Source organism: Onthophagus taurus, chromosome 11 (genome assembly GCF_036711975.1).
Source record: "Onthophagus taurus isolate NC chromosome 11, IU_Otau_3.0, whole genome shotgun sequence".
NCBI lineage: Eukaryota > Metazoa > Arthropoda > Insecta > Coleoptera > Scarabaeidae > Onthophagus > Onthophagus taurus.
Genome location: NC_091976.1, coordinates 5,164,213 through 5,286,108, shown reverse-complemented (window position 1 = coordinate 5,286,108; position 121,896 = coordinate 5,164,213). Strand labels below are relative to the sequence as shown.

General features: G+C 33.5%; 4 protein-coding genes, 1 long non-coding RNA gene and 5 other non-coding genes across 14 annotated transcripts; 5 read left to right on the top strand and 5 right to left on the bottom strand.

Moving 5' to 3' along the window:
• Positions 1-22,625: 22,625 nt before the first annotated feature.
• LOC111419011 (U2 spliceosomal RNA) lies at positions 22,626-22,815 on the bottom strand. Its single transcript, XR_002706888.1, has one exon. It is a non-coding gene; the product is annotated as a U2 spliceosomal RNA (small nuclear RNA).
• A 1,385-nt stretch (positions 22,816-24,200) lies between these two features.
• LOC139431706 (uncharacterized) lies at positions 24,201-24,500 on the bottom strand. Its single transcript, XR_011641770.1, has 2 exons — positions 24,341-24,500; positions 24,201-24,280 (listed from the first exon to the last, which is right to left on the bottom strand). It is a non-coding gene; the product is annotated as an uncharacterized lncRNA (long non-coding RNA).
• Positions 24,501-37,652: 13,152 nt separating this feature from the next.
• Positions 37,653-37,842, bottom strand: LOC111421379 (U2 spliceosomal RNA). Its single transcript, XR_002707191.1, has one exon. It is a non-coding gene; the product is annotated as a U2 spliceosomal RNA (small nuclear RNA).
• A 1,913-nt stretch (positions 37,843-39,755) lies between these two features.
• On the bottom strand, positions 39,756-39,945 carry LOC111421378 (U2 spliceosomal RNA). Its single transcript, XR_002707190.1, has one exon. It is a non-coding gene; the product is annotated as a U2 spliceosomal RNA (small nuclear RNA).
• A 12,645-nt stretch (positions 39,946-52,590) lies between these two features.
• Positions 52,591-52,780, top strand: LOC111421377 (U2 spliceosomal RNA). The gene has a single exon (XR_002707189.1). It is a non-coding gene; the product is annotated as a U2 spliceosomal RNA (small nuclear RNA).
• Positions 52,781-55,657: 2,877 nt separating this feature from the next.
• On the top strand, positions 55,658-55,847 carry LOC111421380 (U2 spliceosomal RNA). Its single transcript, XR_002707192.1, has one exon. It is a non-coding gene; the product is annotated as a U2 spliceosomal RNA (small nuclear RNA).
• A 5,627-nt stretch (positions 55,848-61,474) lies between these two features.
• Positions 61,475-81,260, top strand: LOC111421373 (CCR4-NOT transcription complex subunit Pop2). 4 transcript variants are annotated; one of them, XM_071199680.1, is made up of 6 exons: positions 61,475-61,827; positions 62,102-62,459; positions 72,298-72,524; positions 72,585-72,861; positions 72,924-73,064; positions 80,503-81,260. In XM_071199680.1, the coding sequence occupies exons 2-6, from the start codon at positions 62,121-62,123 to the stop codon at positions 80,644-80,646; spliced, it is 1,128 nt and encodes a 375-aa protein (XP_071055781.1). In that variant the 5' UTR covers positions 61,475-61,827; positions 62,102-62,120; the 3' UTR covers positions 80,647-81,260. The 4 variants fall into 4 exon arrangements, with proteins under 4 accessions (XP_071055781.1, XP_071055779.1, XP_071055782.1 ...); XM_071199678.1 differs by having other exon boundaries at positions 61,489-61,937; XM_071199681.1 differs by having other exon boundaries at positions 61,490-61,602.
• Positions 81,249-97,925, bottom strand: LOC111417416 (probable multidrug resistance-associated protein lethal(2)03659). The gene is made up of 7 exons (XM_071200349.1): positions 97,715-97,925; positions 93,888-94,110; positions 91,921-93,827; positions 82,406-82,529; positions 81,809-82,350; positions 81,588-81,748; positions 81,249-81,536 (listed from the first exon to the last, which is right to left on the bottom strand). Exons 1-7 carry the CDS (start codon positions 97,904-97,906, stop codon positions 81,251-81,253), a joined length of 3,435 nt encoding a protein of 1,144 aa, XP_071056450.1. The 5' UTR covers positions 97,907-97,925; the 3' UTR covers positions 81,249-81,250.
• Positions 97,926-109,209: 11,284 nt separating this feature from the next.
• LOC139432019 (uncharacterized) lies at positions 109,210-109,869 on the top strand. The gene is made up of 2 exons (XM_071200348.1): positions 109,210-109,484; positions 109,539-109,869. Exons 1-2 carry the CDS (start codon positions 109,210-109,212, stop codon positions 109,867-109,869), a joined length of 606 nt encoding a protein of 201 aa, XP_071056449.1.
• A 2,636-nt stretch (positions 109,870-112,505) lies between these two features.
• On the top strand, positions 112,506-114,132 carry LOC111417422 (mitochondrial ribosomal protein L23). Of its 2 annotated transcripts, XM_023049692.2 has the most exons (6): positions 112,509-112,762; positions 112,824-112,915; positions 112,968-113,154; positions 113,222-113,502; positions 113,561-113,840; positions 113,895-114,132. In XM_023049692.2, the coding sequence occupies exons 4-6, from the start codon at positions 113,489-113,491 to the stop codon at positions 114,057-114,059; spliced, it is 459 nt and encodes a 152-aa protein (XP_022905460.1). In that variant the 5' UTR covers positions 112,509-112,762; positions 112,824-112,915; positions 112,968-113,154; positions 113,222-113,488; the 3' UTR covers positions 114,060-114,132. The 2 variants fall into 2 exon arrangements, with proteins under 2 accessions (XP_071056148.1, XP_022905460.1); XM_071200047.1 differs by lacking the exons at positions 113,561-113,840; positions 113,895-114,132 and having other exon boundaries at positions 112,506-112,762; positions 113,222-113,383.
• Positions 114,133-121,896: the final 7,764 nt, after the last annotated feature.

Sequence of the window (121,896 nt, the reverse complement as noted above, 5' to 3'; positions counted from 1 at the left end):
TCTGATAACGAACCCCAAGTTACGTAATGCTTTTTTCACCATAAGGTCAATATGAAAGTGGAATCGTAGTTTGGAATCAAGAGTAATACCAAGATCCTTCACTCTGTCAGTGAACGCAGTAGCTCTGCCGTTAAAACTGTAATAAAAGTTAACCGGATATCGTTTCCATGTAAACGTAATTTTTTGACATTTGTCGTAATTGAGATGAAGTTTGTTGACGAGACAGTAGTCATGCAAACGGTCAAGGTCTTCCTGAAGCCGCAGACAGTCGAGCCTTGATGTTATATTTGTAAATATTTTATTATCATCTGCATACAGCAGGAATTTGGAAAACTTAAAGCAGGAAGCAATATCATTAATATAAATTAAAAATAATGTTGGTCCAAGATGGCTGCCTTGTGGCACACCGGAAGAGATGGACTTATAACCGGATAGAAAGCTACCAACCTTGACTGCCTGACTTCTATCTGATAAATATGAAATAATCCAGTGAACAATGCCATTTGGGATGTTAAAGGAAGAGAGTTTTTGAACAAGAATTGTATGGTCAATCTTGTCGAAAGCTTTAGAATAATCTGTGTAAATAGCATCGACTTGAGAGTTTTCATTTAGGGCAGAATGAATAAAATTAACGTAGGATACCAAATTAGTCTCAGTCGATCGTCCGGGCAAGAAACCGTGTTGTTCATGAATAAAAGAGTGAGTAATCGACTGGCTAAAGTATTCCTGGACAATTTTCTCAAAAACCTTGGGAATAGCCGAGAGAATAGAAATCGGGCGGTAATTTGAAACCAACTGCTTGTCGCCGGATTTAAAAATTGGGACGACGAAAGCCGTCTTCCACTTGCTCGGAAATGCCCCTTCAAGTAATGACTTCGAAAAAATTAAAAACAGGGGTGAAGACAGTTCACTAGCAAACTCCTTTAGGAAGGACGAAGGAATACCATCTGGACCTGGGCGAGATGACTTGTCAAGGTGTGATAGAATGTTAAAAACCGCATCCACAGAAAACCAAGCCAAACACCCGTGCCACCGGGAATCGCTGAACGATCGATGGTGCCATCTACAAAAACCGACGAGAAGTACTCTCCGAACGCAGATGAGATATCAGGACCCGAGTTCACAGTCGATCCATCAGCAGAAATCATGGATGCTGGCATGCCAGACGCAGAACCCTTTTTCGAATTAATGAAGGACCAGATCTCCCTCGGGTTCCCGGACACCCCCGCCTGAACGGAATTCAGATATGCTCTGTGATCAATGGCTATTAATCTCTTTGATCTAGATCGTAAGATAGCGAAAGTCAAGTAATCATTGTGATAACCTGAGGATTTCCATTTTTTGTGAAAACTTAGCTTCTCTTTAACAACTCCAATGGTAGAGCGTTTGAACCAATGAGGAAAGCGTTCTCTGGGTAAGGCGCGCATAGGAACATCTTTATTAATTATATAATTAACGCGCTCATAAAACGCCTCAACCATGTTCTCTACGTTCATCCCTGCAAAGACAGACCGCCATTCAATCCTATTCAAGAAATTTCTTATATTTCCAGAATTAGCCTTATTAAAGAGACGGCTAATTTTAGGCCCATCATTCAAATAAGTTGCGATACGTGGTACAAAAAATTCAAAGGGTGGATGGTGATTGTCGGGATCCACAAGTGGATCCATGCAGTGATGGATGCCCTCAACGCGTCCATTAACGCATAATATAACATCTAAAATTCTAGAATTATTATTCAAAACATTATTAAATTGACCAAAATTACAATTTGAATAGACACCCACAATAATAATCATTAAATCTGGATAGGTAGACACACTGGACAAAAACACATCCAGAGCCTCGTCGGCAGTGGGAGGGAGGTAAACACAACACAAAAGAAAATGCGCCTGACCGCACTGCACCTTTAGCCACAGATCCTCAGCATCGCTATGGAGATTCGGCATAGGAACGGAATGAATACCATGGCGGGTAGCAATAAGAACTCCACCACCGTCCTTCTTCGTAGACACAGTAGATTCTCTGTCCCGACGATGTATAGAATATGATGAATTGAGCAGCTCCATGTCGGATATAGTGCTGTTGAGAAAGGTTTCGGTTAGGCAGATAATATCCGATGATAAGGCGTATGAATTAATTGAGGAAGTGGTCGTCTTGGAACGAAGACCACGGACATTCTGGTAATAGAAGGTAAGATTCATAAACAAAGGTGACAGGTTCAAAAAACATAACAAATAGAGAAAAACAAGAAATCTATAATTGCTTCAAATCGGCCAAAGACTTAATAACCAATAATCTTGCTCTGTCATCCCGTCTCACATGGATCACACATCCCTTCGTCCAGACATATTTATAGTTTTTTTCCCTTGCGATTACTCGAGCTTTATTAAAAAGATCCATATTTTTAGCTGTGAGATGTTCGTTAATGTACAATTTGTTATCAGCGATATCCGGCAGTGACAAACCGCGGCCATTAGTGTTCCGACTATATAATTTGGCCGCGCCAAGAACACGATCCCGAGTCATTCTAGATGTAAACTTAACAATAATGGACTTAACGCGTGGTTTATCTTTTTCAAGGGATGGTCTATGAGGCAAGCGGTGGATGGCATCAAAATCGGAAGCTGCAATGGGAGAGTTGATGGTCGCAGCAATGTTTGATACAATAGCAGAAAGATTTTCACCTTCACGTTCAGGAACTCCCGAGATAATCAAATTATTGTACCGCGAATACTGTTCCAAGTGATCAAGACGATTCTCCACCGTGACTAGATCGGCCTTAAGCTTTGTATTTTCGATGGCCAGTACGTCGACCTGCTTGATCTTATCGCTAAAATTGTTTAGGGTCCGTTCAAAATCGGTGATCTTGTCCCCGTAGAACGAAATAGACTTTAGAATTTCATCGTATTTATCCGATAAATTCTTTACGTCGCTCTGGATGGAAGACAAAAGGCGATACAATTGAGCATTGCTAGGACTATTTGATGGTTGGGAAGCAAGATTTTCATCGTCAATAATGACGGATTTATCTAAGGTACCCCGACAATTGGAACACTTCCAAAAGACGTCCCCCGCCTTAATTTTCTCGAGCGTATTGGAGGAAATTTTGACGCACTTGGCGTGAAAGTTGCCGTGGCAGCCGCTGCACTGAAGGCCCGGACTCTTGGACGATAAGCGAGACGAGCAACTTTTACACCCCGACATCGTCACGGCCGGTATGGGGATACCGGTTCCACGGATTGAAGGTCAACGCGAACAAGTAGATCACAATGCAACGGAAACTAAATTTGGACAACGATGGATTAAATAACCGTAGAAAGATAGTGAAAACACCGAACCGTACTATTAAACAACACAACACGTCAATTGGTACCAGCAAGAGATAATAAAGTTCAAAGAATAACAGTCAAATACACTTCAAAACTCGAAAAACTGAGAAAACAGAACGACGCGTCTATACACCTCGCGCGCGTGTCACTAGTTGTTGTTATAGTAGCTGCCGTTGTATGGCTAAAAACTTCCGTACAATATGCCACCTTCCTTTTCTTTACTGTATCGTACTGCCGTACTACATCCACTATTAGTTTGGCAAAAGTGTTGTAGTTGACTCCTCCGCTACTAAATATGTATGCTAGAGATTGCTTCTATTTTCTTACAACGCCCTGTACCATAAATACTAATGCTCTATCAGCAATTTTATTTGATTTTTTATATCCAAGATTTTCCAAACCCACAAAAGCATCTGCTCTTTAATTGTAGCAAATATTCGTTTCCAAAAATACCTCATCAAACATTAATACGGATAAACGCGTCTCTTCTTTCATTTTTTCAACGGTACACTTTAAATTTTGAAAACTATCGTTAAATCCACATTGAATATTTATTGACTGAGCGTGATGGTATTGACTGAGATGGCAAGGAAAAAAAGAACTTAAAAACCAATAGCTTCTACCAGACTGCTTGTATAATGACAGATAAAACAATTTCTCTTTAATGGTGATTACAAAAATTCATTTGAATGGGGTTAAACCCTTCAAGTGCACTTACTGGATTATTTAAAAACATTTCTTCTGCTTTATGTAAGCGTTGCTTCAAATTTAAATTTCTGTTATGTAGAGCAGCACTTCGGCGTTTTAACCTTCTCAAAGTTTCCAGTAACTTCACATTACCATAATGTTGCTTCCAGATAACCGTGGGTAACAAACTGTAAGCATAAAAATATATTATACATTTAATGAGAAATGAACCAGGAATACTTTTGATATTTGATGATGATGAGGGTAATAAAACCAACTGTGAAAATATGGGTTTTGAAGTTGCAAATTAGATGAATATATTAAAATTGTTAAATACAAAAGTTAAATTAGAAATTAAAATATTTTAATACTTTTTTATTGTATTGTTTTAACAAGCATGTAAACAAAGCCAAATCTACAACAATAAAAATTTACCTGCTTTAGAAGATCCCTCATCTATGGAAATAAGTTCTGTTGTATCAATCTCTAGGCCAGAAATAAAATAAAAGTTTAATACTTTAATAGGTATCTTTCTTTGAAAGTTTATACAACAACTTGTGTGTATTTTGTGATTGTAGGTATTATTTCTTACCTAAAGGTTGGTATTGATTCTCTATAAATAAACTGATTTGTTGTAAAGTGGCTGGCCTGGAAATGAAGATGACATACTCTGCGATTACGATACACTTTATCTGGTTCTAATTCAAAAAGACCATCATTGCTACATACAGCAATCCGTTCCTTAAATCGTTCTGGTTGTTTATGCGGATTCGGAAAACGATGTCGAATAGACTTCGAATCAAAGCACCTCGTAATGGAGGAAGAAGTATTGTAGCGTACAAAAAAAAATCAACAACAGCGCTATTAATAAAAAAAAATAAAACGCCACAATAACGCAAGGTGCCGGCAAATCTCAGTCGAGACGGGGATGGATTTAAAAAATTAGGGGCGCCAGTGGATCCGCGATAGTCCACCTTGCATTTACCAATCACATCAAGATCCACTCCGAAGTGAAAGATGAGTGACGTGAACAAAAATGAAATCTAAAATAATATGTTTAACCGTTTATTTAAATTGATAGAAACAAAAAAATTATGTATAGAACACTGACAGAACTAAGAATATGGATTGAAAAATAAAAAAAAAAACAATTAATGATAAAAAAAAATCAAATTAATCAAGGGTGTACTCGAGTAGCCTTTGATTTTACAAAAGCAAACAAAAATAATAAAATAATTAATCAATAATAACACAGGCCGACAAATTTTTAAACCAGAGACCAAACTATACCTTCCAAATAATTTTCGATACCCTGAATCCGAATCTGACGTCAGAATTGCTTCATCACCTAAGATTTTCAAGATATCTTACCTAAAATATGCGAAAAACACGATTTTTCAACACATTTCAAGGCTGAATTTACATCAAAAGATAATTTTTCTCCACAGAAGTCATTATGCCATTTAAAACTATTTCTCTGCCCTCTTAAAATCTTATGTTATTCATTTAAATATTTTTCTTGATCTCTGAGAAATTGTCTCCTAAAACTAAGAAATTCATCATATTTGAAATAACATCTGTTTATTTTCCAGTTTTATTTACAAGTTTTAAAATGTTTTATTAACACTTCAAAGCAATACAAAATATTAATAAATAACAAATAACAACAAACGTATGGTCTAAAACGAAATTAATGATAAAGAACCTGAAGTGGCCTGCCCTTACCCTATAAATGTCGTTTACAGAGATTGTTAAAAAAAGGTTTCTGCAATTAATGTAGTTGGAAAAACGCATTAAAACGCAATGAATTCAAAACATTGTAAATACTTACATACAAAAAAGTACAAATGACTGATCGGATCATACGATTTCGATAAAATTCCATATATGGTATTTTTTTCTCATTTTACAGACGTATACAAAAGTGTATGTGTTCAGGTAAAGTATCACTTCCGGTCAAGCGATTTCGCTGAAATTCAATATATCGTAATTTTCTGTCATTTATTAGATGTATACGAAAGTAGTTAGGCTATACATATCAAAAATGTAAATTTTTCAAAAATTTTTCAAACATTTTCAAAAACGTTTGAAAATGTTTTCAGGTAAAGTGCCATTTCCGGTTGGTAGATTTGGTCTAAAAGTTGTTTACGAGCTTTCGATTTTGGTTTAATAGCTATATACCAAATTTCATTACGGTAAGTGAAAGGTGATTACGGTAATTGTTTCATCAAGCCTAATTTGATATGGAGTGGAGGTAACAAAATACGCTTTGTGTCAACAAGACTCTTGTAAACAACATTGCTGGAACCAACTTTCCAATCAAATCTTTCAGGCCGCTTTTTTTTAATCCAATGTTGTTCTCGGCGCGACTGTCCCAAATGCAGAGAAAGCAAGGATTTTTTGTATTTCCTGATTGTAAACCAACCAAAATATTGATCATTTTAAAGTCACCACATATAAACCAGTTATGGATGTTGTAGTTGATTTTTTCAAGTACAAATTGAAGGTCTTCGTATGATTCTTTTCGCCTGGTGGAATGACCAATACGGATTGCTGCGTATTTATTGCCGTTATGGAGCAACACTGCTTTAAGGCTTTCTTTAGAGGAATCTATAAAGAGCCGCCAGTCATCGGACTTATACACACCTACTTGATATGTATTGATAAGTCCTTCTATATCATTACAATAAACTAAGGAATTTTCACTAGAAAAATATTTCAGAAATTTCTCGTCTCTTTTTCTGTACGCTGTAATTTTTGCTCCGGGTAACAACATGTTCCTCTCCCTAAGTCTGGAAGCCAATCTTTCAGCTGAATCTTTAGAAAGACTAAGATCGCGAATAAGATCATCTAATGAATCTTGATCAAAAAGTTCAGGGTCTTTGGCACTAACAGAATCCTCATAATTACTGTCCTTTTCACATTCAACAGAATTCATTACTTCCAAACGACATTCATTTTTATTAGGTGGTACTTTGTCTAATCTCGCTATTTTTCCTTTCTTGGCTGGTGTTATGCTTTGTACGTTAGAATATAATATGTTTCCTTTATTTTTTTTTATTATAACCTATTATATCACAGGCACAGAAGTAAAAGTCTTCATTGTGATCCTTCCTTTATCAACAACAAGTAACAACTGCAGACAAAACCAACAATCAAAATCATTTAATAGCAATTAGCAGCAAATAGCAGTATTAACCACGTAAGTGACAGTTCGCGTTAAAACAAAATCAATTGTTTTTTAAAAACCAAGTCAACTTTGAGGACAAATTTTAGAAAAATGTCGGTCGTGTAGTGGCAGGCCAACTGGATACGGTATATTTTATTTTTTTACGCAAAAACTGTAAATCTTGTGTAACAAGGTGAAAAAGAAAAAAGCCACTAAAGAATAAGCCATCCGACTATATTTTTTATATCAATATTCAATCGTTTCAAAAATTTTATCTAGAAAATCCAATATGGTTGTGATTTTCATCTTATAAAACGTTATAGAGCTTAAATAAAAAATAATATGTAAATTGTCTCTTTTAGAATGAATAAATCTCGTAAACAATCGTTTTATTTTTGTAAATACTGCTATAGTTTTCCCATTAAAACTATAACTTTGCTAACAAACCAAATAAATTCATAAAAATTAACTGGATTTTGAATGTCCTGTTTCTCAATTGAATACCACCTGGTTAAAAGATAAATGTATGGTTAAATATTTCAAGTTTAAAGTTTCATTTTTAGATATTTAATCATATTTTATTTTACTTGTGCGTTAGCATCGCTAACTTGATGTAACTCAACATCAGTTTATCGAGGACAGAACAAACCGACGTACTTATTAATTTCAACAGATAATATCTCGAAGAAGAAAAAAGGTATTTAAATAATTGAAAAAGAGTTTTAAAGGGAAAGGGTAATAATTTCAAAATTTCTAAAAAAAATTTTTTTTTTTTATTCCCTCATGGTGAACTATAATCACAAATACGACCAGAAACCGTATTTTTAACATATTTTGGCTAAGATATTTTGAAAACCTTACGTGATGAAGCATTTTTGAGGATAAATTTGGATTTAGAACGTGAAAAACCTTCGGGATAGTATAGTCTACTTGTTGGTTTAGAAAACATTTAAATTTTTGTCGGCCTGTGTAATTAATAGCAATGGTAAGTACAAAAAAATATATATATAGATACATACGAATTAAATTTCTATTTTTTTTTCTTTTAGGAAAGAAAACGCGGTTTTTATTTTTTTTAACGTATCTAAATGATAATGGATACAGAAAATGTTACAATCTGACCTTTCTATGTTGATAGGTTCTTATTATTTTACTCTCCTTCTTAAAAAAAAAATTATTCCAACGAAGAAGATTCCAAGATCAAAATGGCTATAATACGGATCAAGACGATATCATCACGTTGACGGAAATAGCCAATATATACAAAAAAAATGTATATCCGATACAAAAAAGCTAAAGAAACGATAAGAAAACTATTACCAATAGGAAAAATAAAGGAAAATTAGCGGTAATCTTACCGTTTCGCTCAATAATGGTCAATTGAAACGCTTCGCAAATGGAAAATTTATCGAAGTTCGCGTAAAAACGCGGCGTGGTTCAATTAAATCCTCCAACAGGAGTATCGACGAAATCACAAATCACAAAATGTCGACGAAATACAATTCGCGATCCCAAATCCCAAGAATAATTACTTTGGAGGGCACAAAAACTTAACCCTTAGTTTGGATTGAATTGTTGAACCACGATGATCTTAAAAATCGAAAATTTTCTCCGAGCTCAAAACGACTTTCCGGCTCTTAATACTCGTCTCTGTCTTTTTTCGACCCGAAAATCTTCGTCACCACAAAACCCGTTCCGCCAAAAAACGCGATTCGAAATTATAACGAAAAATAAAACCTGACTTTTATGTAACCCCCCATTCAGTATTTAAATAAAATTACTCCTAAATTATTTTAATGGAAAAATCTACGTGTTTTAATTAATCAAAAAAAAAGAAATGTTACAGCCATTTATATGTATTGTATTATTCCACAAACCAACACAACAAACGCTTTATTAAATTATGTAATACTAATACCATAAAATAATCAGAAATGACATTGACGTCGATTTCTGGTATATTATAATATACAGGTGTTTTAAAACAACCACATTTTTCAGAAAATTCAAAAGTTTTATTTAACAGTTGGTTACATAGTTTAATTCTAAACAATATTAATTCGAAAAAAAAAATTGTATTGCTAAAGGTTTCCGCGAAAAAATACATTTTTTAAAGTAAATTATTAGAAAAATTGAATTGACACAATGTAATACTATACTTTCGGTTTTTATAAGCTTCATCAAAACGAAGCTTTTTACTAAAGATGTTCAAAATGTCGACTTGCAACATCAATACAGTTTCTAATTCTATGTTCAAAAGAAGCCAGAACTTTTTCAAATCTCTGTTCTATTCATTGCCGCAAGTCTTCAAGCTCGTTTACAGGTGTCGCGTATACTAAACTTTTTAAGTAGCCCCACAAACAAAAGTCTAATGGGTTCAAATCCGGCGAAGTGCAGGCTGCAATGCCCCCCCTCGCCCTATCCATCTTACTGGAGATCTTTCATTCAAATGTTCTCTACAATACGCATAAAGTGCGGGAGAACTCCATTCTCTAGATTCCCTCAACCCATATAACGCTTGATTCAGTTTCAAGGTACTTTGACGTTGATTCATAACCTTCCGGTTTCTATATATAAACCTCACTTTCTAGTATTCCGTTCAGAAAAGCTGTGGGTATACCCAATTGTCTGACATTGCATCCTTTTCTTATTGTATGAGCTAACATTATTCTTCTTGTCACAGGGGCATATATAGATTTATAAATATCTTCTTCTTTTTGTTGAAATCCTCTGACCACTAATCTTGCTTTATTTGTGCCATCTTCTTTTGTCTTGAATATGCATTTTGTTACCATTCCTTCAGGGAGATTGGTTTCTCCGCATATTTCTAGTTTTTCTAGTGAATTTAATTCCTTTTCTATTGCTTCTTTCTATTTTTGTTCTTATACAGCCTCTTGAAATGTTTCAAGATCTTCAGTGTTTTCATTTAAACAATAAATGTGATATAATTCGTAAGCTGAAAAGTGTTTAGATATTTTAAATTGTCGACCAGATTTAGTGCGTTTATATTCTGTAACGTTTTCTTTTATAACTTCTTCTCTGTCGTCTGTCGTAGTTTCATTATCTGCATATTCAATCAGGTTTTCTTCATTATCCTTTTTTTGTATGTGCTTTTTCCCTTGTAACAACTATTTCTTCAATTTGTTCATTATTACGAATCTTCTTAAAATCTACTAAGTTTTCATCAAATATCACATCGCTGGTATTGTTTATTTCATTTGTTCGGTAATTCCATAATCTACAACCACCATTACAATATCCTACCATTATACAGGGTCCGGCAAAATGATCTCCCACATTTTGCAACGCCACTGTGGCCGAATTACTGAAAAATGGGGGAGGTTAGCGTATTTGGTATTTTGGTCATGTTGTCATGAACAGTCATGAATTGGACGGGCAGCATCGTGCCTTCATTATCGAAACATTTATTAAAAAAAACTAATCAGTGATTACGACGCAAAGAACTGTTCGTACTCACTTCGTGCTTCGTAGACATGATCCGGTTCCAAATCGCAAAACAATACTGTTGTGGGTTTCAAATTTTAGAGCCACAGGTTCAGCCTTAAAAAGAAAATCAACCAGTAGGCCCAGAAGTGCTCCGACACCTAAAAATCTTGCAGCTGTAAGAGAAGCACTTGAACGATCTCCTACCCGTTCAGTTGCTAAACATTCCTCTGCTTTGCGTTTGTTTGTCAAATCGTTCTATGAGAAGAATTTTACACGTCGATCTGAAATTCCACCCATACAAAATGATGATTGTGCAAGAACTTAGTGAACGGGACTGGGAAAATCGCAGAGCATGTTCCAACGATATTCTTCAAAACGTCCCACAAAATGCTCTTTTGATAAGTGACGAAGCTCAGTTCCATTTGTCTGGCTGTGTGAACAAGCAGAATTTTCGCTACTGGGCACCAGAAAATCCACGGCAGCTCCATGAAAGGCCACTTCACAGCCCACATGTTACCGTTTGGTGTGCTGTTGGATCATTTGGCGTTTGGAGTCTCTATTTCTTTGAAGAGGGAGGCGTAACGGTAAAATTTAAATAGCATTTACAATGGCGTTTTTATTAAAGATTAAAATGTGGGAAATCATTTTGCCGGACCCTGTATAAGGATTTGCACGTTTATTTAATTTATTTCCTTTTGGTAATTGAACAGAACTTTTTCCATACCAAATAGCAACTAGAGAACAATTATATTTATTTACTTTAGTTGGGGACCGATTTAATTCATACGTAGAACATTATTGCCTTTCCCCATAATTCCTTTGGCAAATTAGTTTCATTAGTTCGAACTTTATCCATTAAACTCCTGTTCATACGTTCTGCAACACCATTCTGCTGTGGCGTATAGGGATATTTATTCCTTTATTTTTACAATATACTTGAAAATATTTATAATCTTCACTTGTTGACAGTTGTACGGGCCCTGATACGTCCGTGAGTATTAATTCTCCAATTTGTCGACTTTCTTTATTCAATCTCGCGAATGCTTTTCTTGTCGATTTTCCTTCTATACATATTCTGCATCTTTTTTCACTGGTAAATTTAGTAACTTGGAAATACTTGGAAAGTTTCTAGTTTTTGGAAATAATTGTGCATTTGATTCCCCAACCAATTTTTGATAACTGATACAAAGCTTGTCCATGCTTCCTATTCAACTTGAGTTATGTGGTATATGAAATCATCGTTGTTTGTAAGAGTACGGATTTGTAGCCCATCAAAAATTCTGACACATTTCTGAGGATATGATTGACAGCAATGAAGCGGCAGATAAGCTAGCACGAGATGGCAGCGCTGAAGCGTTTGTGGGGCCGGAACCAGCAGTTGGTGTATCATTTGCGATGGCCAAATATAGGATTGGACTGTGGGCTGAAGAGAGACTTCGCCTACTGTGGACCAGTTCTCCTGGAATGAGACATGCTAAGGTGTTTATTAACATCGCCACTGTCAAACCCGGAAATATTTTAGGACTTGCCCGTAGTAGCATAAAAGTTCTAATGGGTGTTTTTACTGGGCACTGCCGATTAAAACCACACCTCAACTTGTTGGGTTTAGCCGACGATGTTGAATGCCGACTATGTGCGGAGGAAGCAGAGACGGTTGAGTATGTTTTATGCCACTGCCCTGCCGTTAACCGTATCAGATTCTCGATTTTTGGGTCGCAGTTTATCTCCTCAAAAGATCTGAATGACCTTTCGCCGAGCAAGGTATTAATATTCGTTAAGAGCATTGGACTGCACGGTGAAATTTGATAACGATATCTATCGGGGTACAATAGATCCTTAGGGTCGCGGTGCAAGGTTGGTTGGTCCGCCTACCCGATATGTATTCTATGTAATGTAATGTAATGTAATGTAATATGATTGACAAATATATTTCAAGCAATCGGCATATCTATCTAACGCATTAATGAGCTATACATATACATACTCGTAAATCGAAAACGGGGCACCTGTGCTCGTACGAACAGTGTGATAGGTTAAATTTGTGAGCTAAACACCGAACAAATCTTCTTTGCAACCCCTCAAGACGATATCAATATACACAGCGTACACACGATTCTATACAACCGATACATAATTTACTACACTGTTGACACTCCAGTAATAGTGGAACCAATTGGAACCACGATCGTGATCAATAAAATTGAGCACTAAAAGATTAATTGATCTTAATTGAACTCCAGCTGAGATGCTCAGTGAGTGGATCGTATAGCTCACTGGATATCTTGTCCTGTAAAAAACTTGTCCTGTAGATAGACAGCGAACCTTACAGTAATAGGGTAGACATGAAATGCGCTATCGGCTTAGACACTGACTAAATTATTGACATTTAGTTGTAATTGATGACAAATTGCTCTAAAGTTTCCGAAAATGTTAACTAAGCGAGTTCTTCCAGGTAGTGTATCCAGTGCAAGAACTTCTTCATAACACAGACAATATTTAGTTGCAACGGGAATAGAATATAAAACTTGCGCCGAGTCAATAACAAACCTGCAAACATGTTACAGAAAATAGTTGTGTTATCGTTTTACATTAGGTGATGCTCTAATATTTGACATAGTTTGAAACAATATTTCTACTATCCGACTTATTCAGACGAGAAAATTGATCGTAATTTACTACTTATTATGGTAATTAACTTCTCTCAAAATCGTGACTGGAAATGGTGGCCCATGTTGCCGATTTAACCATATTTACAAATTATGGTATTACATATTTTAAAAGTTTAATGCAGTAAAACCTCGATATAACAGACTAATATAGGGTATAATTGTAGTGGTGTTTATCTTTGTATTCAAAACGATTAGTTTCTAAATGTCAAATGTTCTTCTATTAGATTTTAAATATGTGATTAGTAATATAGTTCCACACTGTATGGTAAATCAATACTACATCAAACTACATCAAAAGAATCGACATCAGTGTCATTTCTAGTTATTCTGTGACATAAGGTCACAACACTTTTGTTTTCAAGCTGTGAGCGATCAAAGACAAACCAAAAATTTACATTTTATTTTGTATTTCGGCTATAAGTAAATCGTAGAATTTGAAATTTTGTTTGTATTTACTATTGGATAAATCCTACTGGAAATAAGTACACTTTCCGAAATATATCCTGAGTTTAGCTGTTTCAATTTCCAATGCTATCGCTGGAACGGTTACAACAGATTTTGTCAACAATTTGGATTCTGCAAACTTAACTAACATGTTTGATTATGAAATCAGTAATCCTGATAATGCAGAAAATAGTGACTGTCAGATGTTAAAATTCTTAGTTGCAGATGATGGACAACTAAATTTAATTAGTAAAGTTTCTAATTCTAACGAAAGCGTGCGCAGCAGTATTTCATTACCAAGTATTACTTCATGTAGTGAAGAAACTGCTATTTCTTTACATAAAAATCCAACTTCCGTAGCTACCACGACTGCAATGACATCAAAACATTACGCAGCTATTACGAATTTTGTTGACACTCTGTATACTCATGAAGTAAGTAGAGTTAAATAATTGTTTGTCAAAGTTTATTCTTGCTTTGAGTCGCAACATTTTAAAAATTTTGTAAACAAGTTTATAGGCTCCCTTCTAGAACAACTTTATGTACAACTTTGCTGGACAATGTTTACGAATAAAACATAACTGAAGCTTCTTAATTTGTTACAAGTGAATGCTATGATTATTGATGGATGGAAAAATACGTCCAGTAATACAAAAACAATTGTTTGTGTGTTGCATAATGCTAATGGTAACAAAGCCTTCGTTAATGTATGGGATTTATCAGGGGAACCGGAAACAAGTGGGAAACTTTCGGAAATAGTAATTTCTGCCATCAAATTAGTCAACGAAACTTTCAATGCGGAAGAATATGCCATTGCATCAAATAATGCCTCTGTAATAGTGAAAATGGGTGGTATGATAAAATATGTTGACTGGCACAACACTTGCAGCAGTCAAACAGCTACCTTACTTGCAAAAAAGGTGGTCATAGGATGAAATTACCTTGCAATACTCGTTGGTGCTCGTATAGGGATGCTTATAACTGTTGCTGCCCATGTAAAATGAAAAACTTTAAAATCGGTATCAAATCTGTATCTTCGGCCGGATATCCGGTTATTCGGCATATCTATTAAGCCATTATGGTTATAATTTTTGGTGCATTTCTGAAGTGATACCCTATATTGCCACATTATTGCGATATTTGAATAAAAATTAAATTTATAAGAAAGCTGATAAGATATGTCAACTTATTTGGATCCAAGATACAAAATGAACTTTTTGATACTGATTTAACTAACGAAGCAACTCTAAGAAGAGGATACTTTAATTAATAATTGGCGATATTTCCACAAGGATCCTTCAAGAAATTAATTTTATAGCGAATTTTGCAAGTTATTGATGAAAATTGCAACATGGAAAATTTGAAAAATATCTTTTTCTCAAAACTAAAAGTTATTTTTCAAAACGTGTTGGTTCATTGGAAAGAGGACACTTTTATTAACACTTTGTGAAATTTTCATACTCATATTTCAAGAACTGGATTTTATACGAATTTTAAAACTGAATCGGCGAAAATTGCAAAATTCGAAAAAATTGTCGATTACTTCAAAAATTTATTTCTCAAGAACTGAAAGTGATTTTTCAAAACGGCTTGTTGCATTAAAAAGAGGATACTTTAATTAATAATCGAAAGTGACGAAAGTAACGAATTGCAACAAGAGATTTTATATATCGTATTGGGGTTGTTACAATGAGGTTGCTAATGATAAATAAAGTTGTAGTCATTGAAAAAAGTCCTATTGCGGTTGAACTTGATTATTATCTGCAGTGTCCAACTCCTAAAAGAGATACTAATTCCTGTGAATATTGGAGTACTAAGTAATAGGTTTTTAACATCCGCCCAAAGCCGGATATTAGGTAACTATCCGGTATCAGGTCGGTTTTAAAAGAATAGCCGGATAGGCCGGATACCGGATAGTTGCCGGATATCCGTTCCACCACTATCATAAACCATCAATTTTGTGGAAAAAGTTTTAGATTAAACTTTTATCAAATGACACCAAAACATTTCAAGAATGATGTACATACAAGAAAAGCTAAAGGTAATGCAGCTTTTATCATATGACGGGGGAAAATATTCGGTATGTTTTTCATTATATTTTAGAAGCGCCATCTATGTCTTTCTGTTGTTAAATAAATTTTTTTAAATGGAAATATTTATTTTGTTCATCACTATGATATTCTCCATGACAAAATAAATACATTTTTTCGGACACTCACTGGAAATGGCCTATATTTCCTTATTACAAATCGTAAAGAAAAAAAAATGAGGTACATTTCTTTATAGCAACAAAATAAACAATTAATTATTTATAAGAATAAATATTAAACGTACAATTATTAAGGTTAGAGAAGCTTATACTTGATGTACACTGTTGTAACTGTAAATCACCACATGTTAGTGACGATTTTGATAACACCTCCTGATGAACTCCTGATGAATCACTACTTTATTTTTTTTGTTTCCTTGCTGTAGTGGGGGAAACGGCAGAAACGACAATTTGATTCTCGAGCTCGTCGTGTACTTTTTAAATAATTTCTTATAAAATGTAGGTCATTCATTTAAATTGAGTGTCCGAAAAAGCTTCATGTATTATTCTTAAAGAAAAGTAACTTCTTTACTCATCGCGTTGCTAATCTCGGCTTCGCCTCGATTAGAAAATTCACGATTCGTAAAGAAAAAAGTATACTTTCTTTACTTATAATACAAATAACTATTATTTGAAACATTTTTTTATTTGATAAATATTACGTATACTACAAATTCAAAGTGCAACTAAGGAACACCACAATTAACATCAAATAGGCTGGAAATATTAAAATTTTGAAGGTTATCCATGTTGCAAGTGTAAATTTTTATATAAATAAAAACCAAATAATAACTTCTAACTTGCGTTTATTATCTATATCGGTACCGGTTTCGGAAATCAAATTTCCATCCTCAGCCGAAAGCTAAATACAAAAAGTATCAATAATAAAACTTGAAATCACGAAAAAACAATAACTTACTGTCAGTAATTGAAGTTAATAGAATCGAGAAAAGTCTTGTACCATTCGAGAAACCAAAGAAGTTGCATGAAAAGTTTTTTAAAAAATTAAAATATCTGAAAATGAGAAATCTTAAAATTTGAATATAAAATTTTAAGTTCACTAGGTTCGAAAATTATGTATCTAAAGCTCCAAAACAATATCAATAGACCAAAAAATTACAAAATCTGTCTTAATTGATAAGTTAATTACGGTTGTGAAGTTAGCCATAGATGTTAAAATCGAAAAATGACCGATTTTTGAAACTGAAAACGCAAATTAAAATTAATATTTAAGTTTAGCATTCTTAGAACAACCCCTATACAAAAATTTACGGGGGGGTGTTTTCATTTAAGGGCGTAAAAAATCCCAAAGTTGTGAACATCGCGTGCGCGCGAATACTGTTCGACCAAAATCGAAAAATCACCAATTTCTGCAACTCGAAACGCAAATTAAAATTCATATTTGAGTTTAGCAGTCTTAGAATAACCCGTATACAAAAATTTACGGGGGGGTGTTTTCATTTAAGGGAGTAAAAAAATCACAAAGTTCTGAACATCGCGTGCGCGCTTGGAAATTCAGTTTTTGATTGTTAGGTTGAAAATATGTAAGAACGGATGTGAGAGTGTAGGGGCGCAGTCGTTGACTAAAAATGTAGGAATCTCATCTGGGCCAATTGTAGCCTTTGCCTTGAATTTTTTGAAAGATTCAACCATTTCGTCGTAACTGACTTCGGAGATACCAAAGGTGACAGAATTAGTATCATAAACAGCGTGATCGTTACCAGTATTTATTGGGTGCCATTTTTCGAGGCGGCAAATTAGATATTTTTAACGACAAATCATGTGTTGACAGCGACAAAAAAAAATATCCAACGGCAATTTATGTTATTGACCGGCAAAATATGTAGCTTCACAGCAAAAAGTGTAAATAAGCAGCAATATATGTATTCTAGCGACAAAAAGTGTAAAAGAGCAGCTAATTAATTCGTTACTACTGCGCCATCTTACACATTTTATTTAAATCTAAAACCCAACCCAACCCAACCCAACAAATTTGTATGTTCTTGTCCAGCCTATTTAAAAAATTACAAATGCAAACATGCCCTTGGATTAGAAATTCGAATAAAAAAGGTTTCAGTTCCTGAAGAAGCAAAAAATATTCGTTTAGGACAAAAAAGAAAAAGAGGAAGACCTTCAAAAGCAAAAAAAGCTCTTATTCTTCAGAACTAACTTGTGTTTTATATTGGTTTTAAAGAACTAAATGTTTGATTTGAATGGTTATATATGCATGGTTATAAGTTATAACTAAATGTTTGATTTATAATTTGTTATAATATTTATTTATTATTTATGTTTTCTATTATAATATTTTTTTTATTTTTATTACATACTGTAGTAATTCGGACTGATACGAATATCTGATCCATATCCATTCCAAAAATCTTATTTTCAAAATTTACCCATAATGATAAAGACGTATCTTGTAAAAATAAATTTGAATTATTTTTGGAATAATCTAAGATTGCCAGAAGTTGGTCGCTAGGCATTGTGATAAAAAAAAAATAACAATAAAAAAATTACAGTTGAACGGTAGAAGAAGATTACCTAGAAGCATCGTTTTTTTGTGAACGAGTTCGTTAATGAAAAGCTACTAAAGAAAAAACATAACCCGATACCAAGAGTAAGAAGAAGAAATAACTAAAGTGAATTTGAATTATTAAAAAAAAAGTAGAACTCTAAAAAAATAATTAACCAAGTGAATGGAATTGTTTGGGGATTCGAAGTGAACCTTTAAAACATTAACCTTAGAAACAGTAAACAAAATAAAGAAAAACCCGGAAGAAGAAAATTTAAACGATTGATTGGAATTGACATCTAGTGTGAGAGTGAGGAAACACCGAGAATTTAGCAAATGAGTTAAAGGATTCGGACATTGAAGCCAAGATAGAAAAAAAAAAAAAAAATTAAACAAATTAATTACGATAAGTCTTTGATGTTTTTTTTTAATGTTCACTATCAATTTGAATTTGAAAATTTAATTTAATTTTTTTTTGTCTATTAGATTATTCAATATTTAGTGTATTCAGTCCGATTTAACACAACATCTATTCTTGATACATGATATAAAATTAAACCTTTATTAAGTAATTAATTAAATAATTTATTAAATTATTATCATTTTTTTTTAATCTTAAACAAATTTGTCTTTTGAACTGAACTCACACAAGTGAACCCTGAAAACGAATATTATCTTATAAATACTTCACTGACAATCGTTATCAATACAATACTTAAATAATTTATGTTATGTTATTACTTTTAAATAAAGTACATACTTTTCAAATCCAGTGTTTTGCACACCCTACACCAAGAGTATTAAAAGTAATTCATAAAACTCAGATAAAATAGAGTCTAATTTGTCGGTCCAAGTATATGTTCTGGTGCACAAGAATTGTCGCTCCGAATCATTAATTTGCCTCTAGGAGTACATATTCTGCCGCTCAAGAACAGCCGCTCCGAATCACTAATTTGCCGCTCGGAGTACATATTCTGCCGCCTAAGAATAGCTGCTCCGAGTTCCCTAATTTGCCGCCCTGATATATATTCCCCGTATTATTTATTGATATCCAAACTGTTCCAACTCCCGTAAGAACTAACTTCTAAGAGAACAGGATTGAATTCAAGGGATGAACATATCGTCTGTGAAATTCTAATGCCTTGTAACCCACAAAAAATCCAAAATTGTGTTATTATATTTTTATGAAATCTACAGAATTATACATAGTACTAGTAACACCTAGTAATCCACAAATACGCATTTACTTAGATAAAAGGGATTTCTTTCATCACGTATCCCAAATGCACCTCAACAAGAAAACAATAATACCTCGTACACCACAATGAAAATTTGAATACCTCTTAAGCAACATTTGGTATAAGTCAAACTGTGGTATACAAGATATTTATTTAAAAAATAATCGATTTGTAATACTGTAAATAGTATTTTTTTAAAAATATATTGTTTTTTATGTTTTTTTTTTTAATTGAATCAATAAAAAATGAATAAATATTGTTTACAGAAACAATTTTGGTAATTTGAATTAAAAATAATTAAAAAGTAGGCATTGTTAAAATAAAGTAATGTTGTAGTAGGCTGTGTCCGCTATAACTAATGTTATTGTTTTATTAAAATAATTGATATTAGTGTGGATTTCTGTGTCAAAAGTGTGTTTAAACTAGTACTTGATATCTATAAATTTACTGAGTGATGGAAATAGTTACGGTAAGTATATTAAATTATTATGTATAATAACGAAGTCTATTATATTTAACAAAAAATATTTGCACTTATTTATTTTGCATTACTATGCTAACATTGTTTGCGTTTTAATTAATTTGAATGTAATTACGAATTTGAAGCTAGAGGAGCTGAAGGATATAAGCCATCTGCAACCTGTTGAAAATATTATAATTGAGGATTTAAGAGATGTTCAAATGTTGGAGCTAGATGCACAAAAAGACGAAGAATGTGTTAACAATGATTTTAATGACGATGACTACGAACCTAAAAAGGAAAATGGAACATCAGATAGCGACGAAGAGCAAGGAAATAATGCTGAAAAAGATGAAAAAACAAAACAGGATGAGACATTAACAGAAAATGATATCAATCATGGCAATATAACGGAAGGAAGGAAAAGAAGTATTACTGCTCAACCTGATAAATGGGCAAAAAATTCTGCAAAAAGGAGCCGAATGGAAGGAAAAGCGTACATGGGGTACAGCAGAACTATAGAAGGTAAAGTAAAACAGAATGTCCCAAAAGAAGCAAGAAAAATGGGTTCTTCTTGCAAATCAAAAGAGTGCCTTAGAGTAAAATCCAGGAATTGTTCAGAAATTAATGACGTTCAGCGCAATGCCATATTTACTAAATTCTGGAGTGAAATGAATTGGGATCAACGAAAAGTGTTTGTAATTAATCACATAGAAAAAACTGTCACAAAAAGAACGTATACTAAAAGCTTTGAGAGTAGGCGAAAATATTCCTTAAAATATTTTCTCACAATAAATATGAACAAAGTGCAAGTTTGTAAACAAATGTTTCTTCAAACACTTGCTATAGGTGAATATTCCGTTCATGATTGGGTCCAAAAGGGATGTTACGGTATGACTTCTAGCTTCGATTTGACCTACAAATCAAACAAACGAACCACTCGACAGGACAAGGTGGAAGATAAGAGGTTACTAAAAGAATTTTTTGATTGTTTACCAAAGTTGCCTTCACATTATGGACGTTCAAATTCAAGTAAATTGTATTTAGAAACGGTAATCCGGAGCCTAAATCAATTATTTAAGTTATACGAAATTAAGTGCAAAGAAGAAAACAAAGTAACCCTGTCGAGAACAATTTTTAGCAAAATGTTTTATTCTATGAACTTGTCAATTCACCCCATTAAAAAGGATAAATGTGATTTGTGCACAAAACATGAAGTTGGTCAATTATCAGACAAAGAATGGAATACGCACAGACGTAAAAAAGAAAGGGCTCGTGAAGAAAAAAAGAGAGATAAGGAAGAAGCAAAAATGAATAAAAAAGGTCGGGTTTTAACAATGGATTTACAAGCTGTAAAAGTGTGTCCGTATGTCCAAGCCAGCACAATATTTTTTAAGTTAAAACTGTGTTGCCACAATTTTACAGTTTATAATGTAGTAACGCATGAGGCAAAGTGTTTTTGGTTTAGTGAAACTGAAGCAGATATGACTGCATCAACTTTTGCTTCTTGCATTATGGAATACCTAACAACAGACTGTCAGAATGAATCTGGACCAATTATAATTTACAGTGATGGATGTACTTACCAAAATAGAAATAATATTATAGCAAATGCATTATTAAACTATTCTGTAAATAATAACATAGAAATTATTCAAAAATTTCTCGAAGTTGGACACACACAAATGGAATGCGACTCAGTTCACAGCTGCATCGAAAGGAACTTAAAAGGACGAGACATTCATTTACCTAGTGATTATCTACGAATAACAAAGGAAGCAAGAATGAAGCCCTTTCCATATGAAGTTAAATGTATGCAATATTTTAATTTTAAAGATTACTCAATCAAGAAATATCAAAGATATGCATCTATTAGACCTGGAAAGGTAAAAATTAGTAATACTATGAAACATTCTTTATAACTGCCCGTCATTTTCCCTTTAAGGTCACAAATGATCCTGTGGTCACCGATATTAGAGCTCTCCAATATTTGCCGAATGGAAACGTTTATTACAAATTGGATTTTGATGATGAATGGCGAGAACTTCCACAACGACAAAAACCTGTTTCTCAAATGGTAGAATGGCCACAAATGTATAAAGAGAAACGAAAAATAAAATTTCAAAAATGGCAACATTTGCAGCTGTTAAAGTCAGTAATACCTACTGACTGTCATAGTTTTTATGACAGCTTAAAACATGATTCAGAGTAAAATTTTTTAGAGAATTTATTGATTCGTAATAAAAGTAGTTTTTCCTAAATAGTGTTTTATTTCTGTAAAAATAATATAATATATCCTAACCCACAAATTTGACAAAAATCTAAAGCTAATCACTCGTAAGCCACTGCAAATTTTAATATACAATATTTACTAAAAAATTAAAAATCATATGTTTGTATCTAAGCCCTTGTGTAACTGACAGTTTCAAAACAAACAAACAAATACTTTCCCAGTTTAATATAAAACGTCTTTTATGTCTACTGAAAAAAAATGTTTTTAGGGTTACAAGGTATTAGAACTTCACAGACGATATGTCTCTTATTTTCGAAGTCACTACTTTATGTTTGAATTATCATAATGTGGGCCGATCCTTGCGGTACTGCAATACAAGGCCAACCCGTGACAGAAGTGGAGCAAGCCCCTACCTTCCGTCTATTTCCAAAAATCAGTTTAATATACTGGCCCCGCATGCGGGGCGTATCAGATATTAAGCTGATAAGAACAGATACTACACTTTGATCTTAGCCATAGGCCGAGAAGCGATACTGAACCAAACAGCTTTTTCCCACATAGTCCACGACATCCATACGGTATCGATAAGAATATTCGCGCACCATCTATCGTCCAAAATCTTACAATATCACCTTATGGTTAATGATGGGTTTAAGTAACCGAAACCGGTACCGAAAATAATTAAATTATTTCATCAGCGTAATCTGAAATGGCGGTCCATGTTGTCGATTCAACCACATTTTCAAATTATGTTATTATTTTAAAAATGTAATGTTATAATTTAATTAATACAATTACATATATAAATACTGAGACAGTTGTGTGTACAATAAAACAATAATGTTTTTTTAACTTTAGTTTCTCGCGTTTATTTAAAATTTCCTCGGTACCGGTTTCGACACTAAATTAGGTCATCATCAACCGAATCTACAAAATAATTGAATTACAAAAATCCCATATAAATGAGAATAATTAAAACCAAAAACAAAAATCTATCAATTACTAGATTTAAAAAATAATATGTGCAAAATATTAGTTTTAAGAGGCTACTTTACCATACAGTTCGGCAAATTATAAAAAACATGCATTATTTATGAAAATATTTGGATGAAATTTTGTACATAGCTTCTTCTAACAATTTTGCATGGTGAAAATTTTTTAAATTTTCCATAAAAAAAGGGGGTTTATTCCTCAATATTATAGAATTTGGTCGTTCTTTCTTAGCGTGCATGATAGTATACTTAAAAATAGTAATATTTTTTAAATAAATTTTTTCGTAAAAAAAAGGTATCGTAAAAATGAATATTTTCCGTCAAGATTCCCACGAAGTATTACCACCGCATTAGTCCCACCTCCTCCTGCCGACTGAGGGGCGCTGACATCGACTCTCTTCATCAAAGCTCCTTGTTTTATCTATTACTTTTTTAATGTTGTAGAGAAAATAATCATTTCCAAAAGTACGTTTTGAACTTTATTTTCCGTGATTTTCTACTAATGATTGTGTAATTTAACTAAATTTTTGCGTTTATAGTCAATAGTTGTTATTTTATTGTGTACTATAGTGTTAGTTTAATTTAGTTTGTGTAAAGTTTTTATAAACAATGGGTAAGTATGTTCATCTAAAAAACTACCCCTTAGCATTTGAAGACGTTCTCGAAAAAGGAGTAATAGACGGTAATAATTTACGATATAAATTTTTATAAAACCTAAAATTTCATATTTTATAGTCCGAGATTCAATTGAAAAATGTATTCATTCCGAAAGGTAAGTTAAATTTTATTAATTTTATTGTATAAACTGTGACACACATAAAAAGTACTTATTTAAAAAGAATAAACATTATTTGAAGCGATACCATAAGATAAATAATACAAATGATGCAAAACCAAATACTGATAGAACTATTAAAACTCTAGGTTAACGATGAAGCTATATTTTATTAAAATTTATTTCGGTGCAACAAGTTTCGGAATAACTTATTCCTTCATCAGGCACGACTGAAAGTACATTGTGTAATTTAATTAATTAATTAAACGGAAAATATACAATTAAGTTACCGTCAAATTAAAAGAGTTGGAATTTGTAAAACCATATACGCAATCGGATTGAAACCTGGAGAATTAACAAATATTACAAAACCATCACAAAAAATTCAAATTGAAATTCAGAAGCCTTAAAATGTTTTTCTTAAAAACCAAAAATTTAAAATTTAAAATCCTGAAGGGCGTGTTATAATATTATATTCATAATAAATTCTGAAAATTTCAAGGTTAGTATAAATTTTTCTAAAAAGTTATTATGACTCACGTGTTTCATCGTTAAAAAATCGAATTATTATAAAAAAACTTATCAAAAGAAAAGGTATTTTTCTAATATTAAACTGTAAAGAAGAGAAAGGGTATTATTTGGTTATGTTATTAAGACTCTTTTTCTCGTCGATGTTAATTATCAGAAAATTATACGACTTCTTCAATATGATAATGTTTATTAACAATTTTATTAATTACAATCTTATATTGACTTTTTCATATTATTTATATTTTTCGTTAATTTTTTTTTTTTTATAAAAATACAGTAGTCGTAGCCCACTTTTTATAATTAGTTTTTTTTTTAATATTTTGATTCACAACAACTTGCGCCCGGTGAAATCAGCCTTTTGATGGTAGAAATCTACTTTTCTGACATCCAATAGGCTGATTCTCATCACAAGTAAGCATTTGCCCAACTCAAGGTTTTATGGTCTCTTAATTAAAACATTGGGCAAATAATAACATGATAAATTCGTCTAATATTTAAGTCACAAAACAATAACTCTTACATCTCAACATTATAACGAGATAACGAATCGACGTTGCCACACATTTTTCCAGGCTTATAAACTACCGTAAAATCTAACGTTTGTAAAGAAAGCGCCCATCTTAATAGTCTAGCGTTTTTATTACTCATTTGTTTTAACCAAGTCAGAGGACAATGATCTGTTTCAATAATAAAATGAGTTAAATATAGGTACGGTTTTAATTTATTCACTGCCCAAACTAATGCAGCACATTCTAACTCACTTGCACTGTAAGCTTGTTCTCTCTCAGTTAGCTTTTTGCTTAAGTACAGTATAGGGTATTCTTTATTTTCGTCATCACGTTGGGATAAAGTAACTCCCATTCCTCGTTTTGAACAATCAGTTTGTACTATAAATTTTCTTTTATAATCGGGAGCTTTTAACACTTTAGTACTAGTTAATTCTTGTTTTAAATTATTAAATGCGTTTTCCTTCTGTTCATCCCATTCAACCTTGTTTTTGGCTCCTTTTCGTAAAGCGTCTGTTAAAGGACTAACAATTTCTGCATAATTTGGTATGTAATGGTTATAATATCCAGTTATCCCTAAAAAGATTCTAATATCTTTTTTTGTTACCGGTCGTCGAAATTCTTTTATTGCAGCTACTTTTGCTTCAGATGGAGTTCTATAACCTTGTCCTATTTTATGTCCTAGATAAACAACTTGAGCTTTTCCCCACTCACATTTCTTTGCCTTTATTGTAAGACCTGCCTTATGCATAGCTGTAAACACAAGTCGCAAATGTTTCAAATGATCTTTCCATGTCATTGAATGTATTGCTATATCATCTAAATAAGGTTCGGCAAATTCGTTATAACCTTCCAAAATTTTATCCATTAATCTTTGAAAAGAAAATGGAGCGGATTGAAGTCCGAATGGCAAAGTTACTGGTTCAAATACTCCTCGATGAGTTATAAAAGCTGCATATTTACTTGCACGCTCAGTCATTCCAATTTGCCAGTAAGCTCTTACAACATCTATAAGACTTAAATATTTTGCGTTACTACACCGTTCCACACAAGCTTCTATGTTAGGTATTGGGTGTTGTTGAGGTATGGAAATAGCATTTAAAGCCCGATAATCTATTACTGGTCTTGGTTCTTTACCTTCTATTTCTATTATAATCATCGGCGACGAATATGGACTGTCACTTGGTTTAATTACGCCTAAGTTAAGCATTTTATCTATTTCTTCATCTATGATTTCTCGTACTCTCGGAGATTGTGAATACGGTTTGGTTCTGATAATCCTTTCTTCTTTCAAAGCAATATCATGTTGAACCAAATTGGTTCTACCAGGGCGATTTGAAAATAACCCAGGAAATTCTCCAATTAAATTCTCCAAATCCATTCTTTGCTCTTCTGTAAATTCTCCAATTCCCTTTGATTGTTGTAAAACTTCTGTAGCCAGTAAAGTTGCTTCCTCTTTCTTTTCCAATTTATATATATTCATTTCTGTTTCTTCTTCCCCCGAAGATGTTACGTACATCGCAACTATTTCAGGTTTTTCATAATAAGGTTTCAATAAATTTACATGTATAAGGGTTTGCTTTCTTCTTCCAGTTAGGTCTTCTAATATGTAATTGGTATCTGATATTTTCCTTACTACTTTCTTTGGACCTTCCCATTGCATTTGTAATTTATTCGTTCTAGCTGGCTGATATATCATCACTTTATCCCCTTCTTTGTAAATAATTTCCTTTGCTTTTTTATCATAATATTTCTTTGATTTATTCTGTGCTTCTTTCATACTAATTTCTACAATTTCTTGCATGTTTTTCAATCGTTCAAGTAATTTCAATACATAACTAACTACTGGTTCATTAGTATCTCTGCCATTCCATAAGGCTTTTAACATACTTAATGGAGATCTAATTTGCCTTCCATAACATAACTCCGCAGGACTGAAACCATGTGCCGCATGTGGCGCACTTCTTACGGCAAATAATGCTTGATCAATGTACTCGTCCCACTCTTTTCCATGTTCGTAACTCAAAGCTCTGAGTATTCTTTTAAACACTCCATGAAATCTCTCTACTGCATTTGACTGAGGATGGTATGCAGAGCTGTGGATTATTTTAATACCACTTTGTTCCAAAAATTCCGTAGTTAGGTTGCTAACAAACACTCTCCCCAAATCTGTCTGTATCTCTGAAGGGAAACCAACTCTAGAAAATATGCTCAATAATCCTTTTACCACTGATTCTGAGTCAGCTACTTGTAGTGGTATTGCATCCGGAAATTTAGTTGCACAGCACATCAAGGTAAGTATGTACCTATTTCCCTTTTCCGTTTTAGTCAAAGGTCCGACAATATCTACATTTACTTTCTTCTACGGTTCTGTTATAATTGGAACTCGGCACATAGGCGCTTTTACTTTGTCTGTGCTTTTCCCTACACGCATACATACGTTACAATATTTTATTTTATTCTTGACATCTTTATTTAGTTGTCTCCACCAGTAATTTTGTTTTATTCTTGCAACCGTCTTTTTACATCCTAAATGGCCCATCCACATATTATCATGCGCAATATCCATTATCTTCCCTCGTAGACTTGTTGGTACCACTACTTGTTCATAGTGTCTTCCTAATTTGTCTACAAATCTTCGGTGCAATATTCCATTTAAGATTTTAAATTTAACACCATTTTTGTCCTCTTTAATCTCTGCTTTATCATAGTATTCTTTCAACGTAGGGTCTCCTCCCTGCAACAACCTCAGTTTATTAGGATTTAACTTTGTTATATCATCATAATCAGTTTTTCCTTTAGGAATTATCAACATTTCTTCTAAAACACTTTCTTCCTTCTTTTGTTTATCCTTTTCATTTACTTTATTTTCCTGTTCTCTTAATTCTTTATGCTTTTCATTTTTCTGATTTTGTTCTACTGGAATACTTTGTTGTTCTAATTTTAATTTTTTTGATTTTGATCGGGTTAATGCAAATACATTTTGTACATTATCCACATTACTGAACATTTCCCACGTTCTATTTGACAATAGATACGAGTATCCGTTTGGCAAATTACTTGTAACTGCAGCTTCTGTTTCAAGTTCTTCTATTTCTGGTAAATTTAATTTTACTACAGCCACTGGTAAAGCCACACTTTCTTCATTCAGTACTCCTCTAACATGTACATATTTCCCAGAATAATGTTCTGTTTTGACAATGTTTTTATGTACTACATCATAACTCGCAGCACTGTCTCTCAAAATGTTTACTTCCTTACCATTTATTTCCCCTTTTAAAGTATATGGAGCAAATAATTCTTCAACTTCTTTCTTAGTATTTAAGGTAGCTACTACTTGCTTATTTTCTTTGCTTTCTTTGAAATTAGGACATTCTTTTGATCCTTTAAAATGACCTATTCCTCCGCAAGCATAACATTTAAATGGTCTTCGTTTATCAAAACTTCTCTTATCTCCTTTCCTTTCGCTTTCTGTTTCCATATTGGAAGGATTATTCTGATTCGTTTCCCTTTGTGTTGATGTTTTATGTTCCTGCTTAAATTTATTATATCCATTTCTATCATTAATAGGACCCCTCTTCGAAATGTAAACATCTGCTTGTTCCGCTGCTTCTTCAATTGATTTTGTTTTATTGTGATCTTCAACCCAAAATCTCATTTCAGATGGTATTGAACTGTAAAACTTTTCTAAACATATTAATTGTATTAATTTATTTATATCACTGCATATCCCTTCGCATTTAATCCATTCTTTAAAATTATTCTTCAATTGATAAGCAAATTCAGCATAACTCTGATCAAATTTCTTTTTACTATATCTAAATTTGGCCCTAAAGACCTCAGAAGTTAACTGATATTTTTTTAATAAACTGGCTCTAACTTTATCATAATCCTTCGCAACTTCTTCGCTTAATCTAGCCACAACTTCATTTGCGGCCGGTGACAATACACTGGTCAATCTCAGTGGCCATGTTTCTTTCCCGCAATTTAATTGAATACAAACCCGTTCAAAGTTGATCAGGAATAAACTCATATCACCGTTATCTTTATATGGTTGTAAATACTTATTCATATTAAAACTATTGATATTAGAATTACTAAAATTAGAATTCTCAGAAATACCTTGCACCCTAAACTGTGCAAGTTTTACTTCAGTATCTAACTTAGCAATCTCTAATCTTTCAATTCTCTCTTTTTCTTCTTTTTCTTTTTTTTCTATTTCAATCTTTTCTAATCTACCCTTTTGAGGATTTTCAGTCCAAGTCATTATTTCTATTTTAACCTCATCTACAGTGTAGTTAGAATTTATTATTTCTTTAATTATTTCTAATTTTCTTTTCTTTTCAGGTAATTCAAATAACTGTGAAATATATTTTAACTCATGCACCGTGAAAATACTAAATTCAGCCTCAGAACTCATTTTATTTTTGATACAGACTAATAACGTAACCTTTTATTTCAATTAATAGTAAAATTAATACAATTTCTTTACAGTTAGATTAAACTGATCCAACTTACAAAATAATAGCAATTGGTTGTTTGTTTATTTGTTATAAAAACTCTTTCAATGAGACCACAAAATCTCAAGTGAAAACAAATGCTACTTACTATTTGTAATTCCTGTTGAATTTCTATCTTTTCTAATTTGAACTACGTTTCTGCTTTCGGTTGCTGTTGCTCCGTGAGCACCGCTTCTCCGTCCAGTCGCTGTTCTGCAAATTTCGCTTTCCTTTCCGGTCGTTGTTGCCCTTTGAGCTTCGCTTCTCCTTCCGGTTGCTGTCGTCACGTGAGCTTCGCTTCTCCTTTAGGTCGCTGTTATCCCGTGATCTTTGCTTCTCCTTCCGGTTGCTGCCGCTTCTTGAGCTTCGCTTTCTTCAAATCAACATCGAAACAAGGATACAATTTCTCTTGTTGTGGAATTCGTGCTGATCGGACTATCCCACCGATATGCCACCAGTTATTAAGACTCTTTTTCTCGTCGATGTTAATTATCAGAAAATTATACGACTTCTTCAATATGATAATGTTTATTAACAATTTTATTAATTACAATCTTATATTGACTTTTTCATATTATTTATATTTTTCGTTAATCATTTTTTTTTTTATAAAAATACAGTAGTCGTAGCCCACTTTTTATAATTAGTTTTTTTTTTAATATTTTGATTCACAACAATGTAATGGAATTTATAACTTACAAATTATGAAATAAAAATTTATTTGGAGTCCATCTGTCTCGGATGGTTGATAAATTTGGACTATTGGAACAAGTACGAGAAGATGATCTGAAAGGAGGTAACGCATGCGTTGACGTTGGAGTTTTTTTTAAGAAGCTGGGAAATTTGAATATGAGAACAAGCTTATTTTATAAATTTAGTGAAATATCTAAAGTTATTCAAATCATTAATGTCATTCATAAGGCGATTATTGTAATTGTTGATGTAATATTCTTCTAAAAGGTCTAACTCCTTAGATTTGTGAACATTTCTGACAAGTTTTAAATTATTGATATCTATTTTATGATTAAAGTTGTGAATATGTTTGTAAACAGCTGAGTTATCCTTCGTTAAATGTTCCTTGAATCTTGTTTGTATATTACTACCCGTTTGACCAATGTATAACATGTCACATTCTAAACATTTTATTTCAATGTTTGTTATTGAAAAGGTGGTTGTAAATTTTATTTTCGGATTTAAAAGAAGCTGTAATGTCATATCTAGATAAGTTGCGGTTAAGTGATTTAGTCAAAGAAGGTTGATAAGGTATAGATAAGAATTTTTGTGTATATTTGTTGTGTGGGTATACTATTTTATTAATGTGTGAATTGTGGACATTGAAATATATGAAAATAATTAAATTTATATTTATGCTTTTATTGATAAATTGTGTTCGCATGCTGTCTTGCGCAAGACAGCATGCGAACACATAGCACGCCATTTTCTACAATTTGTTCGCTCCCGAGAGAAAAACAAATAGTAATCCAGCTCAATAAATATTAATGTTTGAAATAATTCCTGCAGGAAACACCTTAGCTCTACCAAAAAAGAAACCAATATTTTTATGTACCTACTACATAACATAACCAAAAAGGACGAAAGCCTCCGAAGATGGCGTAAATCGCCGAAACGCGTCAGGCAGAGTGTATAACTTAATTTATCAATAAAAGCATAAATATAAATTTAATTATTTTCATATACATATTGATAATAAGGATCCACATCATGAATTGAAATATATGTTTTGCATTTCGGCGATAGTGAAATTATTGTTTATTCCTATTTTAATAATTTTTTGAATTTCTGAGATGGTATCTCGCTCATTAAGGGGTACATTGTACAATCTATTAAAGAAAAATCTAAAACTCGCTGTTTTATGTTGATAACAGGTAAATGAGTTATTTGGAATAATATTATCTGAGGTGGTTGGTTTTCGGAAAATATTGTATTGTAAAATATTATCTGTATTGTTTCTAATAATTTGAAGGTCAAGAAAATTAAGTGTGTTATTGTTTTCTTTTTCAATAGTGAATTGCAGATTATTTATATTATTGAAGATATTGTGTAACGCGGATAATTTAGCATAGTTACCATTAAAAATAATAAAAATATCGTCAACATATCTAGCGTAAAAAGCAATTTCTTTGGTAAATAAAATGTATTTATTTGAGGGGGAAATTCTGTTTACATGTTAAGCGAAGTAATTCCATAAAACAGTTTATCTCCATGATATTGAAGTTAGAGGAGTCCTGAGATTCGATTAGATGTTTTTTAATTATTTCCAGGGTTTGCTCTATTGGTACATTAGCATAGAGATTTTTGATGTCGAGCGATATTAGTTTACTATTATGATTAAGTTTTATATTATTTTTCAGTTTATGAATCAATTCTGTAGAATTTTTAATGGTGTAGTTAATTTTGTTTCGGAAAAGATTGAAAAGAAATTTCTGAATGTTTTTAGAAACTTTACTAGTGGGCGTATTTAAGTTACTAATGATCGGTCTAATACTTTTTTCTTTCTTGTGTAGTTTTATGAGGATTTTTAGGGTCGGAATTAGGGGGTTCATTTGTAAAGATTTAAAACAATTAATGTTAAATTTTGTTAAAAGAGTAGAGTTTTCTCTTATGAATTTTCTGAGTTGATCATTGAAGGTTTTGGTGGGGTTAGACTTAATTTTATAAATGTTGTTCTCCTTGAAAAAGTCAAAAGTCTTGGAAATATAAGCGCCTTTGTCACCCAAGGTAACTACTAAATTATTGTCTGTAATTTTAGACTTTAATGATTTAATATTATTATATAAGGTTTTAAGATTTTTGAAATGAACTGAGTGGCTTACAGCAGTAGAGGATTCATCAACGTAAATACTGATGGTGGAGGATAATCCATTCAACTGCAACAAAACTCGCATTAAATTTATTAATGAGTCAAAAGAAGGGCTTAACAGCTCATTTCTTTTAAGTTTTATGTGCGGGATAAAAAAGAAGCTTTATACTGAAGAAAGCAAAGAGTCTATTGAGATAAACTCTGCCGTTGTTTATGTTATCTGTCGGTACCGGATATACACAGACTGAAGAATTATTGTTATGTGTGGATATACCATTTATGTTATCAAAAACACTCCAAAAATATCAAGAAACCGTAAGTGACAAAATCATGGATTAAGCATGGAAGTCTATGAAGAACGCAGGTGAAGAAGAATTTAATTTAGTTACAGCTTCCGGAGAAGTAAATAATGACTGAATTCCTATGATAACCTTAATTGCAGATGCCTGGTGTAAACGCTAAACGCTCGAACAACGTCAATTACGATGCATCATCCGGAGTGGTACTGCTATAAAATAATTGTATACAATAAAATAAAATACTTGTGTATACAGGGTAATTCAGGTAGGTAGCGAAAGCCGATCAGGGTTATGTTGCTAATGATAATGATAGCAATTCGGTTATAACTTATGAGTGACATTTCATATAAAGAATATAAAAGAAAGAAGAATTTACTGAAAACGTGCAAGATGGGTGCATTAACATAAATAAAATACAAATTCTTACCAGAAGCTAAAGTACCAATCAGAAATGGATCCAAGAAAGGTATCTGTGCCTAACTGCATCGAGATCTGGTGATGTATGTAAGATGAGCAATGACACGTCTTGCTTAAATAAAGTTAAATCAATCTTGTACTCGAAATTTGCTGGAAACAATAATACTAGACATAGCCAAGACTATGAATGGCTTGCAGTAAAAAAATTTGAAAGTAAATATAACTTGTCAGCAAATTCTTGAGCTCTATTCATTCGTAAGATATATGGATTCTTAGTTGCAAGTCCAAATGAAACAATAAAAAACGAAAATGCCATCGTCGAGGTGAAGTGTCCAGCGAATTTCAAGAGCTTACATCTATTCCAAGCAATAAATCAAAAAAAAAATTGTTTTCATAAACGATAACGGAAATTTTCAATTACATCGGAAGTATAATTATTACTATCATGTACAGATTCAACTTGAAATAGTAGACCTGGAAAAATGTTATTTTTTATGTTGGACATCCAAAGGCTTGGAAGTAGAAGTGGTGAATGTTACGTAGAAAAGACAAGTTTCGGGACTTCACGAATTCTGTTTTTAGTAATAAATTAATTTTTTATTATAGAGTTTTTAACGTGGCAATACCGATCGGCAAAGCCAATTGGCTTTGCTGAAATTTTAGTTAACACCCGATTCTATTTGCGTTTATTTATCCCTAAAAATGAGTGATGAGGAAGACCAACTTTTATTAGCAGCTGCTGCTGCAATTATTGTTAGTGAATGTGTTGTTAAAAAACGCACGAAATTGAAGAGAAGATTTTGGATTCGACCAAGCCTTCGAAACAGAAATAAATATCAGGGAAGTGATTTAATAAAAGAATTAATATTGGACGACGCTGATAATATAAACTTAGAATATACAGGGTGTATCTGAATGACTGCAACAAACTTCAAGGGGTGATTCTTTAGGGAATGAATTTTAAGGGTACTTTGATATATGAACCATGGGCGACTTCGGCTGCCCTAAGGAGCTACACCCCTCCAAAAATGGCGGAAAATTTTGGTTTAATTTGTTTTTCTCAAAAACCATAAACGCTAAGAAAATGAAATTTGGGGAATATGTTTAACTCATAATAGGGCATGTTTTGACCCTACTTGTACTTTCAACCTACCCTTCTAAACTACTAAACCTAACCACCCCCTTCACATTTTTGCTAATATTTTTTTTATGCAGATGATAAATACATTAAAAAATATTTATCTAGGTAGATGAAAGTATCCTAAAACTTTTTTGTCTCTCTAAAATTTTTCCAAAAACGACTAATTTTTGAAAAAAAAAATAATAAAGCAAACACTGCACGTTAAACAACGGGGTTGTCGATCAAAAGTTGGAATGAATTTATAATGAAAAAATCTTAGTAGGCTTTGCAATCTTTGTCAGAAATATTTTTGACGTTTAAATGTCAGTGTTTTTCTTATTATTATTATTTTTTTCAAATTAATTTTTAAATAAAGTTCTATCGCATTTACGCTCGTTCACTCGACGTTTCAAAATTTTAAATAAAACAATAATAATAGTACGAAAACCACTGACATTTAAACGTCACAAATGTTTCTGACAAAGATTGCAAAGCCTACTAAGATTTTTCCATTAAAAATTCATTCCAACTTTCGATTAACAACCCTACAGCTTAACAGTTAGTGTTTGCTTAATTATTTTTTTTCTCAGAAATTATTAAATTTTCGAAGATCTATCTAACTGAAATTTTTCCGATGTATTTATCATCTTCATAAAAAAAATCTAGGCATAAATTGAACGGGGGTGGTTACGTTTAGTAGTTTAGAAGGGTAGATTGAAAGTACAAATATGGTCAAAACGTGCCCTATTATGAGTTAAACATATTCCCCAAATTTCATTTTCCTAGCGTTTATGGTTTTTGAGAAAAAAAATTAAACCAAAATTTTCCGCCATTTTTGGAGGGGTGTAGCTCCTTAGGGGAGCCGAAGTCGCCCATGGTTCATATATCAAAGTACCCTTAAAATTCACTAAAGAATCACCCCTTGAAGTTTGTTGCAGTCATTCAGATACACCCTGTAGAAGTGATGTTGGATTCAGAAACTTTTTTCGAATGACGAGTTCGGATTTTGAAGATTTACTAAATATGATAGGACCCAAAATTACCAAGAACGATACAAAATTTAGACAAGCCCTGGTATGGCTAGCGAACGTCTAGCAGTAACATTGCGATTTCTTGCTACAGGAGATTCTTACCACTCTCTTATGTATACTTTTAAAATTTCAAAGCAAGTTATTTCAAGAACTGTACCGGACGTTTGTGAAGCATTAATACACTCACTTCGAGATTATGTTAAGGTAAGAAATACAATGAGATTTTTTTATAATTTATTCATAAATAAAAAAATAAAAAACTCTATAATTGACACAAAATTGAATCAATATTTTCTGTTATTGACGTTGTGGAAGACATTGTGTCCGAAATCAAATGCACTTCTGAAGGAGTAGTAGATGTGGTTGGAGGTCTTAAATTTGTTGAGTAGTTTGCATGAACCATTGGTTGGGGTTGTGGGTAATGATATTGTTGGGACCCAAAAAAAGTTTTGTCGTATTTTCCCATTTCCGCCTCAAAGAGAGTGTTAGTTATTATGTGTTGTACCATAAATCGAGCATGAGGGCATGGTAATTTCCTGACTTTGATGGCAACCTGCTCGCCAAATATTGCGAACTCATCTTTTTCTTGCTTCTTTGTGTTTAATGACCTTAAAATGTTCATGGCTTCATGTAGTACAGGCGTAGTAGATGGAGATTCTCGTTTTCTTTTAAAAGATCTACTTGAAGATGATGTAGAAGATGCAGGTGTAGGTGGATTCTCTTCTGTTGGTGCATGTATTGAATTTTCTTCTATTGTCTCATCTTCTTGTTGAAGTGTTTCCTTAATCTGAAAGAAATTTTTCGTTACAGATGCCAAAAAATGAAAGAGATTGGGAGATTATAGCCCGAGAGTTCCAGGATAAATGGAACTTTCCACATTGTGTTGGTGCAATGGATGGGAAGCACATAACTCTACAAGCTCCTCTGAATAGTGGTTCCGATTTTTTAACTACAAGTCATTCTTCAGCATTGTACTATTTGCAGTGGTTGATGCAAATTACAACTTTATATATGCAAACGTTGGTTCTCAAGTAAGAATATCACATGGTGGCGTATTTAATGCAACACATTTCAAGAAATGTCTTAAAGAGAGCACATTGAATCTGCTTTCAGCCCTAGTTTTACCGGGACGGCACGTGGAAGTTGTATTTGTCTTTGTTGGGGATGACGCTTTTCCACTATCATGTAATATTATGAAACCTTTTCCGGGATTACAAAACAAGGATCTAAAACAAGGATTTTTAACTATCGATTAAGCAGGGCAACAAGGGTTTCGGAAAACGCGTTTGGAATATTGAGTTCAGTTTTTCGAATACTAAGAAAACCTATATTATTACAACCGGAAACAGCAACGAAAATAACATTGACTTTAATACATTTACATAATTACTTAAAGAAAAATAGATCAAAAAATCTTTACAGCCCCAAAGAATGCTTTGATTTAGAATCTACGGATACTGGAGATATTACTCCAGGATTATGGAGACAAGATGTTGCGCATTTCCAAATGATGAGTATTCCAAAAATACCTCGAAGGAGCACAAATGCAGCACAAGCTGTGAGAAACGAGTTTAAGGAATATTTTAATTCACCGGAAGAAGATTTACCATTTCAGCGCAAGCACAACTAATAAATTATTTTGTACTCTATACACTTAGTAAATATAAAATTAACTTACCTCTGTATCTCTAGTTTTTTTTTTGGTTTATTTCTATCCCTAAGAAATTCCATACTTTTATAGGCAAACCATTTGCTTTTATAGGAAGAATCTGAACCAGCAGAATTCCAGAATTCATCTTCTTTTTTAATTTCTCTTGAAAAATGGCTCAATAAATTTTTAAATTTTCTTTCAACTTCAGTCCTTTCCACTCCAAATGAAACAGCAATTTCTAAAAGCGCATCATGCCTCTTATTTTTATTCTTATAATCTGCTGAATTGCAATCCCATAGATTTGTACGCTCGCGGTACATATCAATAAGAATTATTGTATCAGAATTGGTCCACTCCATGTTGATTTAAACTCTTAATGAATTGGTAAAAATGATGTGTCGGTGGTCAGTACGTACACACTACTCGCATCGGCCCGGCTTTCTTTGATAAAAACCGACAAGAGTCGGGTTCGAATCGGCATGCCGGTCTGCTGATCGGCAAGGCCGCATAGGATGTCCCCACCACTGCGGATTTGCCGGTCGGCATAGCCAATCGACATAGTGGAGATGCACCTTAAGAGATAGTATATATATGGGTATAATACCCCTTAGAAGTTAGTTCCTACGTGAGTTGGAAGAGTTCGAATATAACATTAAAAAATCAGTACATATTCAAGAGAACAATATATCTCTTGTTTTTAAAGTCACTACTTTATGTTTGAATTATCATAATGTGGGCCGATCCTTGCGGTACTGCAATACAAGGCCAACCCGTGACAGAAGTGAAGCAAGCTCCTACCTTCTGTCTATTTCCAAAAATCAGTTTAATATACTGGCCCCGCATGCGGGGCGTATCAGATATTAAGCTGATAAGAACAGATACTACACTTTGATCTTAGCCATAGGCCGAGAAGCGATACTGAATCAAACAGCTTTTTGCCACTTAGTCCACGACATCCATACGATATTGAAAAGAATATTCGCGCGCCATCTATCGTTCAAAATCTGATAATGTCATGTAAGGTAAATTCAATTTCAGCGTCACAAAGCTTCACAAGTAGATTCGGTTTGATGATGGTTTTAATTAACCGAAATCGGTACCAAAGGTAATTAAAGTATCTCATCATCGTAACTGGAAATGGTGGCCCATGTTGCCTTTTTAAGCATATTTTCAAATTATGGTATTATTTAAATAATTTAATACAGTAAAACTTCGATATAACAGACTAATACAGGGTAAAATTGTAGTGGTTTATCTTCAGAACTTTGTGTGTTGCATAATGCTAATGGTAACAAAGCCTTCGTTAATGCATAGGATTTATGAGGGGAACCGGAAACAGGTGAGAAACTTTCGGGAATAGTAATTTCTGCCATCAAATTAGCCAACGAAACTTTCAATTCAGAAGAATATGCCATTGTATCAAATAATGCCTCTGTAACAGTGAAAATGGGTGGTATGTTAAAACATGTTGTCTGGTATAGCACTTGCAGCAGCCATACAGCTAACTTACTTGCAAAAAATGTTTTACGGGAGTTCAAAAATGTTGATCTGGAAAGAAAAATTATTCGAAAGGGTGGTCATAGGATGAAATTACCTTGCAATACTCGTTGGCGCTCCTATAGGGATGCTTATCAAATCTATACAAAAAACAATCACTTACTGTCAGTAATTGAAGCTAATAGAATCGAAAAAATTCTTGTAACATTTGAGAAACCAAAGAAGTGACATGAAAGGTTTTTAAAAAATTATAATATTTGAAAATGAGAAGTCTTGAAATTTGAATATAAAAATTTAAGTTCACTAGGTTCGAAAATTATGTATCTAAAGTTCCAAAACAATATCAAAAGACCAAAAAATTACAAATGTATTAATCTATCTTAATTGGTAAGTTAATTCGATCCTTTTCTCTCTGAATTATACTAATTTATGTTTATTTTAGTTTCGAATCATTTTATAACCAAATTTTACGACATACTACATTTTTCGCACATTCATTTGTAATTTTTGGTCTTTTGATATTGTTTTGGAACTTTAGATACATAATTTTCGAACCTAGTGAACTTAAATTTTTATATTCCATTTTCAAATTTCAAGATTTCTCATTTTCAAATCTTTTAAAAAACTTTTAATGCCAACTTCTTTGGTTTCTCAAATGTTACAAGAACTTTCTCGATTCGATTAGCTTCAATTACTGACAGTACGTTATTGCTTTTTCGTGATTTGAATTTTTATTATTGATACTTTTCTGCTGAGGATGAAAATTTGATTTCCGGAACCGGTAACGATAATAAACGCAAGTTAGAAGTTATTATTTGGTTTTTATTTATATGGAAATATTAAGGCGGTCATAATAGATGGTAGTTGTTTTAGTACCCATATCTGTCAAAGTATCCCTTAGCTACAAATTAACTTAATACCGGCTCGTAAAGTATAATACCTTACGAGCCGGTACATCGTCATTGCAACGTTTTCTACCGGATGATTAAAAGTTAGAATACAGCATTAATCGGCATAAATTACAGCACTATTTAATATTATAATTTAATTAATACTAATATCATATAAAAATAGTGAGAATGTTGATCATAGATAACTAGAGGTGTTGACAATATATTAATTTGCACACAAATTTAATCTAATTTTAATTTAATTCCTTCATTTCTGCCAATTTTGTAACTATATTTTTTTCTCAATTTAACCCTGTTCTCTTAGAAGTTAGTTCCTACGGGAGTTGGAACAGTTTGGATATGATATCAATAAATCAGTATGTATTCAAGAGATCAACATATGTCTCTTATGTTCTAAGTCACTATTTTATGTTTGAATTATGATAATGTGGGCCGATCCTTGCGGTACTGCAATACAAGGCCAACCCGTGACAGAAGTGGAGCAAGCCCCTACCTTCCGTCTATTTCCAAAAATCAGTTTAATATACTGGCCCCGCATGCGGGGCGTATCAGATATTAAGCTGATAAGAACAGATACTACACTTTGATCTTAGCCATAGGCCGAGAAGCGATACTGAACCAAACAGCTTTTTGCCACTTAGTTCACGACATCCATACGATATTGAAAAGAATATTCGCGCGCCATCTATCGTTCAAAATCTTATAATGTCATGTAAGGTAAATTCAATTTTGTGACGCTTCACAAGTAAAACCTCGATATAACAGACTAATACAGGGTAAAATTGTAGTGATTTATCTTTGTATTCAACATGATTAGTTTCTAAATGTCTTAAATGTTCTTCTATTAGATTTTAAAGATGTGCTTGGTAATACAGTTCCACACACAACACATTGTGGTAAATCAATATTACATCAAACGAATCGACATCAGTGTCATTTCTGGTTATTCTGTAACATAAGATCGCAACTCTTTTGTTTTCGAGCTATGAGCGATTAAAGTTCAGCCGAAAATTTACATCTTATTTTGTATTTCGGCTATAAGTAAACCGTAGAATTTGAAATTTTGTTTGTATGTACTTATTTATTGGTTAAAGCCATATTCTCAAGCAAACTATTATCTTTAAGGAAATAAGGGGTCCATTAAAGAATGAACATTACAACCCATAGTTTTTTATGTTCCATGGCTTTAAAAAGTTCTTATAAAAAAATCAAAAGGGTTGTGAATTTCATCCCCTTAGAGGGCGCTAGACAAGCTTAAGGTATGCTTGAAAATAAGGTGTTAACCAGTAGTAAACACATACAAAATTGCAAATTCTACGGTTTACTTATAGCTGAAATAAAAAATTAAATGTAATTTTTGGCTCAACTTTGATTTGGAACGATTTTTAACATTTTCAAAAATATGTGTATTACCACTTAACTAAGAAACATGGAATTTTTTTCTTATTTTTACCAGAACAGTTATGGGTTGGCTTCTCGTCCGATACCTGCTTGACGTTGAGTTTCGGGACACTCTGTATTGCATATTGGAAACATGCGTAATACATGTTATTATATCATCGATATGTGATTTGATCATCATCGCTTCATCTGCTATTTCATTTTCCATGGTAATACGATACTCATGGTTACCTTTATCATATTATTATGGTTACCTTTATAAAATGGATTCGGACGAACTAAGAAGAATGAAGAATAATCTGGATGCAATCTTCACTGTAGCAGAAGTTACGAAGGATAGTAAATTCAGGGATCTGTATAAGGCTAAAAAGAAAGATTTCAGAAGACTTATAGCTGAAACAAAAAAAGAAGCTTACAAAGATTATGTGAATGATTCTGAAAATAAGATAGCTGCTGCATGGAATGTTGTGAAACAGGAAACCGGAAAACTGCTGCAAAGGAAAGTAACCGAATCACATCTAGAGGCAAATGACCTAAACGACTACTATGTACAAATAGTACAAACGAAAGCAAGTAGCATGGTAAAAAAAGATCCAATAGAGTTCAAACAAATAGAACAAGTTGAAGCTATACAACTAAAACAAATTGAAGAGGAAGAGATAGAAGGGACAATAAACAACTTGAATAAAACAAACACTGAGGATGTGTATGGAATGACAACAAAATTACTCCAGAATATAGAACCCATAATAAGGGAAATATTGTGTAACCTATTAAATAAATGCTTAAGAGACGGTGTTTTTCCAAATGAACTGAAATATGTAAGAGTAACTCTAATTCATAAACAAGGGGATGCGAATAATAAAAGTAATTACAGACCGATATCAATAATACCCGTAATATCCAAAGTCTTTGAAACTGCAATAAGAAACAGGATCATGGACCACATAAAAGACAATAATCTAATAACACAATATCAACATGCATATCAAAAAGGAAAATCAACAACATCAGCACTGCTTAGTGTAATCCAAAGTATAATAACTGGTTTTGATACGCAAAATTATACACAAGTAGTTTTCTGTGACCTGAGTAAAGCTTTTGACTCAGTGAATCACCAAATTCTTCTGAAAAAAACAGATAAATACGGCATAAATGAAAATGGAAATAAACTTATTGCTTCATATCTTCAGGATAGACAACAACAGACACACTGAAAGGGAACAATTTCTGAATGGAGAACAGTAGAAACAGGAGTACCACAGGGCTCTGTGCTCGGACCAGTTTTATTCCTGTTATATTTAAACGATTTACCAAAAAATATAAAGGCAGACTCAATGTGTTTGTATGCTGATGACACCTCATTCATAAATAGTTCTAAAGACTTAGAAGACCTAAAAGAAAAAACAAATATAACATTAAATGAAGCAAAAAATTGGTTCGAAGTAAATAATCTACAACTGAACAAAGAAAAAACACACGTACTTACCTTCTTCACAAAACAAAACCAGGAGGTTAGAGATAATACTACAATGTTTCTAGGAGTTACACTATCGGAAACTCTATCATGGAGGGACCACATAAAAAAATTGAAAGGAAAATTGGCAACGGCACTGTATTGTTTAAGAATGTTAACAAAAAGTTTACCGGAGGAAGAAATAAGGAATGTATATTTTGCGTACTTTCATAGTATGGCGATATATGGCATACTTACCTGGGGCGGATCTAGTGAAGCGGTTGAGATTTTTAAATTGCAAAAAAAAGCAATTAGAATACTTAAAAAATTAGGTTATAGAGAAAGTTGCAGAGGTTATTTTAGGGAATTGAAGATACAGACAATACCATCCTGTTTTGTTTTTTCTTGTCTACAATATGTTCATGCGCAAAGAGAAACATTGGAAAGAAATATAGACTCTCACAACTACAGTACACGAAATGGAAACAATTTACTGGTACCCTTACACAGAGTACAGAAGTCACAAAATACTTTCAAATATATTTCAATAAAACTATACCGGGTGTCCCTCAAAAGTGGCTCACCCCCATATTTTTCTTTATTATTGGTGTTATAAGAAAACCATTTGGAATGCATAGTTAGGTCGCTAAAACGGATTATTACGACATGAAATCATCCTTTTTGTACTTCCGATTATACCGGATGTGAGTTCTAATTTCTCTATTTTTATATCTATAATTTTTTTTTCTTCAGTTGGGTTGATAGTATAATTTCACATAACTTTTACTTGAAAAAATTTTCACGATCACTTATAATTTTTGAAAAAAAAATTATTTTCGTTACTTTATAACGTTTTAGTACCTTCGGAAAATGTATTACAACTTTTGACGCATAGTAGCTAGGTTAATAGTATAAACTACGTTATGTCCCTCTTGATTTGCTATTTCTCGAGCAGTAATCATTGCTATGCTTTAGTCAGTGGTTCTTTTTTAATAATGGTGTAAATTAACAGTTGTATTAAATTAATTTTAAAAGAAAAACGCGATCAAACAATTAAGTTTAATTCAATTATTTTTGATTTTTTATTTTTTTCTTTATTTTTTGTTCTTTTACACTAAATGTTCTGTAGCTGATAGTAACTTACAATGTCCATTGTACATTATAATTTGGATTGTTTATTTTATGTTGGTTAAAACCTCTCAGATCACCTGACCTCACACCTTTAGATTCTTTTTATGGGGCAAAATCAAAAATGAGCTGTATAATACACCAGTAAGGTCTCGTGAGGTATTGGAAAATAAATCGAGTTAGAAATTGTATTACCTGAATATCTCCGCAGGAATAACGTCGAGTCGTTAGATCGACAATACGCAAGATACAATTATGTCAAAATCGAGGAGGGAGCATTTTGAAAATTAGTTTTTTTGAACTTACAATAGAATTAAAATTAATTGTTGGATAGCGTTTTTCTTTTAAAACTAATTTAATACAACTGTTAATTTACACCATTATTAAAAAAGAACCACTAACTAAAGCATAGCAGTGATCACTGCTTGAGGAATAGCAAATCAAGAGGACATAACGTAGTTTGTACTATTAACCTAGCTACTAGGCGTCAAAAGTTGTAATACATTTTCCGAAGGTACTAAAACGTTAAAAAATAACGAAAATAATTTTTTTTTCAAAAATTATAAGCGATCGAGAAAATTTTTTCAAGTAAAAGTTTTGTGAAATTATACTGTCTACCCAACGGAAGAAAAAAAAATTATAGATTTAAAAAGATAGCGAAATTAGTACTCACATCCGGTGTAACCGAAAGTACAAAAAGAATGATTTCATGTCGTAATAATCCGTTTTAGCGACCTAACTATGCATTCCAAATGCTTTTCTTATATCACCAATAATAAAGAAAAATATGGGGGTGAGCCACTTTTGAGGGACACCCGGTATAATGCTTTACCATCAAGAACAAAACAATTAGACGAGAAGAAATTTAAAGCAGAAGTGAAGAAACACCTAAAAGAAAATGAAATTTATTCAATTCAAGAATACTATGAAAGTAAGATGCAGGGTATTACCTAGCAGAGGGAGAGGAAGAGGAACTTGAAGTTAATTTCATGTATTTCTTTTCTGTTTTTTTCTTTTTTATTGACGAATTGAATGTACCATGTTTTGTATATTTAAGAAATAAACTATTATTATTATTATTATCTACTTTTAACCATTGTAAAAACTGTAAATGTGCGTTAAATTTAGATCATGCAGAACTGCAATTTTTTCCTCATTTTAGTCTTATTTATATCTCAGCTAGTTTTCAAGATCACCATACTATTTGCAGTAAGTAATATATTGTAATAATAGGTTTGGTTGTTAATATATCTTCAAATTATCGCGATATAACAGTAAATTTAAGTTGTTGAGTTATAGTTCAATATAAAATGTTTTTATGAATATTTCTAAGTTGTATAAAAATCAATTTTTGAAAACGACACTCACCTATGATTTGATGTTTTGGTACTCCACAAATTATTTTATAACATTTCCCATACCCCAAGTTGTTTCAAGGAAGAACTTGTGTTTAGCAGTTTACGGCTTATTACACATAATTAATATGCCTAGACAACAATTTACTTGATTTTGAAGTTATTAAATGTTCAGCGGGTACCATTTATTAACTATTGAAACCTTCGAAAGGTTTTAAATTCAATACAGCAGGGTATACTATTAGAGAATGATAAAAGTTTTAAGCGCATGCATTACATTGTGTATATTGTACATTGTATTGCACAATATCACATAACTAATAACGTAGAAATACGCGCAGTGGAGACATGATGTATCGCTCCGGCCGACATCGAAAACTTGCAGGAACTTGGGGATAATCCTACTACCAGTACACGTTTATTGCCAAGACATAAATGTCACAACTAATCGTCGGTTCATAGATGTCTACGAAGATGCAATTTACATTCATTCGTCTACAGCTTGTTAACGCTGCATCGTGGAGATGTAAAGTAAATTTTTGTACCCAGTATGTATTCGCATTTAATTAAAATCGTCAATAAATTATTTCAGAACAACGTCAGAAACGAGTAGTTAATTAAAATGCACGATATTTTGCAGATAACGATAGAAAAAGAATTTGGATCACCGCCAAATTAAGAATTGCAAATTTTAGTTTTCATGCAACATTTAGAATGTGCGTAAGATGCAAAAGAAGGCTTTAAAATATATTCGAAAAAGTTACAAAAGGAATTTGGATCACCGCTAAATTAAGAGTTGCTGATTCTGAGTTTCATATAGCATTTAGAATGTGCGTAAGAGACAAAATAGGGCTTAAAAATATAATTAATAAGGTAAGGATTGGCTCACTTTACCTTAATCTAAACAAATATTGTATATATTAAAAAGCACGTTACTGCCTATAAGCTACTATCTTTCGATATGAATGATATACGTTAAATATTGTATTCCTTGAAACAAACCGAAGTCTTCCGAAGTGGTATATAGACTTTATAAGATTTCAAGCATAACTTAAGTTGTAAATAATTCCTTAACCTTCCTAAACAAAGTCGGTGTGATTTTTGGAATTTTCTGCAATTTTTAATATCTCTCAAATTAAACATGAACATCGACCAGGATTGGCTTCCATGAGACAAATAGTATAGAAAGGTTCCAAGGAGAAGAGAAAGGGTTTTTGGCATTTATAGATTTAGAAAAAGAGTTTGATGGGGAATGAAAAAAAAAAGCTTTGGAATATATTAATGTTAGAAAAATAGATAGTAAGCTAATACACATAGAATCAGAACCATTTGCAAGACTAAGACATGGGGGTATCTTAAGTCCAACACTTTTCATTACTTTTATGTATGCTGCGATTAAAACATATTCTTAAAATAGTATAAGTATCTGAAGGAGCTCTCGCTGAAGACTTCATTTTAATTCCGCAACCAGAAGAAGAAACTTGGAAAAATGGAACAAGTATTAAAAAGAATAACAAAGAAGTAATGATAGTAGGCAAAAAACATATAGAGATTAAGATTGAAATAGAGGAAACACAGGTAAAGTAAGTAGAAACATTTCAGTACTTGTGAGTTACGATAGAGAAGATAGATAAGTCGGTGAGGTTATATTATGCTATGAACAACAAGATTATTAGTAAAAGAAAAGGGTCGCGGAAGACAAAACTTAGTGTCTACAAAGTACGTGGGTATTGAGTAAAATACAATGGAATAAGATACAAGTAGCAGAAATGAAATATCTGAGACGTATCAGAAGAATAACGAGAAGAGATACAGAATACTGTCAGTTAATTATTGTCATTATCAGAGAGATCAAGATAATATCATTAAATTTTATCAACATATGGAACTAATCTTTGTTGCATATATACACGGATTATTAATATACACGTTAAAAGTTAAAAAATTAAAAAAATATAAATATAAATTAACACAATTATTTTGGCATGATTTTGGCCCATACCATAAGTGTCGCCATTCTGGATATAATTCTGTTAATTTATATTTTTACAATTTTGTAACTTTTAACGTGTGTTTTAATTCGTTTATACATTTTAACTTTTAACGTGTATTTTAATAAGCCGTTTTTATGTGCAACAAAGATTAGTTCCATATGTTGATAAAATTTAATGATATTATCTTAAAGTCTCTGATGATGGCGTATGCCGAAACCGGTTAGACATTAAATAGAGAGATTTATTTTTCAGGAAAAGTATTATTTTTTATTTTAACCTACATTATATTAATATTACGGTTTATAGAAGAAAAGCAACTTAAGTGGTGGGAACATATACAGAGAATTACAAACTACAGAAGTATGGAAAGGAGTAGGTGGAAAGAATGAGCTCGAACGCTGGATCAAGATTGAAAGGAATGGAGAGAGTTTATACTAGTTTTTGTTACTTTTTTTTTGATTTTGGCAATAACGACGTTGATAATTATTTTGATCAACGTTTATTTTATAATAAGTATTTAGATCACTTTACCTGTTAACGATTTACATGTTGTAAGCATAGTGATATAAAAATAGTTGTTGTTTACGATTTTGTCATATACAAGATGTACAAGATTCTGCTTTAAAATTGGCAAAAATAAAATTCCCGATTAAAATAAGGTGCTAACGAATGGTTTAAAAAATTTCAGAAAATTTTGATTGAAAATAATTTTAAACAAAGCGAAAATGATCATTGTTTATATTTTAAAGAAGTTAATGAAGATATGTTATACTTAGCTATCTATGTAGATGATATATGTTGTGTAGCAAAATTTGATAAAACTTTTGATAATATGGAGCGAGCACTAAATAATTATTTCAAAATTAAATTGTTAGGAGAAATTACAGAATTTCTAGGTGTTCAAATAGAAAGAGATGGTCAGCATTTTCAATTACATCAAAGAAAATATATATCAAGAAAATTAAAAGAATTTGGCTTAGAAGACGCTAAGAATAGTGATATACCAATAAACACAGGATATAGAAAAGATGATTTAACCGGAAGCGAAAAATTTGACGAAAAACAGTACAGAAGTGCAATTGGAGCTTTACTGTATATTGCAAATAATACTCGACCAGATATTTCTGCTTCAGTATCTATTTTAGCACAGAAAGTAACGAATCCAATGAAAAGGGATTGGATAGAAGTGCAACGAGTATTTAGATATTTGAAAAATACCATTGATTTAAAATTACAAATAAAATCAAGCCCAGATCAATCAACGGATCACCTAATTGCATATGTGTTTAAACTTACCAAAAATGACCAGTTAAAGAAAAGAACTAAGCACATAGATACGAAATACCATTATATAAGGGATTTAGTAAATAAAAATAAAATAAATATAAAATATTTACCTACTGAAGACATGATAGCTGATATACTGACTAAACCGTTAGATAAAATAAAACTTAGGAAGTTTAGAAAAGGTTTAGGATTAATTTGATTAGAATATTCATTATAAACGTTGAGGGAGGGTGTTAGAATAATTTAGTTGATAATTATTTTGATCAACGTTTATTTTATAATAAGTATTTAGATCACTTTACCTGTTAACGATTTACATGTTGTAAGCATAGTGATATAAAAATAGTTGTTGTTGTTGTTTACGATTTTGTCATATACAAGATGTACAAGATTCTGCTTTAAAATTGGCAAAAATAAATTTCCCGCAAAAGCCATAAAGTCGTTTAATTATTCAAGAAAGTCCATCAAACACGTATTGAGTATAAATGATACACCACCTCGCGGATATGACAACAGTTACATAAATAACTAACTACCATCTATTATAGCCGCCTTAATACTTCCAGCCTACTTGATGTTAATTGTGGTGTTCCCTGGTTACACTTTGAATTTTTAGTATACGTAATATTCATCAAGGTTTGTAAAGCGTATTGTACCATATTGTACCATTGGTACAATACGCTTTACAAACCTTGATATTCATTAAATAAAAAATGTTTCAAATAAAATAAATGTTTCCATTTAAAGAAAACTTACTTAACAATAGAAAGACATAGATGGCGCTTCTAAAATATAATGAAAACCATACCGAATGCTTTCCCCTCTCATATGATAAAAGTTTTATCTGAAACGTTTTTCCACAAAATTGATGGTTTATGAGTTATAAGGTCGTTTCAATTTAACTGCCTCACCCGGTATATTAAGACCCATATCTTCTCTTTTGTTTAGTTCGTCTCGAAATTGCTCTTGATAGCAAGTGTTAATTAATTCGCAGATGGGATCTAGAAGTTGTATACATATAGCTTCTAACGTTTTCTATGAATTCTTCGATGTATAGATTTGATACAGATTTTAAAGTTTTTCCTTTTATATCGGCAGCAACAATTTTTTAAAAATGAAATATAATTCCTATAGGAGCACCAACAAGTATCCCAAGGTGATTTCATCCTATGACCACCTTTTTCAATCATTTTTCTTTCCAGATCAATATTTTTGAACTTCCGTAAAATGTTTGTAACGTTATCTGTTAGAATTTTATTGCGTACATTTTTTGCAAGTAAGTTAGCTGTATAACTGCTGCAAGACAACATGTTTTAACATACCACCCATTTTCACCATTACAGAGGCATCATCTGATACAATGGCATATACTTCCGCATTGAAAGTTTCGTTGGCTAATTTGATGGCAGAAATTACTGTTTCCGAAAGTTTCTCACCTATTTCCGGTTCTCCTGATAAATCCCATGCATTAACGAAGCATGCTTTGTTACCATTAGCATTGTGCAAGACACAAACAACTGTTTTTGTACGTATTTTTCCATCCATCAATAATCATAGCAGATTCACTTGTAACAAACTTAGAAGCTTCAGTTATGTTCTATTTGTAAATATTGTCCAGCAAAGTTGTAGATAAAGTTGTACTAGAATGGAGCCTAGAACGACCCGCTTCCTAACTTGTTTACAAAATTTTTAAAATGTTGCGGCTCAAAATAAAAATACATTTTGTCAAACAATTATTTAATTCTATTTCTTCATGAGTAACCAGTGTCTACAAAATTCGTAATATTATACAGTGGTCCGTAAAGTAACGGATATAAGCGATAAAACCATTATGAACGGTTTATGGAAAAATCCCTGAAACGGGTCTAAAGATTTAAATTTTTTGCTATCTTTTGGTATAGATTTCCATTTTGTTTCCGCCATTTTTAAACGAGTTATGACGTCATCGATATTTTTTTCAAATGGCAGTTCATCATTTTTATTACGGAATATGAAAGTAATTCTTTTTCAAAATCTAGTACACTCAATATTAATATTGGTTACATAAGAAAATTTTCGAGAAAAATTACTTCAAACATTAACTTCTTCAAATCAGGATACTATCTCGTATCCTTCGTTCCACACATTGATCTTTTGCGGATATTGGGTGTGCGACTTTCTTGCCCAATGTGGATTTTGGGTTGACCAATACTGACAATTTTGTCTATTTATTTGTATTCAATGTGAATGTTTCCTCGTCGGAAAAAATATGTTTTTGATAAAGTCTTCGTCATCGTAGCAAAATTGTTCTTGGAAAAACTACGACTCATTGCTTGTGAATGAGGTTTACTTTATAGGAGAAATATTTTGCGATTTTTACTAATAATTTACTAATGTCCAAATGTGACCCAATACCCCTGACAGTAACATAAGGGTTTCTTGCCCAGTCAAAACCACCATTTGTTGAACCTCCCCTGAAACATTCGGTCGGGCAGACTTCGGGAAATCTCAAAGATGGTCATGCTTTTCAAATTTAGTCACAGCCAGACTTACCGTACTAATGAGCTAAGTAGTGTTCGATCAGGAAATGTTGCAATAAGGAAGAGAACTACTTACTAAATCATCTTTGACACTTAAAAAATTGTTTAAAACAATTGGTTACCATAGTTACTCATGGCTACTGCTATTTTTATCATGTCAACAAATTTGAAGTAGGTACACTTTAAAGTAATTTTTCTCGAAAATTTTCTTATGTAACTAATATTAATATTGACTGTAGTAGATTCAGAAAAACGCCCACTTTCATATTCCGTAATAAAAATGGGGGAATGCCATTTGAAAAAAGTTTTGATGGCGTCATAACTCGTTTAAAAATGGCGGAAAAAAATTGAAATCTTCACCAAAAGATTGCAAAAAATTTAAATCTTTAGACCCGTTTCAGGGATTTTTTCATAAACCGTTTATAATTTTATCGCATATATCCGTTACTTTACGGACACACTGTATATAATTTAATTACTTTCTGTACCGGTTTCGGTTAATTAAAGTCATCATTAACCGAATCTACTGTAATGTTTTTCCAAATGGACCGCAAATAGTCCCTCTTCTTTTGAAAACAATTATTTTAATGAAAACAACATTACTAAATTTTATAATAATTTGTTTTTTTATTAAATTGAAAAAAATTTAAATATTTAAACAGAATTGTCGAATTATCTCAGGGTTAAGGCAGGTTCTGGTAATACTGTCAAGACAAACATGTGCACAACTTAAGGTGCAATCAAATTGAGATGTTGTCGACAAAATTAACAAAATATACTGATTATATAAACAAATATTCTAAATTAGTTGATTCGAAGTAATATTTATCAACTCAGATATGTATAACAACTCGTCAAATATTAAATTAATTAGGAAATTGTAATAGTAATCTCAAAATTTATATTGAATTTATCAAGAACTTCTCTTATTGAAGGTAAGAAGAGTTTTTTTCTTTAAAAAATATATCAACAAAAACAATAAATTATAAAAAAAATAACTTAGCCAATTTGTTTCTATGGGAACTTTGGAGGTCAAACTTAGAATAATATTTTCTTCGTGACAGGTGATGGTTGGATTCAGGATTGAGAACCAATTTTTCTCTTCACTAGTGATGATGGTTTCTACCAGAAACGGAACCAATTGCTTTACTTGATCAGGAGCGAATTTAATCGTTTCTTCGAAATTATTGAACAGAAACGGATATTTTTCTTTAATAGGAACAGGATGAATTGTTTTTTCAAAGTTGAACAGGAACGGATATAATTTTTTTAACTCGTTGACACGTTGATTTAATTAATTTTCAGCAGAGCAAAAAAAATGTGTGTGTTTCTTTAGACAACAGGAAGCACACTCTTTTTGTTGATAAATTCCGTTTTTCGGATGTTAAATTCCCAAATAACCTCTCCTGATTGGTTAAATTTATAGATTTGGAATTTGTGTCTTAGTTTTTCAATGTAGCCAACTTTGACATTTGAAATGTCTCTAATTCAATTTGTCAAATTATTATTTAAATTTTTAAAATTATTTATAATTATGCGTGATATTTCGTAATTTTGATGCTCTTTTAAAACAATTTTCAAATATCCATTCATTTTCTTCTGATCTCAACTATAAATTTTCCAATATGTTCAAATTAATTTTGTAAATTTTCATCCAAATTTCATTATTCCATACAAATATTAATTATTTTCTTTGTTAACCAAGTTAAGTTTATCGTTCTAAATAGGTATGATCCGGGTAGATAAAGATTTAAATAAATAATTTTGAAAAATTTAAATTGAGGTTATCTGATACCGAATCTTTAAAATTACTTCGCATCGACTTTACAAGTGAAACTTTAGGATTAGACCATTAAAGAACAATAAACTACACTAGCGTATAGTATCTAACATTATTTTATAATTGTTCAAAAAAAACTCTTCTACGATCAATACGATAATCAAACAAGACTAAATTACTGATAATGGGTTATTATTACACTACTTATCAAGCGTCACAAAATTGAATTTACCTTACATAACATTATAAGATTTTGAACGATAGATGGCGCGCGAATATTCTTTTCAATATCGTATGGATGTCGTGGACTAAGCGGGAAAAAGCTGTTTGGTTCAGTATCGCTTCTCGGCCTATGGCTAAGATCAAAGTGTAGTATCTGTTCTTATCAGCTTAATATCTGATACGCCCCGCATGCGGGGCCAGTATATTAAACTGATTTTTGGAAATAGACGGAAGGTAGGAGCTTGCTCCACTTCTGTCACGGGTTGGCCTTGTATTGCAGTACCGCAAGGATCGGCCCACATTATGATAATTCAAACATAAAGTAGTGACTTAGAAAATAAGAGACATATGTTGATCTCTTGAATACATACTGATTTATTGATATCATATCCAAACTGTTCCAACTCCCGTAGGAACTAACTTCTAAGAGAACAGGGTTGAATTGAGAAAAAATTATAGGTACTAAATTGACAGAAATTAAGGAATTAAAATTAGATTAAATTTGTGTGCAAATTAATATATTGTCAACACCTCTAGTTATCTATGATCAACACTCACTATTTTTATATGATATTGGTATTCATTAAATTATAATATTAAATAGTGCTGTAATTTATGCCGATTAATGCTGTATTCTAACTTTTAATCATCCGGTAGAAAACGTTGCAGTGGCGATGTACCGGCTCGTAAGGTATTATACTTTACGAGCCGGTATTAAGTTAATTTGTAGCTAAGGGAAACGTTGACAGATATGGGTACTAAAACAACTACCATCTATTATGACCGCCTTAATATTTCCATATTAATAAAAACCAAATAATAACTTCTAACTTGCGTTTATTATCGTTACCGATTTCGGAAATCAAATTTTCATCCTTAGCAGAAAAGTATCAGTAATAAAAATTCAAATCACGAAAAAACAATAACGTACTGTCAGTAATTGAAGCTAATCGAATCGAGAAAGTTCTTGTAACAATTGAGAAACCAAAGAAGTTGGCATTAAAAGTTTTTGAAAGGATTTGAAAATGAGAAATCTTGAAATTTGAAAATGGAATATAAAATTTTAAGTTCACTAGGTTCGAAAATTATGTATCTAAAGTTCCAAAACAATATCAAAAGACCAAAAATTACAAATGAATGTGCGAAAAATGTGGTATGTCGTAAAATTTGGTTATAAAAAGATTCGAAACTAAAATAAACATAAATTAGTACAATTCAGAGAGAAGAGGATCGAATTAACTTACCAATTAAGATAGATTAATCCATTTGTAATTTTGTGTTCTTTTGATATTGTTTTGGAACTTTGGATACATAATTTTCGAATCTAGTGAACTTAAATTTTTATATTCAAATATTTAATTTTTTTTAAAAACTTTTCATGTCACTTCTCTGGTTTCTCAAATTTTACAAGAATTTTTTCGATTCTATTAGCTTCAATTACCGACAGTAAGTTATTGTTTTTTTGTGATTTCAATTTTTATTATTGATACTTTTTGTATTTAGCTTTCGGCTGAGGATGGAAATTTGATTTCCGAAACCGGTACCGATATAGATAATAAACGCAAGTTAGAAGTTATTATTTGGTTTTTATTTATATAAAAATTTACACTTGTAACATGGATAACCTTCAAAACTTTAATATTTCCAGCCTATTTGATGTTAATTGTGATGTTCCTTGGTTACAATTTGCATTTTTAGTATACGTAATATTCATTAAATAAAAAATAGTATATTATTCAACAAGCGTATAATGGCGGCTGTTACCCACGAAGAAGAAGTTGCAACACGAGCGAGCGAAGCGAGCGAGTGTTGTAATCTGAGTGGGTAACATCCATTATACGCAAGTTGAATACTATACTTTATCTACAACTATTTAATTTTGAAAAAAAAATCAAAAAAACGAAAAAAAAATAAACTTGATAGACATTTCAGACATAACCTCAATATAAGAAAGCTGTCATTTCTGTTAATATTTTATTTTTTGATTAGTAGGCAGTGTCAGAAGTGTGGAATAATGGCCTCATTATTCAACACTTTGTCTGTCATGGGTAATGAGTGTCATTACCCGTCAAAAATCAATTGTATAACGAATAGATAATTCAATAGTTGTAGATAAATGTATTTATTTTGTCATGGAGAATATCATAGTGATGAACAAAATAAATGTTTCCATTAAAAAAAAACTTACTTAACAATAGAAAGACATAGATGGCGCTTCTAAAATATAATGAAAAGCATACCGAATGTTTTCCTCCTTCATATGATAAAAGCTGCGTTACCTTCAGCTTTTCTTGTATGTACATCATTCTTGAAATGTTTTGGTGTCATTGCAGTCGTGGTAACCAAGGAAGTTGGATTTTTATGTACCTAAAGATATAGCAACTTCTTCACTGCATGAGATAATACTTGGTAATGAAATACTTCTGTGCACGCTTTTGTTAGAATTAGAAACTTACTTCACTAACTAAATTTAGTTGTCCATCATCCGAAACTAGGAATTCTAACATCAAACATATTAGTTAAGAGAATTCGAATTGTTGACAGAATCTTTTGTAAGCGTTCCAGCGATAACATTGGAAATTGAAACAGCTAAACTCAGGATATATTTCGGAAAGTCTAATTATTTCCAGTACTTGTGCGATTTCAATCGAGTGACTGTTGTATTTGTTAACAATTTACTACAAGTTCCACATTTCGCAAAATATTTATGCCTGTTATTCTTGATTAGAATAAAATCTAAATCCTCTAATACTTTACTTGTTTTACGTCCTTCCATATCGAATATTGTGTATTTTACTCTCTAACTTACTTCATAACTTAAGAATTAGCTTAACTCTTGGACTACATTTTTGGCTCAACTTTGATCGCTCATCGCTTGTAAACAAAAGAGTTGTAACCCTATGTCATGCCTATGATTAATAAATAATACCATAATTTTAAAATATGGTTAAATCGGCAACATGGGCCACCATTTCCAGTTACGATGATGAGATAATTTAATTACCTTCAGTACCGGTTTCGGTTAATTAAAACCATCATTAACAGAATCTACTTGTGAAGAGACACAAAATTGAATTCACCCATGACATTATAAGATTTTGAACGATAGATGGCGCGCTAATATTCTTTTCAATATCGTATGGATGTCGTGGACTAAGCGGGAAAAAGCTGTTTCGTTCAGTATCGCTTCTCGGCCTATGGCTAAGATCAAAGTGTAGTATCTGTTCTTATCAGCTTAATATCTGATACGCCCCGCATGCGGGGCCAGTATATTAAACTGATTTTTGGAAATAGACGGAATGTAGGGGCTTGCTCCGCTTCTGTCACGGGTTGGCCTTGTATTGCAGTACCGCAAGGATCGGCCCACATTATGACAATACAAACATAAATGGTTACTCAGAAAATAAGAGACATGTTGTTTTCTTGAATCCATACTAATTTATTGATGTCATATTTTAACTGTTCCAACTTCCATGAAAGCTGATGATTAATCTTAACCCCCTGAAACACAACCTCTTCCTTGCAGATAAGTTTTGTACCATTGAATATTAGATCTAATTCGTTTTTTTAGGAGTTCCTATTGTTATAACGTCTGTTTTTTGTAAGTTGTTATTTGAAAACCAAGTTTGCAGTTTACCTAGATTGAGCTGAACCAATTCTGACATTTATTCCTCAGTTTTTGTAGTTAATACTGCAGTGGAGTCATCAGCAAAAAGGATTAGTAGATCTTCTATCACATCTGGAAGATCATTGATATATAGAGGATAAAAAGGAAAGGTCCCAATATTGATTCTTGTGGGACGCCTCGCAGAACCTTTCAGATTTAGATTTATTGGTGTCACAAACATTACATTCATTACACAAGTCACATAAAATACATAAAATAAAATAATAAAATTAAAATACATTGTCTTTGCACAAGTTAAACAAATCTTAATTAGTTATGTAAAGTCAAAGTCTTCTACGGAATAAAAGGCACGTTTAAGCAAGTAGTCTTTTATTCTAGTGTTAAAATGTTTCACTGGAAGATCCTTTACATCTTGTGGCAATTTATTATAAAGTGACGGCCTAAAATGGTTAACAGCATTTCGACCTCTATTCACTCTTGTAAGAAGGGTTCTGATATTTTGGTGCGATCGTACGGCGTGATTATGCACACTCTAAAGTGTTTGGTATCTAAAGAGATTACCTTTTAAATATATTAAAGTTCTATATATATATATGGACATGGAACTGTCATTATATTGTGACTTACAAAAAAATCCCTCACATCATCTCTATACTGCAATCACATGACAATACGTATAGCCCGTCGTTGCAATTTAAAGATTCTATGCATGTGGTAAGAATGACCCCATGATATTATAGCATACGATGCAACAGAGTGAAATAAAGAAAAATAAATCAGCAACATCAGTTTTGTACTGATTTTACTAAATAGATTTCTTACGAGATAAATGGTCGTGCACAATTGTCCCGAAATATGTTCTATGTTATATGTTTGTCAAAAACTAATGTGTCCAGTTTGAAGTAACTTCAGCACCAGTTTGATCATACGAGACCACCCGCTGTTCTCTTTCTAACAAGTAAGATCTGAACCAGTCCAGCGCAAGTCCTCGTATCTCTATAGCTTCTAACTTCTTCAATAAGATGTTATGGTGGACACTGTCAAATGCTTTAGTTAGGTCCATCATTATATAACTGGTAAGATCGTATAATAACAGTGGAAAAAGAATAAATTTCAATTTACTCTTCACTTCAGTGACGCAACGCAATTACGGATTGAGTCATTCAAAAACCAGCCAGTGACAGACGATACAGTGACAGAACGGAGCAGGTCAACCACTTCTAAAAAGATATATCGTACATAATGGGGCAAACGAGTTTAAATAAAAAGAGAAAAGCAAGACAAAAAAAAACAAAACAAAATAACCAATAGTTATTCCGACCTGGTGGCTCGGGTACAAATCCTACGTGAATGCATCAAGATCGGACATTCTCCGGATAATCTTCTGTTTATCCTTTGATAGGCCGACAAATGGACGTCCATCAGACATCCAAGCGTTGCGAGGACCGACGACAGCTTTAGCTTTCAAATAGAGGCGAAGACTCAGATATACAGTATCGCTTTCTCTTCAATTGTTTCTTATTGTTCCAAATTAGATTGCGTAGGTTATAGGTGACAAATTTGACTATGATGGAACGAGGATGTGGCGACGAACCAGAGCCAGATGCATCTTATCGCCTTAGAGCCACAAGGCGGTGACTGCGGTACAGCATATCAGCCCCAATATTGACGTCTTTAATCTATTTTCTTTTACATCCTCCGAAATTCCATGAATTAGCAGGCAATTCCGCCGGGAGTACATTTCGAGATCGAAAACCCTTTCATATAAGTTACCGATTACAGAACGAACCTCCCTTAAGCAGTCAACGGTACACTAATGCCCATACTTACTCCGGTTCCAACTGTCTTTGAAGTATTGGTGTACCAAGCAAGGGCTCCTCTTTTGAGTTGAGGCTCACCCTTCGTCCAATCATCCTTGCTTCTAAATATGACCTTATATGGCTCGTCGAAATTATATTCTGTCGATATACGATGGGTTTTAATTTCAATCAAGTGGTTTAGACATGGGTCGAGTTTGTTTTTGGCCACCAAACTAATGAGTCACAGGCGACCATGGATCTAATTATTGCCACATAAGCCCAGTAGGCCATTTGTGGTTTAAGACCCCAGTTCCTTCCAAGAAGCCTGTGGCAGATCTAGTTAGCCATAATGACCTTTTTCCTCACCTTGATTATGTAGGAGTTCCACTTTAATTTACTATCCAGTATTACCCCTAGGTATTCTTGTGTTTTGAGGTTAATAGCTCTGTCTTCAATGAAGAGGGTTCTGAATTGTAGCTTCCTTCTACGAGTGAAAGTTCCTTCTACTTTGTTCGGATTAATGTCAAACATGGACTTCATTGTTTCTGCACCAAGGGAGGTTGGGTTCGCTCCACATGATGATGACAAGAGTGTTAAATTAGAAATGTGTTAAGCTCTTTCTGTCACCGATATTGTTTAGCTGTTAATGTTATGTTATCGTTGGTAGTTTAACCCTTTGTGTCCCGACGCTACTTTAAAGTATCGGTAGTTTTAAACACTCATTTTAAACTTTAGTCATCTATTCGGTTCATTTAGAGCAGTCGGTACTTTTTGCTATACAAGAAAGAATCTGTATAAAAAATGACGTAATCTGCACTGTAGGGTTTTTAGGTATATTTTAACTTATTCGTCCAGATATGAGGTTAGAAGTTTAGTGAAAAGTGGGGTTTTTGAATTTTGTTCTTCAAAAAGATATCTCCTTGATAAATGGTTATTAGGTGTGATTATTACAGATCATTTTAAAAAGAAAGCATTGAGCTTTAATTTAAAATAAGTCTCATTCCTTAATTTCAATAAATACAACTTCCAGGAATTTTTTAAATTAGCATCTTTTTTGACACTTTTAGGTTGTACGAAAATGCAAGTTTTGTTTCAACATTTTTTTTCTTAATATTTTTACGATCCAACCCAACAATTATTATACATCATTTTGAAGAGAAACCTTTGAGCTTTAATTTAGAACAAGTCTCATTCCTTAATTTCAATAAATACGGCTTCCAGGAATTTTTAAACTAGCATATTTTTTGACACTTTTAGGTTATACGAAAACGTAAGGTTTGTTTCAACATTTTTTTTCTCAATATTTTTCCAATCCAACCCAACAATTGTTATACATCATTTTAAAGAGAAAGCTTTGAGCTTTAATTTAGAACAAGTCTCATTCCTTAATTTCAATAAATACGGCTTCCAGGAATTTTTAAATTAGCATCTTTTTTGACACTTTTAGGTTATAGGAAAATGTAAGTTTGGTTTCAAAATTTCTTTTCTCAATATTTTTCCAATCCAACCCAACAATTATTATATATTATTTTAAAGAGAAAGCTTTGAGCTTTAATTTAGAACAAGTCTCATTCCTTATTTTCAATAAATACGACTTCCAGGAGTTTTTAAATTAGCATATTTTTTGACACTTTTAGGTTATACGAAAACGTAAGGTTTGTTTCAAAATTTCTTTTCTCAATATTTTTCCAATCCAACCCAACAATTATTATACATCATTTTAAAGAGAAAGCTTTGAGCTTTAATTTAGAACAAGTCTCATTCCTTAATTTCAATAAATACGGCTTTCAGGAATTTTTAAATTAGCATCTTTTTTGACACTTTTAGTTTATAGGAAAATGTAAGTTTTGTTTCAACATTTTTTTCTCAATATTTTTCCAATCCAATCCAACAATTATTATACATCATTTTAAAGAGAAAGCTTTGAGCTTTAATTTAGAACAAGTCTCATTCCTTAATTTCAATAAATACGGCTTCCAGGAATTTTTAAATTAGCATCTTTTTTGACACTTTTAGGTTGTACGAAAATGTAAGTTTTGTTTCAACATTTTTTTTCTCAATTCTTTTCCAATCGAACCCAACAATTATTATACATCATTTTAAAGAGAAAGCTTTGAGCTTTAATTTAGAACAAGTCTCATTCCTTATTTTCAATAAATACGGCTTTCAGGAATTTTTAAATTAGCATCTTTTTTGACACTTTTAGTTTATAGGAAAATGTAAGTTTTGTTTCAACATTTTTTTCTCAATATTTTTCCAATCCAACCCAACAATTATTATACATCATTTTAAAGAGAAAGCTTTGAGCTTTAATTTAGAACAAGTCTCATTCCTTAATTTCAATAAATTCGGCTTCCAGGAATTTTTAAATTAGCATCTTTTTTGACACTTTTAGGTTATACGAAAATGTAGGGTTTGTTTCAAAATTTTTTTTCTGAATATTTTTCCAATTCAACTCAACGATTATTATATATCGATTTAAACAGAAAGCTTTAAGCTTCAATTTAAAATAAGTTTAATTTCTTAATTTGAATAAACACGGCTTCCAGGCATTTTTGAATTAGCATCTTTTTTGACACTTAGATTATGCGAAAATGTTAGTTTTTGCTCAATATATTTTTTCTCAATATTCTATCAGATTTTCGTCGTTCTGTAGCTACAGGTCTGATAAATAAATATTCAAATTAACACAATATACACAAAAGAAAGAGGAAGTGCAATGCTTGTGGTACTCTCAAGTACCATTATCCCTCTGGAATGGGGAGATTGCATATTTTGCTAAAATTGATTTCAAAGGCCTTTACTGAGTGTTTTTTGATACCGTTTTAATTCTGTCACACAGTTTTAAAATTTTTGACTTCTTGGGACACAAAGGGTTAATACAATTTGATACATAAAAGTTTATTTTAAAATGGATTAAATCATTATTAAATTTCCCTGAAAATGTTTTTAAACGTCAGCATCATAATTAAATTCATTATTGAGATACGATTTTTAAATATAAATTTTTAAAATTTATTGCAATATAACATGCATAAATGGATTTAAAAAATCATAATAAAAAAATGTTTATGTTTTTATTAAACTTTTTTTTATTACTTCATAAAACCAAACGAGAACATCTAATAAAATGCTTCAGTAAAGGAAAATGATAGCTTAATTACAATTTGTATTCACAACTGTAGTAAGGGTAATTAACCTTTCAATTTTTCACAATTAACCTTTTCTCTTTTCCCCCTTTTAATTAAGCTAACTTAATTTACGTTTTTTACATTAACGCGAGTAATTTATGTACACGAAAATATTAAATTGATTTTATCATGTGTCAGAATCAAATTTGAATTTCCCGCTTTTAATGTAGGATATTACAGTTTGATTTGAGTGACGTGGTGTTCCTATCAAATAAAAGATGGCGCTTTGTACTAAATCGATTTATTTAAGTACTTTTAAAAATGCTTAAAATTGAAAACGATATATTTCTTTTAATTGTTTTAATGAGTATGAAAAATATAACAATTTAGTTTAATAACGCAAAAAAATGTAGGGAATTTTTTGTTTATTAAGGTTAGATTTGAAGATAGACTGCGTTTGGACGCCGAGAAAAAGATGGCGTCAAATGACAACGTATGGAAATATCAGAAATTAAAAGGAGTTTGCATGATTTCCGGATAGTTTTTTAATTAATTAAAGGTGTTAAATAGTGAGTATAACGTATTAGTTTGTTGCGGGTGTGCGCGTTTTTTTTCTTTATATTGCGGTTTAATTGAAAGTGAGGCCCGCGTTTTCGGTTCGTATCTCGGGTTTCGGTAAAAATTTATGTCAGTGGAGTCTCGCAATCACACAAAGGGTTATCGCATTTTTTTCATCGTAAACACGTTTCGGGGGCCCAAACAGCTGCACTAAAAACGGGGGATAGACGAAATGGGTACGTAGCGGTAAATGGCAAAAAAAAGGGATCCGTTTCATTTGTTGTTTCTTGACGTATAAATAATCCGTCTCTGATCTGTCTCTGATGTGGTGTGACGACGTAGAGAGGTTAATTTTTCTGATTTACCCGTCTTTAACACAATCCTCATACATTTTATTAACTCAATTCAATTCCCCATCAAACTTTTTTTCAAACAAAACTCACACAAACACATTTAATCATCAAACATCAAAAAACTAACCTTACTTTTTTTTTCGTTCTTTCTTTACAGACATTGCAAAATTACATCAATGAGATTAATCGATGAGAATGACATCGAGGTGCAGCTGAACGCCGTCAATATTAAGGAGGACGACCACCATCACCATCATTGTTACCATACTCGGAGCGCTTCATCATCGGGTAGAGTCATTTACGGGACCACCACTACCAATACCATTGCAGAGCCACCGGCCCCTTCTCATACGAATGTTATCTGGGTACAAAACCCGTGGACCCAACTGACCAGCGATAAGAGCGAGATGCCCGCCGCCACAATAGGCAGTTCGCAACATCCCAATAATGAAGAGTGTGGCATCAGGGACGTTTGGGCTCATAATTTGGAAGATGAATTTCGTACCATTAGACAGGTTAGTTTTCATTTAAACCAATTATAAATATCAAGTTCATCATTTCTACCTAAATTCTATTCAAATTTGTTTCCATTCTTTTAGAGCTGTCATTTTGACAGCTCAACATAACCTTAAACTTGATTTTACTTATTTTATTTTAAACCAACTTTAAATATCTTAAACTTAATTTTATTTATTTTATTTTAAACCAACTTTAAATATCATGTTTATTATTTCTACCTAAATTCTATTGAAATTTATTTCCATTCTTTTAGAGCTGTTATTTTGACAGCTCAACATAACCTTAAACTTGATTTTACTTATTTTATTGATATTATTCAAATAACTTTAAATATTTAAAATAAATAATTGTTAATAAATTTTAAGAATTTACATGTAAATATATTTAAAGCTTTATTTATGTAGTTAAAGCTCAATTGATTTTAAAAATTATGCTTAATTTATGATGTTTTACCCTTAATAAAGTTAAATACATGAAATACACCTTTATAGAAATCTAAAATTGAACTAATATCTTCATGATTTCATTTAAAACTTTATAATATTACTGCTAGTTGTACATTTGGTGATTGATTCTTCACATGTTCTTTAAGATTAGTATTCTTGATAGCAGAGTGTGGTTGAAAAGAGTTTTTTCTATAAAGAACTTGATTGTCTTTCACAAAGCACAACGTATATTTTTATTGGGAACAAACCACTTACAACTTAACAGTACATTTATTATGTTATTAAGGTCCATTACTACCATCTTTTAGATAAATTTATCTTATAGATAAACCCATCTACTAGCCAATCAGAGCGCATAAAATAGCAGTAACCGTGGTAATAATCCCTTAGATAGCTTAACCAGAAGATGGTAGTAACGAGCCTAAGGCTCGTTACTCCTAATGGACCTAAGGTCCATTACTACCATCTTTTAGTTAAATTTATCTTATAGACAAACCCATCTACTAGCCAATCAGAGCGCGTAAAATAGCCGTAACCGTGGTAATAATCCCTTAGATAGCTTAACCGGAAGATGGTAGTAACTAGCCTAAATGTCATGTCTAATGACATTTAATAACATAAACGTCATTCAGTTATACAATCAATCCAACAATTGTGGTAAACTAATATTTAAAACCTATAAAACCCTCCTCAATTGTTACATGGTTGATCAGAACATATCTAATTTATTTTATTACAAAATATTTTTATCTTGTTCGTTGTTACACTTAGGGTCGGTTTATCAATGTCGAGTTAAATCTGTTAGATACGCAACTCATGGATAAACTTGCCTAACAGATAACCTCAGTGAACCGTTTATCCAGCAACTTTCTACCCGACAGGCAGCAACCTACGAGATAGAACATAGATGGTACCCCTGAGTGTTAACATTAGAAACGGAAATGAAACATAATTGGTGAAATTTGAATAATTGACTTTAGTTTGTGAAGTTGATATAAACAGCTGATCATGTTTTGGAGGTTATCATTCTCGTGTGCTTTCGGTATTGAGCTTTGTTTTCGAAAACCTCTTTTATAATGGAATTCCTACATGAATATTTATTAGACAGCGATAAAGATGAGGATATTGACCAATTCTTAAATTATAAACGACGACCATATATTATAAAAGAAAGACAAAAGTCAAAACCACTTTGAGAAGTTGGACAAACACGTTTTTTTGTTAAATTTCGGTTAAAAAAGGACACAGTTTTGTCAATCTTGGTTAAAATTAAGACGAGATTATACTATATTAGATTATAGATTATATTATTTTTTTTTTTTTAATTACTAGATTATTATTTATTTTCTATAACATTTTTATATTCGTTTGCCAAATCCATCAGCAAGTTCTTTTCTGCTGTACTAAAATTTGATGATCTTTTCTTTCTCTTGCTTATCCATCGCCACAATTATAAGCTTAATTTATTTTTGACGTTATATTTTGATTTTATTGTCATTTCCTTTCACCAAGCAACCAAACTTGTGCTCACATTTTTTTGACAATATCTAATAGGTAAACCCTTAACCAGTACTTCAATCTGGTGGGTATCCAACTGTCATATTTATCTATAAGATTACCCTAAACTACGGGTGGATAAACGATTCGTCGACGTTATCTGTCAGCTACAATTTTAATTAACAGACAAATCGTCTTAACTAGATATTGATAAACCGGCCCTTAGGGCCGGTTGTACCACCTCCCGATAAATCTAACGGATAATTACCATGGATACAGCGATTTTAAGCGCTCTCATTTTCTAAGTGCGCCAATTTATCTATCGGGTAAATTTATCGGGAGTTGGTACAACCGGCCCTTAGTCATGAAAGTCTTCGTACAGGCTAGAAATTCGTATTTATGAACAAAATAATTATTTATAACTGTTATGAAACATTTTACATATTTTCAACGATTAATAATGATTTAAAATTAAAATATATGCTTCTAGTAAGAATTAAAAAAGATAACAAAGATAAATTACTTTTTCTGATCACACGAAAGTGTTCGTACAACGAATTATTAACAAAATAACTGAAGAAAAATCCTATTAAATAAATAACTATATAGTATCGTGTCGGTCCACCTTTCTGCTCTAAAACAGTTTTTAAACGGTTTTGCATCGACGATACTAAGTTTCTAGTAACATCGGGCGTAATATTCTCCCATTCTTTCAAAATCGCTTCTTTAAGGGAGGCTTTGCTCATTATCCTATTTTTTGTCACTCTTCTTTCAATTTCGTCCCATAAATCTTCTATGGGATTTAGGTCAGGGGACTGAGGTGGGGAATTTAATTGCTTTGGAACATTATACAACAGCCATTCCTTAACTATCTTCGCTGAATGTTTAGGATCATTATCCTGCTGAAGTATCCATATCCTTCCTATATTTAGTTTATCAACGCTGGCACGCAAATTTTCCTTCAATATGTTAAGATAATAAAAACGGTTCATAATTCCATCAATAAAAACCAAATTCCCTACCCCAGCCGCCGCCATGCATCCCCAAACCATAATTGATCCACCACCGTGTTTCACCGTAGGTAAGAGATGCTCGAGTTTGAAGGCAGTATTCGGTTTTCTCCATACTTTACCCCGTCCATCCGATCCAAAAATATTAAATTTAGATTCATCACTAAATAATACGGTGTTCCAAAGTTCCGTAGGTTTGTCTATATGTTCTTGAGCAAATTCCAAGCGTTTCTTCTGGTTTATTGGATGGATAAACGGCTTTTTCCGCATTTGTCTTCCATTAAAACCTTGCTTCCGTAACCGCCGACGAATACATTCTGGGTGGATATCCTTTTCTGTTTCTTTCGACACCTCTGCCGCCAATATTGGACCACTCAAAGTTGGTTCTTTTAATACTTTACGAATAATATTTCGTTTGTCTCGTGAGTTTAACTTCGAAGGGCGACCTGCCTGAGGTTTATTATTAGTACATTATTATTAGTTTTGAAGTTTTTTGTGATATATTGCACTATAGATCGTGGTTTATTAACAAGTTTTGAGATTGTGCTCAACGATTTCCCTTCGTTTTTGAATTTAACAATTAAATTTCTTAATTCTTCGCTAGTTTCTTTTCTATGGGCGCTCATTGTAAATTAATGTTGTAAATGTGATGCAATTGTCGCACTGAACATGTCTTAACAAGTCAAAGTTTACGATATACCAAAGTTAAACGAAGTGAACCGAAAATTAACAATCGGCAAATCAGCATAATGAAGTAAGATCAGTGTACGAACATTTTCATGACATCAAAAAACGATATTTTTTTAACTTATTTATTTAAATAGAATATACTTTATTTTATCCATAAAACGTTTAAATGGGATGAAATTCTCCATATTTTTCTAATATAATAAAATATGATGGTAAAAGTAGTAAAAGTATGTAGGTAAAAGTAAAAACTGTTTGAGAAATACTAAAATGTTTAATTTAAACATGTCTGCTTGAATTGAATTAAACATTTTAGTATTTCTCAAAAAGTTTTTACTTTTACTTACATCATATTTCATAAAACGTTATTAACTGTTTTATATTATACATTTCGATAACGAAATGTAGCAAAATTTATAAATAATCGGTTATTTTGTTGTTTTTCACCTGTACGAAGACTTTTGTGACTAAGTGTACAGGCTTTGTAAGTCCTTCTACAAAAACCTGAAACACACCCTCAATATGGAACATAATGTATCAATTTTTTTTGTTCTTTCTAAAACTATTGTATGTATTTAAAACTGAATGTTGTTATGGTGATAACCATACCATGATGGAAAACATTGTTTCCAATTATTGCCAAAGTTTGTAGTAGTATATAAAAATTCACTAACAACCCTGGCATTATGTATTAAGTCAATTTCCAGGTTTGTCTCAGAAGGTGACGTATGTAGTGCAAGATGTAATGCACTTAGATCATAATCTTCTAAGCTATTAGGTAGTCTTTTTTGTCGATGGCTTTTTCTGGTTTGGTTTTCGTCTCTCTTGTTTCAATTTTATCATTACTTTCCTCTGCTTCATTTTTCTCTTCGGTTTCAGATTGTTCCTCTTCATAAGTTCTACGGTTATCGTATTTAAATGATGAATACTTTTATTTTCATCAAATACAAGATTTCTCCATAAAGTAATTTCTTATCTATCGAATCCCAAAGTCGATAGCCATTGTCGATATGTCCTATCATTATACAAACATCAACGTTTTGGTCAAATTTCTTTCGTAGTTGTTTTGGTTTCAAATTATAAGCAACACATCCAAAAACTTTTAATTTTTCGAAATTTATTTTCTTTCCATAGAAGTTTTCTGCTGGTAATTTGTTGTCCTTTGGTGCAGAAGTTGGGATTCTATTTATAAGGTGGCACATACTACAGCTTCGCCCCACATTTCCTTGTTTAGCTTTGCTTGGATTAACATGGATTTTGATTTCTTTATTAGCGTTCTATTGTGCCCTTTCAGCAACTCCATTCTGTTCCGGAGTATATCTCACTGTATTTTGGATTCTTATTCCTTTTTCTTTGCAAAAACACTGCATTTCTTTTGACGTATATTTTGTTCCGTTGTCACATCTTAAATTTGAAATCCGTTTTTCAAAATGATTGGTGATCCAAGCTTCAAATTATTTAAATTTGCCTAGTGTTTCACTTTTCTGACTTATTACCAATAAGTCAGTTATTAGATATATTACCATAAAATGTGTAAAGTCATCTATGAAGTTTATAAAGTACGTCTTACCGTTGTAGGTGCTTGGGGTTATTAGTCCACAGATGCCGGTGTGTACGAGTTGCAACGGTCTGGTACTCCTTTGACTAATTTTTTGTGTATGAGGTGATTTAGTTATTTTTCCCTGTATAGTTATTAATTTTAAACTGTAATACTATAATGTTTTAAATAACACAAACATTTGTACGAATACAGGATTTCCCAAAACTCCCGGGACGGAGCTATAAGTTTTGAACGAGTGAAGAACAAAGTTTTAAAATTTGGGAATCACTAAAGAGTCATAAAAGCTACATTCTTACATTGTTTAGAACTTCCATGCAATGTGGAGTTTTTTTAGGGGTTGACCACCTACTCATAATTCTTGAAAGAATTAAGATATCGGGTTTTGGTTTATGGGGTTGTGTTTCTTTTTCCATTACCTTTAAAATAAGGTAAAACTCGGGGGAAAAATAGGGGTTGCTATTTAAAAATGTAGGGGTGGTAATCCCCTAAAAAAACTCCACATTGCATGAAAGTTCTAAACTATCTAATAATGTAGTTTTTATGATTCTTTAGTGATCCCCAAATTATAATAGTATATTATTCAACAAGCGTATAATGACGGCTGTTACCCACGAAGAAGAAGTTGCAACACGAGCGAGCGAAGCGAGCGAGTGTTGTAATCTGAGTGGGTAACATCCATTATACGCAAGTTGAATACTATACTTTATCTACAACTATTTAATTTTGAAAAAAAAATCAAAAAAACGAAAAAAAAATAAACTTGATAGACATTTCAGACATAACCTCAATATAAGAAAGCTGTCATTTCTGTTAATATTTTATTTTTTGATTAGTAGGCAGTGTCAGAAGTGTGGAATAATGGCCTCATTATTCAACACTTTGTCTGTCATGGGTAATGAGTGTCATTACCCGTCAAAAATCAATTGTATAACGAATAGATAATTCAATAGTTGTAGATAAAATTTTTTTCTTCACTCGTTCAAAATTTATAGCTCCGTCCCGGGAGTTTTGGGAAACTCTGTATATATAAAGTTTATATTTATGATGGTTCTTCTGATATTGTTGATTTTTTGGCGAAGTCTAGAGTCAGTTGACGCTTTCTTTTTCTTTCATTAAGCAAATGTCGGTAACATCCAAAACTCCTCTTTTTGCTTTTGCACTGCTGTCAAAATTTGTCAAAACTATTTCGGTTATCGTTTCAAACCTTTTTTTTTTTTTAAAGAAAATCTGTAGTAATTTCTTTTGGTTCATCGTCGTCAGAACCACTGTTTGCGCCTGGTTCAATTCCTTATTCTGACAGTTCCTGAAGGTCGTCGTTGGTAAGGCCTTCACCAGAAACCTGAAGTAACTCCTTAATATCCTGCTCATCTACATCTCCTAGTCCTGCTATTTCGACTAGATTGATAATTTGACTCAACTAGGCTCTTCTCGTTGATAATCCTGGGATACCTCCGGCCGTATCTTCTTCCACACTCCGTTCATGTATACAATAGGCAACATCACTTCTTAGTGATTTTGCCTATGGCATCGAATATGTTATATTTTTTCCAAAATTGCAAAATTTTTCAAAACCTTCTGTTTTATCAATAAGTTGTTGAAATGTACGACGAAAATAATGTGCCTTAAAATTTGCAATAACTCCCTGGTCCATTGGTTGAATTAACCAATGATTCAACAGAGATTTTGAAAAATCTCTGTTGTGAGTTGTGATCCAAGATTTTTTATTGAATTCCGAAATGATGAGTGAAACCCCTTGGGGTTTCTTTAATTTTAAATCGCCATTAGCGTTACCACCCAGAAGACGGTCTTTTGCAGCATTGAAACCCGGTGTTCGCTTTTTTTCTTGCGATATAAAAGTGCGCTTTGGCATTCTCTTCCAAAAAATCCAGTTTCATCCACGTTAAAAATCAATTCTAGTGGGTAATTTCCTCTTTCAATTATGGCTTTTAACATTGCAGGAAAAATTGAAACGGCAGCAGCTTCTCTGGTGATTCAAATGTTGTGGAGGTTGCTACTTTTTTTTTAAATTATCGAATCAACCTCGGCTAGCTGTAAAATTTTTCTCGTATCTTCTGTTTCATTTTGAATGTGATTAAAAATATTTATGGCCTTTTGCATGATGGCTTTTTGACTTAGCGGCATGTTGTGGTCGATTTCATCATCAATCCAAATGCAAAGACGTTTTTCCATTTCTTCTAAAATATTGCTTCTTGATTAAGTTATCTTTGCTGCAATGTTGATATAATGTTATCTTCTCTCTATTAATGAGATGCTGCAATAATTTAAATCCGGTTATATTAATGATAACGGTGTCTGGCGTCGGCCTTACAACTTCGAGTTGTATTTTCTATATTGTGAACTAGAGATAGTTGAATTTATCAAAGTGCAAAAATTAAGATAGGTTAGCCAGGTAAATTATGAACAATTCTGGCGCCACATGGCGAAAATCGTGTTAGTCAAATAATCGATAATGACTGTCTACTATCAACGTAGTCATTCTTGATTCCTAGGGCAAATTGGATAAGACCTAGTCCAGAGAAGCAAACCGAAGATGATACTTGAAATAACTTGTCACCAAGAAGTAGTGTAATCTTCAGATTAGATTTTAATAGCGCGTTGAATTATAGTGATTTTTGCCAGAGAAACAAATTTGCGGACATTCCCGGACTCATCTGGTGACATCACATCCTCATGTTTCATAATATCTTGTTTTCAAGTCTTAGCCGCCCGCAAAAGATGTCTGAGCTACTGGAAATCGACGCTATAATCGATTTGCCTCAGAGGGTGCTTCTTATCGACTGGAAAGAATTAAACGAAGGTTGTAACATTATTGGTTTTCAATAATATTATGAACATACTCCTTCCATTTGATGCAATGACTGTTCACAAAAATAGTACAAATTGTAATAAATTCGGACGTCTTGTGTTATTGGTGATTAGTGGTCCTGGTTACTGATATATCGAAGAATTGTGCCTGGGCCAATTTACATTACTTTGTTACTACTATTGTATTGTGCGTGAATAACAAGCAAAATGAGAGGGGGCTAAAGGTGTTTCCGAACATAGCTTAATTGTATGTACGTGTTCATGAGAGGCAGGTACAGTGTGGCATTTTTAGTAAGTGCGTGGCGTGTCTTGCATATGCCTCGTAATATTGCCACACAAACATACTTTGGTGACATGGTTGTATTCAGTAACTCCAGATAGGCTTAATTATGGACTGATTAACCAGTCTCTTTGATTGCAGATCCAGTTAAGAGCATCTCTCTGGTAATTTTTCTGTCTAACGTAATGCTTTTAGTTCAGTCTGCCATCAATGTGAAAATCAAGATATTTTCTTGTTTGCTACTTGTTTTTGTTAACTGCTACTTGAAGTTTTTTGATACCTTTCTTTTCAGCTGAATCTTTCACCATAATAATAGTCATCAACGAATATGACTGCGGTATTGTGAAACTCCAGTCAAGATCGATTTGAATGTTGAGTATACCCCTTTATGTGATACTCTAAACATTTTTTCCGAAAGATATGATTTCAATAGTTCCATGGCAGCTTTTTGCCCAACTTATAAATAAGTATTTTTGCTCTTCAAATGCATTCTCAATAACGGTTGTCATTCTAAGCACATGATCTTTAGTGGAATGGCAATTATAAAATCCATACTAGAAGTCTGGCATGTTAATGAGTGGTTTGAGACGTTTTAACAACAATCTTTCAAACAATTTGGGAATCTCAGATAAGAGCGAGATTGGCCTGTGTGATCCAACTTGCTCCGCCAGTTAGTCAGGTTTTTTGTCATTAATTATCTGTGCCGTCATAAAACAGACTTCAGTCTCATGTAGTCATTGAACAAATATGTTAACATGATGATTGCTTTTCTTGGTAGTTCTTTTAATGAGCTCTCTACAGTATGCTCTTCCTTAACATTTTCTGCGCCATCCTCAATATTATCCCAGACCTTTCTAAACACTGTCCTGGCCAAGAATGTCTCTCATCATATATTAATCGTCCTTAATATCGTTAAAAATCTCCACGATATCTCGCAACATCATTATTTATTTATAGTATAATAACCATCTAATAACGTTACACCTAATACATTGACATCACTTGATTTTTCTTTTGAGTTGTTTCAAGTTAAAATTTTTACATTTTACATAATTTAAAAGTTATTTGGATTCTGCATCGCAAATATAGACTTGATAGATTCAGTTTCAAGTGCTCCGCGATGTTCGATCAAATCTGAGGGGGTAGTACGCTGTGGAGTAGTATAATACCTGAAGGAATTGTTCAATAATAGATGATTGCTACGAAGTGCTGATATCTGTATTGCCGATATCTATTGAAATGAATGTATTTAAGTTGTTACTGGTGGTGTATAACTTATAGTATAATAACTTTTGAACTTTTTTATGTACTCTCCATATGCAAATAACTAAGCAATAAATATATCTCAAGCACAAAAACAAATTTTGTTCAACTTTTTTATTTTTTTCACTTTTCTTGTATAAATTTATCTCTTTTTGATTCATTACCATCAATCAAATTTTCCATTTTATGTCCACATTTCGTTTCCATCGTTCCTTTTTTCTTTTGGTTCAGTTATTAGCTTGGATAAATAAAGTTCATTCGTAGATTGTACAAAAGTATCCATACGTCGCGATGGACACGGAATTTCCTGGTGTCGTAGCGAGGCCAATTGGCGAGTTTCGAAGTACAGCGGACTATCAATACCAATTGTTACGGTGCAACGTCGATCTCTTAAGGATAATACAATTGGGGCTCACGTTTCTAGATGAAAACGGCAAAACTCCAGGCGGTTCGTATACAACGTGGCAGTTCAACTTTAAATTCAATTTATCGTAAGTAAATTTATTAAAAATCCTTTTGAAATATAATCGACATGTTTTCTTTAACGATAGAGAGGACATGTATGCACAGGATAGTATCGAGTTGCTACAAAATTCCGGGATACAATTTAAAAAACACGAAGAAGAAGGAATCGAACCGTTGGATTTTGCGGAGTTGTTAATGTCATCCGGTATCGTGTTAATGGATAACATCAAGTGGTTGTCGTTTCATTCCGGGTACGATTTCGGATACCTTATCAAACTGTTAACGGACAACAACCTTCCACAGGACGAGTCGGAGTTTTTTGAACTTTTAAAACTTTATTTTCCAACAATATATGATGTTAAGGTACTGTAGAAAGAGAAAAATGTATATAAAAAATTTTTTTTTTAAATATCATTTTATTATAGTACTTGATGAAATCGTGTAAAAACTTGAAAGGTGGTTTACAAGAAGTTGCCGAACAATTGGATTTGGAAAGGATAGGACCTCAACATCAAGCCGGATCCGATTCTCTTTTAACTGGAATGGCTTTTTTTAAAATGAAGGAAGTAAGTTGTTTGATAACTTTAAAACCCTTTAACACATGTTTTTATACACAGTTGGAAAGATTCTCTAAAATAAACCTAAACACGATTTTATTAATTAATAGATTTAACAGCAATTAAAAATCAGTTTAAATATGTGAGGTTATTTTAAAGGATTTTAGATCTAAATGGACATAAAATGCGACTACTTTATGCTATATAGTCACCATACACTGATCAAAGAAAAAGTTTTGGTTCTTAAGATAAAAGTCGTTTTTAGTATTTTTAAGATATCTGGTTAAGAAATTCGTTGAAATAAGTCAATGCAACACTATTGTATTAAAATGTTACAACTCAAAAGTAAATCAACAAAAATTAAGATAAACTTGTTCTGATAAAAAACAATTTGTTCTAATGAGAAGTATCCTTTTTATTTTGGGGACATGTTGAGAAAGGCAGAGCTCTATATAGCAAAATGTAAATATTGTTTGGGATTGAAGTGTATTGTCAATAAATTAATTCGTTTCTGCTGGCTCATAGTATTTCTTCTTTAAATTCTTAAGTCAGCTGAAATAGTTTTTAAAATCAGGGTTTTGATGTTGTATTTCTGGTCTCCATAAGTATCTGGCCGTAAAATAAAATCTTGAGGATCTTCTTGAAAATATGTTGCTATAAATGCTTCCAAAAAAGAACCTACTTCTTGAGTGCCACTGCCAGGTACCCCTTATTTTGATGCAAAGGCATATGGAGTATTGCTAGTACATTCGGATTTAGCTGTCTTCAGAGACGCATGGCTAAACCCGTATGTTTCTAGTTCTAAGTCTAGTATTTGTTCTACTTTTAGTTCAATAAAGATGTACAGTAACCTGGCCCTGAATAACAACTAAAACTAACACTAGCACTATCATTAGAACTAACTCTTGACCTACAACTAGAATCATTAGGGTTTAGCAGTGCGTCTTTCAAGACGGCTATAACCGAATGTTTCTAGTTTGGTCTTCCTAGTGACCAAAACATCCAAGTAAGGTAACTGTTTAGCAGCTTCCGTTTCCATGGTAAATTTGATCATGGTGTGTTGCGAGTTCTGGTGATTTAGGAACTGTTGCAGACGTTTTTTTCCATGCTGTCAGATCGCAAATGTGTGAGCCACGCAACGAAACAATAGCTTTGATTTTCGCGGGCTCTTCTTTAACGCTTCTTCTTCAAACATATCCATGTAGAAATTGGCGATTACCGATGACAAAGCCCTTTCACATTGCTCGTAAAATTCTCCCTTCCAGCTAAAATATGTAGATGTTAAACAGCACTCCACTAGCCCTGGAATATACTTCTGTAAATCCTCCTGCACCTTTTACTGGTACTCTGGGAAATTGAGGTTATTAATTTATAGAGAATCGTTGGCTTGGTGCAGTTTACAGATTTTGAAAATATGCGTTTGTTAAAAATCGCTTACCTAGCGACTTTATAGTTTTCTAGAGAAGCAAGAATGATGATCAGGTACCGCCATTTGCCATTGTTGAAAATAATCACTGGCAATCATTTTTCAAACATTTGAGACCACCTTTCAAAATGCTTACACGTTATTTATTATCAAATAAATTACCCTGTGCTATATAAAACTTTGCGAATAAAATTTTAAGAGAAGTTAGTACTGAAAAATTCTTTGCGATAGTAGCCGACAATGCCAGTGCAATAGTTAAAGCAAGAAATACACTTCATGAAAAGTGCAAACATATTTCTGTTTATGGATGCATTGCTCATACGTAAAATTTGTTAATTGGAGATATTTCAAAAATGAAAACCATGTCTACTATTATGGAAGATGTTAAGGCTGTCATCAAAGAAATTAACAATTCTCACAGTTTATTGGCTACTTTCAAAAACATACAAACTGAAAGAAATGACACCAAAGCAGCCATTTCCTTAAAATTACCTGTGAAAACACGATGGGGATCAATTATTCATCGTTTTAAAAGTCTTCTTGATACATAATATGCATTAAAAACATTAGCAGTTTGTGAAACGGTTGACGATATACTCAGTAAACGAGTTGCAAAGTTGATATTGGATGAAGATATTTTTTGGGTAAAAGTTTCAAACTTTTACCACCTGAACAGCCCTTTGCTTAACCAACCTTGGCTGTAAAAAGCCCTTTAAATCTTAAATTTTTTACTTCCCAGAAAGGGAAGTCAAATCTTTTTAGTTAATAAATCCAATCCATCTTGCTGTAAATATTTCTAGATCCAAATTTTAATGGAATTCATCTTAATAGAGAAGAACAATAAACAAATACAAGGAACAGAGTTTATAGACTATATGGCTACTATAACAAGCCCAGATGAGTCTGCAGAGGTAATGGCAGAATTTGCCCTTTATCGATCTAAAGATGGGTTATTTGGAAAACCATATGTTTTAAAATGCCTGGCAATCTACATCTTGTTGTACACATATTTAGGTTATTACTGTTTTTGTTATAATTCCGCACTGTTGCTCGCGTTTGAATCAACTAGGGCACTAGGTCACTAAATCGAACAGCTTCATTCTCTGAAGGCGATGCAGGACATCCTCGTTGTCGAGAAACTGGATAGCGATGTTGGGATGATCGTGCATTCTCTTCTCATGTTTAGATGCGGATGGTGCTATTTCTGATGACACCGATGCTACTTCCAAGTTGCGATGGAGGTCGGTGGTTCTTATATACCAAGGGTTATACTTTGTTTTGGAATCTTTGAATCAGACGTGCATTTGTCTTGCAGGTACAAACCCACAATTGGATTCCTTATGTCGATTTTGGTTTTAATACTTGGTTGTATATTATAATAATATATAGTATAAGCCAATATAGGTGTCTAAATTTGATATCAAGTTCCTCACGTTTTTTTTTGACGTGAGCTTTCCATTTGAGTCATACCAAGATATTTTGCCGTTTATGTGTACCGGGACATAGTTTACTTTCTTATAAGTAAAGTTTATGTATGTCGATTTATTTGTATTTAATCTTATTAGCCATCGTTTGGTCCAGTTTTCTATTGGATTTAAGGCCAATTGTAATTTATTTGCTGCAACTACTTCATTTTCTGCAACAGCCAAGATCGCTGTCTGCGAATGTAGCTGTTAAAGTTTCTGGTATTTGAGGAAGGTTGAATGTTTAGAGTAAGTACAGTGTTGGGTCAAGCACACTTCTTGAGGAACTCCGGCTTGTATTTCGTGTAAGTATTGATCAGAAAGATACGATTTTAATAGTTGATTATATGTTAATGGTAGTATTTGGTCTAGTTTGTAATATAAACCATCTAAACCAGACTTTGTCGAAAGCTTGTGCAACATCCAAAAATACGGTGGAGCAGACTTTATTTTCTTCCATTGTTATTTCGATAGTATTCGTTATTCTATGCACTTGGTCTATTGTTGCATGTTTATTCCGAAACCCAAATTGATGTGTTGGTATTGGTATATTTTCTTCTATGACAAGTTTTAGTCTTTTTAATAGTAATTTTTCAAGTAGTGTTGATAGTAAGAATAATAATGTGATTGGCCTATATGATGTAACATCTGTGGGGGGTTTACCAGGTTTTGGTATCATTATTATTTCAGCAACTTTCCATATACTTGGGAAGTATTTCTGTTTAAAAGCAGCATTAATTATGTGTAATAGTTTTGTAATCGCCCCTTTTTGGTATATGTGTTTCAATGTTTTTCCATTACTAATTAGTTCATAGCCTACTGATTTCTTTTTATTTAGTATATGTATTTCATAATACAGTTCTTTCATCCCTACACGTGGTATATTACTGTGCAGATCACTTTGAAGTATGCTAGGAACACTATTTAACATAGTTGTTAGACTGTCTTTTCTTATCTTGATTGCTCTTAGCCCAATTTCCATTACTATTTCGAATTGAAAGTGTATGTATTTTTGGAATTTTAAGCTTTCTTGTTGCCTTCCACAGAGAATAATCAGTACTGGCATCGTCAGTAAGGTTAGTTGAGTAATTTTGAATATTATTTTGTTTGTGGTTACCTGTTAATGCTCTTAATTCGGCTGTCATTTTATTTAATTTAGTTTTATCACTAGGAATTCTATTGGTTTGGCATAGTGGTTATCAACTATGAGTAATATTGGATTTTCGGCACTGCAGTTCTTATGCTTCTTGCAAGGAAACTCCAGAAACCGCTATAATTCCGCAGAATGTTAATAATGTATCACACTCCCCAGAAACCACCTGCCCAACCTGCTTCTTTCCGCTTTGTGCGGCGGAAAGTACTTTAGGGGCCTGTACAACAGTTGTTATTCCTGTTTCGTCACAGTTTAGAATCTGGTCTGGCGTGAAGTTGTATTTCTCCATTAGTTTCCTATAATTGTCAAAAAACTGTTTCACATTAGTTGGATTAAAAGCATTAGCTTTTGCGAGGCTAGTATTTTCAGGTTTTCTGTGGGATAAGTTTTGGTTTCTTTTCATAAAAGCAGCTAACCAGTCTTCGCCTGCCATTTTGCTTGTATCCCACGAAGGAGGGTGTTTCTTTTCCAGCTTGACTGCGCATTCGTAGGCCAAAGCACGAATGTTTTGGTATGTTAACCCAAAATGCATATTGGATGTCTGAATTAAATATTGTTTTAGTTTATTTTCTTCTCAAGCACCAAACACACATCTTGCTGCATATCTAGACGTATTTTTATCATTATCGCTATCATTTCCAGAATCTCCATTTTGGTTTTTACGAAATCTTTTCAAGATCTTGAAGTGTCGACTTTCGAATATTCTGTACTGAAGCCGCCTGTCTAACAGGCGTTCTAGTTTCAACTATAACAGTTATTGCCGCTTGTATAACATTTTCTGATATACTGGCTCTTTCATTTTTTCGTATGTATGTGCGAACCATTCTAGAAGAAAAATAAGTGCTGAAAGCTATTTATAATAAAATAAATCAAATCAGGGTATATTGGGACAGTGTCCCAGTTAAATTGCCCGAAAGTAACCCGTACGCAGTTTGTGGAAACAATAAGCTATACAATTTTTGAGGTTAGCATTGAGTGTCTAAAATATATAGTATCTAGAAGCTTAAGAAGTGAAGTGGAAAATATTTACTTCTTGGCACAAAAAACTATAATTTTAATTTGTAGAAAGATTTGTTGAAATACCGACACCACCTTTTTACTGCAGCCATTAGTAGTGTAAGAATGCCGGTTGTAGAGCGGAAGTTGCTCCTGCGGTGACGTCACATCTCAATGTATTAAGTATAGAGAGGGGTACCATCCAAAGTTTGGGGGGAAAAATTAGGTTGATATTAAAAGTAACTAGCATTGAGGTCTTATATATAATCTAGAGTGCGTATGCTGTTGTCCCCACCACGCCTAAAATGAAGCCAGAAAGGTCGCCATGTTAGATGTACCAACTTAGCGGGAAATTCGAAATTCTTATAGATACTTATGCAAGAATTTACATTATTATAAACTGGTAAGGCAGAAAATAATAACCAAAACAAAACATTAATTTTTTATTGATAAATAATTATTAATTATATGATATTTTAAAAGAACTTAATAATTTTTAGCCATAACCCTTATAATTAACAAAAACTAAGAAGAAAATATTTAAAGCAATTCCGATTGACCACGTTAACCTTTGCTTATAAATAATTGTTAGTTTATTTAAAAAAAACTGAACAGTCCTTAATAATAAAATAAAAACCATATAAAAACTTCTAACTTGCGTTTATTTATGTAAAGTCGTACTAGTTTCGGGTTACCCCATCATCAGCGACAAAGTCTCAGTCTCGCCTCATCTCATCCCACCAACACATCTTTAATACGATCTTAAAGATTTATTCGAATTTCTAATTTTTTAACATTCCACATTTTTTAACGTCGCCATTTGTTTTTTCAACTTTATCTTCATTTTGTTTATCCATCAGATAGCAAAATGCTTTACTTTCTTGTGATTTCCAGTCTGCACCTTTTATAGCTTCATTGACTTTGTCGCTGATGATGGGGTAACCCGAAACTAGTACGACTTTATATAAATAAACGCAAGTTAGAAGTTTTTATATGGTTTTTATTTGATCATTAATCTTGCAACATGGATAACTCTTTCAATCTTAATAATAAACTTTACTTGAACTTCAATTGAAGACCTTGCTGCAAGAAGGGAGTAGCTCCATTTATCAAGAGAAGGAGTTGTCCCCTTCTTATACCGAGGTCTTTAATTGTTAATTCCAAGTCAAGTAACCAGAAACATTTTATGGACTGTTGTAAATAATCGTCCAACCTATCAAATTATAAAAAACATATGTGAAACGAAAAGAATTCGAAAACTTTCAACAAAAATCAAATTTTAATAAAAATAACAATATGTTTATGAGAATTGTGAGGTTATAATTGTAGGTACAATAGAGACTTGAAACTATAGCTAAGTTCAGGTCGGTACATTCAACATGTCTGACTTTCTGATTACCCCCACCACCACCACATACGCTCTCTAGATTATATATAAGACCTCAATGGTAACTAGAGATCTAGGGATTTTTAGAAAATTAAATAGAAAAATTCAAATATAGACAGAATTGTGACGACGTTTGTTCGACCGTGCACACTGTTGCATCTATTTTAGGCGGTGAATTTGCCCTGTCCAAATGTGTCCCGGTTACCCCTAAGTTGGCTCACCAGTGGAGAGCACCTCACAATTCTCTATTGCATGTTTCAGTTTTCTTCTTTTTGTATTTGTCAAGCGAGAACCCCAAGATATATGTTTTGCATTAAATTTGTTTTCAAGATGTAGTAGAATTTCCTGATAATCTTCTCTTTTGAGATTTTGTCTCACACGAAGCTCGTGGGCGCTTGGCTCAGCCCGTTTAGCCAACGGCATGTCGGATCTCACAACAGCGCTTGACCTTGAGTGCGCATGTCCCGTGAACACGACTGTACGTTGTTGCTACAAATATTAAGCCAATAGCGGTTAACCGACTTTTGCTCACTCTGTATCTGACAACCTCAACATCATTTAATTTTTATTTCTATTAATTCCAATCACAAATTTCATAGAGATTCATATAAACCGATACTGTCGGCTGTGGTTTGCAATCTATCGTTTATTGCAGACTTGTACCTTACCATACTTTTGAGTTAAGTTAAGTGAAGCGAAATTGCTATTATCCATTGCAAAAAGAGTTAGTTCAGTAGGATCATTAAGTAAAATAAAATCTGACTAATGACTTATTTGAACGAATTTTTCATAGAATGACTAATTTAATAAAGTGTTAAAGGGTTAAATTAATTTTTGTATAAATTTTTTTCCTCTTAGTGTTAAATAGTAAGAGATACGAAAATATTTTATAATTATTATATTTATAATTTTAAGAAGTAATTTAAGTTCTTTTTGTTTTAATTTAGGTCGGGTTTTTGTTGTTGAGAAATCGTATCTCTTACGAAGAATACTAATTTAGGTTACAATTTATCTTTTAACAGGACGTTTCTTTTAAGATGTTTTTCGAGGATACGATAGACGATTCAAAGTTTTCGGGCCATCTTTATGGTTTGGGAACGTCGTTTGCCGTTAATGGAAACTCGAATTACGGCACGGATAACGGCGACACGAGTAATTCATCGTGAGAGGAGGAGCGCTAAAAAATTAATTTCACAAATAACAAAAAAATGGAAAAAAACTAAAACACGTTTGTTCAAATACGATTTAAGTAAATATTTTTTTTATACGAAAACTGAGCCCGCAGTTTTTACTTTTGCAGTAGGATATAACAACAAACTCCCCACAAATTCTTTTTTTTCCTTAGGTTTAAGAAGAAAGCCGCGATTACGTAAAAATAAAAAATTATACATATTGTACAGAGACAAAGGTTTTATCGTGGAATATATAGTTTTTAAAATTACGGAGAAGAAATTGTTCAAATCAAGCCATTTCTGTATGATATGTATAAAGAGAATTTGTAAATTTATAATGTCTCCACTTTGGTATATCAATTCATTGAAAATCCCTCGTAATTAATTCCCATTATGAAATTTATTAATTGATCTTTGTAGTCTGTGTAAAGAAGTGGGTTAAGGTGGTGATTTCGCTTGAAGCTAATTGACCCCTTAACCCGAAATCGTCCCCCATATTTAAATTTAGTTGTATTAAAAAAATGCATTTCTTCTGTACAAAAAAAAGTAATGGTAAAAAATTTTTATAAAGAAATCATCGAAAAAATAATTATAGTGATTAAGTATTATATTTATTTCTTTTACTATAATGTACCTCATAATTTCTTTTACATATCTCCAATAAACCCGACGCGTTATTAATTCCCGTATCTTCAACCATCCTTTTGAAATATCCGTTCTTTTTTTGTAATAACAAATACGGATGATCGAATTCAACTAATTTTCCATCATCCATAACAAGAACTCTATTTGAATCCACTATTGTGTTTAGTCTGTGCGCTATTGAAAGAATAGTACACGATTTAAAGTTGTTTTTAATTGTTTCCTGTATTAAATGATCAGTTCTAAAAGAAAAAAGTAAATATTAAAAGTATTTACTTTAAATTATTTCTTACTGTATATCAACATTGGCCGTTGCTTCATCTAAAATTAATATTTTATTTTTTCTAATCAAAGCTCGTGCCAAACACACAAGTTGTCGTTGGCCTGTGCTCAAATTGCTACCTCCCTCTTTAATTTGATAATCTAAATTTGGAATTGATGATTTTAATTTTACCTGATAAGAAAAGCAAAAATTTATTTTGATGTCCTAATTATGATAAATTATTTTTATTACGTCACATAATGCGTTCCAAAGATCGATATCTTGAAATTCTCCGAATGGGTCGAGATTAAACCGGATCGTGTTCGAGAATAAAACGGGATCTTGAGGTATTATCGTGATTTTTGATCTTAATTCTTTCAACGATAACCGTTCGATATCCTCGTTCCCAATCAGTACTTTTCCCTCGATATCGAAAAGTCGAAATAAAACGGAAATTATCGATGATTTTCCGGCACCGGTTCTACCGACGATTCCAATTTTTTCACCCGGATTTACGGTAAAATTTAAATTATCCAACACTTTTTCTGAATTATACTTTAAACTTGTATTTTTAAACTCAATATTTCCATTTTTAGCCCATTCGCTATTTTTTTCATTATCATTTTCATCATCAGTTTCTTCTTTTTTTAACGTTGTATAATGTAAAATTCTTTCAACACTTGTAAATTGGTTAATTACCTCAGCCACTTGCATCATTCCGTATTGAATCATTCCCGTTAATCCAATTGCTTGGGAAATTGCTAAGCCAACCATAGCACCGCTTACATCACCATCTAAAAGACGAAAAAATTAAGTAATGTGTAAAAAGTTAGATTTGGGTAAATTTACGTTCGCTTATAAAAGCAAAACTAAAAACTATACAAGCCAAGAAAAGAACGCATAATTGATCCAACCAAAGTCCAAAAGAAGCCATACAAGATAATAGAAGAAACCAAGAAGATGTATGTACATCCTACAAAAATATAAATTGAAGCAAATAATATAAAGTTATCAAGAATAATCGAAAAATTTTTATTTTTAACGTTGACTAAATTCAATTTTATATGTGTATATTTGTGTGGGGAGATTCACTTAACTCAATTAAAAACCAAAAGTTAAGTTCTCCAAGTAATTTTCTTAATAAATCAAGCATTTTTAGGTTCGCAAAAAGTCTTAATTATTAATATTTATAAGGGTGCTACACAAGGACAGTAGAATCTAACAGGACTACTACATCAATTTTTCTGACAACTTGCTCGCACACTACGTCACACCATATACCACACCCAGTCAACTGTTATTGTGTTCTTTATATCGTAGACGTATTCATATTAACTTCAAAAGTAATCTTGTATTGACGTATGCCTATCATATAACCTCTACAAAAACACACCAAACGCATAGAACTCAATGACAGTTAACTGGGCGTGGCAAACAGTGTGACGTAGAGTGCGGGCAACCAACCCGTAGTGGGCTACAAAACAACAATGGATGTAGCAGTCCTGTTAGATTCTATTGTCCTTGGGTGCTACATACAAGAAGCTCTAAGCGATAACTATGTATTTATATTACAATTTGGTAGTAGAGGTCTCCATATAAACCACACCAAGCGTAACGGCTAAAACGACGTTGAAAATCATTATCGGTGAGGAATCTATAGTTTTACTCAAATGGCAGTGAGTGCTGCGATTATACAATTGCCATTAAGAACTGAACACGTTGAATTCAAAAACATTTATATATTCTGCAATTACTGAATTACGACAACCGAATCATCTCTGGTTAGTGTAATGATGTTCTGTTGCCCTTGATTACTGACTCCTTGTTTTTTTCTCACGTCAGTGTTGTTGAGAAAAAAATTAACAACCAAATCATTCTCTAAATGAGCGTGGTATCTTATTTGAAGTTAAATATATAATTTAAACGGTCAAAGATTAAGAACATGATACTCTCTCAAAAAGAGTTGTTATATTAATAAATTACGTCACAAAATATCCTCATCGACAGAGACAAAAGAGGTTATTCCGAAGTTATTGGTTATTATTTATATTTGTGCAGTGGTGTCCCTAAACAAGAAAGCGTGAAGCAAAGAGTCGCTATTTATTAGGAAAGATCTAAGGAAGGAAATAACAAATTGGTAAGCCGTCAATGTAAGACTAAAGAAATACCAACCATCTAGGATATACAGAGTGTAATAAAAATCCGGGAACCTAACTTTACGATGTTGCACTTTGGTCGTTTTTATTATATGACTGTGATTTTGCTCGCATGTGCGTCTTATTACCACTCAAGATTCCTCCAAAGAATTGCGTTTTCAACTGGGCTTTTCCATATAATGGTGTCCGACGCAGACTGTGTCACGATTTTGAGGCTGAACCAGGCCGAAGTTATAATAAGGAGTTTCCTGTAAAGACATCTAATGCACAATCCGTCGTTGTTAGGAGACCGGTTGCATCGAAGGCCGTCCCAGAAGTGGAAGACGAAAAACTAGTGAATTCTACTATGGTCAAGTATATCCGAGACAAGGTCCGCCAGAATTCCAAGACGAGAAAAATGGCTAAGGAACTGAACATCTCTCGTGAACGTAATCTTTGTAGCACCAAGGTGCAGAATCAACTCCCAGAACTACCTTGATGAGATTCTGATAAAGGAATTGTTTCTTTGGAACGAGTCTCACTATTGGACATTCCAACAGAACTACGCGCACAAGGCTTCGGTTCAGCACTACGCATCTGATTAAAACCGACACTATGTTTCCGTGTGATCGGTATTTGGAAGCAACGCTTGTGCTATTCCCCACAAAAATCTTGACTGTCTGAAGCGCGCCCTTCAGAAAGCACGGAACGATCTCGACATCAAATACCTCTCCGCCAAGAAGGATGCGTTCCCCAAATGTCTGACTACACGATGAACGAACTGATATATGACGAATTATACTAGGAACATGAACGTTAGAATATGAACCTAAATAATAATGGAACCAGAGTGATCGACGCCGACGTATAGGAGACTAGAGAATTAAGATTTACGAATGGCTGGTTTCTAAAGAAGCACATGGAGAGAAATGCATAAACCTAAACTAGATAATATTTTGGACGAAGTGGCTATTGATAAACCTGTACAACAGTTATACAACCACCTAACCGAAGCCATTCATAGAACAGCTAGAGAAACACTGGACTTTTAAGAGAAAAATACACGAAAAGAAAGGAAGTTTTGGTGTAGTGAAAATCTTTTGAAGTTGAAACAAACAAAACAAGAACAGAACGAAAAATGTTTAAACCCACAAGATATTGAAGATAAAATACGACACAAAGAAGCCAAAGGCGTTAATAAAGTAAATAGTATAGAGAAAAATGGGCATTGGGAGAGAACATGTACATACCTTAACATGTTGTTATAAACGGTTACTTCAGGAGGACATAGTAAAATACTTGGAAGCAGGAAATAGTACATATATGGTGGAAGGAGACGAGGTATTAAAATTTATGAAAAGACTGGAAAAGAAAGTGCGAGAATATGGGAATAGAGCTGGGAAACAAAGCTATACAGATTACATTACGCAGATGACCAAATTAAAGTCATTAAAGTTATGGTCATTAAATACAGTAATGTCCACTTATAATGAACCCGTTTATAGTGGACTTCTGCTTATTTTGAAGAATAGTAGTGACCATAAATATGACGCCAACGCAGGGAGTCAAGATAATATCGACCTGTCAGATCCAACGATTACATAGTTAAAACAAAACATCTGCATCATTCGCAATTTCTTGCAAAATCGTGATGCTCCGCAGCATATTCTTAATAACTTTGCTAATGTAGAAAACAGTAGTGAAACAAACAAAAACATCTGATTTATAGTTACATTTAAGTTTTATGCATGTTTTTCTGTGTTCTTTAATAAATCATGTGTGCAACGCAATGTCACAATTCCGTACTTTCTTCCAATTTCAGATATGTATCACCGATTTTAGTGAACTTTGCGTATAATGAACCCTTTGGCGTGGTTCGTGGAGGTTCGTTATAGGCAGATATTGTATATATGTATAGGAGGAAACTACTGAATGACGGAAATGTTATACAAGCACGTGAAGCTTATGTCTACCCGGACATAAGAATACATAATAGTGGAATAAACACGGAAATACCGAATAAATACGGTAACGGAAAAGGGAACTAATAGGTATGCTAAACTCAACACTGTGGAGCAGAAATGTATCAACAAGGAATCTAAATCTACATAAAAAAAGTTACCAGCCAAAAAACAAATGATTTGGTATGGGCATGTTAAAAAGATGCACGCGGGAAGATTTCCACGAGTCAACCGCCCAACACATGGTTAAGAGAAGTAAAACGATGTAAGAGTGAAACCTAACCGTGAACGGCTAGCAGAACTGAAAGGCATGGAGGATTGAAGGCGCAAGCGGCGATAGACGCTAAAAAAATGGCATATGTTGCGCGCGCGCAGCATTTTTTCTGAAGATTATGTAAAAGGAGCTAATATACACTACACGTCATAAGTAACCCTTCACTTGTATAATTAATAATAATAGTATAATAAAAACGCTTCAAGATATCAAGATAGTTAACTCAAATAGTTTTCCATAAAAAATGGTTTATCACTTGTAATTTTTCTGAAAAATGGGGCAACTTTGTTATTTTTATAGGAACATCCTACATATTATAAAGTTTTCTGATAGATCTAAAAAATGCGAATCCAATGATACTTCACAATCATCCCTTCAGATTTTAGATTTCTCGTAGGTTTTCAACCAGGTAAATACCGAGCGGTATGGATAACGGTACGCGGTCTTGCGGCGGTTGATTTTTACCTGATCAAAATTTGGACATACCAAAGAAAGTTAGAATGGCAGGCATGCCACTCGAACTGAGTTGTTTGTATCTTTTAGGATCCAACAGTAGTTGTTCATCCCAAATTCTTTGGTATCGCCTCTCGATTTACACCATGTCTGATTGTAACTGCTCTCCTTGCTTGTTGCTCGTATCGCCTAAGTTTTCATGGAAAAAATCAAGATGGGAATGCAGAAAAAGAATCTTGAGAGAAATTCAAGCTCCAATCTTGCGATAATTTCAACAAATTATTTCTTTAAAATCCGAGGATTTGCGTTTACCCAGATAATTGTGAACATCACTTTGAAACATTTTGTAAAGTTTCTGTCGGCCATTATCTTTCGAATATCAGGTCCAACAAATATTCCTTCTTTGATGTTTTGAAAAGCTCGATCTTCACGATTGAGCTCTTTGACGAAGTTCTTAATAAGGCCAAGTTTAATGTGATGAGGTTACAGGAGTATGTCGTGTGGATTTACAAGGGGCAACTCTGCCTTTTCTTTCGATAAGCTGAAATCATTCAATTCACTTTGCGTTATTAAATGGTTTCCTTCAAAATGTCTACAAAGCAGCAACTAAAAATAATGCTGTGGAATTCCAATGGTCTTCGACATCATCAGAATACACTACCAATAATACTTAAAGAAAACAATATTGATGTATGTCTTATCCCCGAAACTCACTTTATACGAGAATCGTATATTAACATCAACCATTACAATATTTATCACACAAATTGAACAATACAATTAGTATTGAAGAACATCAAACTACAGTAAAAGTTCAAACCGCTAATGGCTTAATATCTGTAGCAGCAACGTACTTACCGCCGAGACAGAATCTCAAAAGAGAACATTATCAAGAAATTCTATTGCATCTTCAAAACAAGTTTATACTTGGAGGAGACTTTAATGCAAAACATATGTCTTGTGGTTCTCACTTGACAAATACAAAAGGAAGAGAACTGAAACGTGCAATAGAGGCCCTAAATTGTGAGGTGCTCTCCACTGATAAGCCAACTTACTGGCCAACAGGTAGAAGTAAAATTCCTGACATGCTCGATTTTTTTATTACGAAAAATATATCGCTTAACTTCGTAAAGATACAAGAAGAGTTAGGGCTGGACTCAGATCACTCACCAGTAATTATTAAAGCAGGTAATAAATTGTTATTTACTAAGGTGATGGTTTTTTTTTTGATAATTATCTTTATTAATTTTGGCCACCGGGCCGCCGTCTTCAGAAGACTTCAAAAAATTGTACGTTGTAGAAGTCTTCTGAAGACGGCCAGGTGGCCGAAATTAATAAAGATAATTATCAAAAAAAAAACCATTACCTTAGTAAATAACAATTTATTACCTGCTTTATCCGGGAAAGGGTGAAATGAATATTAACTTAAACTATACAGTAATTATTATTATAAATAACAAAGTATGTAATAAAGAACCCTTTTTATCACTAACTAATAAATTCACTAATTGGAATCTATTTCAAAAAACATTAAATAATAAAATTCATCTTAATGCTTTAAAATTGCAGAAAAACGGAAAGCAAGGAAGATATGGTAAACCAATATAATTCCTAGTGATAAAACTAAATTAAATAAAATAACAGCCGAATTAAGAGCATTTACAGATAGCCACCAACAAAATAATATTCAAAATTACTTAAAAGACCTTACTGACGATGCCAGTACTGATTATTCTCTGTGGAAGGCAACAACAAAGCTTAAAGTTGCAAAAACACATACACCTTCAATTCGAAATAGTAATGGAAATTGGGCTAAGAGCAATCAACTTAGTTGTGTAGGCTCTACACAACTTAGTTGGTAGAATATCCAGGACGCTGCAGGATAAAGAAATCTTGGTTTGTGCGTTTCTGGATATAGAGGGAGCGTTCAACAACGCAATACCACAATCTCTTGAAAGAGCTGCTCTTGACAGGGGAGTGGAAGCAACTATAGCGGGTTGGATCCGCAATATGCTAGATAGTAGAATAGTTTCTACTTCACTCCACGGTGATACGATACGCTTCAGGCCGGGAGGTGGCTGCCCGCAGGGAGGGGTGTTATCTCCCCTGCTTTGGTCCCTCCTAGTTGACGATCTGATTGCGATAGTCGAAGCCGTTGGTGTGGAAATACAAGCTTATGCTGATGACATTGTCGTTATGGTCAAAGGAACCTGTTTGCCGAGGATATCTAAAGTCCTCCAGGTGACCCTAGATACCATTTGCGCTTGGTGTAAGGGAGAGAACCTCTTAATAAACCCGCAAAAGACAATTGTTGTGCCCTTCACCAGGAAGCGAAAGTTGGATGGACTAATCCGCCCAACTATCCAAGGTGAAGAAATTCCTTTCTCAAAGGAAGTCAAATATCTAGGAGTAATCCTAGACAAAACTCTGTCATGGAATGGACATTTGCAGGGAGTTTTGCACAAAGCTAGACTATCCTTGTGGACTTGTCGCAGTCTTTGTGGAAAAAATTGGGGTCTTACCCCTGAAAGACTGTACTGGCTCTATGTGACTGTGGTTAGACCTATGATCACATACGGAGCAGCAGCCTGGTATAGGAAAGTCCGACAGACTTCAGTTATCAGTAAACTTCCACGAATTCAACGAGTAGCTGGATTGGCAATCTCTGGTGCGATAGGCACAACGCCAACTCTAGCAATGGAGGTTCTGCTTGGCCTATCTCCTCTGCATTTGCATATAAAGAAAGTGGCTAGAACAACCATTTACAGATTTAAGCAATATGCTCAAAACTGTTCCGACATGTCCTACCAATGGGCTGCGGAAGACATTATAAGCACTGATACTGTGGTATCAATGCCGTCAGATTTGGCGGTATCACTATCAGTGATTAATGCTCGATACCAGATTGTACTGCCTGAGCGGCAGTCCTGGATCGAAAATGAAAATTCTCTGGTTCGGGCAGACATTTGCTTGTACACAGATGGATCAAAAACGCCTGAAGGGGTAGGAGCAGGAGTATACTGCCAGACACCTCGAATTAAGCAAGCCTACAGCCTGGGTACGTACCGTACTGTATTCCAGGCGGAAGTATTTGCTATTGACATGGGTACTAAAATCCTTCTTGAAAGAGGGGTGAAGAACATGACAGTACGAATTTTCTCAGACAGTCAAGCCACTCTCCAGGCGCTGCAAGCCGTGAAAACGGTGTCGGCTCTGGTTAATGATTGTAAGAGAACATTAAACACACTGAGTTGTGATAACAGAGTCTCTCTGATCTGGGTCCCGGGTCACTCTGGGGTTGCTGGCAATGAAGCGGCAGATAAGCTAGCACGAGATGGCAGCGCTGAAGCGTTTGTGGGACCGGAACCAGCAGTTGGTGTATCATTTGCGATGGCCAAATATAGGATTGGACTGTGGGCTGAAGAGAGACTTCGCCTACTGTGGACCAGTTCTCCTGGAATGAGACATGCTAAGGTGTTTATTAACATCGCCACTGTCAAACCCGGGAATATTTTAGGACTTGCCCGTAGTACAATAAAAGTTCTAATGGGTGTTTTTACTGGGCACTGCCGATTAAAAGCACACCTCAACTTGTTGGGTTTAGCCGACGATGTTGAATGCCGACTATGTGCGGAGGAAGCAGAGACGGTTGAGCATGTTTTATGCCACTGCCCTGCCGTTAACCGTATCAGATTCTCGATTTTTGCGTCGCAGTTTATCTCCTCAAAAGATCTGAATGACCTTTCGCCGAGCAAGGTATTAATGTTCGTTAAGAGCATTGGACTGCACGGTGAAATTTGATAACGATATCTATCGGGGTACAATAGATCCTTAGGGTCGCGGTGCAAGGTTGGTTGGTCCGCCTACCCGATATGTATTCTATGTGATGTAATGTAATCAAGAAAACGTTCATTTGTTTGCTGAGCATCTGAAAGAAACTTTTATATCAGACAGTTCAACAACTATGTTAAATAGTGTTCCTAGCATAATTCAAAGTGATCAGCAGAGTAATATAACATGTGTAAGAATGAAAGAACTGTATTATGAAATACAAAAGTTAAATATAAAGAAATCAGTATTCTATGACCTAATTAATCGAGAAACATTGAAACATCTACCAAAACGGGCGATTACAAAACTATTACACATAATTAATGCTGCTTTTAAACAGAAATACTTCTCAATTATATGGAAAGTTGCTGAAATAGTAATGATACCAAAACCGACAGATGTTACATCATATAAGCCAATCTCATTATTACTCTTACTATCAAAACTACTTGAAAAATTACTATTAAAATAACTAAAACCTGTCGTAGAAGAAAAAGCCCTAATACCAACACATCAATTTGGGTTTCGGAATGCAACAATAGACCAAGTGCATAGAATAACAAATAACTGCACGCATTACAAAATAACTTTGGCACTGAATGTTTGATATAGACTGGAAAAGCATGGTACTCTAAATGGTTTTTTTATTGAACATTCTATAAAATTATCACGGTTTTTTCCAAATTAATCTTCACTTAGCAGAGTGATTTTTGGTTCTCTCCATAGTATTAGACATGAAAATGAAAAGTACACTTTTTCACTTACTCAGCTCTGTACTGCACGCATTACAAAACAACTTCGGCTAAATGTTTTTTTTTATTGAACATTCTATAAAATTATCGTTTTTGCCAAATTAATATTTACTTTTTAGCAGATTGTCGGTTTAAAACAATTTAAAAAACACAAAATCCAGAACCAATCTTGACAAACGGATTGAAGATTCGGATTCAGCGCATCAAATTACGTTGAGAATCGTTCTCATTTGGTCGGGTCAAAAGTTTATCGGAAATTTTAAATTTGTGTAATTAGACTATAAGATTCTTTGAGGTGAGTATCATGACGTATCTTTGAGTAGTATCATGATTTTTCAATATAGTTTGTCTCAAAAAGATTTAATTTGTTAAATGGTAAAATGTTATGAGAACAACTTGTTTAAGATTACTTCGAACATATCTTACCACGGGAACAATGCTATACAGGTGTTCATAAATGATTAAAAACATACTTTTAAAATCAATGGAAAAGTTTGAACAGTTTTACAGCAATTATATAACATTGGTCTCATAAAAATTAATATTTTTCGATCAATTATATAATAGTATATTATTTAACAACCGTATAATGGCGGCTGTTACCCACGAAGATGAAGTTGCAAAGCGGGCGAGTGTTGTAATCTGAGTGGGTAACATCCATTATACGCAAGTTAAATACTATACTTTATCTACAACTATTTAATTTTGAAAAAAAAATCAAAAAAAGGAAAAAAAAAACTTAATAGACATTTCAGACATAACCTCAATATAAGAAATCTGTCATTTCTGTTAATATTTTATTTTTTGATTAGTAGGCCATGCCAGAACTGTGGAATAATGGCTTCATTATTCAACACTTTGTCAGTCATGGGTAATGTGTGTCATTACCCGTCAAAAATCAAATGAATAACGAATAGATAATTCAATAGTTGTAGATAAAATAATTTAAATAACTAACCTGTAATTCATCAAATTGATTAATTAAAACCATTTCATTATTGAAAGCTCTTATAGTAATTAATCCACTTAAACTGGAATTGATCATGGAAAACATCGGGCTTTTAACTACACCTTCAACGTGTTTTATACTTTTCGCAGTTACCAAAAACCATTTTCTAACACCAAGAAAAACCAGGATTAAAACAACTATAGCTATAGTCATCCAAACATTGGCGATAATAATCAAAGCGAAAGAACCAATCATAACCAAAATCACTTGAATGGTGTCGCTTAAAACTCGAGGTAAAATTTCATCCATTGCTCCAGTGTCTTTACTAAATCGATTTAAAATCCTTCCGCTACTATTCGTATTAAAAAATTTCATCGGAAATCGTAAAAGTGAATTAAACATTTTTGAGTGGAGATTTTTTGATGCAATCGATGCGTGTGCGAAGAATAAATACGACCGAATTACGGTGAAAATGATGATTGAAGCGATTATCGACGAGTAAATATAAATTGATGTGTCTTGATTGATTGTTTGAGATTGAGTTTCTACTTGATCGGTCCAAAAACTAATCCAGTAATCAGCCGAGTTACAAGCGAATTGAGTTATGATTAAAACTAAGATTAAAATCGTTAAAGATAATGAGTTTGTTGATGACTTTATGTATTCGAAAAAAATATTTTTTTGATAATCGACTTTTTCTTGATCGAGAATTAAACTCCCCGTTGATTTTCGTACATTTTTTTTAATTTTTCGTTTTGTTTTATCATCTCGTTCTTCTTCTTGGTGTATATCGAAGAATTTTATTATTTCTTCTTTTTTTAATTGGTCAAATGTTCCTTTAAAATCGATTTGTCCATCTTTTATAACAACAATAAAATCGGCTTTATTTAAAAATTGAATTTGGTGGGTTACTAAAATTCTTGTTTTTCCTTGGAGGTACTCAACAATGCATTCGTTAAAGATATGTTTGGCAACGTGGGAATCAACGGCCGATAATGGGTCATCTAATAAATAAATATCAGCTTCTTTGTATATTGATCTTGCAAGATTTATTCTAGATTTTTGTCCTCCACTTAAAGAATGCCCTTTTTCACTGATTATTGTGAAATCGTTGTTGGGGAATTGATTAAAATCGGTTTCTAAAGCGCAAACTTCAGCGATTACTTTGTATTTTAATTCGTCGTAATCGTTTTCAAAAATTATGTTATTTCTTACTGATGAATTAAAAATCCATGGTTCTTGCGATGAAAACGATAATTTTCCGTTCATTTTTACCGTTCCTGATTTTAATTCGATTTCTTGAAGGAGTAAATTTAAAATTGAACTTTTCCCAGAACCAACATTTCCGATGATTACGCAAAGAGAACCTTTTGGGATTTCTAAATCGATGTTTTTAAGAATAATGTTATCATTAAATCCAGCAAAAACTTTTTCGATTTCAACGGAATTATTTATTAAACTTTTTTCTTGATAATTCTTTATTTTCTTTTCTTCCAATAATAAAAACGTTTTTATTCGTTGAATTGACACTAAACTTTCTGCTCCACTTTGTATGGCTAAAGGTAACATAACAGCTACAGCGCTTTGCAAAACATTTAAAAATTGCGCAACCGTAAAAACCATATCAGACGATAAATCGTTTTCAGTTAAAACGTAAGCGATTACTGTAAAAAATAATGTTGTTCTTTCAATAAAAACCATTGAACTTAAAAAAATCGCTCGAATATAATTAGCAGTTTTGATCGCTTTTACTTCATCGATTCGAGCTAAATCGACTAATTTTTCAAATGGTTTTTCCCAAGCGTACATTTTAATCACTTGGATCCCAGAAATAATTTCGTTCATTAAATTAACTCGTTTATCGGTTTTTTTCGCCAGTTTTGAACGAATGTTTGAAGCCATTCTTCCCATTGATGCTAAAAATTAAAATAAAAGTTACATCTAAATTGACTCAAATAAGAAATAAAGGTAATTACTTTGAAATAAAGTTAATGAAACCATACTTAATATCCCTGCTAAACAAACAACGCCGATTTTGTCCCATAGAAAGTACGTTACTATTCCTATTTGAAATGGTGCAATCCAAATTGAATGAAGAGCAGTTGCTACGCTATCAAATCTTTGAACGTCATTTGATAATAAATTGACTAATCCGCCTGAAGAGATTTCTTGAAGTGATTTTGTACTCAGTTTTGTAATCTAAATTAAAATAAAACAATGTTATAATTTTGAAGGATTAAGTCTCTTGAAATCTTTTCTTAATTTTGGTCATAAATATATAAAAATGGTAAAAAAAAATGAAAGATAAAATGTAATAAAAGATACCAAAAGAAATGCGTAAAGTAATAACTAAAGGTGGTAATGAAAGGTCTCCAGCTAGTTACATAGTTTTCCCTATCCACTCTAGCTGACTTTCCTGGTGTACCACGGTTTCTTTGTTCTCTCATTACTACCAGTCTACGCTTGTTCCACTCTCCTTTGCCTTCTTCTCCACATTCCACCAATACAGTGTGTTAATTAATTATCGTACCCGAAGTCATCAGTGCAAGTGTGCAACCAATATTGCGATTTGCGTATTGCTGTACTAATACTGTGAAATTGGTTGCACACTTGCAATGACTGGTTTGAATATAAACTTCCTGAATGGGCAAACTTGACCACTTCCGGTTGACAAATATGACCCAAACTTTATATAAATCTTAGATTTTGTTACTAACAGCTACTATGTTTTTGAGATGTGAATTTTGTACTCCTAAATTCGTGAAATTGACCACTGTGGGGCGTGCGTGTTCCTTTGAATTCTTTTGACTAATTCTTCCTTTCGTCTTGTTCTGCTCCCACTTCGCACTAGGCTTGATTCCCTCTTATAATATAATCTAACGCTGAAATAAACATGTAGGTAGTCGCTGACGTTTCCCTCCACTCCTGATTATTCAAAAGCTACTGTTTGTGTGTTTTACATATAGTCAAGTCGATTATAGACTTTCTCTTTTCCAGGTTGGCATTGTTTCCTCTATTCACCGCAACCATGTCCCTCTCCACTATTCATCCCCACAGCATCCTATCTCTTTTGTCCTCCATTTTTGATCCTCAGTGACTGTGCTTAACTATGAATTCTCAAGTCATTATGGCTTCCCTCCTCTTGTACCTATCTACATTTCTCCTCAAGACAGTTAACTTCCTTTCAAAGTTCATAATAGCTTCATTAGGTGTCAGATAGCATCCCACCATGATCCCCACGTTTGTTACAAGAACAAATATCCATTTACTCTCCAAATACCCTTTTTCCATTCACTTTGATGTCTTCATTCCATATTCTTATGGCCACATCCCCGTCACTGTTTCTAAACCATCCCCTTTCTATATCTTTCCTCTATTTAGCTCCCGCACTGTTGCCATGACAATCTACCTTACAATTGCTTGTCTTTCCATCATGTTCCTTGCTTTTGTGGATCTGTTTGTGATTAGTTGCAATACTTGAGCATGATTCTGTTGAGCGTTGTCCCTCAAGATTACCTTCCTTCCTCTTTCTTTTCTTCCTTCTGATGACCTCGAATTTCTTCATTTCACTCTGCCTTTTTGCTTTCTTTTTATCTTGTTCTTCTTCTTTATTCCTGTTTATTTTCTCATTTATTCTTATTTATTATTTTAACCTTCTCTCTATAAATTGGGAATGCGCCGGTGATCGACCTATGTCCGATAATTTAACAGTCTACACATTTCGGTTCGTTCTTACACTCATCCTCTTGGTGCCCACGTTTCCCGCATTTATAGCACCAAGTTTTTCTATCTCATTAGTGCACTCTCTAGTCAGGTGCGTCGGTGACCAACACCTTTTAACCCAACCAGAGTCCCGGCCAAGGCGCTAAAGCATCTTCTCGAAAGGAAGGCTATTGCCTTCCAGAAAGGTAATCATCTGGTTGAAATCAGGATAACGAGACCCAAAGGATATCGCTCTATCAGCTTGTTTTTTGTTTTAGGTAAGACTTCACTGCTATTCCACATCTTCGTGAGAAATACACCACAGGTACCGAACGTTATCCCGAAAATCCCGTTCGCAAAGGCTAGATAGACCATCGAAACAAACCTTAAACGGTCGAAATATAAACCTGGAAAATCCGAATCGACAAAAGGAAATGTACGATGTGGACTCTGAGATAGCCCTGCCCGACTGAAGAGCTTTAAAGAAGTGATCTCCTGGCACTACAAATCCAAGTATTTGGTTGCAAACTTATTATTGGGCGCTCTCTAGTTATTATCTTGGGGCTCTTACATGACGTGCCACATGTTGGCGGTTTTCTACGGAATGTACCGGAATAACCTATGTATCTATTATCTGGGCGAACTATCTTATGGAGAAACTCCAAGTTGTTAAAAACCGGGTGCTCTGTATGGTCTTCGATGAACCTTGGTATGTGAGGAACAAAACCACCGACCGACTCGTCATAGAGGCCGCGGACTACGATTCAACAATTCGGAAGAGGCACAAAAGGCCTCAACGTAGTTTGACTTTGAAGTTATGCTCAAATAACTCTAATGGCATCAAATCCCGAAGAGGGTTCTGTAAATACAGAACATATATCAACGCAGAAAATAGTTTACCTTGTATTTTGCTGAACCAATTCCATATTCAATCTTTAGGTGTTTTATCTAAATTCAATTCAGCTCAATCTTATTTCCTCCATTTTTTAGAAGGCTAATTGTAACTTATTAGCTTACATATAGAAGTATATGGTTTTCAACTTGGTAGAAAATAGTAAGGCTTTTAATAATCTTACCGTCACCATGCATCACCATCATAACCAAACACAACTCCTGCTGCCAACCAATCTCCCTCAGTCGAACCAATCTCAAATATACATTGAATGGACTATGTCCCGTCATCAGCTGAATGCTTTCACTGGACATGGCTACCTCACTCATCCATCTATCTTTCATAAACCTGTACACCCCTCACCTTTATCTGATTCCATCCATCTCCTCTTCCAGGCCTTTCTAACATCCTTCACCACCTCCCTCCTATACACACACTTTCTTCACATGCCTTCCCACAATCCCTGACCGTATCAACTTACCGGTTCCCCTCATTCCTACATCCTCTCTGCACTTCCGTATTAATTCCACTTTCCATCATGAACCTCCACATTTCTTCTCTTATTCATGCTCAGACCACAGCTTTGTCTCAGTTATCGTTGCTACATCACCGTCACATTCTCGCCAACCATCACCACGACTCCTGCATACGTCTAACCACATCCTACGCATAGCTCCGACTATCCATGGTCCATGGTTTTGCACCGCCGCTTTTTTTCTAGTGGACTTGATTACATTAGTTTACATGTCACAAACATCGTTTTACGATTTTTTGACCTTGTGGTAACATGAGTTGCACATAACCTCTAGTGCTTCTTTCAGCTCAGGAAACCTAGATTTATATCCCTACATATACATTTTTTTGGCACTTCGTTATTCCATGCCTTTATTTCGGTTTCTCGTTGCTCTTCAGGTTTTCTTCAATTTTTTTGGTCCTATTTGAGATATTTCGTTACATTTGTGCTGTCTCTGGTTTTACATTACGGAAAAGCTGCAGGTAGTCTCCGATGTCGTTGTTCTCGTCGTTGCTGTGATCTCCTCTGCAGGTTTTGGGAGAAGTGTGTCACTTACACGAAAAAAAAGCACTTTATAACACTTGCTTCAATTCAAGAAAACATTCTTATGTAGACTTTGACAATACATTGAAAATGATTTTGTGTGGTATTCTTATTTATAAATAAAAATTTTAAGATCAAACAAAAAATCTTACCTTCCTATAAACTAAACTAGACAATGCAATTCGAACTCGCATCCCAATCTTTTGCTGTCCATAACCGGTGTGATGATAAAAAAAAATTATTGTTGACATAACAACAACCAAAATAAGGCTAGCAACATATTTAGCTACTTCCGGATTATCAACTTCTTGAGTTTCGTTGAATAATTGAAGAAGATAACCCATGACGTGAGGAAGAAATGTCCTTAAATAATAGAAACGTGATAAAAAATTCTTTATCAAAAAACGTGCATTAGATAAATAGGTATTTCTAAATAGCTAACTGCTTTTAGTACTAACTTTAAACAAACGTGTTGAATAAACAATAAAAATCCATAAACCATATATAAAGGTAAAAAGGTGTTTAGGATTGTTTTCGTCAAACTAGGTTCTTTTTGGTTTACTTGGCATCGTTTTAATTCATCCTCCCAATTTTTCTCGATTTTATCACCAAGAATTTTCGAATTATCCTCCGTTAAAGGCACAAACAGGTCGTTTATTCCAATACCACGTTTACTTCCGATATAAAAAGTTTTAAACATCCAACTAAAATTTATAAAAATTATATATTATTTTAATTTTTTTATAAAATTATTTTCTATGTCAACTCACGTAAATAATAACCTAGAAAAAACATTTCGATTTCTTCTAGGATTCTCACTTGTAACTCGAAACTCGTTTTCCATTATTTTAATAAAAATTTGTTACGCGACCGTTTATAAATATGTTACACAATTCTAAATTCGTTTTATTGTTGTCACTACTACAATGGCTGGTTGAAATACAAATAATAAATAATAGTGCATTGATATATTTTATTTAGAACGAAAAAATTTGAACCGGTTGAAATTGCGCCCGACACGACGATTACAGATAAATTCATCAATGTTTTGATAATATAATTATTATTATCGATTATAATATCACGACGATAATAATCAATTTTATTTTGAATTGGCTTAATATCTGTATGAATTAATTTATTTTACACACGGTACGTACGTCTTTATTATGCGACATAGTTATTACATTTTCTTCATTCTCAAAATAGAAAAAAAATTCAATATATTTTATGGAATGGGTAAAAAAATAAATGATGTTTTATTAAAATTTTGTTTCAAATGTTAGATTTAATATGTGCTATCCCTGGTTTTGCACACGTTTTGTATTTTATGACACCGTGATTTTATGAGACCGAAATAAAAAAAATGTTATAACTAATGAAATCTGAAAAAGTTTTGCAATCAGCACTTGATACAGCCTCTTCTCGGTTAGATTTCTATTACTTCCATAAGTTACATGTTTTTCTACAATGGAGCGGAATAGCAAATGCATTATGATAGTTTTCTTTTGTTGCTGCCAGGCTGATGGAAGCGGTTCCTCTCGTCACCGCGACCTATAAGATCTATTGTGATTACGCCTATCAAAGGTTTAGGGCAGATCTAGGTCCTTGATGAACCTTAGTATTGCTCCAAAGATTTGTTCCTTTATGTCAGTAGGTGTCTGGAAACCTTTCCGAAAATTTTGTGTTTTAAGAGACCTCGCGACGCAGTCACACAGAATAGCAGAATCAGCAGTCTCTGACTTGTTGCAAAGTCAACAAGTTTGATCTTTAGCTTGTCCAATGTTGAAGAGATGGTACACTGAGAGAAAAAGTGACGTATATACAACGAATTTCTTCGTTGTAACAATGAAAATAACTATAAAATCAGTCTGATGAAAAAGTACGTTGACACAATGAACATTTTGCACAAAAGGATGAACTCCTTCATTGATTAATGTAAATTTATTGCATGAATGAACAGCGTACATTGTTTTTTTCAAATCACATTTTATTGAGCCATCAAAGTCGAACATTATAATTATGTGCAGGATTATCCTGCCAATGATACTACTTTACAGTATCGATTAAAAATGTTCATTGCTGCAATAACATCATACAATACAATTATGTACAGGTTTATCTTTCTAACGATGCTAGTTCACAGTATCAATTCAAGCTGTTCATTGAGCCAATAACATCATACGTTCTTATAATGTACATATTAATCCTGCTAATGAAGCTACTTCATAAAATATTCCTTTATCCAATAAATATTGTTCATCAAGTACATGAACATTATACGTTGGGACAATGAAGTTATTTGTTGCTATAATGCTAAGTCCGTTTTTTCCGGGGAACTTAACTGGTTGGTCTCAGTTCTCACTGTAGCGACCTGCTCGGTTTTCGTTGTATGAATTTACATCACTTTTAGTTTAGTTAGAACAATTTTCGTTTCTTTTATCTACTACTTTTATATACTTTATACATACACGCATATCTATATATATATGTTTTTTTTCTTTCTTTTCTTTTGCTTGTTTTTTTTTATTTCAAGTTTTGTTTGTCTATTGACTTTTGTTTGTTTTTGTTTTTTTTTTTTTTCCTTTTCTTTTTCCGCCTTTTTATTGTTTCTGAATGGATGTTGGTATCACTTGTTCATCTGATTCTTCTTCACAATCTTTCCTTTCTTGTACTTCATCTATTGACTCTTCTCTCGCGGCATCAACGGAATCTCTCCTTAATGTCGAGGATGGTGGTGGCGTGACTAATCCCGCTGATTATACGGGGATCTCCTCGACTGATCTCTTCCGAGGACTGACCAACTTCATTTCAGTCTGTCATATAAACGCACAAAGTATTTGTGCTCATTTTGATGATCTCCTACTTACATTTGAATCCAATATCTTTGATGTCATCATGGTTGGAGAAACGTGGCTCAAGCCGACTTTACCTTCTACTTTATACACTCTTCCTAATTACTATTTGTTAAGAAATGATCGTATGTTCTCACGTGGTGGGGGAGTGGCCTTGTTTATTCGAAACACTTTGCATGCTACCATCGTAGAAACCTCCGACGGAACGTTGCCGAATGCGGAGTTTTTGCTTGTACAGCTGAAAACTGATTATAATAAATTATTACTCGGTGTTTTTTACTGCCCTCCTTCTATGAACTATTTTGATCAGTTGGAAGAGATTTTGGAAAGGCACTCACTTATCTATGGGACTATTCTGTTAATGGGGGATTTTAATACCTGTCTGTTGAAAAATGATACTCGTAGTGAGAAACTTCAGTTCGTTACTTCTTCCTCAAACTTATCTATCTTACCCTCTCTGCCTACTCATCATCTTCCTACCTCACATTCTCTTCTTGATCTTATTATTACATCTCTTATGCGACTGCGTAACCGTGCAAAGTCCGTAGTTAAACGTACACCCTCTAGTGCTAATCGGGAAAATTATCGAATTTTACGCAACCGCTGTAATCATAAATGCAAGTATGCTAAGAGATCTTATTTCTACCAGAGGCTGTCTGGAGTCGCGCCCAGAACATTTTGGAGGACTATGAGGTCTCTCGGAGTGATTGATTCTCCGTCTGTCCAGATGGATCTTGATTGTGAGTCGATAGCAAACTTTTTTGCAGAGCCTCCCCTGATCATCGATGACGTAACTAAGGCGGCTACAATTAATGAAATTCTTACTTCTCTTAAATCTTGCTCCTTCTCTCTTACGCTTGTGACCGCGATCGAAGTAGGCGATGCTTTGACTTATTCGAAGTCCCCTTGCGTGGGTTCTGATGGTATCGGTCTCAACCTTCTTCTTCCTATCCTGGATATAGTGCTTCCTCCCTTAACTCATATCTTCAACTTTTCTTTTGAGCGGTCTTTGTTTCCCTCTGTCTGGAAGGTTGCTCATGTCGTTCCCATACCCAAATCCAAGTCCTCTTCATGTAACACTGATTTCCGTCCGATTTCAATTTTATCCGTACTATCAAAAGCTCTTGAACGCTTAGTATATTTACAAGTCCAAGGATTTCTAGAGAGGTTTAATTTACACAATGAGTTGCAATCGGGTTTTCGCAGTGGGCATAGTACAACTACTGCTCTCATTAAAGTTACTGATGATATTAGGTATGCCTGCGACAACAGATGTGTTACTGTGTTGGTACTGCTCGATTTCAGCAAGGCTTTTGATTCTGTCGACCACAGCCTTCTTTTAGCGTCTCTTTCTGCCTACGGATTCACTCCCCCCTGTGTTTCTTGGTTTCAATCCTACCTTTCCCATCGCTCCTTGTGCGTACGCGCTAACTCTTCAATTTCTTCTGCTTGTGCAATCAAATGTGGTGTTCCTCAGGGCAGTGTATTGGGTCCGTTACTTTTTTCTTTGTTCGTTAATAGTGTTACTAATTATATCTCGTGTAATTATCATTTGTATGCCGACGACCTGCAGATATATACTACTACTACTGTTGCTGAATTTCCGGCAGCTATTGTGCGACTTAATAACGATCTATCTAACGTCTTGAACTGGTCTCGGAGATACGGACTTAAGTTGAACTCAGTTAAAACGCAAGCTATTGTGTTTGGAACTCGTCAATTACTTGGTAAGATTAATCCATCTGCCTGTAGTGATCTGATGCTGGATGGTAATGTCATAAGGTTTTCTAACACAGTTAAAAATCTTGGAGTCCTTATGGATTCTGCACTGTCTTGGAAACCGCAAATTCAACATGTTTGCAGAAAAGTCTATGCTTGCTTCCACTCTTTAAAAAGACTTCGCTGCTCTCTTCCTCCTGTGGTGCGTCGTAATCTTTGTTACTCTCTTATATTTCCTCACTTTGACTATGCGGACGCGGTTTATCCCGATCTCTCGGTGACTCTTCTGAGTAAATTGCAGCGGCTACAAAATAATTGTATCCGATTCATATTTGACCTAAATAGATTTGAGCATGTAACGCCGTATCGCAATTACATTCAGATGTTAACCTGTGAGAGACGTAGATCCTTTCGTTTATTAACCATTTTATTTAAAATCCTTCATAACTGCACCCCAAAGTACTTATCAGATAGGTTCCAGCAATTATCAACTCATGAGCTTGCTACTCGTTCACGTTCTGATACTATTCTTACATTTCCCGTTCATAACACTGAAATTTATCATAGGTCATTTACAGTACAGTCGATTGCGCTGTGGAATGGACTGCCTTCTGAAATTCGTAATTTTTCTAGAATTACTAATTTTAGACATGTTTTAAAGAGCCACTTGCTTGCCCTTCAACTGGCTGTTTCCTGATTCTTTGTTCTTTGTCTTTCTCTTTTTTTCCTCTCTTCAACTGCTCTCACTTGTTGGCAACTGATATCCGGCAGATTCTTTTAGTTTCTTTTAGTCGCTCTCTATCTCTCTTTTTGTGTCTTTTCTTTATTTTTCTCTTTGTTTTTCTTTTCTTGCTTAATCTTATTTGGTGATGTTAATAATATCTAATTATCACTACTTGCCATATTCAGCAAATACTATTTTTATTTTTGTTTGTTCTGTTGGGTCATTTGGCAGAGATCGCTTGTGCGATAAAATGATCCATTTGCTGATACTGTTTAAGTTAAGTGTATCTTATGTAATTTTGTATTTTTGTCTGTGGCAATAAATGATAAATAAATAAATAAGTGTTAATTAACACTATGTACCTTGACTTAGCTAATCACGGTATTTAATGTCACTACATGACGGTAGTTATAAACACCGTACGCTAATAATTGCTATCAAGGGAAGTTATAAAAACGAAAACTTCTGTCCTCGATTATACTTATAATGTGACAAGTTGTAAAAATTGTAAGTATAACAAGGTAATTGATAAGTTCTTCTTATCATAATTTTCTTGAAAGAAATTCGTTTATCACAGGATATCTTTTATCCTTTCACATTCAGCAATTTTCTAACATAAATAAGGTAATACTAATCAGTCAATTAAACACCAAATTCATTTTTTAGGCTTTATTGTACTGCAACACATATCTAAATAGGTGTTTTATGGCAACTTCAAAACTTTAAACTTTAATTTAAAAATATTCTCACCAATTGCCATCACAAAAGGTTGTATTAGTGCAGTCACATAGCGGCTGCTACGCCACCATCTAGAATTAACAAAATAAATTCAAACAAGTTGTGAAGAAATCCAATTAAGTAAAGCATATTTAGATGAACTCACCTTCATCATCATCGGTATGCATTTCTCGTAATTGATTTACGATGTTGCATATGCCTTTTTCTTTGACATGATTTTTGTCACTTAGGAATGCTCTCACATTGCTTCCAATTCATTAACAACCTATCGTGATTAGTATCAAACCCTGCCGTAATGTTCATGTTAATCTGTAAAATAACATGTAAGCTTTTCTGCTATAATTACGAAAGAGATATTGTTTATACCAAACGAAACCCATATGGCCTTTTATAAAATGCCATTATAACAATAAATAAAGATCTCTCACGAATAATTATTTAATATTTTATAAAATGGCCATTTTTCGAGTAATTTTGATGTTGAGGTTACTGTTTTAAGGTCTGTAAACCTTAATTGTCTGCAGGCTTTCCAAGCGTGGTCAAATCTTCGGAAGAGAGATGTTAAAAAAAACAAGCAAAGTTGAGCACTTTGAAGAACAAAACTTATTTTATCAAAAATTATCTCAGGTCAAATATAAATTTACAACAATTTAATTGTTTAACAGATAAAACAAAACAGTGTTTTACTTACCAAATTGCACAATTTACTAAATTCACTTCACCCAGAAGTTTCGTTACGCGAAGGAACACGTGATATAGCGAATGAGCTAGCACAGAATAAAGATACGATTTCTGGAAACAAGCAGAAACCGATAGAAAGAAGTAAACAAGGTTCGTAAGGGACGAATTGTAAATCATAACTTATTGGATTCGTTCAGTTTTTTTTAATGTTTAGTACGTTGCGATAATCAATATTACGTTAATTTTACGAACTTGGCGTTCTTATACAGTTGTCCGTAAAGTAACGGATATAGGCGATAAAATCATAATAAACGGTTTATGGCAAAATCCCTGAAGCGGGTCTAAAGATTTAAATTTTTTGCAATTGTTTGGTGTAGATTTTAAATTTCTTCCGCCATTTTTAAGCGAGTTATGACATCGGTATTTTTTTCAAATGGCAATCCCTCATTTTTATTACGGATTATGAAAGAAGAATTTTTTCTGAATCTAATACAGTCAATATTAATATTGCTTACATACAAAAATTTTCGAGAAAAATTACTTTAAAGTTTAATTACTTCAAATTGGTATAATGATAAAAATAGCAGTAGCCATGAGTAACTGTGGTAACCAATTATTCTAAACAATTCCCTGACTAGGCAGGACACAAACTTCCTCAATCTTAATTCTGAATCTATCCAGACTCCCAAATACCTGACCGAATCCTGATACATCACCTCAGCCCCTCCAATAAGCAATCCCAGATCCCGCTGAGCAGCCAGTTTATTTCTTCCATTCGCAAAGACCAAACCAACAGTTTTATACGAATTTACCACTAAACCGTGATCATCCGGAAAGCGGAGAATCCCGCTCAAGTCCTGATTGATTTGACTAGAAGCTAACGAAACATCCGATGGCTTAAAGGAGTAATATATCTGTGGATCATCCGCATAGAAATGATAGCGACAGGTACGAATGTAATTTTGAATATTGAGTGAATACATCGAGTACAGCAGTGGACCAAGCACTGAGCCTTGGGGCACGCCCGATTTCACATTTAAAATGCTGGATCGGCTGCCCCCAAACAACACACTCTGTATACGATCTCGCAAATAATCATCCATTAACTGAACACCACACCGGCCCATCCCAACATAATGAAGTATACATAACAGCAACCTATGATCAATCATATCAAAAGCCTTTGAAAAATCCAAAAGCACAAGCGCTGTAGTTAATCCCGCATCCCTAGCCGTAACAATGTCATCCATAACGTTTGCCAGGGCAGTGGCACAACTGTAGCCAGATCTAAAACCTGACTTCAAATCGGGCAAGATTTTAAACTGATTTAGGTGACCCGTTAACTGTGATGCCAGTATCTTTTCCAGTACCTTAGACAGAACTGGAAGAACCGATACGGGTCTAATATCAACGAACGGTTTGCTTTCTTTCCTGCGTGTTCGTTATATCGAGGGTTTACTGTATTAATCAATAATACCGTGCCTCCACCAGTGCCTTCTACAGCTGCCAGTAGCAGTGCACTAACAAAGACAGAGGATACACAGAGCAACATTCAGAACTTTTTTTCAAACTATACTGATTTGTAATGACTTCTACACTAGTCTCCAAAAATATCGCACCACCTAAATTATGCATTAAGTTTAAAGGTATTTCTTTTTTGAATCAACGGATGGATTTTGATGATTCTTTCTTCACGGTATAGGTTGATTTTTAAGGAAGAAATGTGTTGATGGTTTCTGACAATTGTCAACGTTTTACCCATATACGGGGTGTAAAAATTAATTTATGTTTTTTCTTCTAATTTTGCAACACCCTGTGGAATTTATCAGAAAGAACCGCTACATTCCATTTACATTACGTTAGAATGGCAACCCTTCTCTACATTTTCGTTCAAGAATCATCTCGATATCTCTTTTATCAAGGAAGATACACATTTTTTAAGTTTGACTTAATTTTGTTGAAATATAGTCCTTACTAATGAAACAAGCAGGCTATGAAGTATCAAACAGTTTGACAGAAATGCTTGTCAATTTTATTTACGCATTTAGCAAGTTGCTGCTTTGGGTTATTAAGTGTTTATTTGACATGGACCATATTTCAAGACATTTAAACCGCGATGAGTGTGTTGAGGCAGTTACTTTAGCCAATGGAGGAATAAGTTATCGTGAAATAGGCTTGAGATTAGGAGTTTCTCATACAACAATATCACGTGCCGTTCAACGATTTCAAGAGACAAATGATCATACAAGACGACCTGGACAAGGAAGAAGGAGAGTCATAACACTACGCCAAGATCGTTTTATTAGACTTCGTGCTTTAAAGGAACGTTTTATTACAATGAGAAACTTACAGATACAAGTAGCAGATGTTCATAATATTCGAATTAGTACTAACACTGTACAAAGGCGTCTCGCCGAAAGTGATTTGCATGCAAGGACTCCTGCCAGGCACCAAATTTAAACGCAAATCATCGTAGAAGGAGATTGCAATTTGCCAGAGAACATCTTAACTGGAATGCTGATGACTGGGAACAAGTACTGTTCACAGATGAATCAAGGTTTTGTTTATACAGCTCAGATAGACGTTTAAGAGTAATTTGACGGCCCAATGAACGCTATGCACAATGCAACATACGACCGACAACTTTATTTAATGGAGGATCTGTAATGGTTTGGGGTGGAATTTCGCTTACAGCACGAATAGACCTTGTTTCTTTGCGAAGAGGTTCATTAACTGGTGAAAGGTATATTACAGACATTTTATCGGAACACGTGGTACCCTTTGCTCCTTACATAGGAAATATTTTTTTATTAATGCATGATAATGCAAGACCTCATGTTGCCTATACGGTCCGTGACTATTTAGATGAAGTTGGTATACAAACCATGGACTGACCACCCTGTAGCCCTGATCTCAATCCAATAGAGAATTTATGAGATAATATTGATCGTCAGTTAAGGGGCCGACATCCACCACCTATCGTTTTGGACGACTTTGAGAGGATGGTAAGAGAGGTTTGGGATGCAATTGATCAAGATCAAATTCGACGCTTGATTTTAAGTATGCCTCGTCGCTGTGAAGAAATGAAAGGCGGAAATACACGTTATTAGGTGATTTTGAGAAAATTGATTAAGGATTATGTAGTGTTTTTTAGTTTTCACCTACTTGTTTAAAATGTTAATAAAAATTCGTTACATTTAAGCTTGTGTATCTTCCTTGATAAAAGAGATATCGAGATGATTCTTGAACGAAAATGTAGAGAAGGGTTGTGTAATGTATTGCGTGAACTTGGTGCGCGTGCGCGAAAGCGCGAGAAGAAAAAGACTTCCAAACGTTAGTTTTAGTTTTAGTAAACAGTCAGTTAGTTTTTGCCTGTCCTAGTGAATGTATCGACTCGAATGTATTGTTTAGAAAATATAACGACACCAGGTCAACCCTTTGTTATATTTCTCTCTACTCAAACATAACATTTTGGCGACGAGGACGGAATCGCATTGATCCATGTGATTTCGAAATTAACAACGTTGATTGAAAATTTCAACCATGGCAACTCTGGGAAACGTGGAGCATTTCAATCCAAATAATCCGGGTGCGTGGAACGCTTACAAGGAAAGAGTAGAATTATTCTTAAAGGCGAACAATATAACAGAAGATGACAGGAAGCAAGCTGTTTTCTTAAGCATTTGCGGGGCAGCAACGTACGACATATTGCGTTCGCTGATCTCCCCGGCAAAAGTAAGCGACGCGTCGTACGAAAACGTAATTAAAACATTGTCAGAACATTTTTCCCCTGGAACGTCTGAAATAGTGGCTCGCTTTAAATTCTGCTGATAAAGGTCTTGTAACCTTCTATCACAGTTTTATCAAAGACAAAGCTTCAATAGCCGAAGCCCTACACAAATTACTTCATAAAGACGTTGATTTTAAATGTGGTGCCGAGCAAAACAATGCTTTTAAAAAGTTGAAAGACATCCTCGCGAGTGAACCACTTCTAGTTCACTATAATGAGAACAATCCATTAATTTTAACATATGACGCAAGTGCGTACGGGGTAGGGTGCGTGTTGAGTCAATTGCAATCATCGGGTCGCGAAGCACCTGTTGCGTACCACAGCAGAACCCTATCATCGGCTGAACGCAATTACGCGCAAATTGACAAGGAGGCGCTAGCAATAGTGGTAGGTGTCAAAAAATTCCACAATTACCTTTATGGTCGACAGTTCCGTATAAAAACCGATCATAAGCCTTTACTGGGTATTCTTCGGGCGGATAAGGCTATTCCTGAAGTGTTATCACCACGTTTTGTCAGATGGGTGATAATGTTATCGGCTTATTCGTATGATCTGTCCTATACACCAGGGAAAAAGATTGGCCATGCGAACGCGCTTAGCCGATTTCCAATAAAAGATACGTCCGGAGAAACAGAAAATATCGTTGATGTATTAGCACTAGAATGTGCTCCAGAGCAGATCCTGACTACCGACGAGGTGGCAAAGGAAACAACCAAAGATGTAATTTTGAACAGAATCCTCCAATGGGCAAGAAATGGATGGCCAAAAAATAACAAGGACTTCAATAATGAATTTCAGCCATTTTTAAAAAGAAAACATGAAATTTCTTGTTATCTCGACTGTCTTTTGTGGGGAACCAGAATAATTGTTCCAACCGGAGGGAGGAAAAGGGTCCTAAGAACCTTACATACAGCTCATCTCGGAATAGTGCGAATGAAGGCGTTGGCGAGATCGTACGTTTGGTGGCCAGGGCTGGATGACGACATCGAAAGATTAATCAACACTTGTGAAGAGTGCCAACAAACAAGAAACGCTTCACCTAAAGCACCTTTACATCCATGGGAGTGAGCTAGAGCTCCGTGGTCAAGACTGCATCTAGATTTCGCCGGACATGTAAAGGGGAAATATTTCCTCATCATAATGGACGCTTACTCTAAGTGGTTGGAAGTGAGACAGGTGGGAGGACCTTCCACTGCGGAAACAATAAAGGTTCTACGCGAACTATTTGCAACACATGGTATCCCGGATGTTTACGTCTCTAACAATGGTACAGCTTTCACATCGATAGTTTTTAAAGAATTTTTAAAATCAAACTCCATAAGACAAGCTTTGGTGGCTCCGTATCATCCGAGCAGTAATGGGCAAGCCGAAAGGATGGTGCAAGATTTTAAAATGAAGGAAAAACAAGAAGATCAGTGCTAATCAGCAGCCCCAAGACGCTTCAACAGCGATGATCCCATTTTTATAAGATCATACACAGCTCAACAGAAGTGGGAACCTGCCACCGTAGCTGAAGCGACGGGACCACTGAGTTATAAAGTACTTACTCCGGAAGGTAAGCTCTTAAAGAGACACTCTGATCAAATAAGAGATAGAGAACTGTCAGAAGAGATGAAACCTGAGGCAGATGGAAGTTTACACAGTCCGGCTGATTCCGAGGATGCAGATGTGCCACAACGGAGTACAGAAGACGAGGTAGCTGAGACACCCGCGCCAAGACCTTCCAGGATAAGGAAGCTTCCTCTCAAATTGAAAGACTTTGATTTAGGGATGGTGCGCGAATCTTCCTTGGAGGGATGAGTGTAATGTATTGCGTGAACTTGGTGCGCGTGCGCGAAAGCACGAGAAGAAAAAGACATCCAAACGTTAGTTTTAGTTTTAGTAAACAGGGTAAACAGTCAGTTAGTTTCTGCCTGTCCTAGTGAATGTATCGACTCGAATGTATTGGTTAGAAAATATAACGACACCAGGTCAACCCTTTGTTTTATTTCTCTCTACTCAAACATAACAGGTTGCCATTCTAACGTAATGTAAATGGAATGTAGCTTTATATAATCCTTCAAAGTTGAAATGATTGCTTCGCATGTTTCAACCACAATCCCACTAATAGTGTTAGGAGCTACTATAGCAGAAAACTTCAAACATTCAAACGATCTATCAGTTGCTAAAGGAGAGTTAAGTCAGTGCTATACTCTGTTTTTAAACCAGGAGGAGTAAACGCGAAAGTCAGATTTACACCAAGAAAAATCACCAGAAAATATCACTAGATATTTTAGCGGTAAATTTAAATTAATAATTATTATTATTTATTTATTTACTTATTATTGTATTTATTTTCGTTTGTTATCGTCAACACTAAACATACAAATTAACATTGAAGTTATGAGTGTATTTATTTCAAAATATAATAAAGAAGGGTTTAAGAACACAAAATTTACAATAATGACACGAAACTGTCGAATTGTCAATAACCTAACCTTCAAATTCAAAATTGCCTGTGTGTGAACCTTCCTCGCATTCAACCAATCACGTGCAAGGTCAATCTGGTGACAAATTTTAAATACCGTATTTTCTCGAATCTTATCCGCACTCAAATCTAATCCGCACCCCGATTTAAAAAATGCATAGTGGTAAAAAAATTTATTTTGCGAATGTAATCCTCATCTTTCTTTGAGCAATTCGACAACACCAAAACGATGCGATGCTTGTTGTTAACCATAAATATATACTTTTTCCGTTGACTGACACTGATGCCCCTAAAGAAACCTTGCTTACGACGAGTTTTTATTAGACTAGACTTTAAATTTACCAAGCCAGAAAAAATTGAAAAATAAATATAATTTTAAAAATAAATAGTAATGCCTAGCACGAATTCCGTTCATATACTGCCCTCGTAGTAGTTCGAACGTGATGTGTGCTTAATTATACATATAATAGCGTAATTATAAAAAAAGTAGCAAAGATCTAAGAGGTTCTTCTATACAGCAAAGTGTAAAGAGGTGTTATTAAGTTAGCGTTAAGGAAATCGAAAAGCTGGTACAATTTTTGCTGTTAATGAAAGTAACGTTGCGCTTGTTGCGGAAAGACAAGGTAGCTATTGCAAACTGTGAGGCTTTGTGCAAAGAATTTACCGAGCCAAAGAAGAGATGATTTCATTAAATTGACGAGGCAGTTTTCTAGTTCTCTCAAGAAAAACGAAAGGAGGGACTAAAAAATTTTTAATACTAGCGAAGGTTGGATGCGCCGAATGGTGTTATCGTTGAGGCGCAGAACTACAATTTCCCAAAAGCTCCTAATGATTTTCAAGAAAATTTCAATTTGTCTCAAACTGTAAATGTCAACAAAATGATAGTATATCTGGATATGCCACCCAATTACACACTGGAAAGAAGAGGTGTGTGGGAAATTTCTTTATAAACGAGTGGTTGCGAAAAATTGCGCATAACATTGATGCTAGCAGGAACAAGTGATAGGGAAAAATTGTCGACATTATTAATATTGAGAAAAAAACCATTCTGAAATCTGAAAGACTTCCTGAATGACGTTCTAGTTAGGGCACAACAAAAAGGATGGATAATGGAAAAGCTGATGATGGATTGATTAAGACAAGTATGGAGTCTTAGACCAGGAGGATTATTAAATAAGGATATTAATTAATCATAGACTGATTGCCCTTGGTTTAAACTTCTTGTCATAATAATAATACCTGGTGGAATAACATCCATACTACAACCTGTGTATGTATATGTATATCAACAAACTAGAGAATTAACAAAACCGGGAGCAATTAAAGGAGCTTCTGAACTTGTTCAGTGAGTGTAGGCGACATGGAAAACGATCCCTGAAAACAATATTATAACATCATTTAAGAAGTTTTGTATAATCCGAATTGATCTGTATTGATCCGAAGATGACGTAATATGGGAAGAACCAGGAAGAACATGATACATAAAAATGTAAATATCGTTCTAAAACCCTTAATAAAGTGTTATTGTTATAATGTGATTTTATTTTACTATTTTCCAAATTGCAACTATACGACTGCGAATCTAATCCGCACCCGATTGTAATCCGCATTTGATTTTAGAGCACATAAAATTTGTAAAAGAGGTACGGATTACATTCGAGAAAATACGGTACTCCTCCTGGTTTAAAAACAGAGTATAGGTTGTTGTATACTTTTATTGAACTTGAATATTTTTATTGAGACCTTAGGTTATGTTATATGAATTTAATACAAAAAATTGAAATAATAAAATTCGAATAATTAATTTTAAATTTAATAACTTTTAACTAGCGCCATCTTTTGCCAGTCGATCGTTTCTACTGGCAATTGCGGACTTACAGTCCTTACAATTCGCCGCGTGTAACTATGTAAACCTGTACTGGAAGGATTATAAACAAATTAGTTTAAGAAATTTATAAAGAAAATCTTTTATTGTAATAAAAATAGTTTTGTTATCAGCACATATATTCTAGGGTAATACAAATGCTAAATAAAAAATATGTTGGTAACACATTTAAAACTTCATCATAACCGTCAGCAGTTGAAAAAAAAATTAACTAAAAATTATGAATTCAGATTTTAAGGAAGGATTAAAACAATTTGAAATAGCAGCGAACACAATTATTGATACGTGCTTAACCGAAATAAAATCAACGGTAAATATAAAGGAAAACAGTGAAATAAACGGTAAATATCTAAATAAAAAAATCAAACTGATCTTAAATTAATCTATTCTCTCCTTTTTAAGGTGTAATTGCTGAACATAACAAACTAACTAATGATTTAGAGACGATTTGCGAACATGAAGTTGAAGAAATCAATAAATTGAAAGAGGAAATTGTAAAGATACACTTTTATAACCAATAAACACAATTTCATTATTTCATTTTAGGAAGAACTAAAAGATCTCTTAAAGAAGAGAACTCAAGCCAAAGAGAAATTAAAATCTTCACTAAAAGTTTTAGAAACGTCTCATAATCAAGCGATGAATGAAATGAAAGAAATTAAGTTGTTGGAAGAAAGTTTTATAACCCTAACTGGAATTAATTTTGTTTCTTCTCGAAGTCATATCTCTGGGTGTATCCTTTCCCAAAATTTGCCAAAATTTAATAAAGATTTAAGTGTATTTCTTTGACTTTTACCTAGATATTGAAGATAGAAAAAACAAGAAGCTTCAGCCCTTTTCATTAAAAAGAAATGCAGGAGAAATTAATAAAAAACTTACTCAAATATTGAAAGAAATATATAATTAATATTTTATAATAATAAATATTCAAATAAAAATGATTTTAATTAAAATATTAAAAATGACAAGTCAAGTTTATAGGTTATGTTAACCTAACCTTAAAATTTCGTCAAATCAAAACTCGCATTACTTAGTTTATTTCCCCTTTACATTTAAGTTATTTTAAAATGTCAACACGATGGTAAGTGTAGACATAAATTAATAACTCTTAATTTTGTCTCATTCTATTTAATATTAAGGTATCCAATTTATCAAAAAGGTGGTCCACAGCTACGAGTTTTTCTTCCTAATTTCTGGTTAAAACTAATTAAACCGGTCCACGATCAACCACCAAATGTAGTCCAATTTTCGTGTTCTATGGAAATGACTAGACATGATATTAAAAATTATTTGGAGAAGATTTACGATGTTAAAGTGAGTGATGTTCGAACGAGGATTATGTTGGGACAAACGAAAAAGCAACAAGGAAGAGGGAATATTATTAAAGAGGATGATGTTAAATTAGCTTATATTACCATGGTAAAATAGATTTTTCCATTTTATAATTTGAGCTAAGTAAATTTGTTGTTGTAGCCGAAAGGTACTGTTTTTGAATTTCCTAATATTTTTCCGGAGGAGGAGGAAAAGAAGAAAAAAAGTGATGCGGAGAAATCTTTAGAAGATACCAAGAAGAATTATAAAAAGTTTTTGAATAGAAATAGTAAAAGGGTAAACATGCCTGGTTGGTTTACTATTTAATTAATTTTTTTTTATTTAATATGGTAATTTGTAGTAAAATTGATTTATTTTAAAAATAAATCTTATAATGAGAGTTTATTGTTTTTATAGAACGTTTGTTTTTATGGTTATTATTATTATTTTATTGTGGTTATAAGGAAAAAAAATGACAGTTTGGGGATCACTAAAGAGTCATAAAAACTACATTCTTAGATAGTTTAGAACTGTGGTATTGTGGGTTTACATTAAACACTGTTATGTTATGGTTTAATCACTCTATTAGCAATTTATACTTTACAAGAAAATAACAATCTGTTTAGAGTGCGGGAAGTTAGCCCCCCATTTTTTTATTTTTCAATTTTTCATTGTTGTTCTAGATTATTCTACAGTTATTCTACATTGTTCCAAAGCGGCAAATAGAAAAATAAAAACTCGGCGAGAAAATCGAAAAAACGAGTTTTTTGACTAGCCCCTCATTTTTGGAAAAATTAGATTTTCTTTGTTGTTCTGAGTTGTTCTAGTTGTTGTAGTTATTGTTCTAGAAAATCAAAATTATGGGATTCAGCATTACAAAGTTATAACTAAAAGTAGGTTTGGCTGCCAAAATCTCTAGTTGATTGCTGTGACCATAGTTTTTTTATTTTCAATTCCATATTACAAATACACTCAGTTCCAAAAAAAGTGACGCACTTGATTTTTGACCTAATTTTAATATATTATATTTTTTAAACCAGTGACCTAATTCATCCCATAAATGTTCGATAGGGTTCATATCGGGGCTTCTCGCAGGCCATTGTAATGTGGTGATACCCGTAGCTTCTAAGAAGTTTCGCACTATTACTGCGGTGTGTGGTCGGGCATTATCCTGCATCAATATAAAATTATTGCCCACTAACTCTGCATGAGGTAAGATATACTGTTGTATAATGTCAATGTAAATTTGGGCCATCATCGACCGCCTCACCGGAAAAACATGAAGGGGTGTCTTTCCATTCATTGACATCCCTCCCCACACCATAACCGACCCACCATTAAAGCTTTCGCGTTCTGTTATTAAATTCTGATTAAACCTTTCACCAGTCCTTCTCCATACTCTTTTTCTTCCATCCACCATGTTAAGGCAAAATCTTGACTCGTCCGTAAACAAGACATTCGGCCATTCAGGAATATTCCATTCTCCATAATTTTGTAACAAACCGCATTTTGGGATTCGAAAGCGATTAAAAAATAAAACGCAATACATTGTAGTAAACAGTAAGAACCATTGTAAAGGCAGAACTTTGTAATTTAATTACGAAGTTGCGTCTTGAGAACCGAGGGTCCAGACTAAATACTACGTAGGCGGTTCTGGCAGGAATGTGTCGAGGTGGCAGTTAGAGTAGATGGAGCAGGGAAGAAATGAAGAAAAAATCAGGGAGTCGGTTACGGGATTGGAACAGAAAAGCATCGGGCGAAACCGGGAAATTAAAGTTTTTGGTGTGTTTTAAATTTGAGACGTGCGATTTGAACTTATAGCAATTTAGTTATAAAATTCGTTGAATTGGATTCTTTTTCTTCGATGAATATTTTATTTTAACAAACGGGTAAGCGTTATTAAAATCTTATAACTTCCGATTTCTCATTGAACCTGCTAACCACCTCGGCAAATTTCGTAATGATGTTGTTGAATAGATTACGTCGTATAATTTTTACTTTTTAAAATCTTTGTTCAGTTGTTTTTTTTTATATATAATATAATACGTTCTTTTTCAAAAATAAAATAACTTTATTCTTTAGCAGTGAAATTTCGTTTTCTTTCAATCTATTTTTATTCTTAATTCCCAATTACTGCTGTTCGCTTTCAAGTGAACGAATGCAGTGTGCCAAACTCTAACTTATTGTTAGTCATTGCTAGCTATCAAGAAAAGGGTAGTGCGTGGACAGTTGGGTACGCGAGCCGCTCCGTGGACCTAGCTAGGAAACCCACTACGGGAAACGAGAAGTTCTCGAGAGCTAGTTTGTGACAATTTTGAACAAAATTCTCTTATAGTAGACGCCACGAGAGCTGGCAGTAAATCATCGTTTTCCGCTCTTACAAATGCCATACGTAGTTCACAAACCGCTAGAGAGTAATGTGTGATAGAAAGAGGAGCATTAGTTCAATATGTCTGCTGTACAATTCAAATGGCCACGTCGAAAAAGTACGTCTGTTCTTCTAAGGGATGTAACTCTATAATTATAACCTCAAATCGAAACGTCTTGTGAGCGTTGTCATGAATCTGTTAGTGTTTTCACAAGCCGAAAATGTTTTCTTTGAAAGGAAATTCATTAAATAATATCTTTGACAATGTTTGACATATAACCTCCATTACTAACATAACCTACATTTAAATGTATGTGGTGAAATAATCTAAGTCGTACGTCCATATCTTGATTCATACCATTTTTAAGCGATCTGTCACTGCCAGCTCTCGTGGTTTCTACTATAGCGGCACGATGTTCGGGCAATAATTTAGGACCTTTTGCAGGTCTCCTAGCTTTTAAATTAACTTCTTTTAGACGTCTACATACCGTCTGCTTACTTATTGCAACACCATGAATTTGGCGAAGATCTTGCTGAACATTTACCGCAGTGTTTGATCGATTCCGTAAAATCCGCAATCTCAAGAAACGATCATCTCTTGGAGACGTTTTTCTAGGGCGACCAGAACCCACCTTCCGAGCAGTGCTTCCTGTTTATTCATACTTGCGGATTGGTCTACGAGCAGTTGCTTCATGGACTCCTACTGCATTAAATGTAATGCCAATATTTTGTCATCAAGTGTATAACGCCTCCCCTGCAACCTTCTTCCTTCGTTGTCATATTGGCTCAAAAAAAGGATTGTTTTTTAAAAGCTTAAAAAGTTGTCTCTTTGGTAATAATTTTCTTTTATTTCTTTGGGATGTTATACACTGGCGCTGGAATTTCCTCTTATACATCACTACTTTCCTGTATAAATGTTGGGCTTTTGGTGATAAGTCGTCTTGTTTGTGGACACCAACTTCCTCCAACAAACTCTCCCTTTGTTTAGCTGTCAAAAAATATCCAATAATGATCCCGATTAACGCTGTTTCCCCATTAAGCGGGGTGTCCCTGTAATATGAAATCAAACTTAAAAAAAATTATACTACTTTCTTTTGTAATAAAAGGGAAATTAAACGTTCTTTGAATGATGTTTCATTTATTAATAAATAACTCTTATTAAGAGTTATATGCCTTTATAGGTAATTTAACCAGAGCTTTTCAAAATAAACGATTTATAAAACACATAATTTCTTACCTGGAGTCTCCAATGAGACTCCAATCTGCTTGTGGAGTAGTGGGCGTGTTATTCGAAGCACTTGAAGTACTGATATCCTATATGTGAAAAAAAAATATGCCTCAGTCCTAACAACATTTTGATAATGTTATACATATACTGGCAAATTTAATGATGGTACTACACCTTTCAACAATTTGTTGTTACGTCCAACATTCTCTCGTCGAAAAGGCTTATCACAATGTGGCGAACATCTGGACGCCAGAGAACTTTCTAAACTGTTCAAAAAATCTATTTCCGGTCATCTGGGTAGGACACCCTTTTGGTCCAGGCAAAGGGTTCCCGGAAAGCTTTCACCGGAGATGTTATTGGACGCTCTCCATGGCGAACATCTGGACGCCAGAAAGCGTTCGAAACTATTCAGAAGAACTCTCTCCGTACATCTGGACAGCAGATCCTTTTGGTCCAGACAAGGACTCGATGAAAACTTTCACCGGGGATGTTACTGGACTCGGGGATAAAAGGAACCAGGATCGGCCCGGAGAGTTCAGTTGTCAGTTACCATCGGCAGATCAGTCAGCAGTTACCTTTTTCGCGTCCGCACTTATATTATTGTTATTATTGTTGTAAATAAAATTTTGTTGTGGAAGACATTGGTTTTCCTAAAACTTCCTCTCGCTACTATCAAAGCATTAGCCCCGCACACAAACTCAAAAATTATTATAAACCCTCAAGTGTTCACATTGAAGCAGGTCTTCTCGCACACAACATAAAACCCATCTTTGATATATTTCTGGATACATTTGTGGGTTTGGAAATCGGTAGAAACTTCCATACCTTTGTACGCATCCACTAATGGCGCAACTTTTTAACATTTTCTGCTACAAGAAAATAAGATGCATATATATTTATTTTACAAATACCTAATCCAGTTCCATAAACCAATGTTTGAATTTCAGTTTTTTATGAGTTTTAGTTTCCATATTATTTTAAGGGCAACTTATATTTAAAAATTTATTATGAAACTGGAGATCATAATATAATAATATGAAATAAATAAAAAAAAGTATATCAAATGTACTTACCACGAATAAAATTTCGTAAATTTCTTTAAAGTTTCTAAAGTCTTTAAAAATACTGCTCGTAATATACGGAAAATACCTTGCAAAATTCGAAAACTAAACTATCAAACACAAAGCCGCATCAAAACACTAACCAACTTGACAAACAACTTAGAAAACAGTAGAAAAACAAATTGACGAAACGACTACTTAAATCCTAAAATATTTATTAATTTAAACTGCCAAGATAAAGTACATGATATAACGCAATGTAGCGCCATCTATCCCGTCGGCCCAATACTAAAAATGACGTCACTTTGTACGAACACGACGTTAATAAGTGCCAGGGGTATGGTGATCATACTGATCATACTTCTTAAATCTGTGCGATAAACGTAAGGTTTCAATAAAAAAGCTTCAATTCGGACAATTTTAGAGATAAATTATGAATAAAAAAAACAAAATGCTCATAAAAGAAACGTCTTTCATATAGGGTGTAAGCACTTTCTATACCATTACTTGATTAATACACAGGGTGAGTCAAAAATTAGGAAAAAAACATGGTTCCAGTTTCTCCACTACCATCCAGGAGTCATTGAAAAAATTTCCGCCTTTTTAATTTTTTTTTGAAAGACAAAGGAATTGGCTACTAAGAAATAAAAAAATAATAAAAATCGGCCCACTGGTTTAAAAAATATAAGATATTAAAATTAGGTCAAAAATCAAGTGCGTCACTTTTTTTGGAACTAAGTGTATATACTTATTATACGTAAAGCAATCTGGAACAGCTATTATTTTCACTATAACAACTCTATAAAGGACACTTTACTCTTTGAAAATTAAATTTTTTTGAAGTTTCAGTCAGTAATTCTTGCGTCAGCGGTTTTAAATTACACAACAACAGTTAAAAAACATATAACGATCTAAAATAACTCAAACTTTGCTGATTCAAATTGTTCTAAGTGTGTTTTATGTTTAAACTAGGGAAAAGAAGGTTTTTCTGGTTACACGGATATTAATTTTGCAAAATCATATGTTCCTAAAAATACAGCAAAATGCAAACCTAAAATGAAAAATAATAAATCAACATATGAATAATCCGAAACTATTCGAGCAGCAAACAAAAATACACTATTTGTATTAAAAACTAAATGGCTAGTTAAGAATAGAAGTGATTCAAGTAACATTTTGTTATTATTGAGATAATAAGATGATATCATTTCTTGGGACCCCCTGCCTGCGGTTGTTTCATACGACATGTTCATGATAATCTTTTCACCATCTGGTAAATAGAGATGAGTCCCAAACTTTAAAGTGTGTAACTGTCTGAGATAATAAACCTCACCTGTTTGTATGAAGGGTGTTGGAAGAGTACGCTGTAAGTCAAATGTGATTAAGCATAAAGAGTAGTCACTCAACACTTTGTGTTTATATGAATTCGTCAATGATCTGGCCCTTTCAGCTAAAATATGATGTTCTTTTTGCTTTGATTTAATCTGTAAACATTTCTCAATATCTTGTTCATGTTGAATGTCTATTCGAAATATATCACATGTTTTGCATGTATCCTTCTTTGGAATGTAAAAATGCAAATTATAGGTGTTAAAAATGGTTCTGTAGTAGCTTTTTTTAACAGGATCTTTACCAGCAGTTTTACATTTTTCAACATAAGATGAATAAAGTTTTTGCAGGTTTAAACTTGGTTCTAGATATTGGCGGTTAGGCGATCTTTCACCATAGTGGCTCACATAACGAGGAATACTCTCAATGTGTTGCTTTACAAATTCCTTGATGTCGTCTGCAATTTTATTTCCAGACACTTGTTTACCTCTGATCTGATATGGGCATGTTTGTTTCAGGCTCTCTCTTTTTTATAAGAGCATAATCTAACCTTTTATTAGATATGTGGAGAACATTATGAAAAAAAGGATTTAAAAAATTTATTCTCACCGAAAAAGAAACTTCGAGTATGTTGCTTATGACTAGGTCCTCTAGAGATGCGTTTTTTTCGCCTCATAGGCAAACTTATTTTAACAGTAGTGCATAGCCATGCAGTTTTTCCATTCCAATCCATGGTATAGAATTTAGAGTGAATAATCTTTTGCACTCTTGTAGGAACATGATCATTACATTTCCTTTTGCATGTACATAAAATAGAAGTAAAAGGTTTCGCTGGTACTGTTTTCCCAGAATAATTGATATACTGTTCACCTTTATTTCGTTTTTGCTTGATAACATTTCTCTTCCACATATTCTCATTTTTCCGTTTTCGAGTTCTCACTACTTTTTCTGATTGCCCCCGATTTTTGTAAACTTGATAAAGATCCTGCTCGACTTGTGGTCGATGTGTTATTAATATACTTAGATAAATTTTCAATACTTTCTTCTTTGGATTCAGATTCTTGTGATGGACGATATGGTTTACTACTGTCACTATAAGGATCTGGTTATGATTTTGAAAATTGATATTCAAGTATTGCAATTTCAGTATCAGAAACAACGTCCATGAGACTCATTAAAAAGTATTACACAATATTATCAGATTGTAGTTCGTTATGGATGCAGAATTGCAACATGAATTTAAGAAAAGGTTTAAATCATGACACTAAAGAGGCTTCTTTATCGAGCATACGATAATTAAAGGTAAACTCACCAATTGTTGAGGCACCATTACTCGTAGCAGGCCGATCTGAGTTTTCAACGAAAGCAGCTTGTTTTGCTAAAGCTAAATTAACTAATATTTTAGACCAAGTAAACATTTTCACAATTAACAGCACGATTTGGCGTCACCAGTTTTACCACGTTATTTTGATGAACAAACTTCTTTAATATAACTTTGTAAGAGACTTTAGCTCGTTCCACCAATTATGATTATTGATACGCAACATTGACAGACGTATTGTATGATATCGATGGTCTCAAAGCAATACCGCGTATCTCAAAAATGTGAACTTTACAGGACGTAAAAAAAACGTAATTATTTGATCGAAAATGTAAAATTTGATTTAAAAATTGGTTAAACAATAAAGAAAAAAGTTTCTTTTTAATTGTTAAAATATTTGTAGATAGAGTATTGATATAATATGGAGTTTAGGACATACGAGGTATTGAAACTAAAAAAAGTAAACTTACGTGGTATTACAAGTATACTTGTGATATTTATTAGAACAATAATACTATTATTTCACATAATAAATATTAATTAAATCTAATATAATAAATTAAAAAAGTCAATGTCAAAATTAAGAATAGGGTAAATTTTCAAAATAACTCCAACAGTCCTGGGGTAAAACTGATTTTAATTGTTGTAAATGTTCGTATTTTTGTTTCTTTATTGCTAATCTATTTTGGTGTAATGCTTTGAAATCATGGTTTACTATTTTTCAAAATTGACCAATTTAACTTGATACGGCTCCGGATCTCTCCTAGCGTCTTCTGTCACGCGAGCATAATCACTTGTCAAAAAAATCTTCCTGTTCTTTAGCTTTCGTTCGATAGTGGTATGTACACTGTCACACT

Coding starts and splice junctions, on each gene's coding strand:
- LOC111417422 (XM_071200047.1), top strand. CDS start 112,642: ATGAATTCAGATTTTAAGGAAGGATTAAAACAATTTGAAATAGCAGCG. Junction 112,916..112,967: donor ATAAATTGAAAGAGGAAATT/GTAAAGATACAC, acceptor ATTTCATTTTAG/GAAGAACTAAAAGATCTCTT. Junction 113,155..113,221: donor TCGAAGTCATATCTCTGGGT/GTATCCTTTCCC, acceptor ACTTTTACCTAG/ATATTGAAGATAGAAAAAAC.
- LOC111417416 (XM_071200349.1), bottom strand. CDS start 97,906: ATGGGTTATCTTCTTCAATTATTCAACGAAACTCAAGAAGTTGATAAT. Junction 82,351..82,405: donor TTTTGCTTTTATAAGCGAAC/GTAAATTTACCC, acceptor TTCGTCTTTTAG/ATGGTGATGTAAGCGGTGCT. Junction 81,749..81,808: donor TTTGGAACGCATTATGTGAC/GTAATAAAAATA, acceptor TTTTCTTATCAG/GTAAAATTAAAATCATCAAT.
- LOC139432019 (XM_071200348.1), top strand. CDS start 109,210: ATGGACGCTTACTCTAAGTGGTTGGAAGTGAGACAGGTGGGAGGACCT. Junction 109,485..109,538: donor AAGGAAAAACAAGAAGATCA/GTGCTAATCAGC, acceptor CATTTTTATAAG/ATCATACACAGCTCAACAGA.
- LOC111421373 (XM_071199678.1), top strand. CDS start 61,915: ATGTGGTGTGACGACGTAGAGAG. Junction 72,862..72,923: donor CAACAATATATGATGTTAAG/GTACTGTAGAAA, acceptor ATTTTATTATAG/TACTTGATGAAATCGTGTAA. Junction 73,065..80,502: donor CTTTTTTTAAAATGAAGGAA/GTAAGTTGTTTG, acceptor ATCTTTTAACAG/GACGTTTCTTTTAAGATGTT.